The 144179-nt window shown below is 40.4% G+C and overlaps 4 protein-coding genes and 2 long non-coding RNA genes across 28 annotated transcripts in view; 3 read left to right on the forward strand and 3 right to left on the reverse strand.

Moving 5' to 3' along the window:
• Window positions 1-5460: 5460 nt before the first annotated feature.
• LOC144056126 (uncharacterized) lies at window positions 5461-50423 on the reverse strand. 2 transcript variants are annotated; one of them, XR_013295002.1, is made up of 6 exons: window positions 50216-50423; window positions 35759-36040; window positions 8820-9120; window positions 8127-8221; window positions 5691-8003; window positions 5461-5605 (listed from the first exon to the last, which is right to left on the reverse strand). It is a non-coding gene; the product is annotated as an uncharacterized LOC144056126 (long non-coding RNA). The 2 variants fall into 2 exon arrangements; XR_013295001.1 differs by having other exon boundaries at window positions 5691-8221.
• On the forward strand, window positions 9103-54677 carry anks1ab (ankyrin repeat and sterile alpha motif domain containing 1Ab). Of its 11 annotated transcripts, XM_077572593.1 has the most exons (16): window positions 9107-9128; window positions 11520-11836; window positions 17480-17546; window positions 26256-26371; window positions 35195-35293; window positions 35779-35925; window positions 38963-39070; window positions 39412-39585; window positions 40998-41135; window positions 42176-42247; window positions 42323-42406; window positions 42478-42615; window positions 44248-44424; window positions 46577-46675; window positions 48496-48593; window positions 53815-54673. In XM_077572593.1, the coding sequence occupies exons 2-16, from the start codon at window positions 11570-11572 to the stop codon at window positions 53894-53896; spliced, it is 1866 nt and encodes a 621-aa protein (XP_077428719.1). In that variant the 5' UTR covers window positions 9107-9128; window positions 11520-11569; the 3' UTR covers window positions 53897-54673. The 11 variants fall into 11 exon arrangements, with proteins under 11 accessions (XP_077428716.1, XP_077428715.1, XP_077428721.1 ...); XM_077572590.1 differs by having other exon boundaries at window positions 9103-9128; window positions 42176-42406; window positions 53815-54677; XM_077572598.1 differs by lacking the exon at window positions 46577-46675 and having other exon boundaries at window positions 53815-54672.
• A 657-nt stretch (window positions 54678-55334) lies between these two features.
• Window positions 55335-81403, reverse strand: phc2b (polyhomeotic homolog 2b (Drosophila)). 4 transcript variants are annotated; one of them, XM_077572585.1, is made up of 15 exons: window positions 71484-71650; window positions 68639-68996; window positions 67147-67308; window positions 66976-67053; window positions 65602-65763; window positions 65133-65279; window positions 63486-63780; window positions 61675-62006; window positions 60920-61133; window positions 60241-60458; window positions 59539-59668; window positions 58604-58709; window positions 58340-58454; window positions 57619-57943; window positions 55335-56650 (listed from the first exon to the last, which is right to left on the reverse strand). In XM_077572585.1, the coding sequence occupies exons 1-15, from the start codon at window positions 71525-71527 to the stop codon at window positions 56496-56498; spliced, it is 2841 nt and encodes a 946-aa protein (XP_077428711.1). In that variant the 5' UTR covers window positions 71528-71650; the 3' UTR covers window positions 55335-56495. The 4 variants fall into 4 exon arrangements, with proteins under 4 accessions (XP_077428711.1, XP_077428710.1, XP_077428713.1 ...); XM_077572584.1 differs by having other exon boundaries at window positions 57619-57946; XM_077572587.1 differs by lacking the exon at window positions 71484-71650 and adding an exon at window positions 80806-81403 and having other exon boundaries at window positions 55336-56650; window positions 57619-57946.
• Window positions 81404-84709: 3306 nt separating this feature from the next.
• Window positions 84710-96131, reverse strand: LOC144056224 (uncharacterized). The gene is made up of 4 exons (XR_013295020.1): window positions 96030-96131; window positions 95018-95103; window positions 92192-92367; window positions 84710-85096 (listed from the first exon to the last, which is right to left on the reverse strand). It is a non-coding gene; the product is annotated as an uncharacterized LOC144056224 (long non-coding RNA).
• slc2a1b (solute carrier family 2 member 1b) lies at window positions 95649-117947 on the forward strand. Its single transcript, XM_077572786.1, has 10 exons — window positions 95649-96054; window positions 103775-103870; window positions 108591-108751; window positions 109981-110221; window positions 111694-111856; window positions 111966-112153; window positions 112946-113050; window positions 113131-113232; window positions 113313-113516; window positions 114607-117947. Exons 1-10 carry the CDS (start codon window positions 96040-96042, stop codon window positions 114799-114801), a joined length of 1470 nt encoding a protein of 489 aa, XP_077428912.1. The 5' UTR covers window positions 95649-96039; the 3' UTR covers window positions 114802-117947.
• Window positions 117948-131885: 13938 nt separating this feature from the next.
• The window catches only part of rap1gapb (RAP1 GTPase activating protein b), a 96233-nt gene continuing 83939 nt past the window's right edge, over window positions 131886-144179 (forward strand). For 8 of the 9 annotated variants that reach the window (XM_077573670.1, XM_077573662.1, XM_077573663.1 and 5 more), the window contains exon 1: window positions 131886-132080. Coding sequence is in view for 7 of the 9 variants with exons in the window: in XM_077573662.1 (XP_077429788.1) it covers window positions 132040-132080 (41 nt within the window). In the remaining 2 variants the exon portion in view is untranslated. Of the gene's footprint in view, window positions 132081-135622; window positions 135880-144179 lie in introns of those variants that run through there. The other variant, XM_077573671.1, reaches the window with a different exon arrangement.

Here is a 144179-nt window from a genome sequence, read left to right on the forward strand (position 1 = left end):
AAGGTCCATTAACTCATTCACTGCCATTGACGGCAATAGACGTCAAAAATTCGTTTGAACTATTTCTATTCGTTTGACATTTTTTTCCACATCTGTTAACAAGAGTATGAAAACCTGGAAATTTTTTATTTTTTTGTTCATTTAGAACAGATATAAATGTTGTGATTAATCGTGAGTTAACTAGTGAAGTCATGCGATTAATTACGATTAACAAAAAAAATTGACGCCGCTGATTTAATAATCTTTTCTTAAAAATATCAAAAAATAAAATAATAATTATTAAAAAAAATATATATATATTTTTTAAGAAAAGATTATATTACAATCTTTAATCGTAATTAATCGCATGACTTCACTACTTAACTCACGATTAATCACAAATTTTATATCTGTTCTAATACAACAAAAACAAATCTAGGTTTTAATACTCTTGTTAACAAAAGTGGGAAAAAATGTTAAACTAATAGAAATAGTTCAAATAAATTTTTGACGTCAATAGCCGTCAATGGCAGTGAATGAGTTAAATTAATAGAAATAGTTCAAATACATTTTTGTTGTCTATAGCCGTCAATGGCAGTGAATGAGTTAATATGTAAATTTTAAAGTAAATTAACAGCCTCACTAGAATAGATTATGTAATTTTTGGGGTTTAATTTCAACTTTCACTCAGTGACACCCTTTTTGGGGGGTATTTTTGTTTGTCGACCAGGAGCTAAAATTGGAAAAAGCTTCTCCATTTTTCATGTGGCCTCACCTCTGATGAGAGCACTTGAATGTTTTATCATCACCTCGGACATATGCTGCATCTGGTCCCGAGCGCCAAGGAAAAGCACTTGCCAATTTGTGTTGCGAGTTACAGAGAGTGAGTGGTCCTGCTCTCACACGCACGTGTTTACACCATATAGCAACATATAGAAACATTGGTGTATCTTAGAAATGTTGCAGGGTGACATTTTATGAGAATTAATCTTTTAAGTTTAGAGTACAGTACATAAAATAAGGTATATTTTGTGTAGTTTTAAGGCTTTTTTAGTAGAAAATTGTGTTTTATGGGGACCTGGGAACGGATTATTCTCATTTCAATGGTTTCCTATGGGAAATACTTGTTTGGAAGACAAACTTTTCGGCTCACATACTCTCTGTGGGAACCAATTAAGTTCGTGAGCCAAGGTACCACTGTACTTAAATTTTTTTTTAAAAAAGTTACGATTTTACACGAATCTACAGCGGCGTATTAGGGCCACGTATAATTATGTATTTTTTTAGAGGGTGGGAGCAATATCCCGAGAAAAAAAACTCGCAAATTTGCGACTTCATTAAGTTGCAAATTTGTGACTTTATAAAGTGGCAAATTTGTGAGTTTTTTTCCTACGAATATTGCCCCCACGCTCTAAAAAATATATATTTATATGTGGCCCTCATACGCCGTCATACAAATCAAATGTCAATTACGAAATTTAAGTAGCTTTTTTTTTTTTTAATAAAAATACTATTATTTTATAGAAGAAAGTCATACTTTTTTAGATAAAAGTCATAATCTAATAAGAACAAACTAGCCTGTTTTTTGGAGGGAAAAAATCGTAATCTTATGAGAAAGATTTTTTTTTTAAATTAAATACAGTATAAAAATGTTGCAATTTTTCAAGTTAAAAGTCACATTGTTTTTTTAGAGTGGGAAAAACCCTCCTAAAATCCCTTTCTGCATTAGATGAAGGAGTGTCAAGGATTTCATAGCGTAAATTTCTCGAGGCAAATTTGACATCTAATACATTTCCAAGTGTATTGTAATATTACAGCTTTTTCTTGAAAATGACTTTTCTCGCAATCTAACTTTGTATTCTCGTAGAAAGAAAGAAAATAAGTACTGTACAAGCTAAACAAAAGTGCACAATTAGCAGTTTAATTGATGACGATTGCAGCAGAAAGAAACTAAAGGGAGAACTATGTTTTTTCCTCCGACCTCAGAGGCCTCAATTATTGTTCACGTTTGCGCTTATCTCCTGTGCAGACTTTTTCTTTTCTTCCCGCCTGTCAGTCAACAAGTGAAAAACTCATTTAGCGTTTAATGGAAGCGCGCCGGCCGTTATCGCGCCGCGCGCCAATCTGCTTAGCGCTGCTGTCTTTTCTTCAAAGTCAGCACACTTTCTGTCTTACGACATGAGCGCATGTTTTATTTGATTTGATTAAAGTTCACGTGTGAGAGCATTTAGCCAAAAAGACAGAAAGCACCACCAACACGACCTGACTCAGCTGTGTTGTTTTAAAGTGGACAGAACACCCCCCCCCCCCCCCCCCCCCCGAAAGGGTTTCAAAGAGAGTCGCTCTGCCAGGTCTCAAAGGGGTTCTGAAATAAAACATCACTATTCACAGAACAAGCACAATCTTTAAAGATGCAGTAGCGTACACTTGCATTCATTCTTGAACACAAATCTTAACTCTTTGACTGCCAGACGTTTTCAGAAAAGGGATGCCGGTGGGTGGGTGGATTTTAAGCATTTTGACTGATCTTTCAAGGTCCATAGAAAATTATGTGTTTGGACTATGGAAACACACATACTGCCAAAACAAGATTGGACTCTCATCTTCCATCAGAAAAAAAAAAGTTTGTTTCTACTTTATTCCGTTTTTGAGTAATCAACAATAGAAAATGGTTAGTTTCACCTGTTTTGAAAAAAACGTCTTTTAACGTCTTTGGCACTCCTCCATAGGATTTTACGAAACGTTATTTAACGTTTTTGGCAGTCAAAGAGTTAAAACAGTGCTGTATTATGTGTTAAAAAAACAGATGATTTTTTTTTAAGGTTGTAATTTCAAGAGAGTAGTCATAATTTTTTTAGAAGAATAGATTTGTAGTTTTATAAGAAAAAAGTCCTAATCTTGTAAAAATAAAGCTAGTTTTTTTTTTCTATACAGTTTTAATTTACAGGGGAAAACTTGCAATCTTACAGCCATCATTTAGTATAACGTCCTATTTTTTTCTAAGGAAAATTAAATAAGAATATCATAGTAATCCTACAAGACTAATGTAAAACATTTAAGAGATAGTCAAAATTTTAAAATAAAAAATAATAAGTCTTATATTAATAATCATAGTCGTTAAATTTTACAGAATTAAGTCGTAGTTTTAATTTTAATTCTCATGAGATAATATACATAATCTTCTGAGAATAATCAAGATAATCAGGATTTCTTATAGCCTATTTTTGGGCGAAAGTAATAACTTTTTGATATTGAAGTTTGAATTTTTCAAGAAAAAGTGAAAGATTTTCATGGAAAAGTCGTAATTTTACAATGTGGTAAAAAACAAAAACAAACAAAAAGAAAGTCACATGCTAGAATGTTACCTAAATAAAACACAAGTGAAACTTTGACTACTGTAATTAATCATTTTTTATTAAGATTAAGTTGACGTCTTTTATTTACAATATTTGCTATGGGTAAATGCCTTCAAAATTTAAACCAGTTAAACAGCTTCCTGTAACAGATTTGAATACGCATATCCCATGTTCAAGTTGATACAGTTCCACTTGCATCCTATAGGTGGCAGTAACATGCAATTCCATAGGTGGATGCCAACTGTCCAACAAGTGAAGAAGAGACTCAAAAATGAGGATCATGCTAGCGCCTCAATTTTCCATTCATCCATTATCCGAACCGCTTTTTCCTCACGTGGGTCGTTAGACAAAATGGATCGAATTTTCTTCCATTTGTATAAATTAAAAGACGACATTCAGTATAGATCTCCAAACGGGAAAACTGTCTGTAGCGATGGTAATGAAGAGAGTGAATATTCAAGCGCTGTCTGGCTTTTGAGCTCACAACTAGTTTAAAAATATATATAAAATGCTCCATAAAAAGTGAAGGCAAGAGTCTATTTTTAAGAGAAGTTATTTTAGTAGCTACAGAAGATTTTATGAGAGTTAAAGTTGGAAAGGCTAAAAGCCTGAGTGCTGGGGGTGGTGGGGTGAGTGGGGGGGATGACCAAAGAGCCATTATTAAAACGACAAAGTTTGATGCGTAACCAGAGTGAGAAGACTTTACCAAAGGATGAGCAAAGTTTGTTTCCCCAAGCATTAGCGATAGCATCCGCAGCTAGCAGGATGATAAAAGGTCTTTTCGAAAATGTCATTAGAAAATTACAGTGGTGAGGTTCATTACAGGGTGACATGTTAACACATTACACTTAACGGGCACATTTTTTTGGTTTAATAGGAGAAGATATAGAAGACGCTAGGCTAACTGTTAGCTTAGATGGGTTACACGCATACAAACCACCCCACAGGATAATAACCGACAATCGGGCCGTCGCTGACGTTGATGGGATCCAAATTGCTCACATTCTTCCCAACTGATGTACTGTCGGTAAAGTGATGGTTTTAATATGACATATAATCGTTTCCTCCCTAAAAACGTCACTTTTGTTATATATATTTTTTTAAATTGGAGGGGGGGTCAATTCTGGGCTGGAGGCATTCAAATGTGTCAGGGGTTGTTGTCGTCATCTTCCTCTGCTGATGGCGCACTGAGAAACATGGAGCAGTGCCCAGTCTTTTCACTGACACATGCACTTAACCCAGCACACACACACACACACACACAACCGCACATACAGTACATGCACACTTTATCTCCTCTGATTCTCTGCAGCGTGCTAAGTTAATCTTCTCACAATCTTCACGCTAACGTGTCGATGTTGTGCGGTGCGTTCGCTTGTTGTATAAATTACCCGCTTATTTATAGACATCGGTTTTCCGCCGCTGCGCACGGGGGAACGACTTTTCCTGTCGGGGGGTTTGGGAATGTTGTTTTGTGGACAAGCAGGACGGCTGCTTCCTTGAGGTCAGCAACATTCGGACTCTTTAAGGGGGGAAATAAATGCAAGCCAAATTCAAGCAATCTACCCTATGCTTCATTAGGTACATATTTACATAAAAAAAAAAATATATATATATATATATATATATTGTAAGGAAGAACAGCTTCTTCTTCCGCGTGCTCGTTGTCTTTCGGGTGGAGAGAATGTTGATTATCTGAATACAGGCTGGAGATCGATGAACAGTTCCTTCGAAGGTTTTACTTTTACAGAATATTCCGGGCACAAGCGAGTTTACAGACAATGGCTGCAGCTTCTCGCAAGTGTCCCGATTGCAGACACTTACAACCTTCTTATACTATCTTGAAGGGCGGTACCGCAAAGCCCCCACCAAACAGCCCACCTGGAGTTCACCGGACATGAGATAAGACTTTAAAAACATCATTGATTACAGACACTTGGCAGAAATTGCGATAACACTCACAAAGCTTTACTGAGGAAATAAGGACAATTAAAACAGTTATGACTAAATCTGGGCAGAAGACCCTCTTCAATATATATATATATATATATATATATATATATATATATATATATATATATATATATATATATATATATATTTATTGTATATAATTGTAGGTCTTGGGTGGTTGTTGCCGAGTACCTGGAGTTTCGAGCTCCCGCCATTTTGCTCTTCCTAGCTTTTGTTAGCTTCTCCCGCTAGCAGCTCTTGTTAGCCGCTCCAGAAAGTTCTTGCTAGCCACTCTTGCTTGCTTGGTGGTGTCATCGCTGGAAAGAATAAAACATTCTGAATTCTTTCCGCATGCCGACATCGCACATGTGCATGACACGGTTTGACTTTCAAGGCGCGTACCTGAAATTTAAGTTGTACCCCGAAAGAAACTGTTCAACTCTCCCTTGGATTGCCTCGACTAGCTTGATTGGCAGTGATGTGGCGAGGTCTGGTCGGCGGATCGTCTGTGTGAGGGAGGAAGTTGTTCTTCGCCGTGTCCACCACGCATCAGCGGAGAAGAGTCAGTGGGGGGGGGGGGATAGGACCCGGAATCCTAAAGATGCGTTCGTGCGCCGCAGAGCACGCAAGCCAGCCGCGACCCCCGTGCGCATTGTTCGTCGCACTCCTTCCTGTACACGGCGGCGGCCTCTCTGTGGCGTGTGTGGCGAATTGTTCATAAGTCACGGCTGTCTTTTCCCCTCGAGGATTATCAGCCGGCTCCTTCATGTTTGTGCTTACAGTATGTCGCTCTTAACAGGCCGTGAAGACGTGATGCTGTGAAATCAGGGGTGTCCAAACTTCGGTCCGGAAATTTTAAAATTGTTAAATATTTAACAGAGGGAGAGAGTACTTTTTTTTTTTTTTTTTCTGAAGAGCTCAGTATTGTTCATTCGGTAATTTTACCGATTTGACATATCATCATCATTGTTCTCTCTTTTTATTTATTTATTTTTTTTATAATTTTTTTTATTTTTTATTGTTTTATTTTGTATGTGGGTGAGTAAGTGTACGTGCGTGCGTGCGTGTGTATTCATTAGTTCACCTAAAACCTATTAAAAAATCCCATACCGTTCACTTAAACCGAACACTTCCAGCCAGAGTCGTGAGGCCGTCAGGAGACCCGAGGAAGGACCAAAGAAAAGAAAGGAAAGTGAAATCCAGCACCGACCACACACCACCCACCACAGAGTACAGAGAGTACATTTTTAACTCACTAAGCAGACATAAAACTAAAAACTGTAAAACTACAGGAGTAGACAAGAAACTCTTCTCAGTCACGTTGGTTTTCTCTCTCAGTCAGTGTTAGTTTGACTCCTTAAAAGTTTACCCTGACTAGGATTTGAGCCGAAGTACTGTGGCAGCGCTAAACACCGAGCTATCCAGCTACCATATTTCTCTGTCTTTGTGGAAATTCAGATTTAATTTAGTTGATCAACACTGTGAAGCAAGTAACACCTACTGTGGACACCATATAACACCTGAAAATGTTAAAATTAAAGTTTGTGAGTTTAACTCAACTCCCACAAATTTAACTCTTAACTTTCATCAGGGAAGAAAGTATATTGGTTTCCGTTTTGCAGCAATTAGCATTAGAATATAGCAAAGTTTAATCAATATTCACATTCCTGGTGAAAACATTGACAAAAAGAGCTTGTTGGAAGATGGCCCTGGCTGATCTCTTATACTCTGCTGCCACCTACTGGCCGTTTTTTGTAATAACTACCATTGCGTTAAGCTTCTTCTTCATGTCAGAAGCTGCACCAACGCCTTCTGTAAGCTCTTGCATAAAAAAACCCCATAAGAAACGTGTAAATATGTATTTGGGAGTGAAGGACAAAGTATTTTAAAAAACGCATTTATACGTTTTTGGGTTTCAATGAGTTTGAATGAATTCCCCAGCCCTATTAGAGCAAACTCTATATTGATGAGAGGAAACCGTTTCCAATTAATAAAGTGACAAACACATGATGATAACGAACTTCAAGCAACTGCTTAAAAAATTGCTTATTATAGATTATAGATAATTCAAAGTGGCCCTTGCATCCTTCCATTTTTTTCTGAATATGGCCCTCGATATAAAAAGTTTGGACACCACTGTGTTAAACCTAAAAAAAAAAAATAATAATAAAATAAAATAGTGTGCACGTCCTCATCCCGGTCACGGAGATCTTCGGACGTGCTCCTCTTCACTTGGTTTCATTAGATGTGGCGTGATGTGGTATTTTGCCGGCTCAGCACCATTCGCAGCGGCGTGAATCCTCCCCCCCGCCCCCCCCACCCACCCCAAGGGAGCGAAGGGGGTCATCTTCTCTGTCACGGCCACGAGAGACGCGAGGTGAGCAATGCGGAGGAGCTTGGCTGATTGAGGGCACGCGCGCCCAGGCGTACTGTGCATGGAGATGGCGGCCCGTCATAAGCGCATCAGCGCCAACGTGATGAAGAAGACGAGGAGGAGGAGGAGGAGGAGGAGGTCGTCATGGCGACATGGCTCTGAGATCAACACTTTGTTGTTATGGTCCATGACTTTGTCTTAGCCAGCTTAAACGTACAATGTAAATCACAACAAAATGGGAAATAAAAGTTTTTTTTTTTTTTTAATCACTCACTATTCCATCTTACGATACGATACGATATACTTTTATTTTCCCCGTGGGGAACTTTTTCCTGGTCCAGCTGCAGTTTACAGTAAAGAAAGAAACAACAGAAGAGATCAATTAAAATTAAATAAGAAGTGCAGCGATAAGTAGAAGACTTCTCAGAAGTCACAGAAGTATACATGCGTAGAGAAGTACATACCATTGATGAATTGGGATGATCTTCTCGTGCGCTCACGACTGACAACGAGGCGCTCTAAAGTGGCACACCACTGGCCCTCACACTGGCTGTTAAGTCTGATTAAAAAGAAAAATAATAAAATTCCCACTTCCTCGTGACGTGCGGGCACTCACGGCCAACAATGAGGCACTCTAAAACTCTACAAGTGCATCACTAGGCATGTGCTGTATACTTTTTTTTTTTTTTAGAAGCAAATCTCTGAATTCACTTTAAAGGTTAGCGTTGTTTAAAGGTTGTGATTAGACTCTTGCTAGGATGTTGCTAAGTGAAGTGAAACCTCTACCAAGGCCATTTGACTCTTTGACTGCCAAAAACGTTAAATAACGTTTAGTAAAATCCTATGGAGGAGTGCCAAAGACGTTAAAAGACGTTTGTTTCAAAACAGAGGTGAAACTAACCATTTTCTATTGTTGATAACTGAAAAACCGAATAAGGTAGAAACAAACTTTTTTTTCTGATGAAAGATGAGAGTCCAATCTTTCATTTGGTAGTATGTGTGTTTCCATAGTCCAAACACAACATTTTCCGTGGACCTTGAAAGATCAGTCAAAATGCTTAAATCGGCTGGCACTGGCGACAGCCCGTTTCTGAAAACGTCTGGCAGTGAAAGAGTTAAGAGTCGTAAATGTAAATTCATAAATCTGTCTTTTGTACCTTGATCCGGATGCGCAGCGAAATGGAAGCCCAAGCAGCAAACAGATGTGTAACAGATGTGACATCATGTCTGGCCTCTGAAAACGAAGGCGATCCGGAGTGACCTCCATTTCGTGCGTCTTTGGCAGAGACGTTCGTGGAAGGCAAAGTGGGCATCCCGTCTTCGATGTGCACCAGTAACCTGATTACTCGGCTGTCACTCGGAATGAGAGCCGGGCTTTCGGGATCCTTCTGGGATTGTGTCGGCGACAGAAATCTTGGGACATCCTTGGGAAAGGACGTTCACCCGCAGCGGGAAGACCTGACGAGGTAAGAGGAAGCGCTGATTAAGACTTGATTTACTGCCGCCTTTCATAAAGTTTTGAAACTTGGCCCCCTTTTAATGTCGCAACCGATTTGGTGCACCCCCTCAGGACTTAGCAAAGCCCGTTTGTAATCAGTAAAAGGCAAAACGGTGACTTTATCTTGTAGAGACATTTGGTTCAGTGTATTGAGGCTATTTGGCTTAGTGTTCGTTTTTGCATAAAAAAGAAACATTGCCGTATTGATTTTGTAATTTAATTTGAATTGATTTGAAAGTGACAATGCACATTAATCAACATTTTACAATGTAAATGTGCCCAAGTTAGCTTTTTGTCAAGCAAATTTTCATTGGCAGTCCCTTGGGCAGATATAAAAGACAGCCTAAAATGACTCATTAACTCATTCACTGCCATTGACGGCTATATACGTCAAAAATTAATTTGAACTATTTAACATTTTTTCCAACTTTTGTTAACAAGAGTATGAAAACCTAAAAAAAAAAAATATTGTACATTTAGAAAAGATATAAAATTTGTAATTAATCGTGAATTAACTAGTGAAGTCATGTGATGAATTACGATTAAAAACTTTAAAACTTTTTAATCGTGTCAGGCGATTACAATTTTTAATCGTAATTAATCGCATGACTTCACTAGTTAACTCACGATTAATTACAAAATGTATACCTGTTCTAAATGTACAATATTTCTTTTCTAGGTTTTCATACTCACGATTAATCACAAATTTTATCGTTTAGTTCCCTGATAGCAGAAGCTAGACTGTCCAAAAGTTGTCGTAAACTGAATAAAATTCCCACCTCCATATGACGTGCGGGCGGGCACTCATGGTCAACAATGAGGCACTTTAATGTGAGAGGATTAGGGGTTGGGTAGGAATAGGTTTGAGGTTCGAGAATTTGGTGCGCAGTAAATTCTGTAGAGTAAATTTGACTCTAGATTGGCACCGAATAGACTCAGTTTTAGAGTAATATTTACACTTGGAAGAGACTAAAAGAAAGAATCGAGAAAAAATAAATAAAAGTCACTCAAGGGTGGAGGAACGATCTCCCGACCTTCAGCTTGGGAGACTGTGTGATAGTATATCGCTCGTGTCAGCTGGAATCTTCTTAAACAATGTTTTTGGTCTCCTCTTGGATGTAAACAAACAGTAGGAGTGGCAGCTCAGGTGGTTGTGTGGCAGTCTCCCAAACTGAAGGTTGTGAGTTCGTTCCTCAACCCTTTGAGTGACTTTTATTTTTGTTTCCAATTCTTTATTTTACTTCAAGTGTAAATATTATTCTAAAACTGAGTCTATTTGGTCCCACTCTATCCATTGTTAGATATTATTAACATTTAAATTCTTTATTTTCATATATTAACCATTGTTATACATTATTAACATCTTAATTCTTTATATTAACCATGTTGAAAGGTTTTATAGACGTGTAAAGCAAGTAGTGTTGAACTCAGTATAATTTGACCTTAAGCTGGGACATATTATTTGGTCTAGAAGTTCCTTCTCTGTGGGAAAACACATTTGGTCCTTGAGAACAGAATCTGTTTTGAACACGCACCCCTGACTCTGTTTTCGCCATCGCTCATGGAAAAGTACCAAGAGAGTATGTTTTGTCTACAAATGAAAGAGAGGCGGTCTTTTTAACTATAAGAAGCCATTTTACACGCGGAAGAGACACATTCGGCGCTCTGAATTCCACCTGTTAAGTGATGAATTGGAGTCTGTTACGATGTCCAGAGATCTCTGTTAGATTAAAATCATTTTTGCAAAGGTGTTTTTTTCTTACATTAAATCTGTCTTCAAGTTTTGGAACACGCAAAGAGGACAAATAAGTATATTCCTCTTTCACCATCCATCCATTTTCTTAACCGCTTGTCCTCACAAGGGTCACGGGGGTGCTGGAGCCTATCCCAGCTGCCTTCGGGCAGTAGGCGGGGTACACCCTGAACTGGTTGCCAGCCAATCGCAGGGTCCCACTCTAAATAGTGTCAAATTTACTGCGCGCGCGTTGGTTAGGATAAGGTTTGGGGTATAGCGGTAGGGTTATGCTTAGGGGCAGTTGAGGCTAAGTTTTATGAAAGTTAAAGTTGAATGTTTGGCTTCAGTTTGTGGAGGGTTGTGTTTGGAAAAATGAAGGCTTCCTCATTATAGTTTGGGAATCCCAAGTTAAATGATGTTCCTGTTTCCTCTTTGGGACTACGTAGAGAATTGTGATTGTAGCACAAAAGTCTATCGCTAAAAGGAGTGCGTCTGCCTGAGGGATTAGAGGGGAGGGCAACAGGATGCGATCAGAGGGTGGACCTTGTTGACTCGCACTTCCACTTCCACTCCCTTTCCCTCCACTTTGCTGCACTTGACTTCATCTTTGTCTTTCGGTCCCAGCACTCACTGACAGATCCTGGATCTCCGTGGAACCACCTTGGCATAAAACAATGGCGCTATCCACGCCGGACGCGGATCCCTCCAAAGTCATCCAAACTGACGGGAAGGAGCCCGGCGAGGTTTCCGCCGGGTTGACGCCGGCCGCCGTCAACCTGAGGCTGACCCGGAGTTTGTCCAAGTCGGACTCGGACTTGTTGGCGCCGCCGCTCGGGGAAGACGACGGGGGTCACGCCGCTCGGAGCGGGTCCGTGTCCAAGTGTAAGCAGGGCCAGCCCTCCAAGGAGCGGATGCCTTCCTTCGCCTCCGAGTGGGATGAGGTAATCCAAGAGCTGGCTTTGAAATTAGGACGAGAGGCCGATAAGAGGGGCGACTCGGGATTAGTGCGGGAAGAGGGCGAGGCGGTGTATTTTGGAAAGGGGAGGAAGGAAGTCCTGGAGAGGTTGCCATGGTAACGCCAGCGGGCCGCCGCTCGGGCGTGCGAGCGTCTCGGTGACTGGCAGCATCCTCCGTGTAGCATCTCGGGCTAATTGGGCCTCTGCTGTCATGACACATCCACTCAGTGTGTTATGCACACTACCGTTTCTCACCAACGGGGGCAGTGGCGAGCATCAATGCTGTTCAACTCCAAGAGCCATTCAGAAAGAGGTTTGAATCCAGTGGATGCAAAAAATAAAAAATAAAATAAACAAACACAATCATTATTTTCTTTCTTTAAATAAGATAATAAACATTATCACTTTTATAGTAAATTATAATAAAAGCCAATAAATGTTAACGAAAAATAGTTAAAATAATTAAAATTAAATATTTGTGCAATCATAATGATATTAACGATACATTAATAGCTACTTATCTAAATGATATACAATAGCAACAATAAAAATCAAATCTATTTTTGTCATACCATTTTTTAAATTTACTTTTATATATTTAAAAATGACTAGAGCGTTTGTGATTTTTTTCTCTTAATAGTTATTAATTGTACAATGATAAAGACGATGATGGTGATTATTGAATTATGTAATATAATGTAAATAACACTTATTATTGTAAACATGTAACAAAAAATTTATTTAATTACAAAAGTATTATTCACTTCTGTTGGCAGCTTATTCCATTTAAGTGCAGCATAACAGCTAAATGCTGCTTCATCATGTTTGCTTTGAACTCTGGACTCCACTAATTGAACCGAGACTAACATTTCATGATTTATAGACCAGTAGCAGAAATTTAAAATATATTTTACAGCTGACTAAGAGTCAGTGTAAAGCCTTTAGGACTGGAGTAACATGTTTGGATCTCTTTGTTCTGGTCAGAACCCGAGCTGCGGCTGTTTGATGCTCTTTTATTATTGTTTATATTGTTTCATCGTTATTGTTACTATTAGTGGAATAGGTCCAGGCCAATACTAATTTAGTGTAATGACAATCATAAAAAATATCAAAGGTTATGGGTTAAAGGTCTTTATGTCATCCTATAATTGGCTTGACATTTTCAAGTGCATGAAAACAATAAATTGACTCAATCATCGATGCTCATAATTGCGTTTTGACGAGGAGGAGGTCGCAGCCACTCTTGACCATCCACTTGACATTTGGTGGACAAGTTTGTGTTCGTGCACAAGTCATCGTCGTCGTGTCATCACAGACCCTCGCTTATTCCCGGCCCCCCCCCAAGCCCCCTCCCTCCTTGACAGCAGTGTTTATTCAGGCTATCTCGGGTGGGGTGTCCTGTTCTCAAGGGCATCCTGTTGTTGCAGCTGCTCCCCGACTGTCTGATCGTGTGCCCAACTCGTTTGGGCGGTTTGTGCACAAAGTGAAATATTTTTTTGTGTATTATCTCGGGAAGCCTTTAGTACACATACACACACACCACAAATATATAAACAGTGGGAATAAACAGTTTAAGTACATTAAATATGAACAAAAAAAACAATTAGAGAGGTGACTTGAAGATGCAAAATTATTTTGTCGGTGACCAGTGACCCATCTTGTAACCCAAAACCCTTATCTTAAAATTGTCTTTCCCCATTGCAATGAAAGGAGATGTCATTAATCCGTTACTGTTAAGCCCCCCTCAAATAAATAAATAAATTATATATATATATATATATATATATATATATATATATATAGTTTTATATATATATATATATATATCCATCCATCCATTTTCTTGGCCGCTTTTCCTCAATATATATATATATATATATATATATATATATATATATATATATATATATTTATAGTTATAGTTATATATATATATATATATAAATATAAATTATATATATATATATATATATAAATTATATATATAAATATATACATATATATATATATATATATATATAAATATATATATATATGTGTATAACTATAAATATATATATATATATAACTATAAATATATATATATATATATAATTTATAATTGGGGGCGTAACGCTAACTGATTAATGACATCTTTCATGGCAATGGTGAAAGATGATTTGAGATAAGGGTTTTGGGTTACAAGCTGGGTCACTGTATATATATAAATTTGGAATTACAGCAAAACAGTTGCCGCCAGTCGACCACTCAGGAAAATTAGACAGAACCTCAACACATTGCGGCAGTCCTTAAAGGTTAAATACAAGGAGCATCTCTCTTTGTACCACTGCCCCCCTACCCAAAAAAAAACTAATTGGCCTGTTCTAGTTTTGTACAAAGTGACAAACCGAGTGTGTTGTTTTGGCAGCTTTAATAAGACAAGTAATAGGCTACCGTCGCCTCGTCTCCACAATCCTCAGTGCAGATTCGGGCAGCCTAAAAAGTGCGTGCGTGTGTGTGCGTGCGTGCGCGCGTTGCCGTGCGCTAGCACCACACTCGCGGCAGGCTCATTTGATGTAATATTTAGTGTTTGAAAGAGCCCCCTGCACTGGCTGGCTGATGGCATCAACACTGAGCAAGATGAGCCTTGATTCATTTGGAAGGCGCGCGCGTGGCATACTGCGCCCCAAGCAACGCAAACCTCATATTCACTCCTTGAATTAACCTACTTACATTCTATAGCACACACACACACACACACACACACATTCGGTAAGATGACATCACATGCGGCCTAAGTGCACCTTTATTGGAGTCTGTCATCAAAATGTCACTTCAGTGGGAGGTGTGATGATTTATTCAAGTGCTCGACTATGTCATTGTGTGGCGCATATACAGTACTAAATATTTCACATTAAACACATATTTTCAAACATTATGGCCCGAGCGAAGCCTTTCTTGAAAATGTTTATTATTATTCCGACGACTGAAATGATATTTGGGAGAAACTATATGTCCAAAAACACACCAAAGTGTGAATTTTGAGCCTCCTTTCCATTGTACAGATCTACCCCAAAACAGCCTGGTTCATCATTGTCATCTGATTGGTCGACGGATGTAGGTACGTCTTTAAGCAACTCCGCTGCTCACGCCGGCCGCAAAGTCATAAAAATATATTATAGTATAGATAATATTTACGGAAGCATATTGCATTCACTTGAAAAAACAACAAAAAAATCCTGTTTTTCTGACTAATTTTTTTGAGTTTTAGTAAATATTTTTTTTCTGTCACAAAATATTCAGAAAAACAGACTGAAACAAATTATTCAGAAAAAAAAGGGGAGGGGGTAATTATTTAAAAAAATGGAAAAAAAATATTTTTAAAAAACGGAAAACATTTTTTTTCAAAAAAACTGAAAAAAAAAATATTCCGGAAAACAGAGCTGGTGCTTTTTTATTTTATTTATTTTTTTACCTCTGAAGTCCAAGTGACTTGACTTCTTTGACTTAAAATGGTCATGTTTATTATTGGCTCTCAATAAAGGAAAGAATGTGTTTACTGTATTGTGGTTTGTTCTCTCATCTCTGAGGGAAAACCCCTAAAAAAATATATTTAGATAAACAGAAAAATAATTATTTTATAAAATAGGGAAAAATTATTCAAAAAAACTGAAAAACAATTCTGAAAAACTGAGAAAATATTTTTTTTAAAACAGAAAAAACATTCAATAAAACTGAATTATTATTATTTTTTCCAAGTGAATGCAATATGCTTCCGTAAATATTGTCTTTTACAACAATATTTAACCAAATTAGTAATTTCATATGTACCTGTGGAAAAGCGCCTTTGGTGTATTGTATGTATTTATATATATTAGTAATTTTTCTTAATATGCGATTAATGACCGCCCCTTACTTGGAAAACCTGTACTAGGGGAATTCCGGTTGCAACGCAATACACACATTCACATACACACGCCAACGACTGGAGGGACAACTTATTAAAGTGTTCCCAGTGAAACTTTCCCAATGTATACTGTGCCATCTATCTCAATCTTATGCAAAGTTTCTAAAATTAGAAGGGAAATGGAAACACACATTTACTGTACACGTCGAAAAAGCTTGCATGAGTAATGATTCGAAATATGAAGGCGCACTGAGAGCATACATGTGACATGTACAAGATTTGCCCCCAAGGGTTTGAACATACGTAACACAAACGTGCCAATCATCATATGGTACACGCTAAGTGGCTCTCTGAATGCTGGTGCTATGGGTTAAAAAAAGCTTACTTTTCACTTTTCAGTTTATAATAACATACTTGACAAACGGCAGAACCCAGGATGTTTTTTTTTTCCTATGGACCTATTTTAAATCCATCCATGCCGCGTTAGGTTAGCTCGTAGCTTTGTCCTAGCTACTGTGCTAGTGCTAAGCTAGTCAATTTCTCAAGTCCAGTTAGTTTTGGCATGTTGCTAGGACATGATGAAAGGTCAACAGCGAAAGGGTCAAAAAATATTCAGAAAAACAGACTGAAACAAATTATTCAGAAAAACAGGGGGGGGGGGGGTAATTATTTAAAAAAACAGAAAAAAATATTTTTAAAAAACGGACAACATTTTTTTTCAAAAAAACAGAAGAAAAAAAATATGCCGGAAAACAGAGCTGGTGTTTTGTTTTTTTTTACCTCTGAACTCCAAGTGACTTGACTTCTTTGACTTAAGATGGTCATGTTTATTACTGGCTCTCAATAAACAACACGCTAAGTGGCTCTCTGAATGCTGGTGCTATGGGTTAAAAAAAGCTTACTTTTCACTTTTCAGTTTATAATAACATACGTGACCAACGGCAGAACCCAGGATGGGTTTTTTTTCCCTTTGGACCTATTTTAAATCCATCCATGTCACGTTAGGTTAGCTCGTTGCTTTGTCCTAGCTACTGTGCTAGTGCTAAGCTAGTCAATTTCTCAAGTCCAGTTAGCTTTGGCTTGTTGCTAGGACATGATGAAAGGTCAACAGCGAGGCGTTAATCAGCCAAATATTGATGCTAGAACGCTGTTAGTCAGCCAAATATTCCCAAGCATACATCTATTTCCGGCAGTCCGCTCAAATGTAGCGCGTACGTGGCTTCCACACATCATCCCAAACACTCCTCTCTGACGACAATATCGTCGCTGCTATGTGAAAAATACGTTCGACCATTTTTTATTTTATTTTTTTATTTTATAATTATATGTTTTTGGGATGATGAAACTGAATGCAGACATCCCAAAAATGGGGGGGGAAAAATGGACATAAAGGTTTTTCACATAGCAGCATGTGCTATATGCTACATGCTAATTTCTAACTCAAATGGTAAAATTCTGATTCGGCGTTCGTTTTCAACGGCTAATTCGGTTCTCAATTTGAGTCACTAGTGATTTGTCCATACAGCGTATTAAGTCATGCATATTTGACATTACTAACGTATCACTAATTTCAAAATTGGAGTATTTCCCTGAGTATCCTTCTCAGCTATCACTGTCCTTTTTTTGCAGCCTTTTGAGCATTACTGGCTTATACGCAACGTTTAAGTTATTATAAAGTGATTTAAAAGTTGCTGACATTTCCATGAAAATGAAATACGACGCGTGGTTTTATTTCCCAACAGATTGAGAAGATCATGGACCTGATCGGCGCCGGCATCGAGACGTCCGACAAGAAGCAGGCGAGCTCAGGTAACAATTTTTTTCCCCTCCCGTTAGGTAACGGTCCAGTTTTATTCAAGCGGCGCAGTGATTTTTATTTCTCCGCCTTCCTAACCCCCCCCCCCCCCCCCCAAGAGAAATGAGCATAATTTATTGGTGTGCTAATAGGAAATGACAAGTGGGGGCTCGAGGATTAAGTGAGACTTAGTCAGGAAGCGTTTATAGAGCTTGTTATTGCTCAGTGCCGCATTGATGATAGCCTGGTCGGGTTTATGCGCCGGGCATGGCACGCAGCGACCTTGTGACTGATTACATCGGCTCGCATTATTAGCACTTTTTAATACGGGCCGTAAAATGATCAGATATACCTGGAAGTGCTAAGGCGAGGCTAGGACAACATTGGGGAGAGCACAGACCTCCGCCAAGGACACACACAATCCTCATTTGTAGCTGCACCTAATGTTTGCTTTCAACTCCTGTCATTAATATTCATGCACTCTTCACAGAGAAATTAAGAAAATGTATTTGAGATATGAAATTGAAAGTGATCCCAGATTTTTCTTGTGGACTGCATCTACTCCTCTTGACGCTGCGATTTCTTCATAGTCTAAAAAAAGCAGGTACAATTCTAGAGTTGGGCACGTCAATCAATTTTGATGGTCCGTTATTCATGAAACCCGTCCCTCATCGGTTGATACTGAAAGAGGAATATTTTATTTTGTCCTCTTTGCGTGTTCCAAAAATGAAGATAGATTTAATGTAAGAAAAATACACCTTTGCAAAAATGATTTTTAATCAGTCAGAGATCTCTGGACAGATAACAGCCTCTAATTCATCACTTAAACAGGTGGGATTCAGAGCGTCAAATGTAGTTCTTCCGCATGTACAATGGTTTCTTATAGTTAAAAGACCTCCTCTCTTTCATTTGTAGACAAAACATACTCTCTGGTACTTTTCCGTGAGCGATGGCGAAAACAGAGTCAGGTGTGGGTGTTGAAAACAGATTCTGTTCTCAAGAACCAAATGTGTTTTCGCACAAAACGCTGAGAAGGAACTTTTTTAGACTAAATAGTATGTCCCAGCTTAAGGTCAAATTATACCGAAATCAACACCACTTGCTCTGCACAGGACACAAAACATTTCGACAAGGTTAATATAAAGAATTAAAATATTAATAATGTGTAACAATGGTTAATATATGAAATGAAGTATTAAAAATGTTACAATATCTATCAATACCCGTCAATATTTTAACCGAACTGTAATCGTCAATTCTAGTTAGCTTTATGTTTTACATTTATTACATATACACTGTCAAATTGTTTTCAAAGAAGAGACTGTCAAGGCTATAAAACGTAATAATTTAAGGCAATTCATTTATAGTATATGGCTTAAATATGGTAAAAGGATACACAAAACATACCGTTTGAGTTATTAATGACCATTTTTGTTTATTTTGTAAATTGTATTGTAGCTCTTACGGTGTGCTCACACAAAGGAAAGTTTAATAAATGTTGTGAAACATCCGTCGGAGAGACCACCTTTATTTCAACCGACGATGCTACAAACAAGGAAAATATTACTGTCAGCTGTAACCACGACAAGACAACAATCATGCTAACAGGTGCGTAGCTAACAATTAGTTTCCTCTCCCCTCTTTCCCACCCTCTAAAAACATCCTCACTCCCGTTGCCTTCATTGCCCCAACCAGACCATAGGAAAGTACAGAACTTATGAACTATATGCTAGGTTGCTACATTAAACAAAACAAACAAATTGTAGGCAATGTGGACGTTGTAATTTCACCAAATAGAGTGGAAACGGGAGTCCTTCACTTGGTACAGACCCGGTTGAAGACGATTACAACCCGCTTCCGCCGAGGCTTAAACCGTCAATTTCTCGAAGTTTCCCTTCATTTGTTATTCGTCCCAAAAAAAAAAAAGACTATATCTGGTTAAAATGTGGCCATACAATGCACCCCTCCTCCCTATAAGTGCTGTTCTGTCCTTTTCTCAAAATGCCCACATTCTTGCTTCTAATAATTACCGGAGTGCCCAAGGTTATTCTGTATTACATAAGCGGGAATATGCACTATGTTTGTTCGCCCACCACACACACACACACACACACACATGACATATAACATAGGTGTATGTGCACTATTTATAGATGAATGTCCCACATTCAGATGAGTCACGTTTGTTGCTCCGGAGGTTATCGGGATGCGTTTTCGCTGCCATTATTCAAATGTGTGTCATGCGCTAAAGATTGGACGTTTCAGGAAGACTTATGTAAAAGACGGAGCGCAGGATTGTGAGCAGCGACACAACGCGTGGATATCAATAACCCATCAGATGCGTCACACGGAGAGAGAAAAAAAAAATCATCAGCGGGGTGTTCCAAGGACAACTTGGGCAATGTTGTTGCGTGTAAATGAGCTTAAAGGAGAGCGAGTGCGAGACTGTGAGCATCGGCAGTGCACAGTTTGCGTACACACGACACACACACACACACACACTGTCTCTGATGTTAAAAAAAAAAAAATCAAATAAATAAAATCATGTCCTCAGTTTCCCTGAATTAATTCAGCTTTGCCGCTTATTTCCTCACGTGTTGACAAGGAGACGCCGCTTCATCCCATGAGAACAGACGCGGGTTTTTAGCTACGTTGTCTTCTGGAGTAGCGAGCAACCTAGCTAGCGTACTCCAAGGCAGCTTTAGCAAGCTGTCAAACGCGGGATAAGATCGTACGGCTTGAGGATCACACATGTGATGAGGGTATCGTCCATATAACTAAAACTGAAAACGATGTAACTGAAGAATGAAATCCTTATTTATTTATTTTTTTAATATGCTGCTTTTTTTTGTTCTTAGACGATAAATTTAGTAATCCCGATAAAGCAATTTATTGGATTAAAACATTCTATGGTACATGGTAAAATCTATGACTCGAGAAGGGAAAAGTTTTTCCGGGTTTTTTTTATAACACATTTGTTAAATTAATATTGTTACATATTATTTAATGTTGCTACGGTGGCCTGCAAAAATGCGCTTCTTCTGTGACAATCACACCACGGAGTTTTCGGTTCAACTGTATTCAGTATTTGGAGCCTCAAAACGTTGTATACCGACACAGAAAAAGCATTTTTTCCCGTTCCGACTCGGGTTGGAAATCTCAAGAATCGAAATTTAGGAACTTTGGTTCCAAGTCTGAGGCCTAGTTCCGACACCAGCACATAAGAAACCGGGGGGACGGGATTAAAAGTATGTCTTAACTACATTAAAATTAATGAGCAACTTTTTTTTTGCCTGCCCCCTGAAATAATCTAAATAGAGAATTGGAATTGTTAAAAAATTCAAATGATGCCCAAATTAAGTTTTTAGATGTACAGCAGTAATTCTCCAACTGTAATTTTAACAGTTCAGTCACATTCAATAGCATCACCCGATGCCTTAACTTGGAAACAGCATTTTTTTTCTCCCACTAGAACCGTTGACAGTTCGTTTGAAGTGCACGAGCAGTTACAAAATAAAAATTTGTGTCCTCTATAAAGATTTTGCTTAACTCTTTGACTGCCAAAAACGTTAAATAACGTTTAGTAAAATCCTATGGAGGAGTGCCAAAGACGTTAAAATACGTTTTTTTTTCAAAACAGGTGAAACTAACCATTTTCTATTGTTGATTACTGAAAAACGGAATAAGGTAGAAACAAACTTTTTTTTCTGATGAAAGATTAGAGTCCAATCTTTCATTTGGTAGTATGTGTGTTTCCATAGTCCAAACACATAATTTTCTGTGGACCTTGAAAGATCAGTCAAAAATGCTTAAATCGGCTGGCACCCATGGCATCCCTTTTCTGAAAACGTCTGGCAGTCAAAGAGTTAATAATGTTACAAACACTTTCAATCGCATGGCAGACTCGCAATGTCTTTCTGTTATATTACAGAAAAGAAAAAAAAAAAGGTTGATACACACTTCAGCATGAAAGTAACGCTGCTAAGTGATAAGGATGCGATAAATCCCAATTCTGGCCCACTTTGGAGGAGCATAATGACGTCCCTCTTGTTATCCCAAAGCAAAGGAAGTCACGGGAAGGGGCGGTTGGTATTTTTAACAGGCTTTGTCTGGATGCGCTGGCGTAAAAAGCTCCCTTTAGCCAAGCTGTGGGGGTCTCACGCTGAATTAGAATTAGATCCTTCTTACTCACTATTAGCATCTTAACTCGCCCATGCACGGCCTCATCTTCCTCAGCCGCAGATCAACATTGGTGGGTCACAACCCGCCCACTCTTTGGGCTCACTAACTCATGCCAATCGAACTAGAAGTCGACTCAACAGTCACTCGTTTGGCCTTTCTCACTCGCCATCCAGGAGGGCGATTGTGGGCGGATCGAAAAGCCTTCATAATCCCGCTTCGGATAACGCCAATCGCCGTGGCTGCTTTAGGTAGCAGCAATGCATGCTGGGATATGCGCTGCCTTGGCACCTTTGCACCAAGAAGATCTATATGGGTTGAATAGCAAATTCATAAAAAAAAAAAAAAATCTCCATGCATTTATTTGCTATATGTTGGATCATATCCCAGCGGACAGCCTGGACTGATTACCTGTCAATCACTGGACTGACGCACACGCACACACAATTTACACATCTGAATGTGCGCCTGTACATCAAAGACAAGAGTCTTTTTTTGGAAAACCTTCAGTTAGTCCTTACAAGTCTTTGCCAAAATCGAATAATCGATATCGAATCAATTTTCCTTTTCGAGGGTGATATCATATTGATACATAAAACCGTGAATCGATTATTTTAATATCTCTTTAACCCCCATAAATTATCACGAAAATATATTTTTTTGTATGACTCTTTTCTTGAAATTTGCTGTTCACATGAAAGTATTTTCTTACATTTACTTTACTTACTTTTTGCACTTCAATTACAGAAAACTACAATTCGGAATATTTATTCATTTTAATGTACAATTATTGAATTAGAATTTTGAAAACATTTTCATCTCATCCAAGAGATCTCGTTAAGAGTGTGGTGTGGCGTTTTGCTCAAATTGCATTTTTCATTGTCCTGTGGACTCACCCACAAAAAAAACAAATTAATATGTTATGTTTATGAGTGTACCCCACTTAAGCTATTTATGATGCAAGGCGATGTCTTGCGGAGACCATAAATCTCATAACAACGCATAAACTGAGGGAACGTTTATCATCCGCTTATGTGCAAAGTGATTTAGGTTGCTTTTGTGTCATCTGGAATTCTTGCATTTCCTGACTATTGCGTTCCGTTACTTCTCACTTGAGAACGTTGAACTCGTCCCTCCATCAGGTTGCATCTCCCCACACACACACATTTTTGCTGCATGTCCCTCAGTCTTGATGATGAATTATTGAAGTGTCGGCTTGTTTTTTTTGCTGACCCCTGTTGCGTTTTCTCATTTTCTGCCTGAACCATACAAACAAATCGTGTTTCGATCTGCCAACCTGCATAACCCAGCGCACGATCAACGTGCTTCTTATATCATATAGCACGTGCGGTATACCATATGATGTTTATTTTTAGGTTTGGAGCTACCGTAGTAATACTTAATGCTATTAAGATCAAAGTCTCCCCAGACTGTGCGTGTCTTTTTATTTTTTTATTTTTTTTTTTACATAAGATCCAACCTGCGAGCGTGATCTCGAGCGTATGACGTGCGAATGCGGTCCGACACGACAGGAGTTTGACTCCTGCCTGTCATGCAACCCACTCCCACACAGCAAAAAATAAAACTGAGAGACAAAGATGAGCTCAAAATGATGGCAAAATATGCTTACAATTTATATGTGTAAGGTTATTAATCTTGCTTGAAAATCAGAATAAAATAGAATTTATCAAGAGTTTATTATTCACGCAAATCCGAGTCCGGCATGCGTGCCTTTGTTAGCTCGCGAGTTAGCTAATGGCTAGCGTCTCTCGTGGACGATTTGGTGGGATATATCGACTATAAATCTAGCATTTTTGTCTTTATTTTAGTCCAAGAAAACATAATTTTATTCATCAAGTTTTAGTCAACAAAAAAACTGTCACCGTTTTAGTCAGGAAAATCATTTTACCCGTGTCTATTTTTTTTGTCAGCAGATAATGTTGAACATTTTGGATCCAAAACCATTTCACATAAAATGTTCTCTCATCTTTTTGATGAAAAACACAATTACTAGTGGCTATTATGGCTCCATGCTATGAGCTAGTAAGTTAGCCAGCATTAGTTAGCGGTCGGATTAACATTATTGTTGGAACATTATAGCTGTTGGATTAATGTTACGTTGTAACTATAATTTACTTGTTTTTTTTAACCTTTCACGGTGAATCCACATCCTGTCTGTCCCATGTGTTTGTGGATATTGCACTCATTATGCAGATTTGAAAGAGGGTGTGTCACATGACAGTGTCACAGTGACAGATTAGCAGAGACAGGATTTTACAAAATGGTATACATTTTGTCTCGTCTTTGTTTATGAAGTAAATGTCCATAGATTTAAGTTCGGTTTTTATGAAGTGAAGTACATTTTCGCCTCGTCTTCATTAGTCGATTTAGTCCCAGTTATTGTTTATTAATGAGCGTTTTAGTCCAGTTTAGTTTTAGTCTGGCGAAAAATGTGTGTTCACAAAAATATTTTATTTTATTTTTAAGTAGTACAGTATTTGATTAACTCATTCACTGCCATTGACGGCTATAGACAACAAAAATTTATTTGAGCTATTTCTATTAATTTAACATGTTTTTACTATTGAAGTCATGCGATTAATTACAATTAAAAATGTTAATTGCCCGACGCGATTTAAAAAAAAAGATTATTAAAAATTAGGGGCGTCATGGGATTGACATTTTTAATTGTAATTAATCACATGACTTCACTAGTTAACTCACGATTAATCGCACATTTTATATCTGTTCTAATACAGAATTTTTTTTTTATGTTTTCATACTTTTGTTAACAAAAGTGGAAAAAAATTAACTAATAGAAATAGTTCAAATACATTTTTGACGTCTATAGCCATCTATGGCGGTGAATGAGTTAATAACGGACATTTGAGCGGGGTGTGGTTTCAGAGATTTTTCTCAATTTTGGGGCCTCATTTTGTATGCTTGCCGTTTTTTTATCATTCCAACTTGGCAGGCTTGTTAACGACACTTTACCCTGTGGTGCGCCCAATTAAGAAGACGCCAATGTTCACTTTACAAGGATTCTAAATGAAGTAAAACATTCCTCATGTCATCACTTTTTTCCTTGCCAGTTTTTGCCGTTCCTCTAGCGACCCCGTACGCATTTGTGCCGTTTGAGGACGAGCGTCTTTGTTCCGGTTAACCCCACTGCATCACCTTACAACAGGACCGTCAATGCCGTTTTATATATTTTGTCTTTTTCGCTCTACCTGCGATGTCCTTTCTACACCGGCAAGATCAGAGCGCCTCTGCATGTGCATCTCTAATCAGTTAGAGAGCGAGGGGTGTGCGCTCATGTGAGAGAGAAAGCGAGCGAGTGAGGAAAGGGTAAGGCGAGGAGGGGTGATTACGTGGAGCAGCACCCCATACGGCAGCCCTGCAGTGCGATCCGGAAAAAAAAAGGGGGGCTTGGAGATCTTGCTGCGCACAACGCCAGAGAGACGAGGACTGGGAGGGTGTTATAAGGAGCAGGGATGAGACCCAAGGTATAGAGATTGAGTGAGGGGAGAGAAGGGAGGGAGGGAAGGGGGGGGGGCATGATCTTTGCTTCCAGTGGTGGGGGAGGACAGCAACGGCGGCGGCGGAGGGTGATTGAGACAGGTCGGGACGGCATGCGCCTGTGAGCACTGAGGCGCTCGGTGTGCCCCCCTCAATCGCCTTTCGAGCAGGGGCGGGCATGCAGCAAAGCGGCGAAGGAGCCAGGTGGGCTGCGGCGCTCTTCTTCGTCTCCTCCTTCCCGTCAACGTCGCCGACGCTCCGGGGGACGAGCGTCGTCGTGTGAATGCCTCCCAGGACTCCCAAGCTCCCCCTCGGGATTATGAATTGAGGAGTTGAGCAAGCGTCCGTTCCTGCAGGATTTTACAAATACGCCCGCCTACCTACTTAACCTTTGTGGCACCCCCCCTAACCCCCCCCCCCCAAAATGATCACACCGGTACCTCAAGTGTACTTTAAGAATGCTGCTACCTTGCTCGTACGAGCTGTGCCCTAGCTCTCAAAGCGCTTGACCAATGAAGCCATGGGACTCAGCCAGAGCTTTACAAGTATGTGGTGACCGACACCCCCCCACCCCCCGCAACCCCGACTTTAGGGATAGAGTGTGTTGCTGTGTGAATACTGATGTTTTTTGTGATGTCTTTGGAGCGGCTAACCTCTCCCATGTTTGCACCCATTCATCTGCTTAGTGGGCCCAGTTTAGCCCAAATTTGTTCCCGGTCTCCCTTCACTCTCGCCTGACCGTAACCTGTTAGCCTCTTCGGCGTCCTTTCCCTTCCTCCTGTGTTGTAGCACGCGGGGTGGGAGCTCCGTCAACCCGTCCCCAAACCCCCCCGCTTTTTTTTCTTCCCCCATCCTCCCCCCCCAGCCCCGGACCCTGCCTCCCCCGAGCCCGGCCTGGTGCTGCTGCACTCGCCTCTGCCCGCGCTGGCCGAGGATGATGTGGCAGTGCCACGTGTCGTCCTCCGAGTGCCGCTGCTACCGGCTCAACGGCTTCTCGCTGCTCAAGCGCTTCCCTCTCTCGGCAGATGGGGCGTGCGGCAAAGCCCTGGACCAGCCGGTGGGCGAGTGGCTGGAACGAGCCGGGCTGCCGCAGTACGAGGGCAAGTTCCTGCTCAACGGCTTCGACGACCTGCGCTTCATGGTGAGTCACCTGGACCGACCCCCCCTCTGGCCTCTGCTATCTGCTCTTGTCACTTTCTGCCGCCACCCGTGGTTTACATTGGCGGTGGTGGCGGGCAAACTTTTGTGCTTGAGGGGCAGCGTTTGATTTTCTTTTTTGTCTTTTAAAAGGGACAGATGGGCTGGGTCATTTGGAGATGAATGTTAAAAACATTTTTTTATTGTAAGTTGAAATGTGTTGTAAAATAGTAGTTGTAAAAAAAAAGTGATAATATTTACATATTTATATTAAATTAGAAATAATCAAGCAGCTATTTAATACAATTATAAAAAACAAACATTTGACTATTTTTTAAATCAATAACAAATTATTTATTAAAATAAGTGAAACAAACGCTAAATGTATACGTCACATTGTTTATTTTATTTTTTTTGTAATTTCAAAAGAACAACAATTATTTAATATAATAGGTTTATTTTATTTATGTTTTATTCACATCAAATCAATGAACTAATTCTTTTAAAATAAACTTAAACTTGTTTTAGTGCATTTTTTTTAAAAAACTTTATTATCCACAGTGAAGCAATAAACAAATTATATAACAAAATAATATATATATTTTTTCACCATATTTCCTCCGTTTTTCATGGAAAAAGGATATTGAATGTTTATCAACATTTCTGGGTTTAAAAACGAATTTTCATTTCTTTTATTTGTTCCTAATGCATTTCAATCGGCGTCAAATATATGCAGATTTTTGTATCGGTCAAATAGAGGAAGAGAGTGGGCCATATCTGGCACGCGGGCCCCACTTTCCCCACCCCTGATCGACCCCCTCCTGCCTCCTCTTGACCTCTGTGCAATGCATGACCCTGTCAAAATTAAATGATGACCCCCCCCACACACACACACACACACACACCACCACCAACACCACCCCATCCTCTTCCCATGCAGGATCATAGGCCGCCATTATTGGCAAGATAAATGGCCATCAAAAGCCATTAACTTTTCCCCCCGCTATTAACAATTAGATGATATCACTCCACAGTCATCGTAGCTCACCTCTAATGCACTGCAGCTTCTCCCCGATACACTTTGCATGCTCCTGTTATGACCGCTGTGAAAGGAGGCATATTGTGAATTTCTTTTCACAATTTAAAACCGCATCCAGGTGGCTTCATATCAAGTCTGTGACGAGCTTTTGTCCAAAATAGCCCAAGAACCAACAATCATTGCACACTTGATGTTTTTAGGGGCCCGTCTCATTCCACGCCAATGGCGAGTCCGGCTTTTGTTACCGTAATAACCGGGGGCGGCGCATGAGCTTTATGACTGTCTGTCGTCATCTCGCCGGCAAGCTCCCTTGCTCCCTTCCCCAGAGTGCAGGGTAAGAAGTGCAAACGTCTGCATATACAGAAGCTAACGTTGTTAGCTCATGCTAATCAAAAACGCAATGCAGTTCTGCTTGCCTTTTGGTTTTAACGATCGCAGGGGTGTCTCTGCAAGATCGTGTTTCAGATGGTGGAGTCCAACAGCTGGACTCCAGCCATCACTTGAAAGTGGCTCTGGATCTTCGCCTAGTTTGGCTGAACATGTCATGCGTGGAGAAAGTGTGTGGGGGAGTATATTATGTAAATCACCATGACTGTTATTTAACAGTGGGCCATAAGTGCAGAAAAGTTTTTGGGGGCAATGGAACAGTACCGTAGTTGCATTTCCACTCATTTAAATCGGGAAAGATGAGTGTTTCCAATTACAAGTGTAGTCATGAAACAAATTAAATTTGTAAGTCAAATCATCGTGAACAAGCAATTAAAATGACGGATGGATGAAGTTTCCATATTACATCGTCTTTAAATTATGAGCCCACAAATTGATGCATCTGGAAAGTAAGGCCATCCTCAGCGCCTCCACCTTAATTACATATTAATCAGTTGATTTAACTGCACCTCACTGCCCACAGCATGACTAAAAGCATTATCATGTTTTATTTGATTTTTTTGGGCTAAATTGCAGGAAAACGCGTCTTTGACGTCGTTCGCTCCCCGGGTCAAACGATGGCCGCCGCGCCGTAAATAACGGCGCCCCGAGGGGCTCCGAGCGAGCGTTTGAGCTGCTGTTGGGTTACGTCACCTTGTCACGCCTTAGCTCAGCTAAGCGTGGCAGTGGAGAGGAGCCGCTCTGTGACCTCTTTAGCATGCAAGCTAGCTATAAATGAAGTGGTATGGCCCTTATATATATATATATATATGAAAGAAATTGGTGGCGGTACAAACCATGAAAAAATACAATATTCTTGTATTTCCTGGTCATGGCAACAGTGGTCTTCGTGCTAGCCACTCGTTGCTAGGCGGAATTCAAGAGGAACAATCATAGTCCTCAAAAAAAAGAAAACAATGGCATACATGCACAAGTCATGCTGACTCCGCTGTTTTCGTAGTTAGCCAAGCCGAAGAGCCAAGTTGCATTACACAGAAGAGTAAGGACAGGGACGCAGCAAGTAAATGGCTAAAAGCTATTTGGAGTACTTAATTTATAAACGTGTCAATCCTTTATTACAAAACCATCTAATGGATTTGGTGGGGCACTGCCCCATTTTATAATTTAACAACTAAAATAGGAGATTTTAGCTAGCAGGCACACGGTTCCAGGATTTGCTATCTCCTGTAGCGCCACCCCTGTTAGCTAGCTAGCATGTGACAATGCAGATTGTAAGATATGATGTGTTTTGATTCGGGTATGCACTGTTGCTAGCCAGGTCAAGCAAATGAATAACAAAAAAAGAAAGAAAAAAAACATGTATGGGATTAAAATAATATTGAAAATGTGTTGACATCCTATTTTTAGCACTAGAATAATTTAGGGAAGTCAGTTTTGATACATAAAAAAAAAACTGTTGGATCTGGTGGGGCACTGGCCCACTTGCCCAATTATAATATTCAAACTCCAAAATTTACATTTACCACCATATATTTTTCAGTAGAATGGCTTCAACCCGTGTACGAATGGCCACTTGTTGCTGTGTAGAATTCAAGGGGTGCTGTACAACATTAGTTGCGCCCAAAACCCCATAAAAACAAAACAAGACATTGACATACAACAAGTGCTGAATATGCCGTTTCAAAGCTGCCTCAGTCAGCAGAGAAAGAACAGAGAGATGCGGAAAGCTCATATCCTACCGAGGGTTGAACGTTTTCAAAGTGTTCGAATCGAACAAACTTGAATGAACCCTGACAAGATTTCAACATCCACTAGCGTTGTAAACGTTCGCCCCTCAGTGGGATACATGCTTAAGGATATGGCCACTTGTTGCTAGGCAGAACTCAATGGGCACAGACATTTTTGCTATCATGACCAATTTAAAAACACTGGCAAATGGCAGTCGTTTTTAGCACGTTGTTTCCACGGCAACATAGGGGAAAAAAAGGGAGTCTTTCAGTGCTACTTTTGTTTTTAAAACATTTCCAGAAGTCTTTGTATATTCATTTTGCAAATGGCTATGCTAACGGCGCTATCTTCTGTATTTGGCGGGGCACTGTCCCACTTGCCCAATTATGAAAATTCCAACGACGAATTTTACAAATGACATAACAGCATTGGTTTAAATACATTCGCAAAGGTGTAACTGGATAACTATTTGACGGCATTAGTCAAAATAAAGTTCATAGGCCATAAATCCCTCCAATGCAAGTCATTTTCATTACAAAACAGATTTTTATTAAATCTAAATCCAATTTATAAGGTGACAAATATGAAGATGAAAAATTGTCCCGGTGTTAGATTGGATGATTTTCGTGCAGGATGGAAGATTTCCCAAACATAAAGTGATGCAGACTACGGGTCATTAAGCATTCTGATGTTCATTTGTGTATGACGCCTCATGTGTCTGCTGGACCTGACGCATCGGCGAGATAAATGATGGGCTCGGCGAGGCAAACGAGCCGCGCTACAAGAACGCCCGATGCCGCGCTTGTAAACAACGGCAAAGGTCAGACGAGTCGGGTAGACGGGGCGGATGTTTCATCGCGTGCCCTTTAACACGCTTCGAGATTCGTCGATGCCGTTAAACAAAAAGTTCTCCAGTAGGGGGCAGAGCATTTCGGAACTTTTATGTCAAGAACGTTACTGGGTAAAAAAAAAAAAAGAAGAGAAAAGAACATATAGTATTTCTCTGCAAGCGTAAATAATTTCGGGGCCTTTTCTACAGGGTTAGTAGTTTTTGTGTCATCAGGGATTCACACGAGCCGCATTCCCAGCATGCTTTGCAGCAGTTATAATTAACATTTGCCACTGTGTTTTATGATTTATGTCCTATTTTGTACAGGTAGGGTGTAATATAGTTACAAGGGAGTTGTTTCTACTCTATTCAATTATTAATATACTTTTTGGTATTAAATTATTGTGACTTATTTGACACCCTAAGTAACAAGGTAGTGCAGTCAGTGCTATACAGTATTATGTGTCAATGGCCTGCGTAAATTACACAATGTGTAGGTGTACTTGTAGTGAGGAGTTACAGTATATTATTTTTATTGTTATTGTTTATTGTAAGTTGTAATATAACATTGATATATTTTCTCTATAGTTTTCAAACGGCAAACAAGTCAGTTTGACCTGTAATATAAAATGAATGTTATTCTAAAAAAGCTAATTAAAGATCAACAAAACGAGTTTAATCCTAAAAAAATAATTATAATAAATAAAATTTTTTATTGAATAACATATTCAAAATGAGCCTCTTGGCATTGGATGTGAGCTTGAAGGTAGAGCAATCCCGATGCTCATTTTGAGGATTTGTTGCGGCCGAGACGTCCGGCTCCGCATGAGAAGTTTCCCCCAGCGGCCCGGCCCACGGAGCCCAACGAGCGCATGAGCGAGCGGTGAGGCTCTCAGCCACCGCCGCCCGTGACGACTGCGCCGAGAGGCAGCTTTTGAGGGATCATGAATTATGAACAGCTGTGTGCCCATTCTCATCATTTTTACACGACGATTAGCATTTTCCACTGCAAGTGGGTCGCCCGTCACCGGTACCTTCTCCGGACGTCGTCGTGTTTTTTTGTTGTTGTATTTCTTAGCGTGCTAACACTTTGTTGCCTCGATGTCCGAGCTAATGTGGCAAATCGTTCACTAAGAATCGTACGCGACGCGGCTTTGTCTTGCGTCTGTTTGCCATAAATATTGTATGCTAACATGCTGCTTTCAACAAAAACGCTCCAATGTGGACGTGAACAGGCTCAAGTATGATGACATAATAGGGCCACGTATATATATATATATATAAAATCATATAAAATTATATATATATATATATATATATAATTTTTTCCACAGGGGGGGTGTGATATTTCGAGAAACAAACGCAACTTTGCGGAAAAAAAATCTCAAATTTGCGAGTTTATAAAGTGGCAAATTTGCGAGAAAAAAACCCTCAGAAACTTACAACAAATACACGTAGCGTATTTAACTAATGGTTAATGATTCCTAATGCTAATGTACTCGCTAAAGTCACTGAGCAAATCACTGTATATTATAGAACACTTAAGAAAGGTAAACTCTCGCATTGAAAACAGTGAAATGCATTTTGGGAGTTTTCAAATTAACATTCATGTCTGAGGTAGTGACATAATCATTTTTAGCGCACTCGCGTGTCCATAAACGCCAGGAGGGGAAGATAGATGAGCGTTGTCAAGATGATGCAAGTAATCATACTTTTTCAAGGTAACTGTGGCAACACTGCTCGACTCCCAGATGTCACAAAATGGCGCCAAAGCAACACTTTTATGTTTGGCGGGGCCTTCGGCTTGAACGTAAAAACAAGTGTTCAGCTAATCACGAATATGCAGTTTTGTTCTTAAAAAAAAAATAAATTGTCATGCTTTTTGGGAGCCCCCTAGTGGCCAGGAGGCCTCCAAGCAGCCACTTAGTTGGCACATGCCTTTGGGCCAGCTCTGGATGTGAACACACAAAGCGTAACACATGTCTGAGTGTCGCAGTGCCTGCGGAGCTCTTTCAAAAAATAGAAATAAAGACAATTTGGTGTACGGGTCAAGAGAGCGATGCTAATTTAGCGAGTGCACGCAGCGAGACGGAGGAGCGCTAGCACGGCTTCATCCTCATCATCATCAGCAGCGGCAAGTCGCCACACATCACGTCAATAGCGGCGCGCGGCTCATTAGCTATGCAAGTACTCAAGCGTACATTTTGCCGTCACGTGACGTCAAAGACGACGAGCGAGAGCCTCCTGAGGCGTCGTCGAACTGGGGAGAATCTATTTCAGGCCGCTATCCTGGATTTATGGCTGGCGACCTTTTATTAATCGGGCTGCAGTGGGGCTTTGAGGCCCAGCCAGCAGCATAGAGCAAAGACAGAACATTTTAACATTCTTGGCCGGGAACAATCAATATGCAGCAGTACGCACCGGGGAGGGAAAAACGCTTAGATGCACATTTTCCAGCCTCGCTTTACGGCTGCGTTCAAAATCACTCCCTATTCACTATACAGTAGCTGTCTGGTATAAAGTGTCTGACATTTGATGTACTCGAGTATCAAAAGTAATTTGGTATATACGTTTTTTTTTTGGTGTATAATTTGTAAACGTTTGTAGTTTCCAAAAATAGAGAGCGGTGACATTCTTGACACATTTTTTTGCTTCAATTCTATGGATATTGTGCTGCTCCTCCCCATGGTGTGTGCACCTTGGCCACCTGGGGGCAGTATGACACAGATATAGGGATATACATGGAGACGGTCACGTTGGTTAGCATTAAGCTAAGTGGACTTTCCTAAACCAAAACTATTTGGTTGTTTTATTTTATCTTTGTTTTATGTTTAAATTGACAGTAAACTTCATCTTAAAATAGCAATATTTTCTTGAAACCTCTTTTTTGAAGATTTTTTTTTCATTATCTTCTAAACGGCTGCTTGTTCTGCTTCCTATAAACTTTTGTGTTACATTACAAGACTGCTATTTAATCCACTGATAGTATCTTTATACATTTACATCACGTTTACATTTGATCGTTATTTTTAAACATTGGATGTACATTTGGTAGTTGACTTAGGTGGAATAAATTGATTTCATCATTCTTTAAATGTTCCGTTATTTCATTTGACTGACGTGTTAGCTACATTTCTAATATATAAAAATTCCAATGTAGTGATTAGGAGAGTAGGGAATTCGGAATAATCCAATCACTACTCCCTAATAACTATAAGGATTTTTATTAAAATTCAAACCAAACTACAGTATATAAGCCACTATATAAAAACATATACTATATCTGTCCGGACAACGATCAGCTTTAGGAACCGCAAAATGTTCCTTGTTTCTTTCCCCGTTTCAATGAAAGCAGCTCGTGTGGATGCATCCGCCAAGGCTTTCTTTGTTCCCGACGCGTCGCACCGCATCACATTGATCTCGCCGCGCCATGCACAATTTATTTGACTTCATTGTCCTCCCACTCGCCTCGTGTCAGGCCTGCGCTAAACACTCTGGTGTCGCATCCCGAGCCATGTTTGCACCCAGTGGTACACTTGAAACGCTATTTAGTAATAGTACGGTGTGTATTTGTCTTCTGATTGGACAGTACGAGATATTCGGTGAGAGGTCAGTCACTGGGTATCAGTGGATTTTTAGCAGATTGGGTTACTTTTACTCAAGGTTGGGTGATTTTGACCCAGCAGATTGGGTTGAAGATTAGATTTGGATGGGATGAAGAGCGGAAGATGGTCCCCATTTTCGACACAGTTTTGTGTTGTGTAATACTGCAGACCTTGGGCATGGGAATCGGCGTTCAAATCCTGGTCAGGGTGGACGCTAACAGCCAGTTGGGTTCTTGGGCAAGACAATTAACACACCAATGCTGATTCCAAGCCACTGCTGGTCGCAAATTTGGATACAAATGGGTGGGTTGCATTAGGAAGGGCATCTGCTTTAGAAAAAATAAATAAATTGCGCCAAACATACCCTGATAGAAGCAACTTGATTCTTCTTCTTCTTAGAAAATGTTGGTAATAAATCAGTATTATTTTTAACAACAGCTACACCTTTAAACTGCTGGGTCAAAGTTATCCCAATTTTGTTCAAAAACTGGACCGACACACTACTTGGGTACATTTGACTCAACTTTGAATTTTCAGAGGTGATCAAATCCAGGAAGTAAAAACCCTTCCACAGTTTGGATTTAGCCACTAGTGCTAGCTAGCAAGCTCCCTAGCAGGTAAACGAGCACCATGGGATCTTGCTTGGGAGCTAACTAGCACCTGAGGCTAAAGCCAAACTGTGGCAAGGATTTTTACTTTCTGGACCTGGATTTGTCACCTCTGGAAACTTTTAGGTTTTGTACAAAACAGCCCAAAGAGTTGGCCCAAGTAGTTTTTGACCAAAATTGTGTTATTTTTGACACAGCAGTTTTGAGAGTGTACAGTATACCGATAACCAGTTAGCCGATTTCTTGGTAGTTTGAACTCATCAGTTTTAGTAGTTTATGTTACTTGTTTGATCAAAATCTTGACAACTTGTTGGCTTACATCCTCAACCATTGGGTATAAATAACCCAGCATTGACTCAGTCCCTTTTGGGTGGACTAGATATGTCACCCATTTTGGGTTACTTTAAACCCATCAGTATAAAAAGTATAGAAAATGGATGGATGGATGGATTCTTGGTGGACAGAGAACAATCAACTTTTGGTCTGCCCCTTGAACACCCAAAACAAAATGTTCCCACACACCCTACCACTCCGGCTTGGAGTCCAACATGAGGATGGCAGGAAGTCTCGGTTCAGGCTAGAATGTGGTTGTTCATTAATGTATGCATCTTCCGCGTTTGTGTACGTGCAGGGAAGTAACGTGATGGAGGACCAGGATCTCCGAGACATCGGGATCACAGACCCGGGACACAGGAAGAAAATCCTGCACGCGGCACGCGGATTGCCCAAGGTGCTCCAGTGCCAGCAAATACACAAATGTTGTGTTTGGGAATACAATAAATGTTCTCACTTTCTGTATGTTTGGATGTATCATGATGAGATTTACGGATGCATGAGGAGGCAGTCATTCGACACACACACACGCATACAATCTTGACAAATTTGAGCATTTTCCCTCCGTGGCGAGCAAAGTCAGTAAAGGCCCAACTGATGGATTTCTGTAAAAGATGATCCTGAGCTTGTAGTGTGGGCTGTGCTCGGAGTGATTTTTCTGATCTGCTTCAAAAATGACAGGTCGGGAGTGGCTGCTAGAGGAATTAATACTTCCAATAAAGAATCACATTTATTTACAGGAGCGCCAAACATCGCTTAAAATTTCACTGACATCCAATAATCAACAACTGTTGTCTGACTGATTGTTATGTGTGTAGCCCAACTTACAGTAAGTGTGGTTATAGGATGCCGGATGACTCACCTGTGATGTTCCTGCTGCAGGTCAAAGCTCTGGGTTGTGACGGTAGCACATCTCTGGCCTCGTGGCTCGACGTCCTGGGCCTGCACGAGTATCTGCCCAACTTCCTGTCCAGCGGCTACCGCACGTTGGAGTGCGTCAAGAACTTGTGGGAGCTGGAGATCATCAACGTAAGCAGCCAGCAGTCAAAGACGCCCCGCTGTTTCAAAACTTGTTGAAGCCACCGATCAGAAGGTCTACGTCTTGACTCTCGGTGAAGCAGCATGTGGTTTCTTGCCCCAAGTTCTAAAAGAGATCCAAATTTCAGTTATTTACATCCGGGATTGGATGCACACTCATAATGCTTTGAGAAAGCAGACTTTTAAACGTATAGCCTTATTCCAAAAATAAATTGGTCTCGTCTACACCTGGTCTTGGGTTTTAGTATTTGGGAGGCGCATGAACACCAGTGAATATTCAAATAAATGTACAGGCAGATAGCAGCCCCTTTTACACTTGACTTGACGACACGAAGGTAATCTGAGGACAGCATGTATTCTGCTCTCTCGCAATTGGGTCTTTGCCCTTTTTCAAATCCCTCCAAAGATGTTTTGCTTTGTGACTCACTTCAGCTGCGGCGATTATAAATAATTGACTAATCTCGTATCATTTCTCAAGGAAGTCACAATCATCACATTGTGGGGCAAAAATACCACAATCATGAAGTTTGCGTCTACTAGTGTTTTCTTTAGTTAGCCTGGTTAAGGCTGAGCAGAGGTTGAGAACACCAGCGTGTTGCCATGGTTACGTTCTGCAGACTTTCTTTAAGCGTCCCATTTTTTTTCCCTTCTTCTTCTTACATTGCCGCCATGCTCTGCAGCATCTTACGGAAAATCGAGCATCGCCGTGACCTACAAACCGCTTTACGTTGCCACACGCCATCTTAAGTGCTTTATTATTAGGATTTACACAACTTCCAACCCACCCCCCCCGTGGGAATGCGTGACTTCCAGACCTGTTCTTCCCTCAGACGGGATGAATAATTGAAGGCTTCAGACAAAAAGAGATGCGCGCGACGACGACGTCTGTTGCGGAGGATCTAGTCGCGGCAAAGCTAATTGCACGCGGAACGCTAATAACGGACGCGAGTGTGCTAATAGGCAATTATGCTAATTTATACGATAGAAAAGAGTTTTGACTCCATAAAACTAACAACCTCTGACGAGTATAATCACAGTTTAACAGGGAGGAACATGATTTGAGAAAGGGAGCGTCTCAAAATACACTAAAAGAGGACTATCGTACATACATTTTCTACCACTTATCTGGTGTTGGGTCTCGGGGTCAGTCAGTTCGTTTTTTTCTGTTAGTCAGATGATTGGTCAGGCTGTTAACTCATTCATTCCCAGCCATTTTCACTGAACCCCTTTCACTCCCAGCTGTTTTACTGGATTTTGACTGATTTTGCAAGGCCCACACAATATTGTGTACTATTGCTATAAAAACATGGAACATATTTCTATCTGTTTCAGTTTTGCAGCAATTAGCATTAGAATATAGCTAAGTTACATACACACACGCACGCACGCACATGCACATGCTCACCCACATACAAAAAAAAATATATATATATATATATATATATATATATATATATATATATATATATATATGTGTGTATATGTATATATATGTATATATATTTAAAAAAAAAAAAGGAAAAAAAGGAAAAAAAGAACATTTTTATTATTTTTTTTAAAATTTATGTGTTTTTTAAAAAAAGGAGAGCAATGATGATGTCAAATCGAATGAACAATACTGAGCTCTCCTGAAAGAAAAAGAAGAAGAAGAAAAAAAAAAAAAAAGAATATAGCTAAGTTTCATCATTATTCACAAATCTGTTTGGGACTGTGTTTTTTTTTTCTTTTCAACATGGCCCTGGCTGATCTACTTTATCTTCTTTTTCTTATCTAATCTTCTTCTAGCCTTCTGTATGCTCTAGCATTAAAAAAAGAAAGTTTTAAAAAACGTATAAATATGTCTTTGGTACACATTAAACATTTAAAACAAAACTAATTTATACGTTTTTGGGAGCAAATGAGTTAATTAGTTTGACAGTTGGTTATTTGTCACTTCATCAGACGGTGAGTTATTCAGTCAGTTCGTTAGCTAGTCAGTCAGTCGGTTGGTTTCAGTCACTTAGTCTGTCAATCAGTCAGTTACTGTGGTCATTGGTTAGTCAGTTAGTCAGTCAGTCAGTCAGTCAGACAGTCAAGTTAGTCAGTTAATCAGTCAGTTAACACAAGACAGATGTTAGGCAGTCGTTAAGGCTTAGCTTGCGAATGTCACATGACCAAACGCAGAAAACAGGTTAGCCATAATCAGTTGTTGCCTGAGCCCCGAGCAACTGTGATGTCATTTTCAGTCGACATCAAGTGACAAAATGGCCGCCGCCTGAGATGGATAAAAAAACGGGTGGATTTTGCCGCTTAATTCATATTGGGCAAACACAATAGTAATCAGAATGCCGTGTTTAGGCTAGTGAAGGCGCATAGAATACATTATTGTAAAGACAATTTTTAGTTTGAATTTCTCCTCTCTAAGACCACGGGAGAATAGGGCCCTTAGTAAGTTAGCTAGCTACTCAGTGAGTGGGTTCAATTAGCTTCTAGTCAGTCAGTTATTTACTCCGTCTGTTATTTAGCTAGCTAGCAGTGAGTACTTTTGCTAGCTTTTCAAGTAGTCAACTAGTCCGTCAGTTCTCTTCTCTTCTACCTAGTCCGTCATTTATTCTTCGGTAAGTCAGGTAGTTAGTGAGAGTCATTTCAGTTAATTAGTTTGTCAGTTTAGAGGCAGTCTTTGTCAATTCATTTACTAGTTTTCAGTTAGTCAGTCAGCCGGTTGGTGGATTAGTCAGTCAATCGGTCTGTTTGTGGTATGGCCTCTATTTGCGGCAATACCGTGTGTTTCTTATTTTGCGAGCGAAATGTGCTCACTGTGTTATTTAAGCACGACGCACAAAGATGCCTCGTGAATTATGGAGCGTTCCCAGGAAAGAGACAGTAGCGTACTCTAAACTGATGGTAAAACAGATTGAGGCTGAATTATTGATGGGCAGTCAAGGGGGCGTGTGCCCGCCGACTCAGTGGATTTTAGAGGCCACTCTTGATGAGTTTCTGTTTGGAAATGGCTGCTCGGAATGCCTTGTTTTGCTTTTTGCCCCTGTAGGTCATCAGGGTGGGTCCGCTGGGCCACAGGAAGCGGATCATCGCTTCTCTGGCCGAGAGACCCTATGAGGAGGCGCCCTCCAAGTCCAGACGCCTGTCTCCTATCATGGTGAGGACCATGATACTACTTCTTCACTCTCTGTTCTGAACACTTCCTTAGACAGCACAAACTAGCGAGTTAAACCACAAGGCATCATGGTTCAAATGAACGATGATATTCTTTCTATTCTTCTCACTCAAAATTGAAAATAAAGTATTATACTGATTTGATAGTGTTTCAGTTTGTAAACCTTTTCAAAAGCCAATAGAAACTTCACATTGTCACCCTCAAAGAATCTGTGTTGAATTGTTGAGGATGAATGTTGGACTGGGATCAGGAAAGCTGTGGGGGACACAGCTGTCTAAACATTGTATCATCATGTGATGTGTTTTGTATTTTGTGCCTCTCAGTTCCACGACCTCCTGTCCCAGACCACTTGCCCCCTGGGCCAGATGGACCCCTACACCAGTCGCTCCATGGACATGCTGCTGCCCCTGGCCGAGACTGACCGGCGGCGGCGAGGAGGACTGGATCAGGACTGTAGCGTCTCTTTACGTTCCTACTGTGAGCGGCCGCGCTCTGTAGTGAGTTCATCTTTCGCTTACGTCCTTTTCTTGCATTTGTCGAGTTTCACAACCACTTAAGACTTCACAACTTGAACACAACCCTGTTCAAATGCCAGGTTTGTGTGATAAATAAAAAAAAATTAAAAAAATCAAATCTTTTCCCACTATTAATGTGACCTATATATAACCTACAAGTAACTGTATTTTTCAAATATCATTTCGGGGCACAGTAAAAATAAACAATTATTATAATGTAGCTGCACAAGTGGAGATGTGGCCAGAAAGAACCAAACCATTCAAATCTTTTACTGCTATTGTCGGATATTTTTTTTCAATGACTAGGATGTGTGGGGGAGGGTCTGCACCACTGTAAATTTTAAGCTTAGAAACAACTTTACTGATGCACAGCCACCAGTAGATGGCAGTAATGCACCATTTTAGATATGAGATCAGCCCAGTTTGTGAGTCCAACCTCCGTTTTTTTTTCTTCTCAACGTCTTGTGCAGCACTGCTTTGTGAATGGGGTTGGAAAATCCAAAAATACCAACTAACTATGGCCAGCAGATGGCAGTATTGTATCTCTTTTCAATGGGCTGCCTGTATCAAATTACATGAAAACATGGCGGATGTTAGGAAATAGAACGTTTTCAAGGATGACGTGAATGATCAAAGCATTTGTCACATTAAATCTAATTCACGTCAGCGTCACTAAACAAAAAAATATTAGTGTCAAAGTCACTGTTGTGCAGCAAATGTATCTTTTCACAAAAAGCTTGCTTTGACCTTATTTGTTCCCTTTTCGATTGATGTCTGGCACTGTAGGGATTGTTTTTTGGATAACGTTTGGCAGTAAAAGAGGTAATAATCTTTTCATGGGATAAGTAATAATAAGAAGAAAATTCAAATTAATATTATTGTGTTACACTAGATACAAATTTATTTTGCCATGATGGTTCTTTTAAGCTGCAAAGATGAATCTGGCCGCACAACTTCCCAGTGAATGCGTCCGTTCCGTCCTCACAGATGTGTCACATGTGTCAACAGAGTCCTCGCTAGCGAGTTGACTTAACACGTGAACCCGGCCAACATCTGGGTGCCGCTGTCATGAACTCTCGCAGCTCTTACGTGACGGCTCACTCGGTCCTCAGGTGAAAGCGCTAAGAATAACTCCACCGCCACCGTCAAATGTTAGCGTTGGCTAAAGGTCAAAACCCGCCGCACTAACGCAAACAGTCACGCGCGCGCGACTGCACGGGAAATCTTATTCCACTTGCGCTACGATCAAATCAAATCCATTTTCTGGAGCGCTCGTCTTCAGTAGGGTGGGCTGGAGTAAAAGGAACATTTGGAGTACGCAGAGACTCTGGAAGGCCAGACCAGAGAGTGAACCTTTTCGAAGCAATTCATATTTTCCTTATTATTCACTGCAGGACCGACACAGTGAGCGACACAAAGAATCTCGCGTGAACCTGCGGCCGCCGAGCCACTCTGCTACCTACGCCACCGTGTCCGCTTGGCACCACCAGCCTGAGAAGCTCATCCTGGATGCCTGCGGGTACGAGGCAACTGTAAGTTGCCTTTGCCAAAGACTTTTAATCACCGTAAGCTACAGTATATTCTCATTAGACACTTCAGTAGTTGCACCTGCAGTCTAATGAGATCCAATACTAGCACTGACTCTACAATCAATCATGAGCATTGTATGTCACAACCAAGTAATTTCAATTTTTTTTGTAATGAAGTTGTAATTTACCATACATAATTTCTGGAAAAAATAAAATAAAAATAATAATAATAGTTATATAATATATTTCAAAAAATATATATTAAAAATAATATAATAATATCAACAAAAAAAAGTTTTAATAATATAAAAATAGTATAATTAGCACGTGGAAATAATTACTAATAGAATGACAATTATTTGATATTAATCTGTAACCATTTTTTATGAAGTTCCACAATAGGTAGAGCAATAACACATATTTCAGTTTGATTTATAACATATAAAATTGAAATGTAACAGTAATTTAACAGATATGCAAAAGGTGAAACAAGCCGGCCCCGAAACCCAATACCAATTCACAATAATAATCTAAATGATCAGGTCAGTTCAATATTTAACGTTAGTATATTTTGATTTAATGCATAAAATAATTAATATTAATCGGTAGAGCAATTACACAGCTCTGCCTTACATAATTAAAAAATATACCTAATCAATTATACTGAAATAAAAAATTTCTTTGATTACATTTTTAATTTGTTACTCCTACAATTAATATTAAAGTAAAGTAAATTAAACTATTGATCATTGATTTTTTTTGTTATTGTGGGTAACTCTCCAAGGGGGCGCTACAAGTTTAGTGGGTTTGTGTTTAGGACCCCTAAACAAATAAATTATTTTCACCAGGGTACACGCGCTTGCGAGTTTTATTTGCCAGACTAAGGCGCTTAAAAATGCGATACATCAGACACAATAATAAGAATAAACAAATCCAAGAGTACCCTGATTATTGACATTGTCAACCAAAAACGGAACATTATCCAATTGCATATTAATAATCGTTTCCATGGAACTGTCTGACCTGATGTGTTCTAACGGCAGTACTTAGGTTCAATGATAATCAGGGATCTACGGGGGATCGAGTCCACACAAGAGGCCTGTGCTAAAATTAGGGCAAGTATTCCTCAAAACATATACAGTATATTTTTCATAAGCGTTATTTACACAAGGATACTGTTTTCATTACAGAAATCAAAGGATTCCAGAAAGGGTCCTGTTGTTATTCTCTCCATTACCTACAGGGGGGTCAAGTTTATTGACGCCGCCACAAAGGTACGTTCGGGAGAGCCGATCAATCGCTCATTCGCTGTGTTTACCGAAATCTTTTCCATCTATTTCGTCAGACCATAGTCGCAGAGCACGAGATCCGGAACATCTCCTGTGCCGCCCAGGACCCGGACGACCTGTGCACGTTCGCCTACATCACCAAGGATCTGAAGAGCGGCCACCATTTTTGTCATGTCTTCAGCACAGTGGAGGTGGTAAGTGCCGGCAAAACTCAAACAACATGAAATTTGGTCTATCATGAGTAGACCGGACAAAAACAAAAACGTGCCCTAAAGCAGAGATCCCCAACCCTGGTCCTCAGGGACCGGTATCCAGCCTGTTTTCCATGTCTCCCACAGCCAACACAGGTGGAGATCGTTATCAGCCTTCTCCGGAGATTGCTGATTAGCTGATGATATGAATCACCTGTGTTGGCTGTGGGAGGCATGGAAAACAGGCTGGATACCGGTCCCTGAGGACCAGGGTTGGGGACCTCTGCCCTAAAGCAGGGGTGCCCAAGTTCGGTCCTCGAGAGCCAGCCTGTTTTACATGTTTCTCTCCACCAACACACCTGATTGATGACCAAGATCGTTATCAGGCTTCTGCAAAGCTTGCTGATGAGCTGATCATTAGATTCAGCTGTGTTGAAGGAGGGGGGACGTGGAAAACAGGCTGGATAGGGGCTCTCGAGGACCGGACTTGGGCACCACTGCTCTAAGGGAATCATCAAGTCTGCCAGTTGGGGTTGAAGCGGCCATTTTAAGGGGTGGGGACGAGGGCTCACTCATATCTGCGTGCAGCTTTAATTATTCATATATCCGAGGTCTTACTGTGAGAGAAGCTTGTAGCTTCCTTCCTTACTTTGATTGGCTTGATTAAAGTGCCTTTCATGATAAGCTTGACATTTACATGGACAACAAAAGCTCAGCTGTGGAGACATCTTGATTAGTCGCAAATCTCAAATTAACTCCACCTCAGGCTTGCGCTTTTAAGAGTTGAGAGTTTGATGACACGTCATCAAAATTTGCTGCTATTCCTCACCCACATACATCGGCAGTGCAACTGTGAAAACGAAAGTATTCGCAATTTAATATCAGCTCTCTGGGTCATGCTCCACCAAAATGCAATGACAAAAAACAAAAAAAATAAAAAATTGTTCCGTGTCACACATCTGTCGCTGGATGGGGCCACCATTTTTTTCAGTGCTACTCGGAGGCCACATAGCATTTAACCGGATGTATGACCAAAAAACAAACAAACCTATTTTAGATACTTTATAGATAAAACATGTGCTGTTAACATATTTCGTTTTTCCTAATAAAAAAAAAAAAAAGTCTGCCATCTAGTGGTAGATGGTTATATTACAACTAAAGTTGATACATATTGGTGGATAGCATATAATTGCAGGGGTTTTTAAAGAACTTTTGAGGTTTGTAGAAATAAAATAAAATAATAAAATAAAATAATAAAATAAAATAATAAAATAAAATTAAATTAAAAAAAATAAAATAAAATAAAATAATAAAAAAAATAGGGGGCCACATGCTGCCAGTTGTCCAGTCCTGCTGTACATGATTCAAATTTGGAAAAAGTCACCACTAAATTTCTTGGAGTTCTGATCTTTCCAGGCTTGGGTTTTTGAGACTTTTTTTTGTGTGTCTACTCATGATAGACATGTCAACCAAATGTCACAAAGCTGAGTGAAACTGGCTTCATTTCCCCTTTTTTTGATTGTTCTTACTCTTGGGAAAGCCCTCAAAAAAGTTGATTCAGTTGAACGAGGGATCAAAGCAAGCTCAAACTTGTTGTTCGAGGCGGTATCCCCAATACACAATCTCCTCACACAGACGCAGACGTACGAGATCATCCTAACGCTGGGCCAGGCCTTCGAGGTGGCCTACCAAATGACCGTGCAGTCCAGGCAGAGACACTTCATCCCCCACTCGTCCCTGGGGTCAGAGGTGGTCGAGACCAAGAGCAGCCGGCCCGTTTCGCAGGCATGGAGCAGCGCGAGGAGATCAGCAGTGAGTAGCGCCCCACCAACGGAACTCAGAGGAGGTCACAAACCATTATTGCTCACAAATTGACTTACAGTAGCTAGCGCCCATTCATAAAGTGAGTAACAAACTTTTTCGTTCCTCAATATCTTATCTTATATTTATCTAACAGCTGGTATATGTTGGAGTTCTCCTCCTGCGTCACTATTGAGTTTGTCAAGTTGTTGCCCACGCTGTTGACACATCGCAATTTTCAGCCAACTTGGCCTGCCGAGCGCTGCCCCGCCCCCGGCTCGTTTTTATTATTCTAAAGGGGACATATTATGGAAAATAGACTTTTTAATGGCTTGTTTACAAATGGTAGGGTCTCAAGAGAGAGAGCCTGCCCACCCATCAAGTGTGAAATTACACAAACAACGAGCAAAACTTTCGCGAGCTGCTTCGTTCTGAAAATGAAACAAAATCGATCCGAATTGTGACTATACAGAACATGCCAAGGTTAAAAGGTAAGCAGAGCTGCACTGTTGTGGGTTGCACAGTTAAGTGTTAGCTATGAGCGCACACTTGTTGCGGAGGGACGTTTATTTGTGGCTTGCAAATGTGACGAGGCGATGAAGTGCTGCCTCTAAGAGTGAAAACCGAATCCATGTTTTTGCTGTCTTACAGCGTAGTACTTAGTACTTGATTAAAAATAATAATAATTTTAACATGGCGCTGCACATAATTAGTGTAAGTCGGTGGGTTTATGAAGTTCTGCCTCCATGAGTGAAAATTCAAACCATGCTTTAATTGGTTTCAACGGACGTTAGCTTTTTTTCTTCTCACCCTTGGCCAATGAGTAGCCGCTTGCCTTGTCGCAACCCACTAGCTCTGCCCAACAGTAGAAGGGAGTGAAGGGAGGACTTTTAAAAACCGTCTGATTTCAGCGGGCCCCAAAAATAAGGTAGTAGACATTAATTTGTATAGAAAATACATAATGTGTCTCCTTTTTTAAAAAGTGGGCAACAATAAGGTGGGTGACATATTCTGTTTTGGCTGAATTCTGCATGATCGGACACGTTTGTCAAGCACTCCATTATAAAAGCTGTGAGAAGTGGGGCACACACATACTGATCATGTTATCGAAAATGTATCTTTACTGATTTGTAACCGTAAATGTTAAACCTGATAAATATCCTCAATGGCCAATAAAAATAAATAAATAAATAAAACTACAATGAAAATGACAAGAAGAGTTTACCATCTTCAAAAAGTAACTTGAGCTAACAGTTAGCATGGTGTTTTCTTTACTAATTATAATGAATGGGAAGTGTCTTTAATCGGTTCCAGACACGCCCAAAAAAGATTTTAAAAAAAATGTTTAAAAAAAATATATATATATTACACTTCATTAAAACACAAAGTAATGACATAATGCCTCGTTTTTTATGAATATTTACTAGGGTTATTAAGCGATTCAATTTTTTAAACTAATTAATCGCACATCATTTTCCGCGATTAATCACATTTTTCTACATCTGTTTCTACTTTTTTCTTCAAAGTTTCTAACATAATTACTTGAGGAAAATCTTGGAATTTTACTCTGAGATGATACGCCAAAGACGTACAACTAATAAGCTATTTGAATTTGGCTTTGTAAAGTGCGCAAATTATTGATATTTCTTCAACAAGCGTCAAATAAAAGTGAAAGCAAAACTACCTATAGTCCGTGTTTGTCCATCTTTGCGCCAGTGGCTAAAGTTTGGCTTCAGGTTATAGGCCATAACATAAAAATAGATCAAACTGAGTCAACTGAGTAACTTTTTTTAAATACTTTAAACATTTTTAATTAATCTCCAGTGTCAACGCTTTAATTTTGACAGCCCTAATATTTACTAATGATATCATCAGAACGCCTACTTGCTGTTGAAGTGAGTTGTAGAGTGCTTGTATCTGAAGTATGAGAAGAGAAAAATACTTTTTAAAAATGGGCCATGTGATATGTGTACCCTGCTTTACGCTACTTGGCAATTACTTCACCTAAACGACTGCTTTTCCAGAAACCCTCCCCAATGCCACTTGACTTGGAACTTTCCAATCCCCTCAGTTGTAGACGCATGTCACATGCTCACAATGCTCTTGTCTGTCTTTTAACATGTCCTTGTCTTCTTGTCTTCTTGGTGCTGCCGCCGCCTCCCAGGCTGCCCCCGTGCTCGAATGCCGCTGCTGTCACTGTCACACGTGCACCACCCACCGTCCTACCTTCCTCCCGTTGCACTCCGTTAGCCCCGGAGTCCAGGTCCTTCTCTTTCCTTGCCTCAACTCACCCCCCCGCTGCTATCGCACACCCGCTCACGCACCCCCTCCCCCGCCGCCACGCACATCTTCTTCCTTTCCCGCCACCGCAGATTCCATCTCCCTCTCGCACCTGCCATCGCCACCTTTCTTCATGGACGCCGTGAGCGCAAGTGTCGCAGTTTAGCTGAACGAAAGGGTTGTGTTTGGTGGATGCTTTCTTCATTTGAATCGGAAGAGGAATGAGTGGAACCTGTGGGATGTGTGCTCGGCGTGTTTTTTTGACATAAGTCCTGTTGTGGGTCGGGTTTGTGGTTATCGCAGGATTCCCAAGGACCAAAAAAAGTTTCGTTAAAGGACAATTTCTCTACCCCCGTAAAACTGCAGAAGGAACTAGCCATCCATCTAATTTATATGGCGCTGTTGTTGTGACGGTTCTACGCGTTTGCTAACTATTAGGTCACCAAAAAAGTTGTTGAATCTAAACATATTTTCAGCAGAGGAAAGTAAAAAAAACTCTGCCACAGTTTGTCTTTAACCCCTGGTGCTAGCTAGCTCTCCATGTCCAGAAAGTAAAAAACCCTGCCAGTTTGGCTTTAGCCCCTGGTGCTAGCTAGGTAGCTAGCTAGCTCCCCAGGTCTAGAAGTTTAAAAAAAAAAAAAAAAAAAACTACCACAGTTTGGCTTTAGCCCCTGGTGCTAGCTAGCTAGCTAGCTCCCCATGTCCAGAAAGTATAAAACCCTGCCACAGTTTGGCTTTAGCCCCTGGTGCTAGCTAGCTAGCTAGCTCCCCATGTCCAGAAAGTATAAAACCCTGCCACAGTTTGGCTTTAGCCCCTGGTGCTAGCTAGCTAGCTAGCTCCCCATGTCCAGAAAGTATAAAACCCTGCCACAGTTTGGCTTTAGCCCATGGTGCTAGCGAGCTCCCTAGCTGGTAAACAAGCACCATGGGGGCTAGCTAGCTAGCCAAACTGTGGCAGGGTTTTTTACTTTCTGGACCTGGATTTGCCACCTCTGCTTTTCAGTAAATTCATAAAAACAAATTAGCAATTTGTGAGCTAAATGCTTATTCAAGTAACACTTCTTCTAAGGATTTATTTGTTTTTGGCAGGCTGGATTAAATTCTCTAATGGGTCTTATATGGCGTTGCCCAAAGCAGCAAATACAATATTACTCTTAAGTATTGCCCATATTCATCCATCCATTTTCGTACGGGTGAGCTGGAGCATTGACCATCCAATCGCAGGGCCTATATTGACAAACTACCATTTACACCTATGAACAATTTAGCATATTCAATGAACTTAACGTGTTTTGAGAATGTGGGCGGAAGCCAGAGTACCTGGAGAAAACCCACGCAAGCACAGGGTGAACATGCAAACTTGGCACAGGGAGGCCGAGGTGAACCCAGAACTGTGAGGCAGACGTTCCAACCACTATGCCACTACGCTGCCCGTGAAGAGCGATTCATTCATTCATCCATCCTTTTTCTAGAGCTCAACTCAGCACTTTGAAAACAACTGCAGTTACATAAAAACAAAATCGACTCTAAAACAGAACGGAACGTCATTTCAAAACAACAAAGCATCAACAGAAACATGATTGTTTCGGGTGTGTTAGCTCACGGCGGCGGCCCGCGGAGCCCGTCAATCATCCATGTGGTGGATTGAGCCGCGGGACGCGGGGGGGGGAGCCTCCTCCGCTGACGCCCGTCTCACGCAATCCCTCTCGTCCCCTCCTCCCTACCTCCCTCCCCTTCCCAAAACCCTCTCTCTCCCTCCCCCCTCCCCCCTCCTCCTCCTCCTCCTCCTCCTCCACTCGGCAGATCGACCCCCTGGAGATGGACGCCGACATGCACTCGCTGGGCAGCACTTCCTGGCTCTTGGACCAGCGCGACGCCAGCAGGCGGCCCGTCAGCACCAAGTACGAGACCACCATATTCTGAGGCCCCCTCCCTCTCTCTCTCTCTCTCTCTCCTCCGAATCCCACTCCCACATCCCGTGCCACCCTTCCCCCGCATCCGGTTCGCAATCCACGCACAGTTCGAGCCCCGTGCCTTCTCACTGTGACGGTGTAGCCACCCCTCAGGGCTGCCTCCTCCTTGCACCTCCACCTTTTTGTTTTTTTGCCTCCTAAAAAAGGATCCCTCTCCCCGACTGCGGCTGAGGATGCCCCCTTTGGACTGAGCTCGTTCTTCCTTGCATTTCCAACCCCTTTGATAGCTTCCAGAGGTTGCTTATTTGTATATTATGTTAAAAAACAAACAGATTTTTCTTTTTCAGTTTTGGATTTTTTTTTTTTCTTTGTCCGTGTGTAGCCTCTCTTGTCTTACCAGGCATCAACCACTGTGAGACTCCGTGAGGAGGGACAAGATGCCAAACCAATGAGCAGTTTTGTTTTTGTTTTCTATGCATTTGTACAACAAAAAAAAAAAAAAAAACTCACACAGGATGGGTCACTAACACTTTTGCTGCACTTTGAGGAGGCCGGCAGCCCGATGTCATGTCATGGCCCCCCGCCCTCCCCCCCCGTGAACAGTACACCACCCGATGACTGCACGCTGCTTCTCCAACACACTTGACTGAGAGACTGAGGGGGACGTTGGGGTTGTTGGGGGTCTCTGCTCTGGCCTTGTAACTGCCCTGTGCCTCTCAGCGTCACGGTAGCACCGAGAGACAAAAGAAAGAAAGAAACAAAACAAAACAAAAAAAAACACTGTGTTGACACATGGCACTATCCCTTTTATCTCGGCCGGGGCGTCGGTTTTGTGATACTTTTTTGATAGGCTGTGACACCATTTGAGACAAGTTTTGTAAATGGAATACAAATATGCCCCAATTATATTTGACTATATTAAAAAACAACTAATAATAAACAGAAGAGGGCCCAAGCTCGCATTTTCCCCTAACTTAGCATCTCATTATCACGCTTAAACATCTCGCATGGCAAATGTGTCACGTCGCGTTTAAAAAGATACCAAATGTTTTTTTAAATGTTTTTTTTTTTTAGGATTTGCTATGCTGAGAGCACGACGCACGTACACACCGTGTTTCATTTTGTTTGTTTGAAGGATGTTGTTGTGGCGTCAACACTCCCCCCCCCCCCCACACCTGGCCACTGTGTGTGTGTGTGTGTGTAAGTGGTCTTGTTTTTGTTGCATAGTGGGGCCAACAATTTGGGATTTCACAGAGTTGTGGGGCCATTTTGCTGGGCCCCACAAGTTTAGACCTCTTTTTGAGGGTCAAGACTTGGTTTTAAGAGTTTAGGTTTGAATTGGGTTATGGTTGAGATTAGGGTAAGGAATAGGGGTAGGCAATCATTTTTGATGGTTGGGGTTAGGGGAAGGGTCTAGGAAATGATGTCAATGAGATGGCCCTACAAAGATAGTAAAACAAACCTCTGTGTGTGTGTGTGTGTGTTGGCAGACTGTTGCCGATGTAACCCGTGCATTGTTTGTGAAACAGCAGCATCCTGGCTACCGTGTTCTGACTGTTAGCTTCCACTGGTGATGCATGATTGCAGTGTTTTGTTGTGTGTTTTGGTACCTGGGCCAAGCTGGGCCAAGCCGGGGCCAGTTTGTCTGTGTGGCGTCTCCCATCCCATCCCATCCATCCATCCATCGCCTGGGTTTGAACATCACCAGTCAGTCGCCTCCATCCCACCGTCCGTCCATCCATCCATCTTCACCCCGCCGTCTCCCGTCTCGTGTGTCACCGCGGCAACCTGCTCGTATGGCTGCAAAGCCGGGACGGTAAAGTGAGATTATTTATTTATTTAAGCCTGAAGTTCAGAGCTTTAACCCTCTTCGTATTTAAGCCTAACCTGAACCCAAATACGGCTCCCAGGGTACCCAAGTGGAGGACGCGCGTTTATTGACACGTTTGTTTTTGCTATACTGGGGGAAGCGCACGCCGTTCACCTTCCGCCAGTCTGGGTTTTAGTTCCAAACAAACATGTCTTCTGTTTGACTTTGGAATTTTGATTTCTAAGGCAGCCCGATGAGGCTGGTGGCTCTCGACAACAATGGAGCCTTGAGATACTATTCCATGTGTTTTTTATTGAGACAATATACAAACAGTGCAGCAATGTAGTAAGCTGTAAAATCACAGTAATGACAGGTTTACTATTTTTTTTAAATTAACACTTCTTGTCACACTCTTGAGCCTTGGCCTGGTTGACTTGAGTTTCCCTTTGCTGCAGGGGTGTCAAACTCATTTTAATTCAGGGGCCACTTTCACTCAAATTTGATCTCAAGTGGGCCAGATAAGCTATAGATAATAATGACATACACATACATCCTGAAAATATCCCCATCTCTTTTTATTTTATTGCAGAGTACAGTAATGGTTAATTTCTTAACAAACATGAGCACACAATATTTGCATCAAATCCTGAGTAAGACCCACAAAATTAGCAACAACAGTTAATTTTCCTGAAAAACTGTGTTCTGTCTTCACGGCCAGATTAGAACCACTGACGGGCCTGTTCTGGCCCACGGGCTGTATGTTTGACACCCCCTGCTTTAGAGTGTAACGACAGCGCCACATAGATGCTAATTGTTAGCCCTTTGTATGTTAGCATTAAGGTAGGAGAGGCTAGGTGGTTGTTTTAAAGGGACAGTCAGTGGTCCCCAGCGCCATCTAGTGGTGAACTAATAATCTATTCATTTAAAAAAATGACTGTCAAAAGTATGTAAAAAAATGTGTCAGATAAACGCAATTTTAAATACATATATAAAATTCTAGTAATCACTAATTATATTACATGGCTGTAGTCTCACCTTACTAGAGCTTATCGCCTTCTGCTTTGCTCTCGCAAGCTCTTACTAGCTTTTTTGTTTTGTTTTACTCGCTCTACTAGTTAGCTGCTCCAGCTAATTCCAGCTCGCTCTGTCTTATGGTCTCTCTGAGCCACCGTAGTGTGCGTGTTTCTAATGCTTTCTTTGACCACTAGATGGCACTGAGGACTACACACTGGGTATTGAAATAGACAATGTGTAAGCTGAGAGTGGAAATGAGCGGCTTGAAACCCTTTTTTTTTGGTGAAGAATATTTCCTAATTGTATCTGCCAAAATGTCATCAAAGCAAAAAAAAAAAAAAGTCCATTCAAAGTGGGAGCGCTGGTATCTCAAGGCACCATGATATTGAAATCCATTACACCAAATAGTCAAAGAGCGACTAAAATTCAAAATACTTCTGTGCAAGGTCTATGCTTGTGAGCGTGTAATGGAGTAACTTGTTTTGCCTTTTCATTTGTTTGTTTTTGATGTCACGACAGAAAAGAAGTTTGAAATTCAATTTGGTTCCTATTTCACTCTAAAAAACGTTTGATGAAAAATGATTTTGATGCAAATGTTTTAGAGTGTTCAATTGCTGGTTTAGGCCAAACTATGGATGGGTTTGACAATTACAATTGTTTTGTTCTTCTAAATTGTCGTTTACAAACCTTCTTTTCTGTTTCTGTCTTAGCCCGCCAAAGCAGTAAACTAGTCGGGCTTGAATGATCTGTGCGTTCTGCTCTGTTGGTGGCTGTCCCTTATTGATTAAAATGATGCCTCTACAGGGAATCCTAGTAGGAGATCGACCAAAATTGTTGTGCATAACAAAGTGATACCTTGATGTGAAACTTGAGCTCAGTGAGCATCTAAGGTATTAACTCAAGTTTTGCTTTTTCTTTAGCTTTTGTTTTGTGACATCACTACTGAACGATACCCGAATAAACAAACAATCATGCTAAAAATGGTTCCTAATTTGATTTGGTTGCTATGGTAACCTGTTTAGTCGGACTTAACTGAAGCAAATGCTGCTTCCTGGACTAAAAAAAAAACATGACACCTCAACTGTAATGCATTATTTCCATGTTAAAAATGAAACAGTACAAACGTTTTACTTTGAGATTAGATTTAGATGATAACCTTTGTTGGTAGCAGTCCACAACTGAAATTATGTTTCAACAATTTGAACATCATTTGACCAAAATTCTTTAATACGCCTTGCGCAAAAAAATCATGCGGTCGAAACCAATGTTTTGGGAAAAATTATACAGAAATAATGATGTCTCAGTTTATTCATAAATCTACGTTGTGTAAAATCCAGACTAAGATAGTACTGTATTATTTTATAAATGGCAACAGGTGAACACTTAATTGCACCATCTGCCATCTTGTGGAATAGCATTTAATTGTTCTGCCTGTCACCGGATCGTATGCCAGTGGCATAGATAGATAGATGAACAAAAAATATTTGTAGTAGGGGTGTCAAAATAAGTGTTAATTTATACTTTCTTTAACGCCACTGTATTTTTTTTTTTTAACGCGTGATTAATGACGGCCCCTTACTTGGAATTGAAACCGGGGAATTCCAGTCAAAATTTAGCAGTAATAAATTTAATAATAATTCATATACTTGTGGAGACTGGGGTCAAGTTATATTTGATCATTTTTAAAACGCGCATTATTTCACAAGTTAACTTCCTGTTAAAGATTAGATACCGCTTAATATGCAAAGAAAAATGCACTGAACTGTCACCAACGTCTTACAAAAGCAATTATGCCATCTAGTGGCAGAAAAATGACCAACACAAATCAATATCACTCGTTTTTTTTTGCAGTACAGTACATCTTTTTAATTTGATGTTTTTGTTAAGAATATGAAAACTTAGAAACAAAATTTTACTGTACATTTTATTGTAAAGATATCAAATTTGCTATTCAAGTCATGCGATTAATCATGATTCGAAAAAAAATTTAATCGCCTGACATCCCTAATTTGTAGTAATGTAATCATTTTCAGATCAAGTCAACTTCCCACTTGACACTACTTCTCAGTCTTTGCAACTTTTCAACCGTTATCTTCCAAACATGTATTTAGAAACAAATCTCTTAAAGGTGGAATTGGACCATTTTGGCAGTTGGTTGGGAATAACTGGTCTAAACGTCAGCATACAGGCCACCGTTTTAAGATGATTATGTTCGTCAATGTATGGTCAAACTTGTTTTCTTTTCCATGCCACTTTCAACTTCAATTTTAAAGTAGACACTGCTTGCAGCAGCAATATGAAGCAAGTTGTGCGGGCGTGAAGCAGGTGACACACGTCGCATGGTCTTTTTTGGGTTTGTAACCATTTGGTGTTTTTCTTGTGTAGCTCGCCCCGGCGTTCAAGTTCCCGGACACCAAGCTGTGAGTTGGTGAGCGAGCGAGCGAGCGAGCGGGCCCGTGCGAGTTAAAGCGGGGAAGAGCTCGATGGAGCAAATCCTCTCTTGACATTTAGATCTCGCTGCGTACGCCCCCCCCCCCCACCCCCACCCCCACCCACCTTCGCTCACGCTACCTATACACGCAGACGAAAGGTAAACCTGTCCGACATGGCCGGCTAAACAGGACTTTGAGCACCGCTCCCGTCTTGACAAAAAGGTCAGCTAGAAAGGTCACGTCTACTTCCTGGCCTGTGCGCAACTCCCCTTGTTATGTAGGTACCGCGATAGGTTTGGAGCGCCGAGCATGTCAATCGATCCGGGTCTGTCAAGAGATGCATAGGAAATGTCAAGAAAACAACACGATGAAAGGGGGGGGGGGGCTGTACCAGCAATCAAAGCTTTGCCCAGATTTGTGGCCAGAGTTTGGGTCTGTCAATGAAAATGTGATACTGTTTCCAACATTTCAAAAAGCAATATTATATTCATGATTATTAAATGATACAATGAGAAAAGCATCCCACAAGTCTGATGTCAGCATTGTTTTTGTCCATTTATGTCAACGATGTTGATGCAAGATGTCACTTATCAAAGCCCCAAATTTGGCATGTTGAGCCATTAAAGCGGTAAGGTAAAAACAAAAAAAAAACAAAAAATCTTGTAATATGTTCTGTCCCCACTCGTCTAAACATCATTTTGTGAATAATAGTGCATTTGTGGTAAAATAATTAATCAGAACTAGATTAGGTGCAATTTCTGGAGAAATTGTGTGGGGAATACTGAAAGCTGAATGATAATAGCTAAAAGCTAAGATTTGAATGCAAGTGGAATGCTTCTGAAATAAATTATGAAATTATGACCTGGTTACTATACAATGCACTTTACCAAATGTGCCACAGAGCAGTATCAGTCACCTGGCAATGATGATCAGTTGTGGGTGCGGAAAGTGTACTTCGAAAAAGTACCATGTCTGTCCCATTGAAAATGGATGGGGAAAAAGTTCATATTTAAACGGTAAATTGTGCAGCAGGGGGCAGTGACGTATAAAATGTCAGCCTCTATGGATGGATTCTTCATCTTAATCCTCATACCAGCGAACAATAATCAAAGCAAATATTTCCCCCTTAACTTCCGCTTTAACGTAGCATCAAGACAATTGTGCGATCGCTAACATCACAAAACCGATTGCGCCTGACTTTGAAGGTCTCACAACCTCATTAAAAGTTTATTCTTTGATTTCAAGCCACCGTTTAATCTACATATATGTTAACCAAATCGATTGGATAACCTTTTGTCAAAGAGATACAATCAATTTAGTAAAACGCAACTGGTCTTACCTTAACTTCCTGACTGATGTCGCGTCAACCCGAGACAACAGCACCCCCTTCAGTAAGCAAATGTTTCTGCAACAATGTCCATACAGTAGTTATTCAGGCCTACTTTCATGCACATCGGGGCTTCTCCTGCTGCAAAACGAAGTTGTCATTAGTACGTCGCAGCAATTAAGAGAGGAACAAACTGAAATTGAAAATGAAATCATTTATAGCGGCAAAAAGCTGCGTACCAAACGGTGCCGTTAAACACAAGCATTTAACAAAAGCTTGGCCAAGTACAGTCCTCCACGGCCACTAAACACACACAACATAATTTACAAAAAACAAGTAAAAAAAAAAAAAAAACAACTCAGACGTTTTTTTTTTATATATACATTTGCATATTTCCCCAAAAATATTTAACATATCTGTATTCAAATAAGGATAAGTTAACTGCACGGTTTCAGTCAGTCTGGCTGTTATTTACACAAAACGTGACAACTCTACAGTTCATATGTTGAAGGTGAAGGCAACACAAAGATGACTAAGTGCCATGTTAGTGAAACAAGCGGACATAACGATACAGAACGCTTGGCAGCAACATTCCTGCTGATCATTAATACAATCTTTGTTCCCAGACACAAAACTGCTTGTTTTGCCCTTTCCTAGGCTGACAAATTACAAAATATGTCTTACAAAACTTTATTTAAAAAAACAAAACAAAAAAACACTTAATGGCAGTGCTATACTGATTTGCTCAGCCCTTCATTGTTATTCTTCAGTAAACCACATTTCCAGGGGAATCTCAATAAATTAGAATATCATGGACAACTTTTTGTAGTTCAGTAGTTTCATAAAAAAATGAAATTGGTGTTATAGTTTCACTACAAAGTGAAATATTTCATGATTTTAAGTTTTTGCAATTTTGAAAAAAAAAAAAAATTGCCATCTCAAGAATAACAACAATTAAAAACACTCTTTAAAATATTGAAATTAAATAGGAATTGGCCTTCTGAAAAGTATTTTACATTATATTTGATGGCTTTTCACTTTTGGGATTGAACTAATCCTCTAAAAAAATTCAAACTAATAAAGATGAACTGTCTTGTACATCTGAATCCACATGAGAGAAACTTTCTCTTGAGTAACACTTAAAGATACTACTAATCTCAGTCGGTTCTCCGTATGAAGCCAATATGGGGACCAAAGTGGGTTTTTCAGTCAGCTGATGACGCGGCCATCAAGTGCAGGAGTTAGTGAAGATGAGACGGTGAGGTCATAGTCACTTCAGAGACACGCACGCACGCACGCATCCGTCGCTACGAGTCTTTGAGCATGTTGATGCGTGCAAAGATCTTGAGCGCCGGTCCAAGTTTGATGTTCATGGTGCTCATCAGGTGGTCCTCCTTCAATAGGAGCAAAGCTTGGCCATCAATCTCTTGGGAGCGGAACTCGTCGGCGATCTCCTGACAGCCTGAGCGGACAACAAAAAAAAAAAAAATCGGTCTCACAATGCCAAAATACACTCAAACCTTTAAAATCTAACGAGAGCAAACCCAGGAGCACTATTGTAAACTAGACTAAATGCAATTTCTGCAGAAATTGCGTGGGAATGCTGTAAGCTGAATGCTAAGATGAATGCTTATGAATTCAAATTGAAAGATAAAATATGTGAAAATTACAAATTATTAATTGTAGTTGAAAGATAAATGAATACAAAGAACACTTAAACCAGGGAGGCGTGACTTTTTGTAGCAAGTTGAAATTTATATGGAAAGAGTTATCTGAAAGTACATTCATTTAGATGGAAAAGTGGAACTATGATAGCCAGTTGGTATACATTTATTTTCTTAGCATAATTGCCATGGATATATTTGCAATGTAGAGTCTAGGTGGGATTCGAACCCGCGACCTCCTGGTTACTGGACAAGGCAATTTACCAAATGCACCACTGAGCAGTATAAGACAGCTGGTAATGGAGGTCAGTTGCATGTATGGAAGTGGGTGTGGAAAGTGTACTTAGAAAAAGTTCAATGTCAGTCCCATTGAAAATGAATGGTGGAAAGTTGATATTTAACGTTAAATTGTGCGAATACTGTAAGTAATGTGGAATCGGATGATAAATACCCCGGAAGGCGGAAGGAGTATTTGAAGCAAGTGTGTAAATCGGAAGTATTATGTGGGAGTCGTTTCATGGCAAAAAAAAATGTGGAGAATAAAAATCACAACAACATATGTTCCCACAATAATCCACCCAGTTTTTGCCAAAATGGGGGCTTCCAGCATTCCCACAATTATGCTAAATTGAGTGACGCTGTCAGAGAGGCATTCATTTAACACGATGTTTATTGTTGTGAGTTGTAGGAAATGAGGCAGCCCTTCATAGAATGCAGTCGAGTGCTGAAGGGAGACTTTGCACATCATGAAGTAGTTTTTCCTGACCTGGTAACGAGCAGATGAACTCGTACACTTCCTCCACGTTCCACTTGGTGGGGTCGTTGGGTAAGAACGGCTGGCACAAAGCGGCCGCGGCGTCTCTGCCGGCGAGGTCCTCCGGCTCTGACGACGCCCTGCTGGGCTGCCGCTGGATGGGGACGGGGGCCGGGGCGGGGGGCGCCGGGGGTCCCGAGCTGGCTGCCGACAGTGGCGAAGGCGGCTCCTCGTAGCTGGACATCTCCGAACACGGGCTGGACTCCTCCTGGCTGGGCTGGGAGTGATGCGGCGAGGACACCGAGCCGCCTTGAGTCTGCTGTGGCGACGGGGACATCTTCTGAGAGGGGTTGATGAAACAATTAATGGAAAGGCTATTGTCCCGTTCCGGCCCATGCCACCAAGGGACAGTATAATACACACACAAAAATAATACGTTTTACAACTAATTGTCTCAGTAAACTGCAGCAGGAGAAGTCCCTCTTTATTTGCAGAGGATGAAGAATGTATGCATGTGAGTGTTGCTGCACACTACCACGCCCTAAAAACATAGATTTCAACCAGTGTGTGTGGCAAGTGGATGCAATGTAGGATTTGATGCATTTTAAAAATAAATAAAAAAAACGTTGGTGCATTTTGACTGAAGAATGTCAAGACACTTGTAAATGCATTCAAATTGTGAGAAAAAAAATGCATAGCGTCGAAGAAAGGCTCGCTTGAGTGTTTTGCATACCCGCTTCTTGGCTTCGATACTTGAGCGGCCCTGACTTCTCCTACGCCAGCGATTTGCTTGTTTGGCTTTCTCTGTACGGAAAAGTCGCATGCGCTTTGTGCAGCCCACATTGTACCTGTACATAAAAAAATAATAATCATCATTTGTAATAGTAGAGACTACAGATTTATGCATCATAAAAAATAAATAAAAAAAATTGATCACTGGAGAGCATTCCTCAAATAGAAAACACGTTTTACATCAAAAACTGAAATGTTGACTTGCCTCTTAGCACAAACCATGGAGCAGAAGCGCTTTGAACCCTTGAACGTGTATGCGAAGTCCACCCAGCCGCAGTATTCACACGTCAACTTGGGCTCTTGATCCTTTTCTGTTGAAACAGATGAGAACGATTGCGTCTGCTGTTACTTTGCGTTATTGGTAATATCAAATGTGAAGTTAATCAAGTACATCCTTTCTCTATCTATTTATTAAAAATGGTCAGTGAGAAAGCCCTTCTGCACTTCCTTTTGATTACATAATAACCATCCCCACACTGAGTTCCTCTGTTCATGACTTACCTGATCAACTCGGCAGGCTCATGAGTCACTTTCAAGTGATGGCCAGGCTAACATGTCTCCTTCAGAAGGGTTGGTCAAGTCAAAAAAAATCTCTTCACAATATGTCCTATATCTATATATCTAGTGTAACGGCATTCTGATTAATTTTGCATTTGTGAAATTTTATACATTTTCATGGAGCGGCCATTTTGCCACTTGCTGTCGACTGAAAATGACATCACAGTTTATGCATTTTCATGGGGCGGCCATTTTGCCACTTGCTGTCGACTGAAAATGACATCACAGTTCATACATTTTCATGGGGCGGCCATTTTGCCACTTGCTGTCGACTGAAAATGACATCACAGTTTATACATTTTCATGGGGCGGCCATTTTGCCACTTGCTGTCGACTGAAAATGACATCACAGTTGCTCAGGCAGCGACCAATCACGGCTCAGCTTGTGCATGTCACATGGCTTAACTCAGAAAACAAATGAGCTGTCTGAGATGGATGAAAACAGGTGAATTTTGCTGCTTAACTCATATTCCACAAAAGCAATATTAATCAGAATTCCGTGTTACGTCTAGTGGGGTGCGTATTGTAAAGCTTTGGACACTCACATTGGAGCCACACCAAACTGAGCACATTGTGCCTCACCTGTCAGATTTAAGTCTTCGGGCTCGGAGTCGGAGTTTGCCGCATTGCTGACAGGAGTTTTGTCCGGGTCAGAGGAGAGCTGACTGTCCAGTTTCTTGGGGCTGTTGATGAGGATTGGGAGACGCTCCACCTGTTCATACAGAAATATTAAAATGATTACACAATGAACAGATGACAATAACTTGCTGAATGTACTATGCGCTTGGATGTCTGTGGTCACACAGAGCAAGTTTGCAATATTCTATGTCACAGGGTTAGCGATATGGTTGAAAAGTGGCTGCAAAGAAAAAGGAGGATGTGTGTAATTTTATTTTAAACATATGAACTGTAGATCGAATTGACCTGACTAGACTTCAATATTAACTGTATTGCTCCCTTGCAGACCTTTTTGTACATGCCTGTATGCTTCATTTGACATATTATGAGCAGATGTTGTTGGACTTTTGAAGCAACTTTTAAGAGGTCCCATTGCACACGAGTTAAAATTGATGAAGGAAAGATGTTCATCAGACACTGTGTATTCTTTTCAGCGTGTCCATAATTAAAGCAAGAATCACAGACAAGCTGCGAGCTGTCAGCTCACATAGAGCAAGAGAGAGAATTTGTGTTTACAGGCTGACAGCTTCCCTGCAGGCGAGAAAGAGCTCGACAACTCGGGGCTCGTCTCCTCGAATCTGGCTACCAAAGGGGGTGGGCACTTACACACACTGGGAACGGCTCGGCACCCTCCTGGATGACAAAACCCTCGATGACGTGCGTGAGGACCTGCGGCTTGACGATGGCCTGTGGCGGCTTGCTCTCGCCGTTGAGCGGCGCGGCAGCCGTCACGGCGGGTGCCTCGCTGTCGTTTCCCAACGCCATGGGAGGGGGCGGGCTCCCAGGTGCAGGTGCAGGCGCCGGCCGCTTGGTCGCACCCCCCCCTGAGAGGGAAATGACAATAAAGACTTGTTAAAAAGGAGACTTGTTAAAAAGGAGAATGTTTTTTGTTTCTTTCCCCGAGGAGCTCATCTGTGGACTCTTAAAATTCCCACACTTCACAATGTGTGCCTTAAGATGATGATGACCATGTAAGAGCTGAGTCCTGAGTAGGGTTGTGTAATTTGGGGGAAATTTTCCATGATAATTAACAGAAATGTATGTGAATAAACCAGGAATTTAAAGTACTGAAGGTTGAGAGCAAGAGTTTGTGGATTTTAGCCTTACGTCAATAATAACTGAAATTTGAGCATTTGAGTCTGCTTATAACAAAACAAAATGTTTATATTTGTGCTTTTCTATTAAATTACCCTGAACTCCCAGTTAACTCCCATGCCCAATCCGAAAATGTCCTAAATTCACCATCTTAAATTTTTATGGAAATTTACTGTAAATGATCTTTTACCTTGTGTTTGACCTTGTGGCACTGGGTCAACCTTGGGTTGCTCTACAGGCTTCCTGGGTTGCGATGGTGTACTTTGCTGGTGTGGTGGTTGTGGCGTTGGTGCTGGCGGTGGCGGCTTTTGTTGCTGTTGCTGCGAGGTAGAGGCTGCACACGTCTCTCTCACCACGAGTGATGTTGGCTTATCTTTACACTCCTGAACCAGTGTTCGAGAGGCCTGCAGTTTCAACGGGAAACGAAACGTTCATGAGGTAGGAGATATACTTTTTGCATTTACTATTTTCTTCTGGTTGGCTATAGCGCCACATTGTCACTGTGTCTAAGTGACAGTTGTGAGAATATCCCACACATAATCTGAGTTCTGCTTAGGCCCACCATACACCGAGTAATGTTGCTGAACTGGACAATCATGAGAAGAAAAAAAAGTCGTTGGCTCACATCTGCACAATTGCAATTTACATTTGGAATCATAGCAAAACTAGTTGCTGATGTTAGGCCACTCATGAAAACTAGTTTCACTCATGAAAACTAGTTTCACTTATGAAAACTAGTTTCACTTATGAAAACTAGTTTCACTTATGAAAACTAGTTTCAAAACCGTTGCTTTTTAGGCAGGCCTAAAATGTAAACATAGCCTAATACTGGCTATTTTGTGTAGTTTCTATGTCCAAGAGACATTTTTTGGACACATATCAACCAGGTGTACACATGGACATGGCTTTAAATTACCAAATTGTTGGGCATCTTGCAGCTCGTACCGTGGGATGAATTTGTAGGTTGATGGCTGTGAGCTGTACAGGCTGAGCTTTAGCCTGACTCGTCAACGTGGAAGAAGAGATTGATGAGGCGGCGGGCTGGAGCGTGTGGGGGCTTATGGTGGAGTGGAAAATGGTGGCGTGCTGGCCGGGAGCGGCGGTCTGGTGCATCGCTGGTTTGGGCAACACGGGGACGGGGTGCGGTGACGGCTGAATGGAGGCCGTCTGCAGCAGCTGACCGGGGGTCCTCTGGGAACTTTGGCTGTGATGGACCACAAACTGCTGCTGCTGCTTGTGTTGCTGAACCAGCGAGTGTGGTTGAATGTGTGTGTAGGCTGCAAGCAAAACAGATTACTTTTTTCAAATTTAGGAATTTACAGGCCTCATTCACCACCAAGTCAGTCTGAGAAGAGAGAATGTGCGTTGTGAATGTGTTAAATGGCGTGTGCAGGTGTTATTTTTATTTAACCCCTAGGCGTTATTGTGACCATTTTTTGGCTTTTTGTTGGTTCTGACCAAGCCATTTCAAAATAAAATACTGCCCACGGGTTAAGGAGGTATTGCAGCCTTAAAAGGAGCCAACTGTCAGCTGTCTGCTTGTTCTGATCCGAACCACATCAGACTAAGAGTGACAGGCAATACAAGGACTTTGACCTCCAAGGAATACTAAAGCATTTTGTTTGAGTTGCTTCCACATCTCAGAGCTGGTTAATAAGTGCCTAAAAAGTATATCAGTTGCAAGTTATCGATTTACACCAGCTTTCAAATACTTGCAATAACAACAATCTCACACTTCCTGAATTCGGTAAAATAGCTTTCAGTTATTCAGTATTTCTCCTGTATCTTCCGTGGATAATGTGCATCAGACACTCAAAATCAAGTCAATTGTTATGCCATTTCATTAATGCGATCAATATTTGGAGCAATTTTTTTAAATACCAATTCCAAATCTTAACTTGGTTAAAAAGCCATTTAGCATATTTGTTAAAAAAAACAACCTCAAACCGCTAAGATTTATTTACTGCTATTCTAATTATTCATTAATATAGAAACAATATATATGTAGTAATTTAGTGTGGATTTGTCTCAGCTCTTCCTCCATCCATCCATCCTCCTCCTGCCCCCTCGTGGCCGGTTGCCAGGGTAACCCGATGTAAATCGTTACTGACGGCATGCAGACACGACTCTTGGCTCGTCTACTCCATTTGGTTTATGTGCATCAATTAGTGTGACAAAGCCAGATGCGGTTGTGCATCAATACGCTCATGTCCCACCCTTACATTGGCTACATAGGCACGCACTCCAAAATACACACAATAGACACACAAACACTGCTCACACGCACACACACGTGACACTGAAACCTCCATTGTCAAACCCAATGCATTGTGGTTTAATTCCACATTGTGAATTCATCTGTACCAGGCTCGTCATCATAAAACCTTTTAACTGCACAGGAGAAGTGAAATGTTAACATCCTACTAGCAAACAAGTGTAGCATTAAGTTGACCGCTGCATAATAAAAATAAAAACAAACATAAAAGTACAACTATTATTTACCCTATGAGGACGCCTGAAAGACATTAATTGAGTAGGAACAGGACGGTGTTTGCAGAACAATACTGTCACCTAGTGGTATTATTTACTGTGTGAAGGTAGGATTATGTGTTGTGCAATGTTTAACTGTACAATATTTACATTGCCCCATAATTGCTTGTCTCAAGCAGCCATTAAGGATCCAAACTTGTGATATGAACTATGAAAGGAAATTGGAAAACGCAGTATCACAATGAAGCTTTACAGATTCCACTCACCTGGAGCAATGAGTGGCTGTGCACTGACTGTCGTGACATTGCGGCTCATGTTAATGGCCCGGGCCTCCGTGACCACCGCAGCGTCCCCTTTCTTTCCTGCCTCGGAGGGGCTCTCAGATGAGCCAGACTTGACTCCCGCAGACGCTTGCGCCCCTTGGCCGGGGTTCTTGACAAGTGAGGCAGGCTGGATGGGCACGGGGCTTTGCTTCAGACTGAGAGCCTGCAGCGTCTGAGTCTGCGAGCAGGACGTGGTGGCTCCCTGATGACCGCGTATGGCCAGATTTTGGACCTGATTCTTAAGACAAAACAAAGCAAGGGTGATCGTACTGGCTAATGCACCCATCAATTTTCCATAATGCTTGTCCTCATTAGCATGGGCTGGAACCTATCCCCATTATTTGCATGAATAAATGAAGATTCAATGGAGGAAAAGTTAAGTGCATTATACTGTAGTATCCATCCACCCATCCATTCTCTGAACCACTTATCCTCACATGGGGCGTGGACTTGCTGGAGCTTATCCGCGATGACTTTGGACGAGAGGCGGGGTACACCCTGAACTGGTCGCCAGTCAGTCGCAGGGAACAAATAGACAAACAACAATTCATACTACATTCACACCCACGGACAATTTAAAATATTCAATGAACCTGCCATGCATGTTTTTTTTTTTTTTTATGTGGGAGAAACCCTATGCAGGCACGGGGAGAATATGCAAACTCAACACAGGAAGGCTGGAGTAATGAAGCCCATGACCTCTGCACTGGAGGCAGATGTTCTAACCAGTCGTCCACTGTGCTGTCCTATTATTGTAAGAGTAATAGAAAAAATAGGTGCATGTTTTTGGGTCACATCAAGAATCCTGATGTGTGTGTGGTAAGTTCCTAGTGCGCCGAAACCTAAAAGTACGTTTTCATTTTCAAGATTGAGTACATGATGTCATTAATTTTATGACGGTATCATCATTCAAGGTCATAAACAACACGCAATATACTAGTTTGCACTGCGGGGTAAGATTATTTTGTCACACCGACAAGCTCAGTTATCGTCATTATACTTTTTCTCATTAGATTATTTTTTAGTTACGAGCTACAAGTGTTTTCCATCCAAATTTTACTGAAAAAAAAACATATTGTAGCTACCCTGGCAGTGGATGACAATGTCAATTTGTAAAGAAACACATCAAAGACCCACACCAAATTAATTAAAAAAATAAAATACAAATACCGTTCGTTGTGTACTGTATATGCAAGCAAATTTGCACGGTGGTATAGTGGTTAGTATATCCACCCTCACAGCTATGTAAGGGGTTCTAATCTCAGGTCCGGCCTTCCTTTGTGCAGTTTGTATGTTTTCCCCATGCTTGCGTGCGTTTTCTTTGGGTACTATAAAATTGGCATGCTACATTCAATAAAGACTCTAAATTGTTCATAGGTTTGAATGTGAGTACAAAAGTTTGCTTGTTTATAGTGCTCTATAGAAAATGGATGTCATTTATGTTATGGTTATGAAGACTTGTCAATTTGAGAGCCATTCTTGTGTTTTCACACTCATTGTGTAAAACCAAAAGGCCGTTGTTTTTCCCCCACTCTCAAGTTGAAAGCAGTATGTGTCACTCGGAGAAACGAACGGCGACGGCCAGTATACCTGTGCGGAGCTGTCTGACTGCATCGCCGTTACGGTGGCTGTCGGTGTGAAGATCAGCTGCGGCGACAGGGGGACGGCTCGGCCCAAACTCCTGGCCACTTGCACCAGGTTGCTCTGCTGCGCCTGGAAAACGTTGCTCTGCTGGGCCTAGAAAACACCACATACGCAACACAATACATACTCTACAGTCAAGAACGCATCAGCATAAGAGCTCAATAGAATTTCAAGCTAATGCAAGGAAGATTTAAATACCAGCTGACAATACTGACAAGGTCGAGCAACTTTTTGTAAAAAAATAAATAAATAAAAAATGCTTTGAACTTGTCCCATCTGCAACACATTGCACTGATTACCTGAATGTAGCACACCATTCAGTATCCACATAAAGAATACCCAAAACACACATTTGAGTCTCCAGTAGAAAATATCTGCTAGCTAGAAAGGACTAGAAAGGCTTTTTTTCTCTCACCATCTGCGCACGGAGGTACATCTGCGCCTGGCTGGCGGTGAGGGTGGGGCTAGACGGGCTGCCCAGCAGAACAGCCTGCTGGGAAATACTGGTGGGAGCTGACGTGATGCTCTGGGCGCGGCTGATCAGCTGTGCAGCCGCCGGCGAGGCGGTCAGGTTGATCTACGGTGGGGGGGGAGAAGATGACTGTCAAAACTTCTGTCGAAAAAGACTTAAAAAAAAAAAAAGATGGTATAGGCATCAAAAAACAAAACAGCTTCACAATTTAACATCACCCATCTGTTTAGGATGGTTTGGGCTCATTTGGATACATTTCCAGAGTAGGAGCTCGCAGAAGTATGAGTACTGACATTAACCCTAAATGGCTGCTTCAAACTAAAATGGCCAACTTCCTGTTCATTTTTGTGCACGGGTCCGAGATAATTTTTGGTGTATCCTGTTATGATAGCCACAGCTTCATGTCAATCGTTGAAGGAGGTGTCGGAGGCTAACCTTTTGCAACTTTTCAGGGTTTTCTACTGAGTGAATTTGAGGGGGCCATGTTCGGACCCCTAACACATGCATTTTCATGTGGTTACAAAAAATAAAATTTTGTCATACGGCTGCAAAAAAATGACATTTTGCATTTTAGTCTCTCAGTTTGGTTGTATGATTTAAACCAGGGATGTGATTTGACCAAAGTGAAATTATCTGAAAATTTAGCCGGGGGTCTGGGGGCCGCTGGCACTCGCTCATGGGTTTTCCGTGTTTTTAAGTACTTTCAATGCACTCACATGACAAAGAAATAGACAAAACAACAGCATAAATTTTCAATGTATATTGAACTATCCCATATAAAATGGCAGTTTTAGTCAACTCAAAATCAGTCACATTCAAAAACATTGGACTGCCTTTGCTTTTAAAAACTATCACTGAGAATATCATCATATCTAACTAATGTGATTACTAAGTTAACACATAAATAATGTTGAAGAGTTCAAATTTCATGAACAAATAATTGTATCATGACCAAATGAAAAGTAAATCATATTAGAGCATACCACAAGTGTCTTTGTTATAGCAGAAGATGTTATCTGTCGGAGTCATGTGCATACACAATGAACTACTACTACTACTTTTTTTTTTTTTGGGGGGGGGGATAAAAAAAGCGGAATTCCGCGAATTAGCGGAAAAATCACATCCCTGTTTAAACATCTATCTTACCATCGGTCAATCTAATTTTATTACACTGTCACTAGCTTGCGCTACATGATTCATAATGACCAAATACAGGTATGCACAGGAGGTGGGTGACTGACTAATTTGTATAATTCGTTACGCTGAGGTCTGCGCTCTACTAAGTGTCATTCCAGCTACTTCAGAGATTGTTCTTACTGTGGTTTGAGTCGATCCTGTTTGTTGAGATGTTGTGCCGTTCTGGGAGGTGTTCTGGCGACCGGCCGCAATACTGGCCTGTGGCAAGTTTTGGGCAAGAGGGTGGAGATATATTTAAAACTAATTAAATAAAAATGTAAAAAAAAAAGGGCTTGAGAGGGGCTTCATCACCTGCTGCACGGCAGCAAGGCTCTGTAGCTGAGCGGTGCTGAGGCTGTGCTGCTGCTGGAGGGCTGCGGTCTGTAACATGAGATGCTGCTGTTGTGCCGCATACATCTGTTGTAGGTACTGTGCCGCCGTGTTCGGCTGCCTATGGAGCGCTTGCTGGATCACCTGCACGACAGAACAAACCACAACACAATGAAAACCTGTGAAGCGGGCACTACTAAAAGGTCAATTGCAATTTTTGGGTCGGCGAATGCGTAAAGAAACCTCTTGACACTTTTGCAAATTTGGGGTGGCTGATTTTCTGTTTCAAAGTAGTACAGTGGAAAACTATATATTTTTTTTTAAACCGCATTGAACGCATTAAGAATGAGACGCTTTAACTAACAGCTACAATGGATGAGAAGGAGGGTTTTTTTGTATTTACTTGCTGACATTGGCTACGTTTACATGCAGGCAATATTCGGGTTATGGTCAGAATTCGGGTTTCTGGAACAATCGGAATAACACGTTTCCATGCGCAAGTTGACAGAGTTACCCCCGTGTACATGGCGTTTGGAATAACCCGATGTGAAATAGACGTCATTTCCGCTTCTAACTTTAAACGGTCAATAAAATACATTATATTCATGTCACTCACCACGCTAAATAAAGTTGTCAGTTTCCTACTCGCTCCAGAAGTGTGGTTCTTGTCGGACTTACTTGTTTGGATAAAGCGGAACTATGTGTATATCATCTAATGTTCCTATACAGACGAGTACCATTGAATAGTTAACGTGCCACAAACTGTGGCATTTTCACCTTAGAGGCACAATTTAACGTGAAAACGCCATGGAGAAATCAATGTATTCATCAAGCGAGGCCCGTGTAGTGAGTGGGACGGCGCTGCGCATATAAGTCGTTACTACAAAGACCAAGATTTCTTGTGAATACAAATAAGCAAAGAAGAAGAAAAGGTTGTGAGCATGCGTACAACGAAAAGCAAAGCCCCGTTCATTCGAGGTATTCCGATTGCGTTTATATGAACCAGCATTCCGGTTATGAAATGGGTAACCCAAGGTTCTTATTCAGGTTTTTAAAAGGGTTAGTTAGTGCCTGCATGTAGACGTAATCACAACTTAAGTAGACAAACATTAACTATGAGCAATCAAGTGCAGTCAGCTGATTTAGTTGCCATAGTGGAAAAGTGGTGGTGACATTGAAGCTTCCGGCCATCTTAAAATCCGTCAGCGCAAAGGAGGCTCCTCCGTGACACTAAACGAGCAAATCTCCTTTATACTGGTTGGTAACAATGCTGCTGGTCTGAATGGTGGAGAAACCTGCCATTAAGAGTCAAGCGGGTCCTTATTCAGACAGTGTGGAGGTTAATCCTGGGGGTCACGGTGTCAAGAGCACCAAAGTGCAAAGACCATTCCTCCCTTCGATTGTTTTTAAAGACCCGAAGGAACATAAACATCTCTCAATTCAGTCACATTAGCGCAGCTACTGAAGCAATCACCTGCACAGTTTGCCTGTCGGGTATCCCGCCGTAAACGGAAATCTGAGGGATTGCCTGTCTTGCTGCAGTAGTAGTACTACTAGTAGTGCTGCTGCTGCTGCTACTACTACTGCTGCTGGTGGTATTAGTACTGCTAGCAGAAGCAGTAATGGTAGTCAACGGTGTTGCTGTGTTACTGCTGACGGCTGTGGTGGAGCTGGAGGATGTGGTGGTGGTGGTGGTGGTTGCAGAGCTGCCGCCCATGGTGGTCGTCGCGGCGCTGGTGGCAGCGGGTGTGGTGGGTGGCCCAGGCTCGCTCATGGTGCCCTCTGCTCTTCTCACCTTTGACCCCCGGCTCTTCTGGATGGCCCGCCTGTGCCTGGAACACAGTATAGAAAGCGGCGCGCATGAGAAAGGAAACACACTTGGGTGTCAGAAAGGAAAGCACAAAGTAAAGCGTAACAGTTGAAGAAAGGGAACGCCAGGTGTCGCAGTTTTTCTGGTGCAGCGAGTCCATATGGGTGCGAGGGTCATTTGCCAGGTGTGCTGGGGCGAGTTGCTGACTAATTTGTTCACAATTGTCAATTGCGGTAAATCACGTCGCTTGGTGTGTGGCATGCCTTAAAGAAGCAAATTTTGACTATATTTAATTTCCTGTGTTTTCACGGTACTTTTAGATTGACAGTGGATGTCTTTTGATGCTTTTATTTGCACTGTTTGGGCAAACAAATTGGCAGATAAGTGAAACACAGTCAGACTATATATATATATATATATATATATATATATATATATATATATATATATATATATATATATATATATATATATATATATATATATATATATATATAATTCTGATCCTTCTTCAGATCTGAAGAAATCCGATTCCATGCGTTGATTATATTCACCGCCAGACAATAGGCATCCCAATTATGCCACTTGAGAGACACCCCCCCCCCCCCCAAAAAAAAGGAATTAAGTAAATCCAGCCTTTGAGAGTAAAAAAGAGGAAGTTAAGGTACTACAAAGGAAGCAGGGTCACCAGCTGATGAGGGTGAAAAAAAAAAGAGCTTAAAGTGGGGAGGATAGAATTTCTAGCCTCGAGGTTAGAGGTGTGTTCATGCAATTAAACAGCAAAATGAGGGGTGAAGGTTGAAAAAGGGGTTTGAGGATTTTAAACAGCGTGAGGAGGGTTTGATGGAAGTAATTAAATCAGGACCTACACTGCCATTCTAAAGCCATTACCGCCTCCTCCTCCTCATTACTATTTAGAGAGGATTAGGGGCCCGTGCCCAGATGTACGGCCTGCTTATTTAGCAGATTTCTAACTAAATGAAAAACCCTTAGAAACCATATGCTATTCCATTAAAAGCAGAGTGTAGAATAGTAAACAAACAAAAATGTCTTGGAAAGTTTTCACAATAAATAAATAAATTCAAAAAGCAAGGCTATTACATCTCCTTAAGGGCTCATTAGCATTCAAACTGTTGGTGAGAGTGACAGTTCTGAAATCCAATCAGACAACGAGCTTGCATGGTTGTACACAAAGCAGCCGCCGCAATATCACCACATTCACAGAAAGGGGGGAGGCGATTACCCCCCCCCCCCCACTCGAAATGATGCTTTTGGCCACCGCAGTCTCTCCGTGAGGGGAAATCACTCATCCATCAGTGACATTGTAATAGAAAACACCCCCCAAACACACACACACACATTTTACATCTGCATTTAGAAAGACACGTGCCAAATTTACACTACCCAACACTCAATTCCTATTAAAAATTTTCCTATTATCCATGCACATTTCAATTATATAAATACATCTCCTCATCAGTGTTGGGCTAAAACATCAAATGCCAAATATTTTTTCACAAATTAAAACTGTTGGATGTGACTGTTGTCCCATTTTTTATTTATTTTATTTATTACAGATTATTAACCAATTTAAAGTGTCATTTGAACTTTCTGATAAGGTCTTGTGGCAAGCATTGCAGCATGTCTCCCCAAAATTGAAAATTGCAACGAGTAAGAAATCCTCGAATGAAGTGATATAGTTTAAGACATTTGAGCAGGCCTGTCCTGTTAACAACTTGAATATTTTGGTGCAATGTTTTCAACATTTTAGTAATCAACCATGATTTAGGAAAATGTAATAATGTAAGCAATTTAAAGGTATAATATCAATTTAACCGATACAATGTTTAATAACTAAAAAAAAAAAGGTTTTGAAGATGCGAGGATGGCGCCCAAAAGTGACGATTTACTGAACCTGGAGGCGCACAAGCCCAAAACACAATTAACATTGATGAAAAGTGTCTCAAAGCAAGCAATCTAAGCATTCAGTGACTGTTTCCTCTTTAATGGTCTGTGCTTCCTCTGTAGTTGTAATTCACCGTGGGGGTCTTGTTTAGGGTAGACGCACATGTGGATACACTATCGATCATCATATTTTAATGACGTCAGGCTTATGTTGACAGGCTACAACCGATTCTGTTTTTCGGGTTTGTGTTACTTGAAAGTTGTGGCGTGAACGCAACCAAAGTGTACTAACAACAACTACGCCAAGTCGAATGCAGCTCTCCACACCCCTCGAGCAGATGTGATGTTTTCACGTGGACCGACAGACTTGCGCCTAGAGGATTTGTGAAGTCAAGAGGAAGAGGAGAGCCATTAAGAGGCTGTCAGACGAACAGACAGACTGGCTGGCTCCAACCCAAACGCGGACGGCAACGAGCCTCCATTAAGCCCCGACGTGCAAACCCCGCAAATTAATATGGAATGGTGGCTACCGCAAATGTTTGTGCGCGTGTGAGGAGGGGTGCTCAGCTGCTGAGACAAAGCCCCGCAACCCCGGCTCTCCTACCTCCTGTGGCCCCCCCAACGCGATGCAGGGGTATGGTGCCCCATCCCCCGGGAGCGTGCTGTCCTACTTCAGGATGATGCTCTTCTTTGTCTGCCTCCCCTCGAGCGCTTGCTTGGCTGACTGATTGACTGAGCGACTGACTGACTGACTGAAAGCGTTTGTGCGAGTGTGCTATATCAGCCCAGCCCCCTGCGGCACCCCTCCGCCCCCCACCCTCATCTTCCTCCAACACCTCCACCTACCCCCTAACGCACGGCGAGCTCGTCGTCCCGGCATCGACACCCCACCCCGCCAACCAGGCCGCAGCCTGCCTCCTGATTATGTGGTATCCTAGCGACAGCCAACGGGGCGACGGCGGAATCCCCGAGCAGGACGGCGTGCTGATTGGTGGTGGGCAGGATGCTCTCTAATGAAGATGATGGTAATGATGGGCCGCCCCCTTCCCCTATGGTACCCCAATTTTTTTTTTGCATGTATACATGCATAGATGCTCTGACGTGACAATGCTATTCTCGCTTCTGCTTTTCTGAAAATCATTAAAACAGCGCCGTCTTTGCCTGCATATTTATTTCCATGCACTTCAGTATAAGCGGTTACAAAAATTTCCTTTTTGTGCAACCAAATTCACTCATTTGAAAAAAATAACCAGCATTTATAAAGGAGGCCAATTTGCAGTCACTCAGTCAGTCAATTGAGGACAGGAGCACCAACGTACCCTTATCTCACTAACAAGACACTAATTCACATCCATTTGGCGAGACGACTGACAGCAGGTTATTTCGGTCCATGTAGGGGCATGTTTGGTTGCGAGAGTTTATTTACTCAACTGCACAGAGTACCAGGTGTCCACTCGGACGATGTGTGTTGATTGGCCGAAAGAGAAGTGGCATTTTCCTATCCATGTCCTTTTATTCTTGGTTCATATCAATAATGCATTGCAGTCAGGGAAATTATTACTATTAATTGTTCCCCACTTGGTAGGGGTGAATTCAATTTTGGAGGGACAGAACATTACATGTATGGTAAAGAGGCCAAACAAATTCCCATATTAGGTAAGGGACAGGAAGTGTAAACCAAGTTTACAGATTTGTATTTTCTAAATTTGAGTTTAAAAAAGAAAAGAAAAATCACAATAATCAATTAATAGATTCGTATCGGGATTAATCGCCATCAAATTGAATCGTGATACGAATCGCCAGGTACTAGGCAATTTGCAGCCCTAATATATATATATATATATATATTTATTATGTACACAATATTTTGTTTAAGAACATTTAATTCCTTGGGGAATATCCTGCTAGCAATTTACATTTTAAATTATATTTAATCTGCTCCTGTTTTGACAAAATATACCCATTTTAATGAATACTGTTATTGTGTTTAAATTGTCACAAAAAAATGACGACTAAAAAAAAAAAAACGTTTTAATAAATTTGCAATTCCTTCCAAGACATTTTTACTTGACTGGAATTCAAACCTCCTGCCATTACAATAATTTCATTGTTTAATATTAATAGCAATAGTATTTTTAGTAAGTATTTTTCCCTATAAATCTTAAATTTGTTTATCGCTTCACCACTGAGCTAGTGTAGTTTTACGGCTGCGGTGTGTTCTAACTTGCGTATAAATTTGGGTTATGTGACTACAGCCAGAACTGAACCGGTGTCATGAACAAAGGACTTGCTGAATTCCGCTAATGAGCGTAAATTGTCACACAAATGACATTTCATTTAAAAAAAAAAAAAACGACTAAAATAGCATTACCCTCTTCAATAAATGTACGTAGTTTTTGACTTTTGGAATTCAAAGCTCCCCCGGACGGGATCACTATTCATTCATGTGCACTCCAAGTAGATGGAATCAGAGGATAATGGCGTGCTTACGGTCTGGCCCGTCACATTAAGACGGCACCCGCTCGTCTGGCTCGGTGAAATGTAGCCGTGCCACTGAAATGTATTGATTGGGGCCGACCATGCATGAAGCTCATTGATTATCAACTTCTCATTTGCATATAGATTAGCTGGAGGTGAGACCACGGGTGCGGGCCTCCTGTCTTGCACTTGTGAGGCTGAGGGGGGGGGGGGGGGGGGTCAACAAAAGAGAAGAAAGGGACAATGATAGGACGGCTGCTTGATGATGAACCTCGGGGTACGAAAGCTGGGAGCCCTAAAGCGTCATGAGACAACAGACTAAACAGAGAGCTTTTTAATCAAGCAAGCAAAAGTTTTTTTTAAAAGCAAACAAACCACATCTTCTGTTCAAAGAGGAAACCGAGCTCATTACTAGGCGCAAAAACAATGCAGAGAGATGCCTACAAGCTTTTCCAGGAGGAAAAAAAATCTGCTTTCCATGTGAGCTTATACTGTATGTATGGTTTCTACACCGAACAGATCGGCTGGATCGGATCAGCTGATTTTTTTTTACATTTTACGGTTACCTCCCACACTCCAAAAACATTACTACCGCCCGAAGACAGTGATCGACAGTAATAACTAAAACAAAATGTCAAAAGAATACTAAAATCTGGCACTCATCTTGTAAATGCTTGCAGGTTTGGAATCGTTGAATTCCCCTTCCAACAATAACTGTTTGTGGTCGTGCTCTTTGGGTTAGTACAAGATTAGACACAAAATGGGAACACCACATATTTATCAAACAACACAATTTTGCTCCGTTAACCCAACAATATCTCGAAATAGGCCGCCGGGTGGACACTTTAAGCATTTCTAACACCCTATCTTAGCTCTACAATTAAATACACAAATGTATCAAGCTGTTAAAATACCTACACAAAGCACAAATGCTGAGGGTGCAGAAGGAGCCTGAAAAATGAAAACGGTTGCATTGGAATCTATAAATACCGTGCAGCGAGTGAAATTGTTCTGGTAAAGCACACTAATTAGAAATGCTGAAGGAGAGTCTCTGATGAATCAATCTCACGAGTGTCGTGTCGATGTGGTATATATGGGTCAGATATAAGGCACCAATGAAACACAGGCAAAGAGAAAAGAGACTTTGTGTTAGATGGGTATGTGTAACTTTCAGTATATTACTTGCGGGGTGTTTTTTTTTTTGGGACACATTTCAAAGGGCGGACCTCACCAACGCCACCATACACGTGAATTACCAAATAGTTTTTGAAGTTCAACTAAACTTTTGGAGATCAATATACCACAAAATTAAAACAATTTTGGAGTTCAATGTCTAGCAACAAAAGTTCAACATTGGGGCTACAGGATCCGATTTGTAAGGACTTTGGAACTGGAGGATTCACGGTTCAACTCCTGCTGGTCTGACTGCTGTTAAGGTGCCCTTGAGCAAGACACCATCTCCACTCCCTCAGCTCAAGAGGTACAGGGAAACCAAATAATTGCCCATATCAATAACAAAACACAGTCACAAAAATGCGTACCCTACCGTAAATAGGGGGCCTTAGCTGTTGCTGGCTGGTGGCTACTAGGGGACCCCCAGAGACCGACGGGTCAATATTGGTTAACAACCACACTTGTAGAAATTGCCTGTCGGTCAGTGCCTTGCTCAAGGACAGCAGTTCATAAGGAGAATAACATGCAACCAACAAATAGTCGATATTTGATTTTAGTTTTTGAATTTTTCCCAGTGGTTCCAGATGAGTTAATGGCAACAAATATGGACATAGCCTTTAAGTTGTGGCCTGTGAGTGCCACTTTCCACTCGGAACGATTTCCCACTGCAGTCACGTGGTTGACCTACATGTGTCTCGCAAATGTAAACCGAGGTGGGAGTTCAACGTGAGGTTAGTGGAGGGCCTTCGCCATGCTGCAATGACAGACGCTTGTCAAAATAGCTCCTGTGACGTCACGCGTGCCCGTATGTTACCAAGCGCGTCAAGTCGATATTGGGGCTTGTCGGCGCAACCGAGCTTGACAGCCCCTTTTAAATGTTACCCCTCATGGGTTTGTTTTCATTCGTGGCGTACGTGGGGAATACCACCACACGTGAGCTCACGACACTGAGGTGTTCACAAAAAAGAGCATGCATTACGTGGAATTTAATGAACAAACGACACGAAAAGGTCAGTGTTTGGAGGGAGGCGCATGTTTTAGCTAGCGAGCCAGCCTCCCGCGTTCCAGGACACGAGCGAGCAAGCTAATAGCAGGGGGGTGAGAGGCGATTTTGTATAAATAAGCCTCCTGCTTACCGTTATCGTAAGCCTCGCCGGGTCGCCCTTCCTTCTGGTGTTGTGTCCCCTTGTTTAGCCTACAACACAATCCATTTCTGGCCTGCCGAAGAACAGCTAAACGCCAGCAGAAGCATAGCAGTGGCAACTTTTTTTTTGCATTTGCATTCCACGCTGGTCACGTGAGGCCCCATCGACCAATAGGCGGAGCCCACGGGGCGGTGAGGACCTGCCCCCTTCTCGCTCACGACTCGTCTCCTGTTACAAGGCTACACAGCGCCTGTCAACTAGCGCCGTTTTGGTCTCCATGACAACCGAGACCCATTAACCCTTAAATTAATACCATTTCAACTAACGGGACATTAAAAAAAGAAGAAAAAAAACTTATTAATGAAAAACTACTCCCCCCATAAATGGAAATGCTATTCATCAGTTCCAACATACCTAAATCCTATATTTAATTTGATGCATGTTTTATAAATACAGCAATAAACACGCACACACATCCTGTCACTCGTTGCGCCTTTATATCGTGTAGTCTCGAGTTCTTTGTTATTGTCCCTCACGCTTAGGGACTGAAGAGGGCCTATTTAACCAGCGAGAGTGTTTCTTAATAGCATAATCACTTATACATTGCATTTTTCTGGGGAGAAACGGTGAGTGTTGATTTACGGGTGGGGGGGCACACACAAACATTATATACCAAAAAGTCAAGACATTTTAAAAATAATAATAACCTGAACTATGGACCCTGTGAAGGATGTCAGGATGCTGCAGAGTTCGTGAAACCCAATATTTGTCTGAAATATGTTTGTAAACCAATTTGTTAGCAACAAGAATTTCCACCGTAATTGCACTATTTTTCACTTCACTGGAGCGGTAACTAAAGTCATTGCACGCAAGCTTAGGCAAAAACAAAACAATTAACCCAAAAAATATAATCAGCCGCCCTACACCACCACTACCACGATCAATTTTTCTCCACCCATGGCATATTTGCCTAGACTGTTAAAGTACAAATTGATCCAGAGTCACTTTCAAGAAACGACACTGTCTGAAACAATGAAGCAGAGGCAATATCATGCGAAAATCCCCCATGGTTGCAAGTATCTTGTAAAATCCCAAAGGTAAGCAGAGCTGCATTGAGTTTTGTTGGATGCACAAATAAATGTTAGCTAACTATAAATGCTGCCCTTTACATCATACTCATTAAAATCCCACAAGTATAATTTGTGTTGCACGCCACTCAGTGATCCAGATCCCATTTCTGCCACCTTTTTAAAACTTTAAATGGGTCAAATTGACCTGCAGCATAACAGAAAGGTTAAGATTATAGGAAAAGTCACACAAATGCCCCAAAAAAGCAAGAGAAGCATCAATCATTATTTTTTTCCATTGACCAACTATCATCCATCCATTTTCTTAACCGCAAAATGTCGCGTGGGGCGCTGGAGCCTATCCCAGCTGGCTTCGGGCAGTAGGCGGGGTACACCCTGAACTGGTTCCCAGCCAATCGCAGGGCACATTGACAAACTATAAATACATAAATAATAAAACAGACTGTTTATAAAGCCGCCATATTGTTGCCTTGTAACATGAGGAAGGGGAAGAGTAGAAGGAGGGTGGGGGTCGCATTCGTGACGCTTAGAAGCCGTGAATAATTCATTAGATTATGACTTATTTGGTTGGCCCGTGATTTAATTACGTGCTCACTCATTGCTCCCTTGACACAACATGAACACTGTACTCAGTTGACCCCCGGGGTTAAGAGGCCGACAGCATACCAGATATTATTGCTGTACAGTATAACGTTTTGTTATCACTGTCACAATAATGCAGGGTCTCTTTACAATTTACAACTCACTTTACAGTTTGGGAACTAATGTTGCTCATATAAAAGTGTATTAAATGAGGCAAAAAGAAAAGAAAGTAAGAAAGAAAGACAATAACAACGTTAATACCAACTCCTTAATTTGTAATAATTTCCACAGATATGTCATTTTATTTGCTTTGATAATAACGTGATTATTGTAAAGCAAGTTTATATACAGACATGTTTTTGCACTGTATACTGAGAGCTGCATATTGCTTATTTATATGCATTACACTTACAAAATATTGTTAAAAGTAGTATATATATATATATATATATATATATATATATATATTTACGTAGCAGTCAATGTAATAACTAGCAAATTCAAGTTTTAATTGTCGAAACATGCAATAATGCAAAATATTAATGGCAAGTCAGGTAACAATAAACAACAACAACAATATTTTAATAATAATGTTGACAAAATAAATAGAGAATACAACTAATGAGTTGGGAAAAACTGAACAGAAATAATAAAATTACTGAAACTACAGTACTAATAATTGAAATAAGTGTACATTTTGCGATAGGATAGTTATGTTGTGTTATGTAATGAGCAAGTGATGAATAACACATTATATGCTGAATATATTCATATTGTAATTCAAATATATAAATACATAAAAATAAAATTAGTAAGCATACAATAATTACACTTAAAATGCAATCTAAAAAAGGGTGGGTCCACATTTTGCGAATGTGATACACTTACACATCCTTATTTTCAACAACAAAAAAACGACAGAAATTTTTAACCCTGAATTACAAACATATTAGAATGACCAAAAACAAATTTGTATAGGCTACTATGTTGGAGAAAAAACATACTATAAAACAAATGATTAGGAATAATAATGGTTTAGACGGTAATGCTAATATATATAATATTATTAAAAAAAACTGAAATACAAATAATATACAAATAAAAATAAACAATAAAAGTCCCCATTTTGAGCACTTTATGCCCATAATTTGGCAATGATGCTGTTGCACTAAAGTACCACACGGAGGCGACATTGTCTAACCAGTTTACAAATTTGCTCACGTTCAACCAAGACACGCCAGTGCAAACATGTTGAGAAATGATGCGCGCTAAAAGAAACATGATTTGGAGTTGATCAAAAATAATTTATAAAATCTTGTGTTGACAGTTTGACAGGTTTAAGCCATAAACTCAGCTGTCTGCTCTGGTGCGTTTAAAATGTCCCTCCAATGTCATCCCCGAGTCCCAGGGTTGGTGAAAAGTGTTTAAAATAGCTAACAGGAATGAAGACGATTGTTTCCACGAGACAATGAAAATTCCTGCTGTCAAAGGCCTGCCTGCCTCGGTCGGCTTCCTCTTTTGTGTTTGCCGTTTTGTCCTTGTCTACGATATTGTAAACAGCAGACCGGCCAGCCAGCCACCTTGATGCCTGTTTGAACTGTCATCAAAGTTTGCTTATTAGTTCAGGAATGGCTTGCGTGTTTCCCCCCCTCCTCATCATGTTTGCACAGGGTCGATGACTATTGTGAAGAAGGATATTTAGTCTGATTGAGCCACAGCAGACATCCCCTCTCTAGCACGACCTGAGACAGACTTCACAAATTTATTTAAAATAAATAAATAAAGGAATGGATGGATGGATGCTGTGGGGATCGACAATTCCAAACATATGCAAATGCTTATGAAAACAAATGGCGTATTGTATTGCTTGCACTGTACATGACTAGCATACAAACCAGGCAGATTCTTATAGTAGTCATTTGTCAAATGACATTTCATCACATGTTGGAATCAAAACAATCCTCACAAATCAAATCACAACAATCCAAAGTCCGATGCTTTTCAATGAGCGGAGAGCTTCCATTTCAGCTGACCGCCATTTTGACTTGTGACGTAAGATCGGAATTGTCAATTGCAAGATTCAATGTAGAACAGTAGGGGTTAAATACTCTATCATACAGTGATCTGGCAGGGCTTAGTCCCCACTGGAATGGAATGGAAATGAGTCACAATGGCTTCAATAGAACACCTTGTGTTCATCATGAAACAGGATGGTCTAGGTGTCATTCTGGCTATGAATGGTCATTATGGCATCACCATCGCCAGCTTCAGGCAGATTTGAATCCAGATTCCTCGCTTTAGATTAAAGTCATCAACGGCCTGATAGTTTGATGTCTCGAAAAACTGCTCATACATTTACTGTTTATAAGTTTTAACATGCAACGTTTTACACTTGAAAGCAAGATTGTAAAGCTAAAAGTCGCGACGCTTGCACTCCAACACCAAATTTCTATTATTTTCAATGGGGAATGAGGAAATGAAAGGGGGGATGAAACAGCACAGCTCAGAGCGTCCTCTCACGCCTGGCGACCCATCACGCCCTCATTACTTCAATTCCCTCACAGCCGATCAAAATAATAGGATTCTCGTCACAGAAGTTACAACGTGCCCTGTAGTCTGCGCCGATGTGTGTGCAGAGAGGAACAAGGCTGCAGTGTTTTTTTTTTTTTTGTGGAGCAATTGGCAATAAAAGGCCCACCAAAGTGTTTGCTTACAGTTGAAACCCCCGTGCCTGTTTAGACTTTTAGCTCAGCTGTCATTAATTTCCTCATTTGTCAGCAAGAAAACATGCCAGAGCTGTCCCCAAATACAATAATGAAGTATTTTACTTTGTCTTCAACGAAAGTTGCTTATGTCATTTTCATACGCACACAAAATTTTGTAAAAGATAATTGATGTCTTCATATGAAAGAACCACATTTGTTGTATGAATCTACAACAAACCTGGGTGTGTTTTAATAGGCATCAAAGACGTTTAAAGAACCTGGAATTGTAAACATTCACTGGTAAAACAATTGATTTCGAATTTATAGCTTACAAGGTTTTGAACACCTCAAAGACACTTTTTGTGTCATCAAGAAGCCTCAAGTGTATTTTTGTAAACATCAGAGGCAATTTTTTAGTCTTCAACACACCTGAAGTGCGCGTTTTGTAAACATTGAAGGCAGGTGAATCTTCAATTAAGCTAGCGTGTTATTTCATAAACACCAAAGACACTTTTTACAAACGTGAAGTACCTGTTTTGCTAAATTACGAAAACAACCGGGTCTTCATTTAAGATAATATATATGATGTCATAAAAAAAAAAAATATTTATTGACATTTTATCGTCATTTTATGAAAGGCAGACGTTAAAATAAGCAAACTACAGGGCAAACACATACAAGGAAACAAGTTTAGCTGAAAAATAGTATTGTGCAAGGACGCGTCATAATACACAGTAGAGTGGTCATCTCCCAACCTGAAAGTTGTGGGTTTGAACCTCAAACCTTGTGGCTGTCAGTAGAGTGGGGGCTTTAGGACCCAGATGCGGGAAGGCAGAGCAAGGAGGCAGAGGTGCAGTCCAAAAAAAAAGGTTTTAATTTCTAATCAAAAAGCTAACTTCAAAGTGCAAAATAAACAGAACTAACAAAACATGAAGCTAAACATGGCAAAACAACTTAGGCAAAACTAACAGCATGACATGTATCCTGATAAGGCAAAAAGGTCAACGTGACGTGGCGAATGACTTACGACAGTGGCAACAACAAATGAACTTGAACTTGAACTATGACTTGGGAGGGAACAAATAACAGGCAGCATGACATGAGGAAAGACGTACAAATCACAATGAACCGACACAGACAGGGGGGAGACAACCGACTAAATACACCAACACTAATGACATAACAAGACACACCTGGCTGAGGGCACTGATTGGATGACACATGAGGGTAATGGCGAAAGGTGGACACAATCAGGGATCAGGGTTGACAAAGACACCAAACAAGGAAGGGCAAGTGACCTGAAACGAGAGGAGTCAGACTTTTCACAATAAAACAGGAAATGACAAGACAAGGGGAAAACACAAGGAAAACAGAAGCTAAACATGACAGGGAGTAAACAAGACTGAAAATAAACATGACAGTGGCCATGTCAAAGACAAATTGTCTTTGAGCAAGATGCTGAAACCCTAATTTGCACCCAGTTTCATTGGATATCTGTTTTGTTCATCTCAAATTTGTGGTGACTCTCTCCATAACATATCAGACACTGCAAATAACATCAATCCATTTATTTACAGCCTCTCTAATTGCACATGTATCGCTCTTCTCGCACTAAAGAGATTTAAAAAAAAAAAATCTAAGCAAATTTTAAGCTTTAATATCTCCCATAGGTCATGGGTACGTAACGTTCCCAAAATGGAATCACAGAGGGTCAAACAGTAAGACATAAAAAACTACTTTTAAATCGAAGGCCTTGAGTGTTTTCATCACTGAGTACATTTTTGTTGTTGTTTGTCCTTAGAAATATAATAGTTTGGTTAATTATCTGAAGGTTAGCGAGGAATTTGCAGTAGTTGCAGCCGGTACTGGTTTGGACTTTTTGCTACATGCTCGTCAATGTCCTCATCTTTCAGCAAGGGATATTGCCCTCAAAGGTTTACAAATTCAACATGTACTCTCTCTTTAAAAGAGAAAAATGTTTCGCCAGTTGTAACATTCCTCCTCGTAAATGACACTTATGAATAACAATGCCATCTATTTTCTGTTTTGCACTTCTTCATTCCACAAACGGGGCGGATGAGTAATAATTTGAAACGTCTCCCATTGGTTTGTGTGTTTTGCTAAGCCTGTTTACCAAGTGGGGGGAAAAATGCAGTGCTGTCACTTGCGTGTGGAAATTTCCTTTACTCAAACGTTTCAATTTGGACATGTAATGCCATAAATGAAAAATAGGATGTGAAGGATGGGATAATTAGAGAATAAGAGGATTGCACAGTAAGGTAGTCCTAAAAAATGAGAAATTAGAGACGGGAACCAATTGATGTATGTTACACGTGTGCAGGTTTTCTGGATGGCAGTTCGCCATTCATTATACCCTACAACTCACTTTCAGCACTATCCCCCCCCCCCATGTGTTCGGGTGAAGGTTAACTGAGGTGACACTGGAGAGCAAGCCAGCACTGAATGCCTGAAATGTTTTCTTCTCGGAAACAGTGCCGAATGGTCGCCCTGAGGAAGTGTTACACAGTGAGATTGCGCTGATAAAATATATACTGTACTTCGAAAACTATTTTGTGATCCCAAAACATTTGAAATTCATTTCAAAGTAATTTTGCGACATTAAACCTAAAAGTAAATGCTATTGTTGCGTATGTCTCAATTTTACAACCTGTAAAATGAGCAATTAGTGTCACCCCGCATATTCACAAATGACCAGGACAACTATGGGTCTGGATTATTCGTGTAATTTATGTTGATTATTTTTCTGCCAAACTAAAAACAAAGTGGATATTTTGCCGTACCGGCAATTCGTATTTACCGTGCGGGAACTAGGCCTACAAGAAAAAAAAATTGCGGCAACGAACAATGTACTATCTCGTGGCGTACTTGTTAGTGTTGTTGCCCCCCCCCCCCCCCCCAAGTGCTCGGTAGGCTACTATGGTTCAAGTCCCACTGTCTCCATTTGGGTTGGAAAATAAAACATTTGTCAAGAAGTAACACTAAAACTGTGAGAAAACACAAAAATGAATGAAAATAACACTTTGTGGTTAAAAGTAACAACAGAACTGTGAAAAATTAACACCAAAAAAAATGAAAGCAAATAACACTTTTAAGTGTTAAGACATAACATTGAAAATGTGAAAAAATAACACTGATAGGTGAAAGTAGATAACACTTTAAAGTGTAAAAAGTTCACTTTTATGTGTCAAAAAATAACACTATGGGTGATGTAATTTCACTCTACCAAAGAGTTAAATTTTTACACTTTTGGAAGTGTAAATTTAACCACAACTGGTGAGAACTATATAAACTCAGGGAAAAATTTAACACTATGGGAGTTAAATTTACACTTCCGATTTTACTTTGTACATTCTTTAAAAAAATCTGTGATGTGGCGGGGCCATGGTAGGTGAAAACTATTTATATCCAGCGAGGTCACTTGAGACTCCAGCAAGCGCACTCACGTAGGTTCTATTTGGGGGCGACCGGGACAGCGAAGGAGTCAAGGCACACGAGTGTGAAGAGTTTGCCTCTCTGGTGTTCGTCACTCACAGTCAGGGATGACGTTAAGAAAAATAAGAGGCAGAGGCGACAACACGTTACAAGGAAGTAAACTTGGAGAGATTGAGCCACTGCTCAAGTAAATCCCCTCCCAAGTGATGACTTCTGTTGTGCAATCAGTGCAGCGTAGGAGGGGGGGGGGGGGGGAAATAATATGTGATAATGTGATGCAAGAAGAAATGATGTCTCAGGCTACATTCTCATAAGTTCTCCTGCTATGTATTTGAATGAATTTGTTTGTACATAGTGACAGTTTACAGTTGTCAATAAAACATACATTTCCTTACAAGTAGCCAATTAAACAATTCAGTGAATTGAATATAGAAATCATAAACAAACTTTCACTTTTTAATACTTGGCTACAGACCGTAGTTGTCAGTTTCTGCTTGTAACTTGTAAGGTTAATATTCACTCCACACATTTTTACTGATAAATGTGCCACAGTGAGGAACAGGAGTTTGTCATCAACAAAAAATTTTAATTACTGAATTAAAAAAATTACTGCAAAATGAAAAATTTACATAAATTTTTTTTTAGGAGCAAAATACCACCATTTAGGGGCAGTCTGAAGCTCTGATGAAGAGAGAATTTAAGTATTTAATTAAGTCAACCCCAAAATGGATAAAAAAATGTCTGAAGTTTGCTAAGTAACTCATATTCCACAAATCAGAATGTCATGTTTAGACTAGTGAGGTCACATATAACTTATTGTATTCAAAACATGTTTAAGGTTGATTTCCCCTTTAGCTTACACAGTTTACATCTGTAGCTTTTGTATTAGTATCCAAATCCAGATTGTAGTTTGTGAAGTTGAATATTTATTGACTGCATTTATTGACTGCATGGGTTTCTGGGAATATAAAGCGAATAGGAATTGGAGAACATATGCCACCTTCTCCCGAGTTCGAAGACCTAAATATATATATATATATATATATTTTTTTTTTTTTTAAATAAATGCTTTGTGTATAAAAAGTAGATGATAAAGAAGATCATAATATAAAGTTTTGAGATCTTCTTGTAAAATTCCTCTTTTGGTAAAACCTTCATGTTTGCAAATGTGAAGTAACTTCATTTAAAACAAAAAAACGAAAAAAAAAATAACCTCAGCAATATATAAGTGTTGATGATAAACTCATCATGAGATTGATGACTCAGGGTGCAGTGAGAGTCCTAATTGGACAACAGAGGGTTTAATGAGAGGACAGCAGGTTTGCATGTCCTCCCCCGGATGCTTCATTCCAAGCTTACCTCACTCAGCTCGACCCTCACGGTTCGGTGAGTTTGGTCAAACAGATAATGCCGTGTGACAGTCTGTTTTTTTTGCCGAGGTAGCAGGCGGGAGTGACATGTTTCCAAATGGACATAATGATGAGGAGAGGGGTGTGGTGGCGGGGGAGGAGGTAGGTTGAGATGATCTCCTTTTGTCATGGACAACGTGTGCAAGTTTTTAACTCTTTCCTCATCCCTTTTGCTTGTGCTGACCTGGGGGGGAAAACGTATCACATTACCAGCAGGATTAGAATAATTATAACGATCTAGCACAAAGTGTTAGAAAGAGTTATTAAAGAGAGCTATGAACTATTTTATTTAGTAGTAGGGGGTATGCCATAGAATCCTTGCATCCAACCTCCCGGTCACTTGACAATTACAAACTGAAATGTAGCAGGCAATCATTTTGGCCGGTGTACACTGCAGCAATGGCAGGGGGGGTCATGGGAAAGGTTAACGGCAACATTTACATGAATCTGCCATTTTTTTCTGGCCTGTTTGTGACTTTTATCTTCTCCCGAAATGCACCTCTAACTGTCCAAGTGCAGGGGGGAGGGGGGACTTTTGCAGGGGCCCTAATGTCCGACGGAGGGCCCCGGGAAGAAAAGAAGGGAGCGTGTCAGCGATTTAGCGGGCAGAGTTACGGCTGCATTTTGGCCTCTCGCCTGCTACCCGCTCAGCTGAGTCGGGCGACGGGAGGTACTTGCAGTGAATTGAGACCTTGTTGGGTTTGGTGGGACAAGAAGAATGGGCATTAATCCCCCCCCCCCCCCACCCCCGATGTGTGAATCTGCCAGCTCCTGCACCAACCAGCTGGTTCTGGTTTGGTTTTTGGTTTGGCACTCAAGAGCTAAAAAGCTGGAAGCTTTAATCACCCATTAATGAATCATTGCGAACATCAAAATATTGATATTGATTAGCTAAATCAACATTATGTAATGGTGAATGCATAATGTTTTGAGAAGTTAGCATGACCATGAATTGGCTTGGATTCTTTGGCTTCTGACCATGACTATTGCTGGAAATATAATCAAAAAATGTTTTGTTATTCTAGATTTTTCATTTTATTGGCCAGTGCAAACGTCCTCTTGAAATTGTGTCTATTCTCCTTCTGCAGAGTGTGTTTCCTTTTCTGTCTGAAAACTCAACATTTTTTGAAAGAGCAATGTAGTGGAAATGTATTTATTTTAGAGCTCCTGTACACAGCCCTATAAAACTCACTCATTAGCGCCCCCTAGACACTTCTAACTTACCCATATACGGCAGTTTGTTATTCATGTTGGTTATACGATACCGTGCCGGAAAACTCACCACTTTTCAAGCGTGGATATCATAGTAAAAATGTATGTATTTTAACTATTTTGACAAAATCTCAATAGGGAATTCCCCCAAATAAGGTCCAATCAGAAACAGGTGTCCCTGAGAAATGTGTGACGCAAAATACACAGTGTAGAGTACACACGGCAATTTTTAACATTTTAACTCATTTCTAAATTGTTACAGTACGCGCAGAAGATCGGGTTTGACATTTACAATTTTTGGCCCTGACTCATTTCCAAGCAGATCAGGAAGGAAAAAAATATATCTTAACTCTTTGACTGCCAGACGTTTTCAGAAAAGGGATGCCGTGGGTGCCAGCCGATTTAAGCATTTTGACTGATCTTTCAAGGTCCACATAAAATTTGTGTTTGGACTATGGAAACACACATACTACCAAATGAAAGATTGGACTCCCATCTTTCATCAGAAAAAAAAGTTTGTTTCTACCTTATTCCGTTTTTCAGTAATCAACAATAGAAAATGGTTAGTTTCACCTCTGTTTTGAACAAACGTCTTTTAACGTCTTTGGCACTCCTCTGTAGGATTTTACTAAACGTTATTTAACGTTTTTGGCAGTCAAAGAGTTAAAACACCCCACACCACAGGAAAATCTCTCAGGATTATCGGTATATCTGAACCTAACTTCAATTGCAGAGCTTTTTTTGACTAGGGCATCTAATGTGCGGGTTACCGTAGAAGCAAAAACATTAAGTTGTAAGATTTGGTCAAACAGGCGCAAAAGCAATCAAGCCCATCATTTAAGTATTTTTTTTAATGATTCTCAATTAAAATGTATTATTTATTAGTTTTACGCATTAGTTGTTCGGTTGTCATGATCAAGAAATGAGTCAACAATGCACCGATTGATAGTTTATCCGCTAGTAAGTATGGCTCTATTTTTGTCAAAATGGCGCTTGTCGGCTCTTGCTTGGGAAATTTCCATTAACATTTTGTAATGGCAAAATTCAACAACACAGTGTAGGAAGACAGAGCAAGAAAAACAACACCCGTTTGTTGTTATGACAATACACACGACACGATAGTGATCAAGATTTAGTTTGACTAAGCTTACAATCCACTGCTTTGCTCTCGAAACAAAGAAGAACGTGAGTTGGTCAGATTACAACTCACCATTACTCTGAATTCAGTTTTTTGTTGTAAGAGGGAGCCCTGCACTTGTTTCTCTCCAATGAGTCAGTCCCATCTTGGGGTATGAAACACACCCGAATTGTATCACTGATTTCCATTTTACTCTGTAGTATTATTGTTTGAAGCTCACCAAAAGTTATTATTTTTCAGTTTTCCTTTCTTTCTTTCTTTTTTACTCATTTCAGACTGATGATCAATCAAATCTTTTAAATTTCTCTGTAGGGCCTGGCACCAAATTGTCCACCGACCACTCCCGCTGCTGTAAAGATTTGATATGAGAACAAAACGATTGAGAAAGGCCAGTGGCCCGCAGAGTTCAACTTTTAGACACACATGACCTTTTGTTGGACGTCGTGCTTTATCTGGCCGTTTCACAAGCGGGTCGAAGAAGAAGGAGAAGAAGAAGAAGAATGGGCTTGAGAAAGCGTCGATGTGCCTGCTGAACGTGCCAGCTCTCTAAAAAGGGCCTCGTTGAGACACTCTCCGGTGGCTGTTGCCTTGGCGATAGAAAGTCACCGCACACCAAGTCAAACACATCTCCAGAGTTCATGAAACCCATTTCGAGGCATGTGGATACATAACACAAATGTTTAAACTGCTTCAAATACTTGTAGCACATACAATAGAGTTTCTTGGGTTGCATTTGCACAGTAGGTCTAAGTGCCAAATTCCAATTCAAGGTTTGATCTGAAGGTATCTAATTCAATGCATTTGTCTTTCTGCTTACACTATGATGAAGCAAATCCCATTTGTTCGCTTGTACCACTTGGGAGCAAAGAGACATCGGAATCGTCACTTGACGCATGCAGTGTAAATCTAACCTTGGAGTATTGGTGCAAGACTTTAAGGAAACAGTATTATCATGTACTGTATTGTATTACCTTTCGAGGTGAACTATGCATGCCCTTGCATGAAACAAAATGGCTGCTTTTCAACATCATGTTCTCCAGACTGCGTTTTAGAGTTACAATTAACTGATTTGGGATCTGTTCCAAGCTGCCAGGCACAGAGATCTTATGCAGTTATTCAAAAACTTAACATGGTTGAGCACAACAACTTTCTTTGTTTGGCTGAAATGAGAGCTTAGCGAATGTGGAGTAAACAAAACTTGAAACGATGAATGTGTTCCCAACAGTCTAGTCCAACCTTGCTCCTTAACTCTTTGACTGCCAGACGTTTTCAGAAAAGGGATGCCGTGGGTGCCAGCCGATTTTAAGCATTTTGACTGATCTTTCAAAGTCCATAGAAAATTATGTGTTTGGACTATGGAAACCCACATACTACCAAAAAAAGATTGGACTCTCATCTTTCATCAGAAAAAAAAAGTTTGTTTCTACCTTATTCCGTTTTTCAGTAATCCACAATAGAAAATGGTTAGTCTCACCTCTGTTTTGAAACAAACGTCTTTTAACGTCTTTGGCACTCCTCCATAGGATTTTACTAAACGTTATTTAACGTTTTTGGCAGTCAAAGAGTTAACAGACATTCACAACGATTTTAAGCTGTTGCGACCATGGCCAATATTTCTTTAAAACTAAATAAATAATTATTACTTTTGAGAATAGCGAGAACAAAGGCAGACTTACGATGCTTGTAGACTTCTGGCACATAAAGACATAATTTCAACTTACCGGTAATGCGTAATTGTTTTTAATCATCGTAATTGTTCTCCAGACTTAAGACAATAATAACACGGTGTTCAGATTAACACAGCATCGCATTTGTGAATGCGAGTTAAGCAGCAAAATCGACCCGCGTTTCTCTATTTCAGGGGGGCGGCCATTTTGACACTTGCTGTTGACTGAAAACGACATCACTCATGCTCAGGGCTCAGGCAACGATCAATCACGGCTCACCTGTTTACTGAAGCTGAGCCGTGATTTATTGTTGGTTGGTTGACAGCAACAATTGAGCCTCGGCACCTAGTCAGGGGACATTATTTGGGGGAGGTGTTTATATTGTTTTATGTCTATAACCCATAGAGACTATTTGGGGCTCTGCGTTGAATATTAGTGCATATTAGTGCATTGATAACAACAATCCAAATGAATGTAAATACAATGAAAGAGCTCCATATTCCTCCTCTCTCATGCTCCCATAAACGTGCTCTCCAGGGATTCAAAAATCCACCTCGTTATGCAACACTGGCACAGCTAATCCTATAATTTACATAACTCGAAACATATAAACATGTCATTGGTAATTAACGACAGCGCTGTAGCACAACAGAATGCTGCCAGAAGCATAACAACCTGGCTATCATATTGTTCCATTGTCAATTTGTTGAAGCAAAAACAACAGAAAACTCAACAAACCTGCGTTAGATTTAAAGTGGCTGGGAAAGGCTTCCTGGAAGAAGGCCAAAGTCATAAGCAGCTGAGAGGGATTCAGATTTGGGCAGCTTTAGAAGGTCAAAACAGAGGTGTAATTGTGTGGCCGCAATGAGGAGAGGGAAGGATACATGGGGAGAGAATTTTCTCCTGTTCTTTGTTATTTCAAGCGAGACATGAACGTGCGCAAACATCGTCAGTTCAGTGGTCAGTGGGTGAGGGGTTATCGGAACCCCCTGTGGAACAGACTGTCAAAAATAATTAGGCACGCCCCTGACTTTTGTAGTTTAGTATTGCCAGTGTTTACATGCGGACCAGCTAATCAACTGGTTTAAGAAAGTTTGAAGCTTGGTTGCATCACGGAGAGCTGACAAGCAACTCCAACATTTATGAGCAAATCAGGGCCAGTGACACCAACAAAGGGAGATAGAGCGGGAAGGCTGAGGGGTCACCAGACGGCACCCCCAATTTCTTAGATGAAAGGGAAAGCAAAAGGATGGAGACCGGGGGGAAGCAACACCCAAACTATGCTTCTATGGGGGGCACAGTGTGGGCTCTGGAAAAAAAAAAACCTCAGCATGTTTGATCTTTTTCCCTGCACAAGGTTTGTATTGTGTATTTTGAGTTGTTGCGATTGTATGTTGGAACATGTGTGCCTTCAAGTGTGGTGAAGTGTCTGTGTGTGTAGCCAACACGTCTGTCTAAAGTGTGCCGCCCATGTAAAATGTTAATAAAATGGGGTTGATTTATGTGTCTTTGAGTGTGACCAATCAAACCACATCCCCAAATTAAATTATTTAAAAATGGCAAACAGATTTGTTTGCATTATTGTTGTAATCTTCATTTAAGTTTGTGGGATTTCTTACTGATTCCCAGAATAGTACATTCATCCATTTTTCGAACCGCTTATCCTCAGTACTTCCGTATTACAGTGGTGTGGTGTGATTTTTCTTTTCTGATGTGAAAAATGTGCCTTAGCTCAATAAAGGTTGTGAAACACTGTTACAGCAGACAGCAAAATGACAATGGAAAGCTAAAAATGTAAATTCCATTTGAGGTAAGATAAAAGCCTAAAAAGGTACGCTCCCATGCAAGGTTCAGGTTTATCATTTTACCGGCAACAGATAGCCTATAGACACTTAAGTGGAAATGAGTGAAGTGTGTGCACGTACATAGTCGAAGCTATCAGTGTCTGCTGATAGGAACAGCCTAACAGCAAATGGCCAAACAGATGCCCCCAATTTTAGACCACTGATTGGTGCTCCACTTTCAGGTGGAGATGGAAAAACTGTAAATATTTTTTTAGGGTTAGGGGCTGTCAACTGAATGACCCAAAAACGGCAACACTGCAACCAGTTTAGCTGTTTAGATGCTAACTAGCAACAAACACTAAACATTCCACTGATAGATTCAGTTGAAAGAAATCAAAAGCCACAAACTCCACAAAGCAACTGACGAAAACCAAACAATTCCTTGCAACTAGTTTACATACTGCTATCAACGTAGCATAATAGTCATTTGTCCCACAACCATCAGGACAATGAGTCTAATCGGTGAGAGACAAACCTGAGTTGAAAACCAATTTGGTGTCTCAGTTTACTAATAAGAACTGGAAGAGGCGGGTAGCCCTTCATACAGTATTCAGTAATTTCATGACCCGAAGTACTTCATAAAGACGTTATGGCAATATCTTACTTTGTTGGGTTCTCGGCACAGGGGGAAAAAATGTCACAGAATGACCAACAGACAGACACAGAAGGCCAAACCTGCCTTTAAAGGTAAAAAAAAACAGTCCCAATGACTGTGCTCCTTTTTTGGCTGCCTGCCATTGTCGCAGAGTAGAGTCCCTCATATGTTCAGTATCCATGGTTTTGTGAGAAATTGCACCCCCTAGCCAGGACCCAGTTATCTTGTCCACTCCCCATTCAGAGTGCGGACATCAGTCAGTGTTTTAACAGCCAGTGGTGGGCATGGCTTGGCATGAGCTCCTGCCAGCCGATTACAGTCCAAATGTTTGGGAAGATGAATGACAGGGCGCCCTGCGACCTTGCCCGACCAGACATGCAAGCCGCGAGCCAAGGGAAAAGCCGGGACAAAGAGGCAGAGTCCGTAGCTCTTTGCTGGAGACGTCGGACGAGGTCGGCTGCACATCCTCACAAAGCGCCTGTGTTCACAATAATCTTTTTAGGAAACCCTCACTCCTGAGCGTTTTGAACATTTGTGTTCATTGCCAAACTATGGACTACAAATATGAATTGTTCAGACAATACGATATCACAGTTTGTCCAATTCAGTTTTAATACCTATATATGAGTTGATCTGATGCCTATATTTATTTACCTACTGGTGTATTCGCTTGCAATTCAGATGTATTAAATCTAGCCCTTGCGCCCCTTTTAACAGACAAGTGGTTGCGATGTACTGTAATGACCCCACGATGAAAGGATACCTTTGATGCGTTTGTGTTTGGCGGGACCATGGCCAAGCTGTGCAGAAAAAGGAAACAAACCTGTTTTTCTTGGAACAACCCTAGCCCGGAATCTTGGGAGTGTGCAGGTTGCGTATGCCGTGTTTAGTTTTTTTGCGGAAAATCTCCAGCCAAGAAGTAAAGTGCATTCACAACAGGTGGATGGCGTAGCCGCGCTTCCTGATGTCGCATTTCCTCTCATATATCGAAGTCATCATCTTAAAGGATTAAAAAAGAGCAAAAGTGAATGATGACGTCAAAAATGGTGTCAAGTTTACAGACAGACATAAACAACTACGTATGTTACGTAACCATTAGCGACATACAGTAAGATTTGGCTCTGGGCAAACATGGTCTCTTGCCACAACTAGCTGTCCTCTACGGGTGGGCTCAGGACTCAAAAGTGGGTCGCTTACAGATAGTAAACATTCGTAGGTGTGTCTTCAGGTTACAACAGCACAGACATACAAAAATGGATTGTTACAGACCTCAGTGTTAAGAATATATTTTGTATTTATGGTTGCTTAGGTGCTATGAAAGACACTTTGAACATGTAGCCTGAGCATGTGTATTTAAATTATGATACACATTCATTTTAAAAAGTTATTTTTCAATAGTATGTTTTCTTAATTGTTCTTAATGTCTTAACGTGGGTCACGACTTAACTACAACTAGAAAATCTCCGTGTAGCAACAGTGGAGAACCAATGCTCAACACTAGGAATGGGCTGATGGTATGATAAAAGATACTGTGGTATCACAGTATTAAAATTACAGCTGTAAAATGTTTTGGGTGACTAAAAGCAGCATTTTTTTCCCCATGGAATAAACCATGTTAAGTTTCAATAAATAAATGTTAACATTCTTCTGTTTAAATTCTTCTCAGTAAATCACAGTGCCCCATCCCATCAACTGGCCCATGACTGTCTTTAATGGATAAGCAAGAACCTGATACCCAAAATGTGACTAAGGCTCAAATCGACACATCATCACCGTACCAATAATCTTCAATTTGTCATTTGTAATCCTCGCTTTACATAGCCGCGGTCAAGTACGTTTCTAGGCTACGTTTTGGTTTGTGGAGGAAGATGACTAAAGACAGGAGGTAGGGAGGATGCTTCTGTTGATGTCAGTAATAAAACGCCTTTATGGTCATCAACATTTCACAGCCTAGTCAACATCTTTCTACAAAAGCGCTCTAGTGAGGTGTAGTTGAAAAGTTCAGGAGGATATTCAAGTTTTTGAACCAGGAGGGGGGGGACACCATGTGAAATCTCCAAATAAAAAGGGAGAGGGGGTGGTTGGGGGACTCTGGCTCCCCCAGCATTGTGAAGTGAGCTTTTAGAAGAGTATTATCAACAAAAAGGCTGGTGACGGACACTGACTGTCGAGAATCACATAGCCGGGGAGATTACGTGAAAGGCCGCACGGAGCTCAGCTTCTATTGTGAGCAGGCGAATCTCAGCAGTCTGTTGACTCAGCTGAACAGTGGCCAGAGAATTACTTCCCCATGTCCGTTTCTGTTCTACTTTTTCTTAATTGGAAATTACTGAAACTTTGCAAAGGGTCTTACTGTTTTCTTTTTTAAAATAAGCAATAATATTCATTTACATTTATGTAGCTTGACCAAAAATATATTGGGAATAGCATGTAGCACACTGGCTATAATGACTAGCATGAAAATGACCTGAGAATATTGCCAACACATGCCCGGTGTGTATTTGAAAAGGGTAAGTTGTTTTGCTTTATTTTACTCTTGTATTATTCATTGGTCGTCTCTTTATACACGTAGCGCTGTTAGAAACGCTGACGTGCCACTTAAAACACAGCCAACAAAGGCAATTTGAGCCTGGAATGAATTAAAACAACTTGGGAGTCAACTAGCGTCACAGCGAAACAGATTGTGTTCCAGTTTTCCAGTTCCACTGTTTTATACTATGTTCGTGTTGAATCCTTTTTTTCAAACAGGGCAAAAGTGAGCCTCCTTTGAGCGGCATCCTAAGCGTCTGATTCAGTCAAGTCCACTCTTTGTTATTGTTTCCATAAATAAAAAAATAACATACACACACAGACCGACAAATGCAGGTGCTTTTCCTCTTCTGATTATTTTCTTTCCATTTCAAGTATTTGTGTTTATGTCTTGGAATTGTGGCCATTTACTGCAGTGGAATATAACAATTCAACATTGTTTATGAAGTCTGTTTTTCTTTTCTATATAAAGGGTGTACTGGCTTAAAACAAAGGTGTTTTTGTTTCATCTTCTAGCCTCACAAATGATGTGAGATGGGACAGCAACACAGTTTCTCAATGTGTAACAGATATAGCGGTACCTGACATATGAGTGTTTGAGAAACGACTACGGTTTGCTTCAGTTGTTTATTGCCATTGCCCGTTTAAGATCAAACATAAAATAGAGAATCGCACAATGTGTATTTGAGCAAACTATTTAACTTACCACAGTCAGTTTCAGTGTTCTGTTGATTGAATGGATTCCCACCAACATCTTACAGAAAAATCTTCTTAGAACAGTTGTCCTCCAACCCCAAATTTTCACTTCCCGTATTTGTCATGGCCAGGTGTCCAAATAGTTTGGTTTCCCCTGACATTGTTTTCTCAACGTTTCAAAGGCAGGAGATGACGGATTTTCAAGGATTCACGCCCAAAACCTTTCTGCCTCTCCCAATTATTTTCTTGATTTGTTTTTTGTTTTGTTTTTTTTTTACATACAAACCAGCTAGACCCCTTCCGTCTATCCAAAACAATAGTAGTGCACAGTTTTGGCCTCTTGAGTTTGTTGTTTCAAGTCTTTTGGTAACAAACATGGCAGATCAGAGACGAGAAGGCCCCCCCTGACTGGAGGGCATCTTACCGAGGTGGTGAAAGATCATCATCATTCGATCACACATGTGGACGCCATTTTTAGAAGACTGGAAGGCCACAGGTGGGTGGAGATCACTGGTTGGAGAATGATAGGAAATACGTATATATTAGGGCTGTGCGATATTCGAAAAATAATAGTTTTTTTTATTGATATTATATAACTGTTTATATTGATATTATTGCAATATTTAACATGTACCAAAATAAATTACATCATTAAATGCAGTAAATTACGATAGATAGATAGATAGATAGATAGATAGATAGATAGATAGATAGATAGATAGATAGATAGATAGATAGATAGATAGATAGATAGATAGATAGATAGATAGATAGATAGATAGAGAGATAGATAGATAAATTGAGCCATTGTTACTCTTTGGAGGGACAAAAGTCGCATTGCATGACTTGCAAGTGATTAATTTGGCATATATCAATGAATATTTCAGTTGTGCAAATGTTTTTAGGAAGAGGGAGGTGGAGGACTAGTAGGCTCATTGGTGCTTCGAGAACCAGCCGTCATGCGATTGGTTTAGAGGGAGGCTGGGGCCTCGCGGTTTCAAAGAGCGTCGAGGGGCGGGTCCCTTCCAACATTGCGTCAGATTCGTTACATATAGCCCAAGCCGGCCCATGAGGAAAACTAGTCGCTTTTTTTACGGCTCCGCAACAAGAAAAAGAAGCAGGAAAACTACCAAAACACAGTGCGTCAACAGACTTTTTCTTCTAACCAGGAAACTACGCGACAAAAACGAGGCGAAAGTGAGCTGGAACGATATCGAATACATGTTGAAATTTGAATTTTAATAAGACGAGGATCGGGAATTTTTGGGGAAAAGGGCATCAACGTGACGTGAAGTAGACTTTCCCTACTCCTTGATGTTAAAACACAGCAGCAACTTGAGATTGTGAGAAGACGAGGAAGTTTTGCCATTATTTTTCCCAGCACTTCAACCAAAAACAAGACGACGAAATAAAAGAAGAAGAAAACGTTGCCTTACTGACGCTGCCATGGATTCTGGAAAGGTAACGTTTCTCCAAACCTGTTCTTTTACTGTTTGTTGCTGTGTGTTTCCCGAGAGAGGTCAGTGAGTACATCAACCAACCAATAACCATGATGCTACGCAACTGTGCTGTCGTTCTCGCACCGCACTTTCGATGATATTTTTAAAATTGTTTTATAATCCCTTTTAGCGTACATGTTTGTGTCAAACTATGCTAGTCCATGTCCCAAAAATATATTTTACAACAATATATTTAGTGTTTTTTCAAATTATGTATACTATTTAATTGCCATTTCTTAACAGATTTGACATTATCAAACGTGGGACTCATTCAGTAGGGCCTACCTTAAAAATATAAACACTCATACACACATATTGCAAAAAAGGGGGTTATATATTAATAATAAAATGAAATGCGCAAATAATAATAATAATACCTTTATATATATATTTTATATATAATAATACTTTATATAAAGTATTGTAGCAATGAGGCCACTCACTTCCCAGCATGCTTTGCAGCACCCCTTGTAAATATTTGTTATAGTCTATTGAATTGCTTTGTTGTGAGTGCCCCTATAGTGTTTTTGATGATGACCATTAAAGGGTCAAAGGAACATCTCAGATGAAAGGGTAGGATGGCTGGCCATATAAGCTTGCATGTCGGCTCAAGTAAAGAATCAGTGAGCAAAGCAGGGGTCTCCAAGTCCGGTCCTCTAGAGCCCCCTATCCAGCCTGATTTCCATGTCTCCCTCCAACACACCTGAATCAAATAATCAGTATCGTTATCTGGCCTCTGCCGAGCTAGCTGATGAGCCAATTATTTTATGTAAACACTTCACACAGTGTGAGTTGCAAGTAATCTGTTTTAGTGATCAGCAATCGAGATGTGCCACACATACTTTTTCACGGAAATCATCCGATCAATCAGAGAACCACTAGTATTTTATTATTATTTTGTCATTTAAGAATTGTGCCTTATTGCATTTGCTGAGAAATATAAGACCCGTGGATAAAAGTTGCCTTTTGGGTTAATGTTGGTGTAGCGATTCTGTCACATGACATCCATGCAGACAGCATGGATTCTGTTCCCATTCAGTGACAGGGTGACTCTTGAATGTGAATTGTCATCTTCCCGTGTATATGCCCAGTGATTGGCTGGCAAACAGCACAGACTGTAGTCAGTCAGCTGGCAAAGGCTCAGTCTCGTCTAGGACACTGAACTGGATAAGCAGTATAGAAACGGACGGATGAAGACTTCCCAGATCTGTACCACTATTTAAGGGTTTCTTTCTTGGCCCGTGTACCACCCATCATTTGTTGAAATATGCCAATTTTTGTCCAACTCTTCAGTACTAAAGCAGCTTAGAAAAAAAACTCAATGCTAAAAACTTGAAAGTCAACTGAAAGCTTTATTTGAATTATTCTGAATGGTCCAATAGGAAAGTATGAGACCTTATTTGTAGTCACTAAACTTGTATTTGTCGCATTGTTGTGAAAAGAGATAAAAATAAAAAAATAAGTAGGGGTGTGAATTGCCTAGTACCTGGCGATTCGATTTGCATCACGATTCATAGGTCACAATTCGATTCGATACCGATTAATCCCCATACAAATCTATAAATTTATTATTGCGATTTTTTTTTTTTGTGTGTGTGTGATTTTTTTTTAACTCAAATTTAGAAAATACTAATCAGTAAACTTGTACATGTACATTGTAAGATTTGTATGAAAATGTATTTATCTGAAAATTCAGGTTGCAGTTTGTTTCATGTTTGAACAGCACTGAAATCAAATATTATGGCTTAATGTTCCATTAATATAACATTCTTCCATGCTTAATGTGTAAATCCTAATCCTAAGTAAGACGTTTTGTGGATGTTTAAAAATCGATTCGGCCGCATTTTGAATCGATTCGAGAATTGCGCGCTGTAATATCTATCGCGATATATTGCCCAATCGTTTTTTTCTAACACCCCTAAAAATAAGTCTTAAGTCAAGATTTAAATATGTCTACTGAGGTAGTGGTTCTAAATTCAGCATTCCAGAGCACTGGAGCCCAAGTAGAGAAATGTTTAAATATTTTCTTAGTTGTTGTTGCTTTAGCCTTGTGCACTTTTCCCCTGTGAGCGCCTTGTAATGCCACCCCACTTGTCCCGGGTTTGATACGAGTGTGATGGGAATCTCCAGACCCAGCTTCCACACATCAGCCCACTGGGAGGCCATACATAACCCAATAAGAGCCAGCCGATGCATTTGCACAAGTTGCACACATGCATCTGTGCGGCTCTCGTTTCTGCCGCAGGGGAAGTCAATGGAAATTTACAGCGACTTGATGTCTGAGCTGCAGTTAAACATTTGTACGTAGATTTCAGGCCAGCTGTCTCATGCCTTGTGATTTGGCAGTTGTTGTGCTGGGGTTGTGTTCTGTCAATGTCAGTCACCGTGTAGTACACCTGACATTGTAACCACCACTAATGAGCCACACGTTGCCGCCATCACAGCTCAACTGTAAACAAGGCTTTGTTTGTGTCCCCCTTTTGCAAAGAATAAACCGCTAATTGGGGTTAAACGAACCGTTGACTCGGCTTATTTGGACGAAAAGCTCATGTAATGTTGGGCTCGGCGGCTCACGTTTTCTCGAACCTTCGTACATGATTGCAAAGCCATCGCCTCCTATTTGATATGCTGCCTTCCGTTGTTTTTGTCTTTCTACAATGAACAAGCAACTACTACTGTATTCCTTCAAGTGAAATTGTTCGCAGAGTCAATAAATCATGAGAGTACACGAAGGACCCCCTGACTTGTCACACACACAAGATTTATTTTAAGATGAGCTCTGTCACCAAGGTCGTAGTGTTTGCTTTAGCGACGCCTAGCAAAGAGCGCAGCTTTTTTTTTTTATTGGCCGCGCATGTGACCGACCGTCTGCTATGTTGGAGGATTAAATCACCTTTTGAATATACATAGACAAACTTAAGTTGATCATACCCCAGAGACATTATTGCTCGGTCAAACAAGCTCATTGTTTCGTAACTTGGATTACCAGGAAAGGTTTGCCACACCAGTGTGCACAAATTGCAATCTACGTGTTTGAGGCCTCTGTTCTAAGAAGAAGAAATGGCAAGCAACAATCTGCAATTTAATGTTGAAGCGGACGCCATTTGCCGGCAAGTAATAATGGCTTGAACTGCACCTGTTTACGTTCTTCATAGCTTGTAACAATAAGCTAAGACAATAAAAAAGCTTTGTTGTCAACCATGTGCTTGAAACAAAACAATCCAAAGTTGGTTTATTCAAACAAAATAACCGCAATCATTTTTGTTTGGATTCTTCGCTTGTTTTAAGACCACCAGTAAAGGAATTGGGGCGCCACAAAGGATTTAAAAAGTCTACACACCCCTGATCAAGGCGAGGATTTTGTGATGTTAAAAATATAGTCAAGTTTATTTATATAGCCCTTAATCACACAATAGTTTAAAAGTGTTCTACCAGTACTGTGACCAATGTTTTATAGAGGGGAAATAAAAACTGTGATAATGCTGTTGCACAAGTGTGCACACCCTTTTATAACTAATAACGACGGCTTCTCTGGAAGTTAGCAGACACCTGCCCACATTTCAAGTGCCGCTGATTTACACAAAATGAACCTTCTCACATGTCTTTGCTTTCCAGCAGAGGCATGAAGGATTTGTGCTTACACAGACTGCTATTTTGAACTGTTCATAATTCACTGTTTTAAGGTCCTAGATCTAGCTGAATAAAACCAGTCCCAAAGCATGATGATGATGCCACCGTGCTTCACTGTAGGCATGTTGTTCTTATGATGATAAACAGTGTTGTGTTGTTCGCACCAAAATGACCTTTTAGAAAATATGTGCTTGTTCACCTGTTATGCAAATGTTAATAATTGTACAACCCCATCATCTCAGTTGATTGTTTTAATGAACCCTTTTGACAGTTGACCTACAGGTGATCAGGTTCATTAATGGTGGGGAAATATTTGAAATACTTTAATTGTTCTTAAAGACAATAAAGGCAAACGCTAAAACCATTTGAAGAGGGGTGTGTAGACATTTTTATAATCCACTGCACGTGTTTGGAAGGACAGTTTTGACAGACAATGGATTTAAGTGTCATAAGGAAAACAAAAGATTGTGTTTATTTCCCAATAACCCTAAACAATTTGATCCTGAGTCAGCTTCTAAGTAAATGGGAGAGGTATGGCCTGAAGGAAGTCCACGTTTTGAAGGAGTGTTCTGGAAGCTAAACGTGATGCTTGCTTTATGGTGTTGTAAAATATATTTACCGTATGTTGTTTCACTGCCCACTTTTAACAGTAGGCCTACATGGAGGAAAACGTTCAACATAAAGTGGAGATATGTGGCTTTCATGGGACAATGATGAACTAAATATTTTTTTTTACACTTTGCTGACCTCTCTGAATCGAGATTGTTTTCAATCAACTACTAATCAATTATGTATCAAAGTGATGACCACATATCAATCGCGTGTTTTGGTGTACTTCAAATGGGGCATAAATCAGCAAGCTGGTGAAGGCTTTAGCCACATGCCAAAGCAAACAAGTCTTTGGAAATGCAGGTCAGGAGGATGAGTGTTGAGCTTGGTGAAGTTGCAGAGGGATCACATATTGGATTCCCCACAGAGGCGTAAGATGAGATGGCGGAAGTGGCGGCCCGTGGAGGGACGTGATCAAGTCCTCGTAGGCGCTGCTTACATGGGACTAGCAGCTGAGCTCAAGTGCAAACAAAGCTGCGTTCACTTTTGTCCTGGCCTCATATTGTCTCAACATAATAGGTTTGGTGCACTATGAGGGATCTCGAAGCAGCCTTGTAGTAAATGGATTGGGTAAGTTTTCCTGCTTGCGCTAAGATAAATATCCGAAATCAAAAAATTTCTTGAATGTCAGCTGCAAGTAGATATACAGAAACTCTCTGTATTGTGGTGACAATCTAATACAGAGGTGTGAGGGGAAGCGGATGTAGCATTGGAGTTTATGTACTTTAGGGGTCCCAAACACAAAGCAGCAAATCCCACTCATTAGCACCCTTTCGAAAGTTACACTTTTTTATTTTTTTTATTTTTATTTTTTTTACCCCACCTGGCAACTGAATCTATAGCATATGTTGGTGTTTACCTGCTGAAGAGTCTAGCATCTGTGGGGAGCTGAGCATAAACAGCCTCTCAACACACTTGGTTTGTATTTGGCAGAAAAGACTCGTTCCAAAAATGTCTACTAAATGACATCACATGGTTACCTTTTTTTTTTCTTTTTTTTTTTTCCTTCTTCTGGATAGCTCAGTATTGTTCATTCGGTAATTTTACCGATTTGACATGTCATCATGATTGCGCTCTCTTTTTATTTTTTTTGTTTTTTTTTGAATGTGGGTGAGTATGTGTGTGTGTGTGTGTGTATTCATTAGTTCAACTAAAACCTATTAAAAAAAATCCCATACCGTTCACCTAAACCAAACACTTCCAGCCAGAGTCGTAAGGCCGTCAGGAGACCCGAGGAAGGACCAAAGAAAAAAAAGGAACATGGTTAACTTTCAAAAGCAGGGACATCACATTTACATGGTAGATTTAAGTCAAATTGAGGCATGTAAATAGTCACTACTAGTGTGTACAACACAACAGCTTCCACTTGATTTTATTTTTTTAAGATGCTGTATCCTTGAAGCGATTATTGACTTAAGCTAATCCTTTGACATTGTACATATGATCAGGCTCAGTCAACCAGTTGTCAGCCACAAAGAAAGCATCCATCTGTATTGTATCTTACACCATTTCATCAGGGTTAGCTGACACAATTGCACTGTATGCAAATATATCAAAATAAGAGGTTGGCTATGATTGTCCCACCTCATTCGTTAAAAGGGAGTGCAAGGGAGTTTGCTGTAAACGACTGCCTTTTTGGCAGGGATGATAAAATTGCAGCTAGGGTGTGACTTCATTGATTCCCAAACAATGAAATTCCATGATATGCTACTGCCCTGCGTACAGAGAAGTAGGAATCTTCCACTCACTGCTTCTTATGTAACATTTAATGGAGACGCAGCAAAAGTTTCATATAGAGTTAGAGCTTACATTAACTTTCTAGAATATTGCGTACAGCATGCCAGACCATTTTAAACAGCCTCAGAGTTTTGGTATGTAGGTTAAAAAGTAAAGCTGGTCGATTTTTCTCTAGCTCTCTATTTGTCGCAGTTGCTGTATTCAAGCGTGCGTAAAGGAACTATTTGCGCATAATTCTGATCTTTGCCCAAGGCGAGCCAGCTGTCAAGTAGCGAGCAATGACTTCTCCCACGGAGACAAGATTGCTTTGTTTACCGTAAGGAAGCTCTTTGAAACTCTTTTTATAGATCGGTCGATCATCGCCGCTTTACACGTCACGTTCCAAAAGTCTGTTTACTGAACAAGGCTGTGGTGAGCTTGATCACACACATTACACATCTTTGGAGGCGGGCTTGGAGTGCGCGTTAATTTTTTATAGCGTACGCCACAGTTTTAGATGCTTGATTGTCTTTCCTCTCCATGACCCAAAAACATGTCACGCAGACTGCCAGAGTCACAAAAATGGATTCCAAGTGGTTCCTTTAGTGAGTTTAAGTCAAAGTTTTGTTCGGTCAAGTGTGCAGAAAAAAAATGATTTTGAAAGCAGATGATAAAGTTCTTTGGGTTCATCACTGGTGTTGTGTTGTTGTGTTACGGTCAAATAGGATACTGTAGCTCCTCCCCGTGAGTCTGAACAAGATCAACAAACGAAAAATCTTTATGCAACCTTTTACCTAGAAAAAGCTAGAACAGCATAAAATCCCATCGGCCCAATATGTAACTGCGACGAGTTGTGCCCCAAGCTGTTGTTTGCCAAGTCCCACATGAAGGAAATTAACATGCTCTTCTCTGGTTTATTAAGTTTGTGGTATGAGGACAATATACTCTTAAGCTGTTCAGATCCATGGGGATCTAATGTTGGGACAGAAGCCAATAACGTATACTTTATCACCGTCTGGAAGTTCCCCCTGGAGCTGTTTACGTCAATTGCGTGGAGAATTACACCTCACAGTTTGAGATGGATATACTGTACCTGCTACAATAGTTTCTTTAGGTCGATCTAGGGCTGCAACTAATATTTATTTTAATAATCGATGAATTAATAAATTGGATACAATTCTATTGATTTTTTTTTTTACAGTTGGCAAAAAACAAGACAAAGCTAGTAAGTCTGCTTTCATGGAGGACTACAGAAATCTGTGAATATTTACAGTGAATTAAATTCTAAAGATTTGGACAATTGGACAGGGATCAAAATAAATAGCAAGTAATTTAATAATCTAACAGATGTCGATTAATCATTGCGCCACTAATGAGATAAAATGATCAGATGTTTGGGATGTTTTCTCAAACATCGCATCCATTATGCTGGTTATAATCAGCATGTGGTGATTGAATAAGTCAAGGTCCAACTTGTGAAGATTTTCCTGGATGGATTGAATTCGATAAGGTCCCATTTGTGGACTATGTCAAATTTTTTGTGGTTAGCACCATTGCCTCACAGCAATAGTTCAATTCTATTGTCGACCGCTCTCCTATAAGCACCTAAACTTGTGTCCATTATATTTGGAGTTGACCATTTTGTATATATTTTTTATGCAATGTCTCCCTAATTGATTCCTATTTTTAACCTATTGACATCACTTCCTGTTTCTCTCCCTGTGCAGCAAATCACCTTCCCGTTGATGCTGTGTGTTGGGACCGCCGTGATTGGATCGCTGCAGTTCGGATACAACACGGGTGTCATCAATGCACCTCAAAAGGTAAGAATATTATAAAGTTGTTGTTAGTCTACTTGTACCCTGTGTTTGGCTCGCAACCAGTCCAGGGTGTACCCACAGTTAGCCTGGGATAGGCTTCGGTTGACCTGTGACCCGAGCCAGATAAGTACAGCAAATGAATTGATGGATGTTCAAGTATGAGAAATCCTTAATATTTTGGTTCTGCAATATTGCCCCATGTTGCGTGCTGAGCTCAGGCCAGAGTGGAAAAGGGGGTGGGCTTAGTAGGGGGATAATAATAGCAGCATTAGGGTTTCTAAGCTCCAAGGACGTCTATATTAACAGACTCCGAGTGTTTCCTGTGTAAATAAGTGCCCGAAAATGGAATGACGGACAGTTGGCTAGGCGAGGATTATTACAGGAAATGAAAAGGCACCTGTTCCCAGGGCGACGCAGGTAGTAAGAAAACATTCTCACACACCCACCCCTTCCGAGTTAATTTGAAGTTTATTAACAGGGAGCTTGATAAAGGAGCTAATTTCCAGGAGGATGAATTGTGAGAGTTCATTTTGTGTGTGATTTTTAGACCGCGTTGGTCTGGGCGCACCCTGCGGGCCACGCAGGGCCTCAGGTGTGTCGCCCGACAGGCCCAACTTTATTACGGCTCTCTATTTACCTTTCTTTCGACAGGATCTTCAGCTGTTTGCTATGTTGCCACAAAGTTGAGCATAGCAGGCAATAAAGCTTACCCGCAATTAATAATGGATAAATCACTGTAGGAAATTGATGTCTTGATATTTTTAAGAGACTTTTCACTCGAAGCAAGTGCACCTTGGAGTTTAGCTTTCATTTGTCTTCACGAGCAGAACGGCATTAGGGGCCTGTTCCAGGACTGCTAATCCGCACGGGTTGAAGGAGTTAGTTGTAATGTAGGCACAGTGAAAATGGGGGGGAAAACAAGCACATGTTCGGCCACATGGATCTAAGTGGCGTGAGTGCCAACACATGGGGAGCACAAAGGGGATTTAGTCAGTGTGTTTTATTATACACACACTCGTCATGTGAAAGCTGCAAAACTGTTTCCCGACACATTCGCTCATAATCCCTTTGTACTAATGAATCGAGTAAGAGGATATCGTTTTACATTTTACCACAACAAATTCTTAAGGTGTTTGCCAGTAATTGTCCTGTATACTTTCACTTTGCCATGTAAGGTCGGAGGCTGCACAGAGTTGCTAAATCGCTAATATCAGAAGGAAACCCCAACATCCGGTGGCCGAGATACACGAACATCACAATTAAAAACTTAGAAAAAGTGTTATTGGTTTTGCATAGGGGTGTCAGGCGATCAACATTTTTTCATTGTAATTAATCACATGGATTCAATAGTTAACTCACGATTAATCGCAAATTTTATATCTGTTCCAAATGTACAATAAAATATAAGTTTTCATACTCTTGTCAACATAAAAGTGGACAACATGTTAAAGTAATAGAAATATGGCTGCATCTCTTAGTCATTGATCAGTAGTTTCATAAAACTGAGTTAAGATTAACAAGATGTAGCCTACTGTACTGATTTGTGTTAAGGTCATTTTTCTGTCACTAGATGGCATAATTGCATTTGTAAGACATTGGTGACACAGCTCAGTGCATTTTTCTTTTCATATTAAGAGCTGTCTAATCTTTAACATGAAGTAACTTGTGAAATTCTGCACATTTTTAAAATTGTAAAATACATCTTGACCCCAGTCTTCACAAATATATGCGTTATTATTAAAATTATTACTGCTAAATTTTGACATGAATGTGTCTGCTGCCTTGCGACTGGAATTCCCACACTAGATGCTTTTGAAGTAAGTTGCGTCCATTAATCGCGAGTTTAAAAAAACGTGTGCTGTTAAAGGAACTTTAAATTAACTCAAAATTAACGCACTAATTTTGACACCCCTAGCTTTGAAAAAGTCTTGTTACATTGGCGAATACACACCGAATATACCGCGACTGCAAGATATTCTTTTTTTACTTGACTTACTTGTTAGTACATCGCTCACCTTGACAACCTGAGCGCCAGCATGGACGACTCCCGCTGATAGGCCGGCAGCATGAATACACAGCTTGTTTTCAGTCCATGCGCTTCCTGTTGCCAGCTGCTGGACCAGGCCTGCGCGGCCCTCTTCAAAAGTAACACAAGCTAGGGGTCAGTCAGGACGTTTACACGCAGTTTGGCGGGGACACGGGAGCGGAATTTTCACCTCCCCTACCGAGAGTGGCGCTTTTGCTCCCTTGAGCCTCTTAGTATTTGGATTTAATAATGTCTAAATTTTAAGATCTATTGGAGGTCGCCACTCGGCCCAGATGGAGGTTTTTAAGTAGTAAAGCTGTAGAATCGACACTATTTTTTCTTTCTTTTTTCTCTGAGAGAGCTCAGTATTGTTCATTCGGTAATTTTACCGATTTTACATGTCATCATCATTGCTCTCTTTTTTTATTCTATTTTTATTTTGTATGTGTGAGTGTGTACTCATTAATTCACCTAAAACCTATTAAAAATCCCATACCGTTCACCTAAACCGAATACTTCAGAATCCAGCTGGAGTCGTGAGGTTGTCAGGAGACCCGAGGAAGGATCAAAGAAAAGAAAGGAAAGTGAACTCCAGCACCGACCAGACATCACCAGAATCTACACTATTGAAAACAAAAGTTCAACAAGACATGCTAAAAAGCAGCAAGCAAAAAAAAAATGGATCCCACCAAATTTTATCCCGAGAGGAGACGGCAACAAGAAAATGGTGTTGAAGCCCAAGGGAAATTGTGGAGGAGATTAAGGTATTTTTATTTATTTTTTAATGAATTTACTTCTATGAAGGTAGGAGACACATTATCGAATGGTGGCGACAACAAAACATAGCACTGTAGCCAAGCCAAACGGGCACTGGTGCCTTAAAAGCTTACACGGTTAAGGCGCTAAGGTAAGCTAACGTCACGGTGTGCATGTCAATGAGGCAGCTTGCTATCTGTTTTGCATTTTGCACTTGCCAGCTACTTCCTGGTCTGACTGCTTCTTGTGGTCTATCACTCAAAGTTGGTCAGGGAGCAACTGTGGTAAACTTTCAGCCTCACCTAATGCTACGTCAGTTCCTCATCTGCCAATAGCTAACAATTCTGGATAGTAGTGAGTGATCTAAAAAAAAATGGTGAATGAGTGGTTGTGAAGGTCATCTGCAGCGGGACGCTATGTGATAACAAGTATCTCTCAGCAAGTGTGAAGTGATAAGCGCGTTTCCAGCTTAGAGCAGCCAGTCTCCCTTCAGAAGGGATATGACGGGCCCGCTAGTCTGACATTAGTTGGGTAGGTCTCATACTGCAGTCTGTTAGCTAGCAATAATTAGCATTTTAAAACATGCTCGCCTTCATGTGGCAAAATAATAAACCAGTGAAGGGTAAGCTTAAGGTAGGAAGGAGCCTACCTTCTTAGGCGCTATTCAAAGCTTTACAAACAAACTTGTTGTGTTGTAATTGTTATTATTTTTTTAAGTCGTAATGATTAGAGTATTTAAGTCCCTTTTGTAAAGAGAACATAAGATATAATATGGTCCATTTTTTAGAGAATAAAGCATCTTTTTTTCCAGAGTAGAAGTCCCAATTTTACGAGATTTTGATTATTTTTTAAATGTACTTGTTAAAGTATGATTACCCCCCCTCATTAAACTTCTAAAAATAATCTCATACTAATGTAACGTGAGGGTTCGTTGGATGCAGACGGATTTCTTCTGGAAAAACACTGTTTACTCTTCACACAACTACAGCGACAGGCAACACTTCCTGACAACTCATCAGCTGACCAACACTAACCAATCAGGAGCTAGCAAACTTTAGCTAAATGCAAATGAATGAGAACAGCAGATTCAACACGTCAATTTAGCTACCTGTATAAATGTGTAAATAATAATTCTGGAATCATAAATGTATAAGTATATATATATTTTAACAAATTAACTTAATTCTTAATCATTTCTGAACCTTGCGCTAATATCAATTTGTCTTCTGACAAATTTTCATTACAACCTTTTTAAAATACATACTAAATTGTTGTCATGAAATTATAACATTCAAGTTTAAGAACCCCTGCTGTTGGCCAATGAAAGCAAACACAAGGCCCACGTGACACTTGACCTGCACGTCGGGCACGTCAGTGGAGGTCAAGTGGCATACTGACCAAGTCACAAGTCAAGCTGTGACATTTCTGCAATCATGTGAGTGGAGGCTGCTGTGACATGGACACACGGCGGAACGCACGCACACTCAAGCAGGCGGAGTTATTTAAGCACTGCCACTCGCTGGCCTGGTTGTGTTTGTCAACAGTCTTGGTGGGGGAGGGGTAAATTTGGCCGCCGGCGATTGCACTTTGCTGCCATCTGCTGGCCACTGCAGCAGGTCACTCGGTACACTAATTAAATACAGTGTGATTAAATTGACAATATACTTTTTTTATTTTATATTTTTATTTTTTTTACTACCACTTTTGTCTGCCGTTGTCCTGTGAGATTTTTCTAATGTAAATCGTACCTTGGTTCCCGTGCACAAGTTAATTATATGGTGGTCCTTTGAACTGCAATCGAAGGCTTTCTGTCTTAACCTGCAGTTTTCTGCTCTACCCACTGAGCTGTAGAAGGATAGATTTTTTTCCCCGGAGGCAACATGCCTTGGCTCAATAAACAGACGTGATTGCGTCTTCATCTTCATCCTGTCTTCCCTACAGATCATCGAAAACTTCATCAACACTACATGGGCCGAGCGCTACCAGGAGCCCATTTCGGAAAACACCCTCAAAGCTATCTGGTCCATTGCTGTTGCCATCTTCTCCGTTGGCGGCATCTTCGGCTCCTTCTCGGTTGGCGTTTTTGTCAACCGCTTCGGAAGGTAACTCCAGCACGCACTCGCCATGATTGTGGGTGGTCCTCGGTTTACTAGAAATAAAGTCAAAAGATCTGAGGTCCGTCGAGATTGGCCTACATAACCTTGAAAATGTGGTAATTAGGGGTAGGAAATTTCTCACGATTAGGATTCAGAATCGATTTTCAATTAAGAACGATTTTTGCTTCAAAATGATTTGATTGACAATGATTTTTGCTTCAATCTATAGATGTGCAAGGAATTGTAATGATCTACTCCAGTCTGACTCGCTAATGCTAATTAGCGTGCTACTCGCGGCACTTTTATCACTCAAAAGAACGGCTCCACACTGCAAAAAAAAACAACTTTTATTGGAATAACTTGATCGTGACTTTTTCCTTCTACTCTCATAATGACAACTTAACAGTGTATTAGACCGCGTGGAACCACACTGCCCCTAAGTGGCCAAATTGGGTACACCATGAACAAAGGCACACACAGACAAAGGCAAGACAATATAAAATAATTTAAATAAAATCGATTTTGGGACATTTAAAAACCGATTCTGAATCGTACTAAATGAGAATCGATTTTTTGGCAGTGCTAATACTAAGAAGTTAATTCAATAAAACAAATCTTTCAAGTGGGTTCTGAACGTCCAACCTGAGCATCTCTGTTTTAACCTCTACAATCTTCCCTGTTCTACAAACTGAGTTATCAAAGGATGTTTTTTTTTTTTTTTTAATGAAAGGATTTTGTTTTTTGTTGTATTCTTCATAACAAGGATTACATTTGGCATCCCACAATGTTCACCTCTAGCTCCCACACTTGAATTCATTTTTTTATGCTGCATGGAAGAATTTCCTCAACTTGTGGGTATTTTTTATGATCCCCTCGGGGTAATTAGCATACCAAGCTTTAGTCGCTTACCCACTCAAGACTACACTGAAGGGCCCTCATCTAGGCTTTGCAGCTGAGTTAATGTCTTCCCACAAAACTGCAAGCTTTTGTGCATGTGGAAATGTCAGACATTTAAATGAATGCATATTTGTTTTGATCAGTTTCTCCACAAATTTACCAAAAGTCCCTCGAGACAGATTTGAACCAGCTCCCGATGACCCTGACGGTTTGTTTATCCATTGTTAATATAGCGATTCACATACCTAGCTTTTGCTTCCCCATTGCCTTGACCGTTAAAAATATCAGATCGATATTTACTGATCATTGATTTTCAAATGTCTATTTGATGTTGTCAGGAGAAACGCCATGCTCATGGCCAATGTCCTGGCCCTAATCTCATCGGCCCTGATGGGCTTCTCCAAGACGGCATCCTCCTTCGAGATGCTCATCATCGGTCGCTTCGTGGTGGGCTACTACTCGGGCCTCTCCACTGGCTTTGTGCCCATGTATGTGGGTGAGGTGTCGCCCACGTCACTTCGCGGGGCTCTGGGGACCCTCCACCAGCTCGGTATCGTCGTGGGCATCCTCATTGCTCAGGTACTGTCAATTTATTTTCTTTCTTTTTTTTTTAGTGTCTCTTTATAGGGATACTTCTCGCGTTGAGCCATTCTCAACAGTAAAACGATAATATTTTGTCTATAGTTAATGAACTCATTCACTCCCAGCCATTTTCACTGAAGCAACCCCCTTCGCGCCCGGCTGTTTTAATGGATTTTGACAGATTTTTGCAAGGCCTACAGAATATTCTGTTCTATTGCTATCAAAACATGGAATCTACCAAAAGAAAGATTAGAGTCTCTTCTTTCATCAGGAAATAAGTATATTTGTATCTGTTTCTGTTTTGCAGCAATTAGCATTAGAATATAGCTTAGTTTTATCAATATTCACATTCCTGGTGAAAACACTGAGGAAAAAGGGCTTGTTGCAACATGGCCCTGGCTGATCTCTTATACTCCGCTGCCACCTGTTGGCCGTTTTATTAAATAATTATTATTGCTTTAAGCCACCTCTTCATGTCAGAAGCTGCATCAAAGCCTTCTGTATGCTCTTGCATAAAAAAATAAATGTGTAAATACCTTTTTGGGAGTGAAGGACAAAATATAAAAAAAACGTGTTTACACGTTTTTGGGTTTGAATGAGTTGATGTGATAATTTTATGAGCAATGAATACAGTTAAAAACTAATTTTGGCACTTGCTGTCGCCTGAAGATGACATCACCTGTGCTGAGGAAGTAGGCAACGATCAAACATGGCTCAGTTTGATGACCATACCCAGAAAACGGGTGAATCGTGATTGGTCGTTACCTACTTCCTCAGCACAGGTGATGTCTTCTTCAGTCGACAGACAGCAAGTGGCAAAATTCGTTTTTAACTGTATTAATTGTTCATGAAGTTATCACATTAACTCATTCAAACCCAAAAAAGTGTTAACACGTTTTTACTTATTTTGTCCTTCACTCCCTAAAATGTATTTACACATTTATTTATTTTATTCTTCAGTCGACAGCAAGTGGGAAAGTGAGTTTTTAACTCTTTGACTGCCAAAAACGTTAAATAACGTTTAGTAAAATCCTATGGAGGAGTGCCAAAGACGTTAAAAGACGTTTGTTTCAAAACAGAGGTGAAACCAACCATTTTCTATTGTTGATTACTGAAAAACGGAATAAGGTAGAAACAAACTTTTTTTTCTGATGAAAGATGAGAGTCCAATCTTTCATTTGGTAGTATGTTTGGTAGTAAAATTATGTGTTTCCATCGTCCAAACACGTAATTTTCTATGGACCTTGAAAGATCAGTCAAAACGCTTAAAATCGGCTGGCACCCACGGCATCCCTTTTCTGAAAACATCTGGCAGTCAAAGAGTTAAAGTTTAATTGTACATGAAAAATAATGAAGTTATCAAATTAATTCTGGACAAAATATTAACTTTTTACTGCTGAAACCCAATGAGTCAAGTATTCCTTTAATAGATAATACATCACTCATCTGAGCCTGCTGGCTGATTTCAGGTGTTTGGATTGGAGGCCATCATGGGCAACAGCGAATTGTGGCCGCTCCTCATGGGCTTTATTTTCATCCCGTCAGTGATGCAGTGCATCTTGCTGCCTTTCTGCCCCGAAAGCCCGCGTTACCTGCTCATCAACAAAAACGAAGAAAACAAAGCCAAGACTGGTAGGTTCTCAAAAGTATGGCAGACTTTGGATCCGAAATTTCAGCAATGTCCCGTTTACAGAAATGCTATCGATTTTTTTTTTTAATATATATATTTCTGTTCTATTAGTGCTGAAGAAGCTGAGAGGCACTAACGACGTGGGCACCGATATGCAGGAGATGAAGGAGGAGAGCCGGCAGATGATGCGGGAGAAGAAGGTGAACATCGTGGAGCTGTTCCGCTCGCCGCTCTACCGCCAGCCCCTCCTCGTTGCCGTTGTGCTGCAACTTTCCCAGCAGCTGTCGGGCATCAACGCTGTGAGTTTACCACACTTTAAAAAAAAAAAAATATATATATATATATATATATATATGTATATATATATATATATGTATGTGTATATATATATATATATATATATATATATGTATATATATATATATGTGTATATATATATATATATATATATATATGTATATATATATATATATATATATATATATATGTATGTATGTGTATATATATATATATATATATATATATATATATATATATATATATATATATATATATGTATATATATGTATATGTGTGTGTATACACATTAGGGCAATTAAAAATTTTAATCCCATGACTTTAATAATTAACTCACGATTAATCGCAAATTTTATATCTATTCTAAATGTACAATAAAATGCACATGCAAGTTTTCATACTCTTGCTAACATAAAAGTGGGAAAAAATGTTAAACTAATAGAAATTTGGCTGCATCTTTTCGTCATTGAGACCGTAATCTCATCATTCATAACATTGAGTTAAAATTCAAAATATGTACTGTACTGTAAAAAATGTTTCTTTTAATATTAAGAGCTAATCTGTAACATGAAGTCACTTGTGAAATTCAGCATTTAAAATGTAAAATACAAATTGCCCGCAGTCTCCACAAATATATATGCATTATTTTAAAATTTGCTAAAATGCTAAATTATGACATGGATGTGGCTGCAAAAATAAATAAATAAATAAATTAATTAATTAATTAATAAAAAAAAATATATATATATATATATATATAATATGAAACTGATGTTCTCATTTGGTCTTGTCAGGTCTTCTACTACTCCACAAGCATCTTTGAGCAGGCCGGTGTGGCGCAGCCAGTCTACGCTACCATCGGCGCCGGTGTCGTTAACACAGCTTTCACTGTGGTGTCGGTGAGTGTGTAAAAGCCAAACTCCATGCTGCTGTTTTGGTTAGCAAAATTGTGCGGCTAATTCATGTTCCTTGCTTCCAGCTATTTGTGGTGGAGCGCGCCGGCCGCAGGTCTCTCCACCTGCTGGGGCTGCTGGGAATGGCGGCTTCCGCCCTCCTGATGACCATCGCCATGGCTCTGCTGGTACGCGAGCCTCTCGGGTCAAATCCGCACGAGTCCCGATTCCCGATGTATAACGCCCCCTTTTCCCGTCCCAACCGCAGGACCAGATCAAATGGATGTCCTACCTGAGCATCGTGGCCATCTTCGCCTTTGTGGCCTTCTTTGAGATCGGACCGGGTCCCATCCCGTGGTTTATCGTGGCTGAATTGTTCTCCCAAGGCCCGAGGCCTTCAGCTATGGCTGTGGCCGGTTTCTCCAACTGGACCGCCAACTTCATTGTGGGGATGGGCTTCCAGTATTTAGCCGTGAGTACAACATGGTCATATCATCAGTATTGTATGAAAAGAAATCAGCCTCATATTAGCATTTAGAGTAATGTAGCATTTACTGTATAATGAGTTGACACTTAAAATTTAATATATATTAAGGCTCAGCTTTGTTAGATGCTATTAAAAACTAATCTAGCCAATGCTTTTTTTTTTTTTTTTTACTTCTGTGGCAGTAATGCAATTCATTATTTGCACTTATTTAAATAGTCATAATTATGTACAAATTTTTTTGAGAAACAATTCATGTTGTGACATTAAAGCTGCAATGATTATAATAATTCATTAAATTTAGTCATAATTTACAAAAGGAGTACTATTATATCAAGCGCAGTTTTGAAAGCGAGAGAATAAAGTTCTACAGTAATTATAAAGTGGCAATTTCATCACAGGAATAATGTAATGCAGTTTAAGAGAATAAAGTTTTGATTTTACAATAAAAAAAAAAAAAGTTGGAATATTACGGGAATCAAAAGTAAATATTTTCATCAGTCGGAATTTGAAAAACAGTCATGTTTTTAAAATATTTTAATAACACGAGAGAGAGAAAATACATGTTTGGCAGTAACAAAATATTATAGAGAGCAAGGTCATTTATTTATTTATTTGTTAAGAAAATAAATACCACAAATGTTCTGAGGGGAAAAAAAGTCAAAATGTTTATTGAATATACCAGGCCTTACAAGGCATTGATACTCGTGACGGCGAACCCGACCCTCCACCACCACCACCAACCATGGAAACAAACAGAATAAAAACACACACACACAAATTTTTTATTGCACAAATAACAAAAAAAAAGTGCAATGTTCGCATAAATTGCGTGGGAATGCCAAAAGGTAATAATAAAAGCTGAATGCTTATAAAGTAACTAATAATTAATTGTAGTTGGATGATAAATAAAAAAGAAAACTGCTGCTAAGGAGGTTCAAGCGGGAACAGAACCCAGAACCTTCCACATGCCAGCCATTTGCTTTACCACCGCACTATTGTAGAAATTCATTTTAAATGATCATCACACCTCCAGCGAGCAATCTACAAATAGTGCACTCTTGTGTCTTGTATGCAGTCGGCATGCGGCCCCTACGTCTTCGTCATCTTCATCGTGCTGCTGCTCTTCTTCTTCGTCTTCACCTACTTCAAAGTCCCCGAGACCAAAGGCCGGACTTTTGACGAGATCGCGTCCGGCTTCCGCCAGAGCGCCGTAACGGGCGGCGAGAAGCACGAGGAGCTCAACAGCCTGGGGGCCGACTCGCAGCTCTGAAGCGGCCCCGCCCCCCACTCCCACGTGATGGGACAAACTCTTAATCACAGTGAGGTTGAGGTAGGCAGGCTACAGGTGGATGCGGGGACAAAGGGTGGAGGGGTCTACTTACTAGTTACTAGAGGAGTCCCGGCGTATAATCATTTTCACACTGTCAGCACATTTCAGTCGTCTTTTTATTACGTCTTCTGCTACCCAGCCCCCCACCCCCCCCCCCCACTGACACACAACACGCACACACCTCCCTCTCTCCTCGCGCCACTCCACAAACACTCAGCGGGGCAGCGGGTGGCCCGGGAGATGTGAAAGAGGCGTGTCAGAAGGTTTTTGATATTTCAAAGAAGGAAAAAGGCCGCCTTTTTTTTTGTTATTTTTTTTATATAAAGATCTATTTTTCACTGAGCAATCATACTGTAAAAAAATGCTGTATGTTACACTGTAGACTCTGGCTGGCACTGTAGCTCTTGCACGGCTTTCTCCTCCAGATGGCGCACTTTTCTATGAAATCACCGCCCCCAATACGTTACTGAGCAAAATGTGATATTGCTCACATCTTGTTACAACGTCTTTTATTGATATTATATTACTTATTGACTCTAGAGTGACAATATTTTAGCCTTTTTTTTTTCTTTTGAAAAAGTGTATATGTAGTTGTAGTTTATGCAAATGGGTTTAGGGCCACACTGAAAAAATACGATTAGAATGAAGTCAAGTCATAAAATTATATACTGTATGATTTTTAAAAATATATATATTTACTGTATATATAGTTGAACAGTTTTAAGTGGATATACATTTGTAGTCACAATTTTAGGACACAGTCCTATTTTTAATGAGAGTAAAGTTGATAAAGTAACAATCAAGTCTTAATTTATTATATTGAAATACTCTAATTCTACCAAGAATATATTCACAATATCACTATAACAGGGATGTGATTTTTCCGCTAATTCGCGGAATTCCGCTTTTTTTTATCTCCCCCCCCCCCCCAAAAAAAACAATTTTTTTTTAGTAGTTCATTGTGTATGCACATGACTCCGACAGATAACATCTTCTGCTATAACAAAGACATTTGTGGTATGCTCTAATATGAGTTACTTTTCATTTGGTCATGATACAATTATTTGTTCATGAAATTTGAACTCTTCAACATTATTTATGTGTTAACTTAGTAATCACATTAGTTAGATATGATGATATTCTCAGTGATAGTTTTTAAAAGCAAAGGCAGTCCAATGTTTTTGAATGTGACTGATTTTGAGTTGACTAAAACTGCCATTTTATATGGGATAGTTCAATATACATTGAAAATTTATGCTGTTGTTTTGTCTATTTCTTTGTCATGTGAGTGCATTGAAAGTACTTAAAAACACGGAAAACCCATGAGGGGGCGAAACCCCCACCAGGGCACTGCCCTGGACCTAGCTGGGTGCCAGCGGCCCCCAGACCCCCGGCTAAATTTTCAGATAATTTCGCTTTGGTCAAATCACATCCCTGCTATAAGTAACGGCAAAATATTACTAGAAGTTTAAAGAAAAAAAAAAGTGTGAGCATTTAGACATCCAATTGATCAAATTTCATAACTTTTGTCGTAATGAACCTTTTTTTTCAAGTGTGGCCCCTGATACTGCTGTGTCCGTTCATCCGTGATTTTAATTGCAAATTTTTTAACAGGAATAGTTGAAGATACACATTTTATAATCATACTAAAAACGCTAAAATTGTGCGCTATTTACTCTCGGCTGCAATCTTTTTTTTTTTCTTTTTTTTTCCTGTGAGGTTCTTTTTCTGTCAGAGCCTCACACGCCTGGAAAATAAATCTTTTTAGAGTGGAGAAAAAAAAAACGGACCAAAAATGAAAGTCAGCCTTATTATCCTCTCTTGGATCAATTTTCTGCGTTCCAATTGTGGAAGTTTTGTTGTGCGCTGCCATGTGTTGAAGTATTGTTGAGCTTGCTCGGCCTCGCTGTCTACTTCTGCTGTATCACTACTCTCGTTTCTTCTGTTTGAGGAAACCAGTCAAATGAAAACATACTTAGCAGCACTTTATTATTCATATTTTCTTTTTGTCTCGGAAACAAATCTCTGTTTCAGAGGAGAGCGGCTGATGGATGACTTGATGTCTGTTGAGATGGGATTTGTGTCATATTTGCATATCTCTTTTTTTTTTTTTTTGGTTTGCTGTTCTTTATGTACTGCTCCTTAAAGTTCAGGCCTCTTGTTTGCACGATGCATCATCAAATCAGGATTATAATCCAAATCATGTCATTGCGACCATTCCATATTAGCATGTCTGCAAATTTTGTCAAAAACTATTTTTGAGAAAATCCTCAAAATAATGTCACTTTTGAAACCATGAACCTGATCTTAGGGGCTTTTTTTAAAAAAAAAAAAATATTTTGTTAATCTTTTGTTTCATAATTCCTAGCTACAAAGTAGGAAAGGGCTGCTTCAACCCAAAATTGTTCAATTTTGAGTCCTTGAGTCTTTTCTGTGCATCGTAAAATCAAAATTTCGTATGAATCTGTGATGCTGATGATACTTTTCTGGGGTTACCACTGAATTTTGGATGTTTTTGTTTTCCTACTGTGGACCCTTACAAAACATACATTTTCACCAGGATGCACACTTTAAGACACTAAATGTGGAGTAACAGCAACTATATTTCGAATGTCTTTTTTTTTTGTTGTTGTGCCATTCAATCTGTGCCTTTCAAGTGACCTTCAAGTGCACTCCAGTTACACGCACAAAAAAACATAAGATTTTGTTATATTGACATATTGCAAGCCTTTTAAACACAATCTTGTAAATAAAACAGCACACCCACTCCCCTCCAAAAAAAATTGTTCAAAAGATTTGTATTTTCAGATTGTTACTGCAAAGAGGACTGTTACTTTTTTCAAATGTGTTTTAGCCTTCACACACTTTTATTCAATCATCAGATGTTACATGTTGAAGGAGTGGGAAAAAACAGGTGTTCTCTAGGGCACAAAAATATAGTAGTGTTTTAATAATTAAAAAAATAAAATATGTGGGGGTCATTTTTGGGGGAATGTGAACCTCATTTGTGTTGAGGAAAATGTTAACAACTTAAGCTGTCCCGATTGTCACAACTGGCTGAATAAAAGAAATGATTCACACGGAAACTGTGTGTTTGCACATATATATGTTGTTAATGTGATGATAACCATAGAACGGCAAAGTGATTTTTGCAAAATAGGAAATCAAACCGCATCTTTGTGAAACTTCAATAATAATACAATAGAAGTGAGCAAATGTTAACTCATTCACTGCCACTGACGGCTGTAGATGTCAAAGATATATTTGAACTGGACTGGCAGTTAGGCTGGCTAACATTGACGTTAGCTAGCCGTGTGGGCTAGCGAGCTCATTACGCCAGAGCCGAGTTGTAATAGTGGTGTGTTTGGAAATGAAAGTGTAGTGCACGGATTTCCCGAGCGTATTCATGGACACGCCTAAAGAGCAAAAAAACATCCAGCAAATAGTGTCCAATATGAGAACGTAACTGAACGTATCGAACGGAAGCAAACACAAAAGAGCCAAATGACAGAAGGAACAAAAATGTACTCGGAATGGATCATGACAGAAATTGTAATCCAATTCGTCTTTTCTGACATTTTGACCCGTTTTCAATCTACCCGCAAGCCACCTTCAAATGTCCTCAAATTCATGCTAATGAAGGCTAATTGTCCCGCCTCCCCTCCTGACCGAGGCCAACGTCCAGGAAAACAAGCTAACCCTCACGATCACCTTGAGCCAGATGAGATCATGTCTTATTATTACAGCGCCGCCTATTCTCGGACCCTCGCAAGTGCTGGCGAATAATAACTCCTCGTACTTGCGAACTTTAACCTTCAGAGATAAAACACCCGCCTTTCTAAAAGCATTGTCAAGGTCGCCGCGAGCGACCGTTTGCGCTAATGAGATACAGTATAGCATTAGCAATGCGACCTCCAGGATGGTTTGAAATCCCCTCCTGCTCCTGGATAGATAAAGAGGATCACCAGTTCAAATGCTTACCATTCAATATTATTTTATTAAGCGGACAGTAAGGGGTGGGGGGGGGGACGCTCAGTGGAGTGGCGGCCCCTCGTTTACACAAGTATGGCTGGTACCTCCTTTTAAAAAAAAAAAAAGTAAAAAAATGTAATTTCCTCTGGATTGTCGCGGATTACCTGCAGTGTAATTGCTGTGACCACCCTGGCCTCTGTTTGATTTGCCTGCTTTATTCACATAAGCCTGCCATGTTGGCCAACTTTGAACAAAAATAATAAAATGAATGTTTCAAAGGCAGCATAGTGCGGTAGTGTTTAGGATCTCTGCCTCACACTTTACAGGCTCTGAGTTTGAATCTTGGTACGTGAAACCACTTTTGTCAAAATTTGAGTAGTCCCGTGTTTATCAGTATAATTTATTTCGGCACATTCCAGAACCCCCTGCAGTAGTGTTTGTTATCATTTCTACAATACAGCCCAGCTATTCACCAGGCCAGCCATATTTGTATTCAACTTCCCGTCCCTCCAGCCACTTTGTCTAGCTCGAGGTTTGTCCTTTTAGTGGTGGCCAGGAGCTGCATGCAGACTGCGCTTTCACAGGAGAGTGAACATCAAGCAGGTTCGACTGCGACAAACCCGGAGAAGGCTCCCTGGAGAGAAGTGGGATGTCGGGTTGAGGGACAGCGTAAAAAATGGGAAAGGGGAGTCGCGGCGGAAAGAGGAACAAGCATAGACGACGTCAGATGCCTTTTATGGTTTTTATCTTACGAATATGTTATTTTATATACAGTGGATATAAAAAGTGTACACCAACATATTCAATTGCAAGGTTTTTGTCATCAAACAAGACGAGGATAAATCAATCAATCCGAAAAACCTTTTCCACGATTCATATATACAACTCAAGTGAATATGTTTCCTTTCATCTTTTTTTCTGGCGAAGTAGAAATAAACAGACTTTTTCTTATAGTTTTGGTTTACATACTGATTGAATGTGTACAGCTTATTCACATGCATTGTGGAGCTTTTTTTAAAAAAATTTTTTTTTTAAAAGCCTTTGGGGCAGTAAGGATGGAGCATCTATGAATTCTGCCTAGCAACAAGTTACCCAGGCAAATGTACAAAGTGACCCGGAATTATTGACCTTTTTTTAATTTACTTTTTTAAAAATTTGTTTTATTTAATTTTTTTTACTTTTTTTGTGCTATGAGTTTCACTTTTCTGCTTTTACTTTACTTTTTTTTTTTTTTACCCCACTTTTTTCTTGCACCATATAAGAAACAAAAGGTACATTTTCAAATACTGTATCGGCAACACGCTTGCCTTAAATTGCACTTCCTGTTTATATTAACATTTTCTTTCAACGATACATCAAGGATTTCCCCAGTAAGAGCTATTTTTCTTCAATTTAATATAAAATAATACAGTCAGTGAAAGTGTAAAAAAAAAAAGATAAAGAATCAAATTGTTAACATATGTAGCACTAATTGCAATGTTTTTAAAAGTGCTCGTTGGGATGCTGTGCAAATTTTCATTGCAAATTCATCTTGCGCCTTCCTGCCTGTGAATCTCATTGTTAGTCACAATTAATATGCGCGGATGCGCCTGTGTTTCCCTCCTGGATGTGTGCGATTCCTTGGCTGAGGTCAGCGCTTATAAAAAAAACAACAGCCATGATGGGGCGAGACCATTCCCTGGAGCCCCCAGGAACATGTTTGGAATACATGTTTTTGTAAGCAATGTATTCTCAAGTAGGATACAGTTTACAGATTGGCCTGCTGTAGAAAAGTATATTTAAAAAATAGAGGAGAGATTCTTTCCGTCTGTTGCAAAGATGAGCAACTGGCGGCCGCATGCGGCACACAACTGCAACCCGTGACCGTACTCTAAGCTGAGGATATGAAGTACTGACAACACAAGTGATTTTTTTTTTTATTGTCTTTTTTTTTTTTTTTTTTTTACACACTCCGGGCTTTGCTCTGGCAAGTAGAAGCCACTGTAGTCGTAAAAGGGCAATAAGATAGGAGAGACTCTGTCATTGTGGTAACAAAAACTTGGACTCAGCATTGGCCGAGCCATTTATGGGGCAATGTCTACAATTAGCAGTAATTTATGACTACTATTCCCTTGAAGAAATAATGAAGTCCATCCAGCCAGCTATCAAAAGTATGAGACCTCTCCAGGAAAAAAAAAAAAAAGTATGAGACCTAAAAGTAATCCCTGGGGGACACCACATTTCACTGTGTAGCTCTGTGACAACCAGTCATTCATCATTTTTTTTGAATGCTTTTAAATATTGTTTTATTTGAATTTTATTACATTCTCAAGAATAACAAAGATCGTTAGGGGAAATGTATCATGGTAAAAGTATACATATGACTTGAGAAAAAAAGAAAGTTCTCAAAGATATAAATAATGATGTAAATCACGAGAATTACATGAGAAAGTACAGCGACAAAATGTTTGTACATGAGTGTTTCAGGGTCCATTTGGATTCTTATGTCAACTGCGGCTCCTCTGGGACGGCGATGGGAATGCGGGGGCGCGCTGTGGCATAGTCGTTTAATAATTCATGATCTCACCCGGTTCTGGAGTGCATCCAGCAACCAGACCTCCAAAGATCTCCAGAACCGACACCTCTATTGGTCTCCCAACGATCGAAATGGACGTAACCGTGACGATCTCGTATGAGAATGATAATAAACATCATGACTGTGTTCGTGATCTTCCTGCCTTTTTATTTTGATGTTAATTTAGCCAGTTTTTACGCCGAGAGTTTTTTTTCCTATTGATTTATTTACTTCTTTCCTTTTAATTAAATGCGCCAAACAAACAATGACTTGCACATTGAATGGACGCTTACCATGAGCAACTCTCCTGACTATTACGAACCGACCCCGCCGCCGCCCTCGGTCCAAAAAGGAGGCTCTAAATTTGCCTGACCTCGTACACATTGTGTGGAGAGAAAAAAAAAAAATCAGCTGGCGCTTGAGGGAACACTTGTTCCTTCCAAATGTCAAGTTAGCTTTGCAGCTGCCACACAGACACTCTCACATACAGTCCAGCTCCGCATGTCCACCAGCGAATTGAGCACCGAGGCAAGCTAATTACAATTAGCCCCTCGTCGGCATTCACGGAAGCCCCCCCCCCCCCTTCCCTTGAGGACAAAGGGGGAGGCGACGTCTGCGCCTGGTTATGTCGACAGCCACACCTCTTGCCAAGCGCGAGACTTATCCACAGGTGACGGATCGGGCTCGCTCTGAGTCTGTAACTCAAGGTTGACCAGACGGGGTCAGGTCTGAATGTCTGCAGCTGTCACTGCTGATGTGTCACGTCACAATTAATTTCTCAGAAATAGAACAAGGAAGAGCGGCGTGCGCTCGGGGGGGGTGGGGGGGGGGTTCTTCTGAAAGTTTTCTCTTGAAGTGCAGCAGGTCATAATTTATGCTAGTTTGCTTCTCTTGTTGGTTTAACCCTCCAGTGCCATTTCTATAAATTTATGAAATTAGGGATGTCAGGCGAATTTTTTTTTAATCGTAATTAATCGCATGACTTATATAATTAACTCACAATTAATCGTAATTTTTTATATTTGTTCTAAATGTACAATAATTAAAATTATTTATATATCTATAATATAATATATTATATAAAAAAAAAAAAAAGTTGGCTCTTGGTGAAACTCAACACTTCTACCATATTTGCATTAAAAAAAACAGATTTTTATTCAAAGGAATTATGATGATTAAATTAAATATTGTATCATTCGAATGACTTGGAATCATTATTTTTCTTCCTCATGGTAAAGATTTCATTTGAACACCCACGTGTGTTTCCTTGCCAAAAAAAGGGGGATAAAGCAAACAGACTGACAGTTGCTTTTAAGCTTTAATGTCATGTTCTCTTCCATGTAACCATCAATTAACTCATTCACCTGACAATTCCTTTTATTAAATTTGCTTTTAAATCCTATGACGTCTTAGAAAATCTGTCACTTCAATTCGTCACAGATGCAAGCGTGACTCACATTATTCTTCTCTGTATTTTTCCACTTTCTATGGTCATAAATGTGAAGCAGCGTGATGTAGCGGACGGGAAAATGATGATGACGATGATCGAAATGACAGCCGCCTTGTGACTCAAGCCTTTTTTTCGTACGTGGCGACCCTGACGAACGAGGCTTTTGTGTCTACAAGGTCTTGATCGCCCCCCGCCGGCGCGTGCTCACAAAGTTATCTGAAAGTGTACCTCGCCCCTTTTGGGACCGTCGCCTTTATTCTGCTTTTCATGAATGCACATTCGCTGGAATTCTATATAAGCATCTTACATCTGTTATCTCCCATGCATAGCCTTCAGGTTTAAGAAGGATGACCCCTCCCTCGCACCTAAATTTATGACCCTAATCACCAGTTCGCATCTTTTAGCCAGCCTACTCAAATACACACTCATCTCTCTTCTGTTCCTTTTGTCAACAGATCAATCATGGAGTGTGTGTGTTTTTGTGTGTTTGCTTCTTTTCTTCCAGGCGATGCTGCAGCAGTAATGCCACAGTTTATTACACCAACGCACAGATTAAACCGATATATATCGATCCCGGGCCGGGCTCAACGGACCAGCAGCCGCGCATCATCCAGTTTGTGGAGAAAGAGGGAAAAATAAGTCAGTGCCTGTCAACAGGACAGCAGAAATCCAGTGTGATATTGCAGATTGGACACATTTCGTGCAACAGCATTGTTAATGCTGCTCATTTCACTTTTCATTGCAGTGATTGACTTTTCTTTCTTCTTATCCTGACCCTCCGTTTGTTCTGAACAAGAGCGTTCCGAGATGCCCACGGGGCTTTATAACCGAAGAATATTGATGGTAAAAATCTATTTTTTCCGACATCTCAGCACAGGTAGAATTATTTTTTTTCACCTACTGTGAAAAGAGAAATACTGTATCTCCCCCCGCCAAATCTTGGCGGCTTGCTGGTGAAGTGCTGTCTCCACGAGTGAAAATACAAACCAAAAATGTTTTACTTTTGATTGTATGTCGGATTGCTATTCTCATTAAACTCAGGAGACACCTATGTCAAAAAAATATATATAAAAAAATAAAAATGTGTCAATCAAACGTGACCATTTTACATCTTCCATCTCATGAGATTGTAAATGGAATAAATAATACGCTTTGATTTGGGAAGTAGATTAGCTTAAAAATCTAAATATTTTTTGATGTGCTGCTGCAAAATGACCAATTTGTCATTTCCACCTACTGTGAAAAGAGAAATATCCCCCCCGCCAAATCTTGGCGGCTTGCTGGTGAAGTGCTGTCACCACGAGTGAAAATACAAACCAAAAATGTTTTACTTTTGATTGTATGTCGGCTTGCTATTCTCATTAAACTCAACACCTACGTCTAAAATAATATATTAAAATAAAAAAATGTGTCAATCAAACGTGACCATTTTACATCTTCCATCTCATGAGATTGTAGATGGAATAAATAATACGATTTGAGAAGTAGATTATCTTAAAAATCTAAATATTTTTTGATGTGCTGCTGCAAAATGACCAATTTGTCATTTCCACCTACTGTGAAAAGAGAAATATCTCCCCCCCGCCAAATCTTGGCGGCTTGCTGGTGAAGTGCTGTCACCACGAGTGAAAATACAAACCAAAAATGTTTTACTTTTGATTGTATGTCGGATTGCTATTCTCATTAAACTCAACACCTACGTCTAAAATAATATATTAAAATAAAAAAATGTGTCAATCAAAGGTGACCATTTTACATCTTCCATCTCATGAGATTGTAGATGGAATAAATAATACGCTTTGAGAAGTAGATTAGCTTAAAAATCTAAATATTTTTTGATGTGCTGCTGCAAAATGACCAATTTGTCATTTTCACCTACTGTGAAAAGAGAAATATCTCCCCCCCGCCAAATCTTGGTGGCTTGCTGGTGAAGTGCTGTCCCTACGAGTGAAAATACAGACCAAAAATGTTTTACTTTTGATTGTACTGTATGTCGGATTGCTATTCTCATTAAACTCAACACCTATGTCAAAAAAAAAAAATGTGTCAATCAAACGTGACCATTTTACATCTTCCATCTCATGAGATTGTAGATGGAATAAATAATACGCTTTGATTTGGGAAGTAGATTAGCTTAAAAATCTAAATATTTTTTGATGTGCTGCTGCAAAATGACCAATTTGTCATTTCCACCGACTGTGAAAAGAGAAATATCTCCCCCCGCCAAATCTTGGCGGCTTGCTGGTGAAGTGCTGTCACCACGAGTGAAAATACAAACCAAAAATGTTTTACTTTTGATTGTATGTCGGATTGCTATTCTCATTAAACTCAACACCTATGTCAAAAAAATAAAAAATAAAAAAAAAGTGTCAATCAAACGTGACCATTTTACATCTTCCATCTCATGAGATTGTAGATGGAATAAATAATACGCTTTGATTTGGGAAGTAGATTAGCTTAAAAATCTAAATATTTTTTGATGTGCTGCTGCAAAATGACCAATTTGTCATTTCCACCTACTGTGAAAAGAGAAATATCTCCCCCCGCCAAATCTTGGCGGCTTGCTGGTGAAGTGCTGTCTCCACGAGTGAAAATACAAACCAAAAATGTTTTACTTTTGATTGTATGTCGGATTGCTATTCTCATTAAACTCAACACCTATGTCAAAAAAAAAAAAATTAAAATAAAAAAATGTGTCAATCAAACGTGACCATTTTACATCTTCCATCTCATGAGATTGTAGATGGAATAAATAATACGCTTTGATTTGGGAAGTAGATTAGCTTAAAAACCAAACATTTTTTGATGTGCTGCTGCAAAATGACCAATTTGTCATTTCCAGCACGTCGCCTCAAAGGTGGGTGGTGGGCTGGGGTGACAAAAATTAATGACGCCGTGCTTCGTTCCGCATACTGAGAAGCTGAACGCGGTAATTGCATCCATATTTTCGGCACGTTGTCTCTTACGGTGAAATGATTCATGGCGGGAGTCTATTTATAAGCAACTCACTAGGGCACCTGGCGCTATTGTCTGCTCAACAGGAAAGACTTCTGGATAGAGCCTTGTTGGCTGTTTTGATGTATTATTTCTTGCTGACTAAAATTACACTTTGAGCTAGCACAGCACTAATAGCATACTGAACCAAGCTAAGCTGACAAACAATCTGTAATTCTGTTGTATCACACGTGGCATACACTGTAACATTTTGCTATTAAAAAAACAATAACAAAGAATATTACCGTTTTCCATTTAAAATGTATTATACCTACAAAAACGCGATGCATTCTGGGAAACATTTGTGCCAAAGTAACACGACAAGCTTGTTGCTCAAAATTGCGACAAGAGCATCCTTGCTATGCTAAGCTAACGTATGTTCAGTCAATTTGATGTTATGATAGGCTAAATTGTCCTGTTCTGTAGCCTAGTTTATGCGATGCTAACGTGTGTTAAGTCAATTTGATGTTATGATAGCCTAAATTGTCCTGCTCTGTAGCCTAGCTTATGCGATGCTAACGTGTGTTAAGTCAATTTGATGTTATGATAGGCTAAATTGTCCTGTTCTGTAGCCTAGCTTATGCGATTTGGCATATGCTAAGTGAAGAGGGTCTTCTGTCCAGATTTAGTCATAACCGTTTTAATTTCCTTATTTCCTCAGTAGAACTTTTATCTGTGGATGTGTCTTTGTGAGTGTTGTCGCGATTTCTGCTAGCTGCCGGCATGTCTGGAGGACCTCCTCTATTTCCACAACAATAGACCATTTGTCTGTGGTTGAAGTCAATGTGTTAGTATGATGTCTTTAAAGTATCTCATGTCCGGTGAACTCTGGGTGGGCTTTGTGGTACCGCCCTTCAAGATAGTATAAGAATGTTGTAAGTCCTCTGAAATCTTCGCACTTGTGAGAGGCTGCAGCCATTGTCCGGAACTCACTTGTGCCCGGAATATTCTGTACAAATAAAAGCGTCGAAGCAACTGTTCATCGATCTCCAGCCTGCATTCGGATAACCAACAGTCTCACTACCCAAAAACGAAAACGAACACGCGAGTCCTTACTTTGCTAACACACTGTAAGTTAGCCCACTGTGTAAATATTGTGGTTAAAAACACCTAAACAGCAAATGGGCTTTCTCCTTTCACTTGCATAGGGTTTTTTCCCCCCTAGGTACTCAAAGCGCTTTAATGTCCCCCCCCCCCCCTCCCTCATTTATCAACTGATGGCATGTAGAGCAACTGGGGTTTGAGTATCTTGCTCAAGGGCACTTCGACACGATCACAAGGTTTAAAGGTTGGGATACGACTACTCTACCATTGAGCCAAATTAGGCTAAAATCTCTCATTCTGTAGTCAGGTGCACTCATTCTGACTTCATCTGTTGTACCAACATTTGCAGTTGCCTGAGTGGTAACCTGTAAATTAGTGAGTAGCAAATGTCTACCAGGGTAGCGGATGTGGATTTTTCGTCAGGGTTCGTTCAAGGCCATAAACCGTTGCGAAGTCGTTTGCGGCCCATTTGTGAACTTGAACCAACTGTGACGAAAAATCAGCCGCTACCTTCACAAAAACTCACAAATATTCACCACTCAGTGGGATAGGCTTTATATCCGCTATGGCTAACGTGCTATTAGCCTGTTGCAGTATCAAGATCGCCGATCACTCTTTTTATGCTGGTTCAAAAAATAACCTAGTTGTGCCATAGGCTAAAATATCACATTATGAAGCATAGCAGCCTTCAACCAAAACTAAGCTAAGTTATGCATCTCTGTGTAGATTGGATTTTTTTTTCCCCATTTACGATTATACATACAAATTTGTTTGTATCATTTATGTATAACAAGCTCGTATTTCATGCGTGTGTTTGCCATCGGATGAAGATCCCTTTTGCATTAAGCATGCTGACATTTGTTACATCTGACAGCTGTGAGTCCACAAGTGACAGCTCAGCTTCTGACATTGATATTCTCCACAACACGGAGCTCGGCTCTAAATAATGAATGGTTTTCAATTAGGCAGCTGCAACACGCCGCCTGGCGCAGCACAAATAGTTGACGATTCCTAAAGATGGAGATCATTAGACAACAAGAGGCCATTAACCGCAACTATAGAAGACGTTACAGGGCGGCTCTGTGGAACAATGCTAGAAAATCTATACGGCACAACAAAGAAACTTTTTGCTCCCCAAATGAATGTCTTGGAGGTCCAAAAGCTGTCAAATTGTCGTAGCGCAGTGTCATTCTCCACAGCCAGCTTTCACCCAGATGACTCGTTACTTCCCGGGGCTCTCAATGCCAGGCTTTGATTTCCAGATTGAATTTTCCGGAGTCCTAGTTGTCTACGAGCAGCTAATAATAATTGATTGTCAAGAGAAGTCGACGTTGCCTTCAACAGTTTTTCAGACCCTGGTAAAAATGTCATTCTTCTATAGTGACTGACAAAGCGAACCTTTAGAATGATTTTAGGAAGACACAGTAATAATCTATGACTCTGTCTGGGGTGTCAAACTTTTGCCATCATGTGCATAGGGATACAGTACTGTAGCTTTACAGATGGCAAATTAAAGAGAAAAAAAAATCTAAAATTTGAACTGTTATTTTTTCAACATTGTATTTTACCTGAGATTGTAGGTTAGTAGTCTTTAATCTACATACTGAACCTCAAGAGCATCATTTTAGAAAGTCCACCTCTGGTATCAGTTGGCAATCCTAAAATGTTAGTTTCGCAATGTCAAGAATTTCCTTCAGGATCAATAAAGTATCAACTAAACTTAACCTAACCATCGTTATCATCAGTTTGAACATTTTGGGGTCAAAGTTCAAGTCATACTTTTTTAGATTAATTTAAACTATGACAATGTATAACCTTTTGTTCAAAAGTTATTTCCAACTGTAGAAAACTTACCAATGTCGTACAAGGACGTGGGGGGAACTGCTGGACAGCTCACCACTCAGAACAAGGCGGTGCAAGTGAACTCATTCACTGCCATTCACGCCTATAGACGTCAAAAATTCATTTTAACTAATTAATTTAATATTTTTTTCCACTTTTGTTAACAAGAGTATGAAAACCTCAATTTTTTTATTGCACATTTAGAAGAGATATAAAATTTGTTATTAATCGTGAGTTAACTAGTAAAGTCATGTGATTAATTACAATTAAAAATTTTAATCACCTGACGCCCCTAATTTTTAATGTTCTTTTTTTTTAATCATGAGTTGAAGTCATGCGATTAATTACAATTAAAAAAATTAATCAACTAATCATCACGCCCCTAATTTTTAATAATCTTTTCTAAAAAGAAAACGATTTAAAAAGAAAAGATTATTAAAAATTAGGGGCATCAGGCGATTAAAATTTGTCATCATAATTAATCTCATGACTTCACTAGTTAACTCACGATTTTATATCTGTTCTAAATACCCCCCCCCCCCCCAAAAAAAAAAATTCTAGGTTTTCTTACTCTTGTTAACAAAAGTGGGAAAAAATGTTAAACGAATAGAAATAGTTCAAATAAATTTTTGACGTCTATAGCCGTCAATGGCAGTGAATGAGTTAAATTCATTCATGTGTAACTTTCAGTTCAAAAGGTTTTTCTAATGATAACAATCCACGGGCTGCCACAATCCCAACAACAATCCTCATGGTAGTGCCACTAGATGGCATCGTCTTAATGATTCTCAGGTTCATCACCCCAGAATGCCTTCTGGCTTCTTGATGAACTTTATAATTTGAAATGGCCTGGAATTCTCCTGAATCATTCATGGTTTAGGCAGCTATAGCCCTTGGTTGCTAGGGGATATCCCAAGAAGTGCTGAAAGCCTTCCTCCCCCTCCCCGTTGCCATCAAAATTTCATAGTGCTATGCTCTGTTACCTCTTTCACCCCCACAACTGGGATATGCATGACTACTTGAGAATGGTTCAAGTGCACATTCAAGAAGGATTGGTTCGGTCTTGGAAGATAGTATAAAAAGTGGTGTCCTCGACGTAATCTGTATCAAGAAGGCGCCAAAGAACTTGGCTCGGCACAAATTATTACGTGCTAGTATTGACTGACTGACCGATTGACTAACTTAGGTTACTAAGTAAATGAGCCAACTAAGTCACTTACTGCCTGACCGACTGCCCGCCATATTAACAGACTGACTCCACTACCGACTCATTGACTGACAGGGTTTACCTAACCGACTAACCAAACGACCAACCAACCAAAAAATGAACTACTGTAAGACCAACCAACTGTCTGACCGACTAACTTACTAAGTATCTGTCAGACTGGCCTACTGACTCACTTTCTTCTCAACTAACTGATGTATTGTTTTGCTGATTATACTCTCTGACCAACCAACCAATGGCTGACAGATCAAGTGAACGACCAACTCTAACCCTACCCCAGACCTGTCTCGATGGGCGGGGCCATAGGGTGTTGTGCCCGCCCACCAAGTTGCTTGTGGATCGCTAAAGGGATATTTGACTCATTAAGCCATTTTCAGCAGTAAAAAGTCAATATTTTGTCCAGATAAATTTGATAATTTTTCATGAACAATTAATACCGTTAAAAATGAATTTTGCCACTTGCTGTCGACTGAAGATGACATCACCTGTGCTGAGGAAGTAGGTAACGACCAAGCATGGCTCAATTTGTTGACCAAACCCAGAAAATAGGTGAGCCGTGATTGGTCATCTTCAGTCGACAGCTAGTGGACACATTCGTTTTTTAAAGGTATTAATTGTATACAAAAACAAATGTAGTTATCAAATTAATTCTGGAAAAATACAAACTTTTTACAACTGAAAATGGCTCAATAAGTCAAGCAACATTTTTTTTCCAGCTGAAAGCTTGACCAAATACTACTTTACTCATTTACTGACTAACTACAAAACAAAACAAGGGTGAACATTTCTGAACATTCTTCCCTGATCTTCCATTATGGAATAACAGTTCCCTTTAAATCATATACAGTCAAGGGGGGGGGGCCTCGTCGAGCAGCAGAGGTGGGAGCGTAAACACGACTATTTGGTGAGAGGACCAAGTGCGCACTTCATTAAAATGCATCTAAATAATGCTGTTACACAAGAGATGTTGGGCAGCTGCAAGCTGTTTAGTATGCATTTTTAGGAGGAGGCGAGTCAACAGAGGATTTCCATCTCGACTCTCTGCTTTTTAATTTATTACATTTTTGTGTGCGGCCTCAGCCACTTTGACTGCAAATGAAAGACTGGTGATGTGCAGGGACGCAGACGTTCACGCTTGTCTGGTGGCGTTTGGTGCATTGCATGTTTCGGTCGGACAAATGGCTTTCAAGACAGGAAGACATCATACATGCTACATGGCGATGGGAAAGTCACTATTAAAACCCTGGAGAACCCACGGGGTCAAATTTGGCCCCTATAAATTCTGCTACTCAAATAACAAAGACCTTTTTTATTTTATTATTATTATTATTTTTTTTTACAAATTTAACTTCAAAAGTCCAGAGTGCCACTTCTGACCCCTGCATGGGGCCATCTAGTGGATGGATATTGCACTTACATGAGCCAGAGTGGTGGTGACAAGATGGCTGGCAACATGCTGTTTTGTTGAGCTGAAAATCAATCCAAACAAAACCATCTTCTCAGCAAACCATCAGATGGTAAAAATTTGGTTTTTTTTGTTAATCTATTTCATATCATGCAGAATGCCTAGGAGTATGTTTTATATATTTTTTTTTTTGATAAATTAGCAACTCTGAGCTAGTTAAAAAAAAAAAAGGTTAAAATTGAAAAAACATATATTTTGGTGTTCAGTGAACTTATAGCAGTCATTTAATCTATAATTCCTAATTTTCCAAAGAAGAAAAGGGTTCTTGGGTTCTCCAGGGTTAAAACATGTCTCTTAAAAGTGCATGTAGAGGTCAGGTATATGTTGTCTTATATGCCACTAGGGGTTAGAGGTGTGTGTGTGTGTGTGGGGGGGGGGGGAGCTGTGTGTGTGGGTGTGTCACAAAGGTAGAGTGATTACTTAATCAATGTCACCTGTGTTCCTCAAGCAGAGTTAAATAAACATCTACAAACTGAAAAAAGGGCCTCAAGTTTCCATCTTGGAATCAGCGTGTCAGACGGAGCCCTGTCTTCCTATCTCAGTGACTGCATTTGGTTTGGATTTTCACAAACGCACAAACGTCGCAGGAGGACGTGGATCAATATTGGAGGAGGTGGGAAAAACCGAAGAGGATGAAACGGGACCCACATCTTGCTTTCTTCTTCTTAAAAAGGTAAGACCTCGTCACGAAAATGCGATAGGGTCTATTTGTGATAAGCAATGCTAACTAACGTCTCGGCACTCGCTGGCTTTGATTCCGCTTTTTGCTAGAGGAGTGAAAAATCTGCAAAAACGGAACACCCTGTATAAAAAGTGTCAGTTGTCTGGATAGTGTCCAGTTACTGGTCAAACCCGTGATCCTTTATTTGAAGTCAAGGTATATACGTACACAAAAGAAAATCTCTCTTTGAAAATAGTGAAACTTATTAGCCTCTTTTCATTGGCTCTGCAGTGCCTGAAGATGATGAGTGCTGAAATTTGTGATGAGCTGGACAGATTTTTTTTATGGGCCAACTGACCTTTTGTCTGGCAATTTGATTTAAATCCATGTGCTCCACCTATGGACTCATGTAAGGAACCTAGCTGTAACTCCCATGATATACTGCTTTATTCTGTCGGCCATAAATACAGAAAACCCTTGGAACCATTAGCCATAGTAGTGCAGTCCGCACAAGAATCCAGATCCTCATTCACCAAAACAGAAGGATTGGGACACAGAGACTTGACATTATTAGGATATGATACAAGTAGTCTTGACTTAAGGTAAAACCACCAAAGTCCAGTTGCCTGCTGATTCAAAGGTTACCTCTTTGACTGCCAGACGTTTTCAGAAAAGGAATGCAGTGGGTGCCAGCCGATTTTAAGCATTTTGACTGATCTTTCAAGGTCCATAGAAAATTATGTGTTTGGACTATGGAAACACACATACTACCAAATGAAACATTGGACTCTCATCTTTCATCAGAAAAAAAAAAGTTTGTTTCTACCTGATTCCGTTTTTCAGTAATCAACAATAGAAAATGGTTAGTTTCACCTCTGTTTTGAAACAAACTTCTTTTAACGTCTTTGGCACTCCTCCATAGGATTTTACTAAATGTTATTTAACGTTTTTGGCAGTCAAAGAGTTAAAGTGCCTTCTGAAAAGGATTGTATTCGATTTTTGAGGGTTTTTGTTAGACCCGTTGTGGAAATCCGATTGTTTGCTAGTACAAAACAAAACAGCAAAAACAAAAAAAAACGTTTGAGGGCTCAGTGTGGCTGGCATTGTTCCTGATTATTATCGTCTGTGCTTGCGTTTCGATTCTACTTTTTGTGAGTGCCCGTGTGCCATAACAAAAGATACTGCAAATTGAATTTCCCTCGGGGACAATATTAAAGGTTGTTTTTCTTTTCTTCATCTTTTTAAATAGAGAAACAATACTAGGACTTAGTTTTCATAGTATATGTGCAGAACTATTCATCCACTTGCTCCACATCCATACAGGCACCGATTTTCTAAACTGCTTAGACCATTCAGAGGGTTATTAGAGCCCGTCCTCCGAGTGAAAGGCTACCGCAAAATGTTCTCGCACTGTACATCCATAAGCTGGCCAGAGAAGGTGTCACATCAGCAGAGACTCAGGCAAGATATATTGGTTGGTCAAATTGCTGATGGACACAGAATGACAGAAACAAAATGGATGGCCTGTGAGAGGCGGACATACAGGTCACGTAGAGGAGAAGCACAGCCAGTGAAAATAGTGGCAAAGTGGGGGAGTAGTACTAGTTGGGATCGGAAGATGCACTGTGGCGGTGCCCTTGACCGAGGTGCTGAACCTTCTAAACTGCTCAGGGGGACAACACAGTTGAGCTATCTTCCCCCGTCACTGACATTTGTGGATTGGTGACAAGACAAGACAATAAGTGGGTGCCAACTGCCAACTGCAGCAAGCTTTTTTTTCCATTGCAGCTCCAACTGACTGACTGACTGACTGACTGACTGACTATCCAAACAACTGAGCAAAAGTCCTACCGTTACCAACCAATTAATTGATTGAGTGCCTAACTAACTGATTGACAGACTGAACAATTAACCAACCAACGAAAGAACTGTAAGACCAACGAACTTACTGATCTAAGTCCTAACTGTGACAGACTAAATAACTCTAACTATTGACTACCCAACTAACGCGCTAATTGGCAGGCTGACTTGGTGACTGACTTTCTGTCTGACATGCAGGCAGACTGACCAACTAACAGCAACTGACTGATGAAATAACCGCAAGACCACACTTGCTGATCAAGTTGCCTACTGACTGACAAATTGACTGACTGACTTGACTGCCCAACTAACTCACTGATTGGCAGGCTGACTGGGTGACTGACTTCCTGTCTGACAGGCAGGCAGACCACACTGACCCACCTACCGACTTACAAATTGACTGACTGACAGACTGAACAACCAATCAACGAAGGAATTGTATGATCAAGTAACCAACTAATTTATTAACCAAGTGACCTAATTACTTCCTAAATAACTCTCTGACTAACTGTCCAACTAACTCACTGATTGGCAGGCTGACTGGGTGACTGACCTAATGTCTGACAGGCAGGCAGACAGACAGACAGACAGACAGACAGACCGACTGATGAAATAACTACAAGACCACACTGACTGATCAAGTTGCCTACTGACTGACAAATTGACTGACTGACTTGACTGCCCAACTAACTCACTGATTGGCAGGCTGACTGGGTGACTGACTTTCTGTCTGACAGGCAGGCAGACCACACTGACCCACTGACCGATCGAGTGGCCTACCGACTTACAAATTGACTGACAGACAGACTGAACAACCATTCAACGAAAGGAATTGTATGATTTATTAACCAAGTGACCTAATTACTAACTAAATAACTCTCTGACTAACTGCCCAACTAACTCACTTATTGGCAGGGTGACTGACCTACTGTCTGACGGGCAGACAGACAGACAGACAGACCGACTGATGATCAAGTTGCCTACTGACTGACAAATTGACTGACTGACTTGACTGCCCAACTAACTCACTGATTGGCAGGCTGACTGGGTGACTGACTTTCTGTCTGACAGGCAGGCAGACCACACTGACCCACTGACCGATCGAGTGGCCTGTCGACTTACAAATTGACTGACTGGCAGACATACAGACTGAACAACCATTCAACGAAAGGAATTGTATGATTTATTAACCAAGTGACCTAATTACTAACTAAATAACTCTCTGACTAACTGTCCAACTAACTCACTGATTGGCAGGCTGACTGGGTGACTGACCTACTGTCTGACGGGCAGACAGACGACCGAATAACTGCAAAACCACACTGACTGATCGAGTGGCCTTCCGACTGACAAATTGACTGACTGACTGACAGACAAACCAATCCAACAAGCTGATTAAATCACCTTGACTTGCACTATCTGAGATAAACCACACACATGAGAGAGGAAATTCCCCTTTTGAGATAAATTAAAAACTAATGAAGTGACTACAAGCCAGGCGCTTGAATGTAAACAAATTCAGCCTTCATCTTTCCCGAGGCTGCCGCTAACATCGTAAATCCGTAGCCAGTGCGCGGGATTGTACTGCGTAATTAATGCACAAATGTAAGGAGGTGGGCCCCGTTGCATGCTCACTGATCACATGGCGGTCACATGACAGTTTTTTAAAAGGGAGTGGGGGTGGGAGAGGGACCGGAGCATCGCAATCAAGCCGATCCGACCGCATGTAGCCGACCTGCAGGAGCATCCGCCCTCCTCCTCTTCTACTTTCTTCCTCTTCCTCCTCCACGCCGCAGCTCACGTTGTCGCTTTTCCCGCACTCTTCTTCTCCTCGTATCCGCACATTCACTACTACAACCATTGTTGTGCTCTTCGCCTCACCAGTTGTGGGGAAGGGAGGGAGGGCGGGGTGGGGGGGGTGATCGTCCAGGCAGCATCTTCTATTGGCAAGGTAAGACCAGATAACTTTTTCGGTTCTTTCTGCGCTCTTTCTCTGCTCAAACTGAACACAATTCACGTGCAAATTGTCGAATATGTGCAGAATTTTCATTTTACTTTCAGCTATGATGGGATTTGAACTACAGTAAGAAGTCTCGGTGTAGGGAATCATATACAGCACTGTAGAATCCAAATGTGCTATGTATGGAACTATATTGAATTACTGTAATATAAAATCCTCTAGGCAGCATTCATCCATAAACTTTTGGGGTGAATAATCACAGAGCAGTATGCTGGTGCCACTTAAATATCAATATGTCCATCCAGAGGAAGATTACTGGCCGCATTACTGGCACCCTGGAGAAATTCAATACACACGTACCATATATCTATATCATTTGCACTTCTATTGATTTTTTTTTTTTTTTTTTTTTTTGTCGACCCGCCCCAAATATTCAATAACTTGCAAAAGGGCACTTCGTCAGTGCGAGGATGTCTCCAGCAAGTGGTCCCACTTCTCTATATTTTTGAGTCCTCAGAGTCTATTGACATGCTTCTTTAGTTCACATCTTGTGTGTGTGTGTGTGTGTGTGCGTGTGTGTGTGTGTGTGATGACACGCAGAGACACAGCCTTCACGGTCTGTGTGTGCGTGCGTTTGCCTGCCCCCCCGCAGGCTGCATGCAATTAATGTGACCTTGCAGCGCACCAGGCAGTCTGGCCCATCACCTTTCTCGAATGTCAAAGCTGCTGTCTTCTAGCTTGCTTTGCTCGTACCACGTAAAGCCAAGTACACCTCTGATCCAAACATTGATCTTTCAACAATGTGTGCACTGTGGCATTTGTAGTTTGCTGTAGACTTGAACTTTGAGCGGTTTTCTCATATTTGTGTAAATGAAGACTTTAGGATACACGGGATCATATTGCAACAGTGTTTCCCGACCTTTTGGGAGTTTCCAGAATGAATTGGAGGCAGTATGGTGAGTCACTGGTTAACATGTGTAAGATTCAGAAATGAGTAAGATTTTTACATTTATATTTCTAGAATTATTATTTACACATTTATACAATTTTGTATTTCTTATTTTTTAATACAAGCAGCTAAATCGACATGTTGAATATGCCGTTCTCATTCACTTGCATTTGCCTAAAGTTTGCGAGCTCCTGATTGGTTATTGTTGGTCAGCTGATGAGTTGTCAGGAAGCGTTGTTAAACGTTGTCAGTAAACCGTTCTAGAAGAAATCCGTCTCCATCCGGCTTCCGTTAACCGCCAACGAACCCTCACGTTACACATGCTTGCCTCATAGCAGTGCTTCTCAATTATTATTATTTATGGAAAATAATACCCCCCCCCCCCCCCCCCTCAACTCAACTCTCCGCCCCCAACTACAAATAGCATTACTTATCCATAAAATTCTTGTACGTACAGCTCTTCAGAGGAGCTAATTCTCCTTGTGCACTCTGAAAATGAGAGCGCCACTGCCACCTGCTGTAGCGGATGTGCGCTACACCAATGAGTGTCACTTCATGTACGGGTCTTACAGTGGGCAGAAAAGCAAATGTTGTAACCTTAAAAACTGGCTTTCAAAATGAGTTTTAATGCTACACTGGCGAACACGTGTGTGTGATGCAAGCATTGTATTCAAAGGTCACTTCCAACCACCCATGTGATTGCTTGGATTGGATTAACTGGTCTACGGTAACTTGAATGTAGTTCAAAGGAACAGCTTCACCAATTTAAATGCTATTTGGTGTCCATCATTTGTTTAAAGGTGAGCCGATTTGACGTTTCTTTGCACCATGAGGCGCATCAGTTACTGCTTAATGGTCCAAAAATGAGCCGGAGAAGGTGATAATGGACTCAATATGCAGGACAGCATGTGAGGACATTTTTTGTGTGTGTGTACGTAGGGCCTTAACGCAATGTTTGGACAAGTGCTGTCGGAAAATGCGAACGTCTCTGAATGGGAGTCTGTTTTCGTGACCTGCAAGTGACCCTCTGCTATGTTCACTACGCATGTGCATGTGCGCACATACACAAACGTGTATACAATGGCTGACAATTACTTTCACAAATAGTAAAAATACAAGAGTTTTCCTGTAAGCCAATATCAGGGACAATGTTATCAATGTTAGCTTTTTGTTATAATTGCATTTGAAAGCTTTTTCTTTGGCTTTTCTTCTTTTTTTTTGGCTTTCTTTTTTCTGAAACAAGAACATGCTCCCTTTATTTATATATATATATAATCTGTGTTTTGTTGCGCTTTTTGTGACTTTTTGGGTAGACAGTTATTCTAAAAGGAATCACCAATCACATGCTATCAAAATGAGTGTTTTTGCCATCTTTGCATTACAGTTATGCACATTTTTCTTTTTCTTTGGGTTTGTGCAAGCCTCAACAAACAGCTTCCCTTGTTATTATATTTTGTTGCAATATTTACAGTTATACACTTTGTTTTTTCTTTGCCTTTTTGGCGGCCCCTCTTGAATTCAAGGATAGCATTTTTTTTGTTTACATTTTACAGCCAAGCACATTTTACTTTTTATTTGGCTTTTATGTGAGGCTTGTTTTTACGTTGTGCTGTGGGTAACGTTACTTGACACTTTAAAGTCTGATGCATTTTTTCCCCTCCACATATCAGCTTCAGTATTAAAGTTAAGAATGAGTACCATTTTTTTATGACTGTTACTTTTATCACAGTTTATAAAGTTGATATGTTACTTAAAATCATTGCCTGTTGTATAGTTTCAGATCCCATATTTCCTTATTTATTGTTGACTATGGAACATCTGTCAAATCATTTCAACTTCAACAGGCAAATGTTGGCTAAATTCTTGCAACGAAAAACCGACTTTGTGTCAGTCTTGTTGCGGCAGCTGTACAAGTGTCATGCACGCCGACTAGCCCGCTTGCTCTGTGGAGCCAGCGACAGGTATTAGGAGTTAAGTGATTTCCAGAGGAGAGAAGCCTTTCCTAAAACGACATTGAGCTTCAGCTTGACGGCCTGCCTCACTATCAGAGAGAGAGAGAGGGCAAATATTCTCTTCCCCACCCCAGCGATCCATGAAATGACTGTTGGAAAACCAACATCCCTGAAAGTTCCTTGCTAATATCTGTGACGTGAGTTATAGTGTGTGTGTGTGTGTGTGTGTGTGTGGGGGGGGGGGGGGGGGGTTTGTGTGTGTGCATATAGATTAATTTGAGGAGCAAATTCCTAATTCTGGGAAGCAATTTTTGTCAGGTTAATTCCACCATTGTGAGCCGCTGTGAGAGGGAATGCAGCCGACTCCCGGCCAATTGAAGCGGCTCCCCTCCTTCCCTTTAAGTACAGTACAGAGAGAGACGCGACGTCAACATGTAAAAAGTACATTTGCGAGATCTCCACTTGCGGATGATGTCAAATTGGCTGCTGTGGATGGGAACTTGGAGATCGCGTGTCAAAAATGAGACAAATGGAGAATTGAGGATACAGTATATTCAAATCTGACTCACAGTTGTAATACTGCAAACTCAGCCTTTATATAATGATTCAGTTCATTTATTGCACATAAAATGCATGCCTAGGAAAAAAAAGTTCTCAAAGCCTAATACAAATATTTTGAACTTAAAAGTTAAGGTGGCAATTATTTCACATCTCTGGTTTGGCGAATGGCAATTAAAGGGGATTTACAAGACTCACAACAGCAAAAAAAAAAGAAAAAAAAATGCATGTGCACCACTTTGATGGCCGTTCATCCATGTAATGATACACACCTACACATAATTGATGCTAATGACACGTCTGGATGCGACTTGCATTTTCACAACCAGCTGTGCACATCTGCTCCACCCCCCAGACAGACACATCGGGGTTTACTGTCATCACAAATCACCCACCGTTTTAAGCCCGGCGGACTTAGACCGTCAAATACTAATGTCTCTTTTGTCCCTCTGCAAATTTGTGGTTTGCTTTTTGGATCGTTTTGTCTTTTTTTTTTCGTCCTTCCCAATCAATTGCGGGGGGTGTTCGCTAAGTGAAGGATGTCCTAATGCTATGTGATGGAATAAGAGAGCAAACAAGGGGCAGAATATGAATTGAATTAATATTTCATGCTGGCTGCAGAGCTGCGGTATAGTGCAATAATAAGCCAGAGGAGTTCCATTTAAAGCGCAATGTAAAACCGGAATGGCACTGCGCCAAAGGCTGATAAAAAATGCTAAATAGAGTAGAACCAGAAAAAAAGGCAATGTTTTAAGTTTTTAATGAGAATAGGTAGACACTTTCAAAAACATAAAATCAATATAACAAGCAATGCCATGCTGTGAATAGCGTAAACCTAAAAGTAGTGATGGCAAAATGAACCTTCATGAAGCATTTGCGATACTTTTTGACTCCTCTAGATGGCGCTCTTGGTTTAAGGATAAAGGCAAGTGCAATTAAAAATTGATTACGTTTGCATTGCATCTTTGAATCACGAGTGCCATCTTGAGGAGTCAAAAAGTATCGCAAGTGCTTCATGAAGCTTCATTTTCCCATCACTACCTGAAAGTAATTAATGCCAACACCAAAAACTTTTGTAATTGGGTACAGCGGCCACTAGATGCCGCCAACACACGCCCAGACTAAATTAAGCTTGAGCTTAGTTGCTTGGCCACAAGATGGCACCAAACAAGGTTTTTATATTAGACATGGCTTTGGCCTGGGCACAAAAAAACAGTCAGGCGAGTTTTTCAGTGAATAAAGGAGGATGGTTTCCCACCCAAAAATCTGTAAATAGACAAATTCATGAATGCTGAACTGCTGTTTATTGCACGTTTAGAGATAGTCGTCCAAAGTCATATTGCGGTTCACTTTTTTTGCAGCTTCAATGTATTGCACATTCTTATATCATACATATCTGACCTGATATCACATCGTGGAATTATGTGGTTATTATTTTTTCCTCACTGATTGCTACTGTTGAGCAGTAAACGCAAATCCGGAAGAAAAGGTGTAAAAGACAGAGAATGTCCAGTTTGGGACATTTGTATATTGTATATTGCAAAAAATAACCGACTTAAGTTATACAATTTCACGCATATGGCAACGTAGACGCTGCTTGACCTTTACATCTCCAGTGTTGTGACACCATGCACCGGCGATTTTTAAAATTCAACCCGCAGTAAAACCATTGGCCGACAGTCATAGGCGGTTTTACGGGGTGGCAGCTGCCGCCCGTACCAAATCCCTTGCCAGTTTCCGCCGCGTAACTTGTGTGTGTGGCGAGCCTAACAAAAAAATCTTCCAAGAATCCTTGGATGAACTTGAATTCAAGTCAGCTGTGGTATGTGCAGTACCTCCGCCCAGCCTCGTTTGCCTTTTACCAAACCTCTTTGGTATTCTGCCACCTTCCCAAAATATCCAATTTGATCAAAACAATTTCCAAGAGTACCTCCAGGCCAGGCTTACTATTCCTCGCTTACGCCGCTGCTGAGGCACTTTAATGAATGCTCCGTGCGCTTCTTCACGAGCCGTCTTCACCACAAACGTGCGTTTTTTTTTTCTGTCATGTTGCCTATTTCATTGCCGGGAATCCATTATTCTCTGCGTCGTCACCTCGACACTGACGGAGCACCTTCTTAGAAATTCCTCCTCTTTCATTCCATTTTTGCGGCAACATTATACAGAACATTCTCACATGTTGGAAAGGAACACGTGTGACTTGGATCGCAGGTGTTTGTTCTCATTGCGAGGCCGGCGAGGCCCTGCTAAAGATTTGAATTTGGCGTGCGAGCCAGTGGATCAGTGGGGCGCTAATGATCTGCTGCAGTACTTTTATTAAATGAATACATCATGCATACATGCAGTCATTAAGGAGGCACTGTGATATACTCATTTTTCACCTTTTGATTGCAATATACCGAAGATGATGGGGGGGATGTGTGGGAAACTTGGCTATCTTAACCCTTGTTTCCTGGGGATCGATATTTCATCTTACTGAATAATTTTTGAAATATATTGTCTTTTTAAAAAAGATTTTTTCTATTGATACATTTGTGTCAACATTCACCATTGCTAGCTCTTTTTTTTTTTAGTTGTAGGATTCTTGCATGTTGCATGAGCGCTAAAATGACACATGACATATTTTGGCCCGGGCTACCTTAACCTCCCAAAATCAAAATTTGCGGTGTTCTTTTTGGATATAGTACTGCATTCCTGTCAAGTTTAAGGATCAGTGAAAAATTACAAATTACATGGCTCTGAAATAACAACTTTATTGTAGATAAAATACCTAGCTAGACAAAAACTGTAGACCGCTAGCTAGGTAGATAGTGAAGGAATATTTTGATTACTATATTAAGTGTAATCTTTGCGTGTCCAAAATAATTGTATTCGAGATCTGATGAAGAAGGTTCCTTGCAAGGATTTATTTAGAAGCTTCTAAAGACACAGTTAGGACACCCACATCTGAATGCGATATGAACCCCCCAAGTGTGTAACAGTCTACAGAACATCAACTCATTTATAACCAAAGGATAAAAGGATCCGCCTCCCGGCTCTTGATTGAACAAAGGACTGACATGTCATCTTCTAGATCGAACAAAGGTGTAATGTTGATGGTAAACAGACATCTTTATATAGTTCCCCTTCTTGATTGGGGGAACAGATGTAATCAAGATCTGACCCCAGACCTTCCGTCTCTAATGACAAGAGACTCTGACAACATCATGCACATTCCCCCTCCAACAGCATTGAGGGTACGAAGATCAAATAAAGTTCACAAAATCACCATCCCACTGTATTCTTTTAAACACTCATGATTATATCACATTGATATGCCTATAAGTAAATTCAAAAACGGTAAAACATCAAATTGAAAATGTTAAATGTCTTCAGTAGCTAGCTAGCTAGCTAGCTAGCTAGGTAGATAGATTGATTGATAGTCTACTCATTTAATGGCTGCCGTTTTTGCATAGAACACCACTAAATGTGAAGGTCGCAATAAAATATATTTTTTTTCTTTTTCATTTTTTTTTACAGGAGAGCTCAGTATTGTTAATTCGATTTGACATCATCATTGCTCTCCTTTTTTTTTTTTTTTAAAAAATCCAACAAATCAATTAAAAAAAATTTAATAAATGTTTTTTTTTTTTTTTTTTAAATCAAATAATAATCGGCTGTTCCAATCACAGGAAATGTCGGTGCCTTTATTCTGCATTTGTATCCATCTTACAAATGTGCTCATGCACAAAAGTGGGCCAAAAGTGTCGTTGCTCTCCAGGAAAACGTTCTGAAAATAAGAGTAGAAAGGAGGTAAAAATGATTAAAATGCACATCTGTCTCGTTTGTTTCCAGGAATAATCTCCAGTAAATAATGCTGAAAGGGTTGCCATTAATACATAAAGACGCGGGTGGGTTAACAACATTCGAAGCCTGAGGTTGTGAAGGATGACACATAAGGACACCGTATTTTAATGCTCGGCTGCTGTGGTAGCAGTAATGACTTCATGATGTAATTTATGCAAAATGGATGTTTTTGTTTGTTTGTTTGTTTTTTGTTTTAATTGTATGAGGCAGTGGTTTTCTTATGTCTCTGATATCACTTCAAATGTATATATTAGTTGTGTTTAGTTTCAGATTAGGTCATCAAGTCATTGTGTTGAATCTGATTTAAGATTGTGTGAATGATTTGGTTATCTTGTAGATGACCTGTCATCCAAGACTACTACTACTACTACTAGTACTACTGCTACTTACATTATCAGTAACTTTATAGACTCGGAAATGACATTCACCGAGATAGTAATACATAGTTATCAAAGAGCTGTAAGGTTAAAGGTGGCATTCCTCAAGGGTCATTTGTAGGTACCAGATTTATTCATCTAGATGGAACAGATGTAGCGTAAAGGCAGATAGGGAACGAATGAATGAATGCTCACTACAGAACTATATATTTTTAAATGAAATAATTAACAAGGTAAGTGGATAGAAAAATGAAATGATGATGAAATGAGGCGTCCACCAAGGTTGACTTTTCGTTTCCGTACGTTTCAATTTAACAGATGGATGCATGATTAGGCTTTATTAATCTCATATTGGAAAATAAGGAATGAATTCATGCTTAACAGAGAGCAAAATGGTGGAATGTGGTGTCCCTCAAGGTTGACACACTTGTCCCACACTTTCTACATTTAAGGGATGGTTGAACGGATAGTTACTCACATGAGGAAAATTCATAAATTGCTTTTTAATTCAATTAATATTCGGCGGGAAGCATGGCCTCAATTTGCGTGCTTTTGAACATTCCACGGCGGGTTGATTAGGGTACAATACTAGATGGTCCCTTACACACT

This window comes from Vanacampus margaritifer, chromosome 8 (genome assembly GCF_051991255.1).
Source record: "Vanacampus margaritifer isolate UIUO_Vmar chromosome 8, RoL_Vmar_1.0, whole genome shotgun sequence".
Classification (NCBI taxonomy): Eukaryota; Metazoa; Chordata; class Actinopteri; order Syngnathiformes; family Syngnathidae; genus Vanacampus; species Vanacampus margaritifer.

What these genes read in the sequence shown, in the direction of transcription:
- slc2a1b (XM_077572786.1), top strand. An exon ending in AGAAAACAAAGCCAAGACTG is followed by an intron (nt 111,857 to 111,965) that starts GTAGGTTCTCAA and finishes CTGTTCTATTAG; the next exon opens with TGCTGAAGAAGCTGAGAGGC. An exon ending in TGGGCTTCCAGTATTTAGCC is followed by an intron (nt 113,517 to 114,606) that starts GTGAGTACAACA and finishes TCTTGTATGCAG; the next exon opens with TCGGCATGCGGCCCCTACGT.
- phc2b (XM_077572584.1), bottom strand. Translation starts at nt 71,527, where the DNA reads ATGGGGCACCATACCCCTGCATCGCGTTGGGGGGGCCACAGGAG. An exon ending in CGTTGGGGGGGCCACAGGAG is followed by an intron (nt 68,997 to 71,483) that starts GTAGGAGAGCCG and finishes ACTGTGTTCCAG; the next exon opens with GCACAGGCGGGCCATCCAGA. An exon ending in CCGAGCCGTTCCCAGTGTGT is followed by an intron (nt 59,669 to 60,240) that starts GTAAGTGCCCAC and finishes CTGTATGAACAG; the next exon opens with GTGGAGCGTCTCCCAATCCT.
- anks1ab (XM_077572589.1), top strand. Translation starts at nt 11,570, where the DNA reads ATGGCGCTATCCACGCCGGACGCGGATCCCTCCAAAGTCATCCAAACT. An exon ending in GGGAGCTGGAGATCATCAAC is followed by an intron (nt 35,926 to 38,962) that starts GTAAGCAGCCAG and finishes TTGCCCCTGTAG; the next exon opens with GTCATCAGGGTGGGTCCGCT. An exon ending in GACGCCTGTCTCCTATCATG is followed by an intron (nt 39,071 to 39,411) that starts GTGAGGACCATG and finishes TGTGCCTCTCAG; the next exon opens with TTCCACGACCTCCTGTCCCA.